This window comes from Cervus canadensis, chromosome 21 (genome assembly GCF_019320065.1).
Source record: "Cervus canadensis isolate Bull #8, Minnesota chromosome 21, ASM1932006v1, whole genome shotgun sequence".
Lineage (NCBI taxonomy): Eukaryota > Metazoa > Chordata > Mammalia > Artiodactyla > Cervidae > Cervus > Cervus canadensis.
The window spans coordinates 57064944-57183042 of NC_057406.1; the positions used below are offsets into that span (position 1 = coordinate 57064944).

At 49.1% G+C, this 118099-nt stretch overlaps 2 protein-coding genes across 10 annotated transcripts; both read left to right on the plus strand.

Moving 5' to 3' along the window:
* Nucleotides 1-14890: 14890 nt before the first annotated feature.
* HMGXB4 (HMG-box containing 4) lies at nt 14891-48839 on the plus strand. Of its 7 annotated transcripts, none has more exons than XR_006264074.1 (12): nt 14891-15031; nt 19822-19920; nt 20570-20718; nt 20983-21061; nt 21847-22805; nt 37590-37671; nt 38610-38674; nt 39880-39985; nt 40444-40613; nt 46122-46244; nt 46712-46844; nt 47172-48839. XR_006264074.1 is itself a non-coding variant. In XM_043439742.1 (12 exons), exons 3-12 carry the CDS (start codon nt 19890-19892, stop codon nt 46754-46756), a joined length of 1809 nt encoding a protein of 602 aa, XP_043295677.1. In that variant the 5' UTR covers nt 15571-15655; nt 15974-16093; nt 19822-19889; the 3' UTR covers nt 46757-48839. The 7 variants fall into 7 exon arrangements, 6 of the variants coding, with proteins under 6 accessions (XP_043295674.1, XP_043295679.1, XP_043295678.1 ...); XM_043439742.1 differs by lacking the exon at nt 14891-15031 and adding exons at nt 15571-15655; nt 15974-16093 and having other exon boundaries at nt 46712-48839; XM_043439739.1 differs by having other exon boundaries at nt 46712-48839.
* Nucleotides 48840-51775: 2936 nt separating this feature from the next.
* TOM1 (target of myb1 membrane trafficking protein) lies at nt 51776-90724 on the plus strand. Of its 3 annotated transcripts, none has more exons than XM_043439745.1 (16): nt 51776-52022; nt 68943-69027; nt 71570-71648; nt 72797-72946; nt 73227-73361; nt 73471-73617; nt 76697-76813; nt 79011-79144; nt 80885-80918; nt 81313-81406; nt 82032-82152; nt 84654-84729; nt 87445-87498; nt 88732-88791; nt 89695-89734; nt 89814-90724. In XM_043439745.1, the coding sequence occupies exons 1-16, from the start codon at nt 51971-51973 to the stop codon at nt 89966-89968; spliced, it is 1533 nt and encodes a 510-aa protein (XP_043295680.1). In that variant the 5' UTR covers nt 51776-51970; the 3' UTR covers nt 89969-90724. The 3 variants fall into 3 exon arrangements, with proteins under 3 accessions (XP_043295680.1, XP_043295681.1, XP_043295682.1); XM_043439747.1 differs by lacking the exon at nt 51776-52022 and adding an exon at nt 58522-58684; XM_043439746.1 differs by lacking the exon at nt 87445-87498.
* The last annotated feature ends 27375 nt before the right edge of the window (nt 90725-118099 follow it).

Here is a 118099-nt window from a genome sequence, read left to right on the forward strand (position 1 = left end):
TCAGAGAAAAGGCCATAGGAGGATACAACAAGAAGGCAGCCATCTGCAAGCCAGGAAGAGAGTGCTCATTAAGAAACAAAATAAACAAAAAAAAAGAAACAAAATCAGCCAGAACCTTGGTCTTTGACTTCTAGCTTCCAGACCTGTGAGAAAATAATTGTTGTTAAAGTAACCAGTCTGTGGTCCATTGTTCTGACATCCCGAGCAGACCCAGACAGACACCAGCACCTTCCTAGAGCACCCCACCACCTACCCTTCACTCAGAACTTTGTTCATCCTGCTTCCCTGCTCTTAGCTCCCTTTCCCGGCTTAGATGCACGAGAACCACTCAAATCTCCGAACAAGCATCACCCACTCCATCAAACCATTCTTAACCCTTCTGATGCTGGCCCTACACAGATGTCAGCAATCATGACAGCAACAGAAAATTAAGTGTCACCAGGCATTCTGCCATGCATGTGTCCTTTAAACCTCCCATCCTGTATTTCTATCCACTTTATCAAATAGGCACTATTTCTATCCATTTTACAGATGAGGAAACTGAAGGTAAGTATCTTCCCCAAGTAAATGGCAGGACCCAGATTCGAATCCTAGCGGTCTGACGCCAGAGCCTGTGACCTTGCCAAATCTCATAGCACATGAATATATGGTCACCTGACCTGTTTATTATTTCATCTCCTCCCACGGGACTGTAAGCTCTGCAGGGGCTGGACCTTGTCGATCCATCTCTGCATCTCTGTGCCTCCAAGGCCCAGCACAATGCCTGGTGCATATTGGGCCTCACAGAGGCTTGGGGAATGAATGATCGAATGAACGAATGAATGCCTCAACCTCACACTGGTAGCCACCTGTCACAGTGATCAGAAAATGTGCAGTCCCTCTGACTGTGGTTATTAACAAAGAACCTCAGTGTGTGATAATGAAAGTTACAGCGTGTGCCCGTCTGTCCACACAGCCTCCCTCTGTCTCCATGCAGGCACGTCTGAGTGAACAGATAACTCACGCTGAGATTTACTTAAAAGGCATTTAACTCAGCTCACACGTCTACAGACCAAGCCTATTACTTGCCATAATCTATTCCATGAATTACCATTTTGATTTCCAGCACAGAGAGACGGTGGTAGGTAGGTAGGGTTTCCCCCTCCCCCATCATCAGTTGAGTTACTGTCTGCTTTTGTGGAATAAATCGCTATAAATTGAGTTACCAGCACTCTAAAATGGGGAAATATATTCTCGATGCTATATGGGCAGCTGACAACATTATGGAAATACACAAAGTGTACGCCTGAGTTTACGGGGAAGGTGATGAGTTGTGACGGATGTTGGGAGAAGGGTGGGGGTGGGGGGTGGCCTCAGGCTCATGACAGGCTTTTCCTCCAGTGCAACTGGGTTCAGCCTCTAGCGAGGGGTTTTGGAGGTAAACTGCCAGGAAGGGCTGAGGTATGAAGATAAACAAGGGGGCTGATCAGTGGACAAACCAACTTGGGAAATAAAATAAAACCATCCAAGTAGGGATGGTACTGGGGACACTGTTGGTGCCCTACTCCGGGTCAGAAAGATCCCCTGGAAGAGGGAATGGTTACCCACTCCAGGATTCCTGCCTGGGAAATAACCATAGACAAGAGGAGCCTGGCAGGCTGCAGTCCACAGGGTCGCAAAGAGTCGGGCATGACTGAAGAAACTAACACGAACACAGAGATAGCTCCTACCTATCCCGTGTGCCCATCCCTCCATTGCGAGATGCCTTGATTACAAAGGTGACACGTGCAAACTCTCTTTGGAAGCCCACCCTTGGGCTACTGGAGTAGCTTTGCCGCTCTGCAGCCTCCCACCCGGGACCAGGGGCTGCTCTCTGGTGTGACACTATGAAAGACCAGCATCTTGCTCTGAGTGGGGAAGTGCTCTCAGGTTTCATATCGACTCCAGAGCTTCCCACGGAACCAGACTGACGCTGGGGTTTCTCCCGATGTCTCTCGCCTGCACCCTGGCTTCTTCCCCTTCCCTGTCCACTTTTCCCCTATGAGCTTACAGGTTTCATCTCCTTAATAAACTACATGGATACAAAGGCTGGTCTCAGTGTCTGCCTCTGGGAAAGGACCCAGGGTTTGCAGTCAGGAGCCTTCTACCAACCACGAGGGTCTGTGGCAGTGGATCGTGGGAAAGCCAGGAGCTGACGGGGCAGCAATGTCCAGGGGAACAGAATACGAGTGGAGGGCAGCAGGGGGATCCCCGGAAAATCTATCCAGTGTCTGGCAGAGGGTCAGCTCCATCAGCCAGTCCAAAGGTCAGGAAGGCATGTGATGACACTACCAGGCAAATAGACCTTTCCCGACTCCCCCTTCCTTCTTCCCTCCACGTTCCCCTACCCAATGCTCTACAGCCCCAGAGGAGCCAGAAATAGCAGTTATCCATAAGAAGAAAAGAGAAGGACCATTCCCTTCCCAAAGCCAGAGCCCTGTCTGCAGTCAATCCAGCTGGATGGGAGAGGCAGAGGGAGGTGACTTACCTTGGAAACCCACTGAAGTGCTAATATTGAATAGATCTAGATTGGATGTATGTAAGTGAATGCATGCTCAGTTGTGCCCAGCTCTTTGCAGCCCCATGGACTTTAGCCCGCCAGGCTCCTCTGTCCGTGGGATTCTCCAGAATACTGGAGTGGGTTGCCATTTCCCACTCCAGGGGATCTTCTCAACCCAGGGGTCAAGCCCAGGTCTCCTGTAGCTCCTGCACTGGCAGGCAGATTCTTAACCACTCAGCCACCTGGGAAGCCCAGACTGCACGTTCCTATTTCTGAACCAAGGCTCGTATTTTGTACCTTAAAGTGACCATAGGGTCTCCCTTGCCTCAGCTGACCCACAGAGCCATAAGGGACCGCCAGAGTTTTCCTCCAGGGCAGGGAAGGGACAAAGTCAAATTTAGAGGGATGGGGAGAGACAATAATAAAATGACTTTTAGGATTACACCTCACAAGTCCTGAATGTTTGAGCTGGGGTCCTGAATTGAACCGGGATCTCCTGCATTGCAGGTGGATTCTTTACCAACTGAGCTATCAGGGAAGCCCATTTGACACACCAGGACACATCTAATAGACATTTGCCATAAGTATTACTGTTGCATTTGTACTGTAATTGATTTGCTGGATATAATGGTTTCTTATGCCCTTAAGACAGACATACCGTCAATGGGAACACTCTGTGAGAATGGAGACAGAAAGATCAATTTAGAGGCTGCTGGGCTGAGGGATGACATAGCAGATGCCAAGATTGGCTACCTGAAGCCATTTGCATCCCCCTTCCCCCTGCTTCCCTCTCCTATAGAGCCTGGAAAGTGAAACACTCACTTCCTCAGATTCCCCCTGCAGCCAGGGGGTGTCACTTGACACAGTTCTGGCCAATGAGACATAGATGGAAGAGAGGGATTCCCTTCCTAAATAAAAAGACAAAGGCTTTCAATTAGAAGCGATAGCCCAGAATGTGGATGTGATGCTTGGAGAAGCAGCAACTATGTTGTGATCATGAGAACCAATACCAACACTGAAGAGGGCAGAAGAGAAAAAGCAGGAGGAGCCAGGGTCCCGGGTGACATCCTTGGGCTTCTGTTCCAATCCTGAACTGCCTGTCCCAAACTTCCTTTTGCACATGAGAAACATACCCTTTACTTTTTAAAGCCACTGCAGCAGAGTTTCCTGGTACTCAATCCTAGCTGATATGAATGATGAGGGTTTGACATAGAGAAGCTGTACAGAGACAGAAAGGGAAAATGTGGGAGACGCTTAGGAGATGTAATTAATAAGACTTGACACCTGACTGGACATGAGAGGAGGAGGGAATTAGGGATGAAAAGAGTGACTGTTTTTCCCTAGATAAGGAATAGAGAAGTAGAAACAGATTTTAGTGGACAGAGATAAATCATCACCATTTAACAAGCTGCTAAGAACTGAATTGTGTCCCCCTAAAATTCCTCTGTTGAACCAATGTGATGATGCTTGAAGCTGACACCTTTAATTTTCTCCTAAGTTATCTCTTTAGGAGATAGTTAAGTTTACATGAGGTCATGAGGGTAGAGCCCTCGTGATTCGACTAGTGACCTTATAAGAAGAGGAAGGCACACCAGTGCTCCCTTCCTGCCATGTGAGGACACAAAGAGAAGACAACTGTCTGCAAACCAGGAAGAGATCTCTCACCAGGAGGCAGAGGCTGAGGGCAGAGGTGGAAGGGGGCAGAAATAGAGAAATAAAAAGTCAGATGGGAGGCAGCAGAGGAGAAAAAAGGGAGAAAGAAGAGGGAGAGAATCGAGAATAAATCTCTGCCTGGAAGGAAGGAGCCTCATATGAATTCTAGATCTCATCCTCCCGCTTCTGAAGTTGAGAAACTGAGACCCAAAGAGGAGAAAGAGGAAAAGATAAAATCAGTGGCACTGGTAGATGTCTGCCCCTCGTTTATTCACTCAACAAACATGTATAGACAACTACAGACCATGTGCTACAGACCAGGAATCACGGTCAAATAGGGCAGAGTACCCGAGGGGACAGCCTCGTCCCATGGAGAGAGACTCTGTGCTGCTCATGAGCATCAGTGTCCCAAAGCTCCCAGCCCTTGATTATTAAAGTATTTGCAAGAGTTGGAGTAAATTCACATTTGGAGTGGTCTGAGGATTATTGAGAGAATCCTATCATGGAAAAATAATATAAAATTATGAATGTAAAACTGTACAAAAGTAGAAGAGGTTTGTGCAAGTGAGAGACCCAGAAGCTTAAGCGTTTTGCGCTTTAATAGCAATTCTACTGTGACCACACCTAAGCTGGAAAGTGGGTACCAGTACTTCTAAATTGGGCCAGCAGTGTCCTCTAGTGGACATGCGGAGAAACGCCTCAGAGAGCCCCGAAGCTCTGACTCCGCTACCAACAAAGCCAGGCCAGTTTCGCCGATGGCTTCCCAGAAGTTTCTAATCACCTCCACCGTCTGATCCCAGAATTGTGTAATTATTACTAGAGGCTCAGAGATCAGCACCTAGATGTAGTTTCCTGTCGTTGAGTCTGAGGCAGGTAACTTTACACTTCCGAGTTTCAATCTCCTTTCGTTCTAAGATAAATAACATGAGCCGGCAGGCCTAGAGCCTGTGCTCCACAACAAGAGAAGCCACCGCAATAAGTCCGAGCATCACAACCAGAGAGTAATCCCCACTCGCTGCAGCTAGAGAAACCGTGCACGTAGCAATGAAGACTCAGCACCACCAAAAAAAAAAGAACAAGGACAAGCTCTTCCATAATCACAGTTCAGTGATCAAAAACAGACAATTAACATAAATGCAATAAATATTATTATCTACTCCGCAAACCCTATTTCAGTTTTACCAACTCTCCCAATCATGCATCCAGTTTCAATACTTCATGTCAAATAGATGGGGGAAAAGTGGAAACTGTGACAAATTTTACTTTCTTGGGCTCCGAAATCACCACAGATGGTGACTGCAGCCATGAAATTAAAAGACTCCTTGGAAAAAAACTATGACAAATCTAGATAGCATATTAAAAAGCAGAGACAAAGGTGCATGTAGTCAAAGCTATGGTTTTCCCAGTGGTCATGTAGGGATGTGAAAACTGGGCCATAAAGAAGGCTGCACATCAAAGAATTGATGCTTTCAAATTGTGGTGCTGGAGAAGACTCTTGAGAGTCTCTTGGACTGCAAGGAGATCCAACCAGTCAATCGTAAAAGAAATCAATCCTGAATATTCATTGGAAGGAGTGATGCTGAAGCTCCAATACTTTGGCCACCTGATGCAAAGAACTGAGTCACTGGAAAAGACCCTGATGCTGGGAAAGACTGAAGGCAGGAGGAGAGGGGGATGACAGAGGATGAGATAGTTGGATGGCATCACCGACTTGGTGGACATGAGTTTGAGGAAGCTCGGGGAGTTGGTGATGGACAGGGAAGCCTGGCTGCTGCAGTCCATGGGGTTGCAAAGAGTCAGACACAACTTAGCAACTGAACAGCAATACAAAAGAAAACCCAGGATCATGCATGACATTCAATCATTATGTCTTTTTGTCCCCACGAATTTGAGCCAGCTTCTCAATCTCACGTGCATACATGCACGTGCATACTTTACAACACTGGCATTTTTAAAGACTTTTTTAGAGCTGTTTTATGCTTACAACAAAATTGAGAGGGAGGCACAGAGATTTCCCTGGCATTGACATTTTTAAGAGGACAGGCTAATATTGTAGAACATTTTTCATTTTGGATTTGTCTGATGTTTCCTCGTAATTAGGTTTGGGTTGTGCATGTTTGGTAAAAATAACATGAGAGGGATGTTTTCTTCCCAGTGCCTTGTATTGGGAAGCACATGATGTCAAGTTGTCTGTTTGCTGGTGATGTTAACGTTGATGCCTGGCTAGAGTGGCCTTTGCCAGGTTGCCCCAGTAATGTTTCTGGGTTTTCCTTTGTAAATAGTAAGTACCTTGTGGAAAGCTAATTTGAGATTTTGTAACATCTTTGACCCCTCAACTTTACCCACTATATCAGCATCCTTTGCCCACTCTCATCTCAGTTGTAACTATAATAGTTGCCAAATAATGATTGTCTAATGCCATCTTTTTTCTGTTTATTTGGTTTTTCTCATAAGGCAGAGCTTTCTCTTCTAGCCCATTTTTTAATTTACTTATTTACCTTTATCAGTGGACTCAGTGATTCTTCCTTTATTATGGGGCTGTAATTTGCTACTATGCTGGGCCATACTGTGCTTAGTCGCTCAGTTGGGTCCAACTCTTTGTGACTCCACGGACTGCAGCCCACCAGGCTCCCCTGTCCATGGGGATTCTCCAGACAAGACTACTGGAGTGGGTTGCCATGCCCTCCTCCAGGGAATCTGCTACTACCATTGTTTATTTTCATCCTCAAACGGTGCAACCAATTTGGCCAGTAAGAAAGACTGGGAGATGAGTGGGTTTGGGGGCTAGTGAGAATAAAGTATATTTTTAAAGTCACAGGAAGACAGTGCTCAGCAAGCACCTGGGATTTAGAGCCAGACTGGAAAGTAACAGGATGTCATCCCTCCCATTTGCATTTTATTTATCTGTAGCCACAGTTTTACATACAAGAAGAGCCCCAGGAATAAGGAAGAGAACTCTGATTCTTTCCCTCTGTAGTTTAAAAGTCATTAAAACATGTCTTACAGACTGGGTAGCCCCAACTGGAGCTTGGTTGCGGGAAAGGAAGCTGCTGGGAGGAAGTTCACCTTCCAGTGAGGGGTTGGGAACTGAGGAGCACGATGATGAACCAATGACCTAGACTCCGCACTGAGATTCTGTCCTCGAGGAGAGGTGATGGTCCAGCCATCTGGCACTGTGGGCGTGCCAGGGGGACAAGACAAGACTGCCATCATCCTCTGGGAACTCATCACTGAGGAGCTGGGACCCTTGGGGACCCATGTGACTCCCCGGCTGAGCGTAACACAGAGAGAAGGAGGAAGGCCAAGCAAGGGTCACAAGGAAGGGGCAGGATGGCGGGAGAACAGGGAGGGCTGTTGGGGACCAGGAGTGGCAGAATGAAAGCCAAATCACGGGTATGTGACAGGACCTCTGAGCATTTAGGAGACCTGAGGGAAAACTGGACCCCTCCTCTAAATAAACTGAGGGCTCAGAGCAGTTGCCATTTGAGCAGGTTTATATATGCAGCTGTGTTTGGCTCCATGCAATGAAGAACGTCAGGACATACTCTCTGCATCCCTGGGCACTGAACCAGAGTTATCAAACTTCAGACACAAAGATGGGGTGGGGAATGACTTGAGTTCTGGTGGGGTCGAGAGAAAGTGAGTTCTCATCTTGGTGATGGTGGTGGTGGTACTCAGTCGCTCAGTTGTATATGCTTCTTCTGTGACCCCACGGACTGAAGCCCACCAGGCTTCTCTGTCCATGGGATTTTCCAGGCAAGTATACCAGAGTGGGTTGCCATTTCCTTCTCCAGGGGATCTTCCCAACCCAGAGATCCAACCTGCATCTCCTACATCAGCAGGCGGGTTCTTTACCACTGAGCCACCTGGGAAGCCCTCTCATCTCAGTACTGCCATCAATTTACTGTGGGACCTTGGATAAGTCACTCCTCGTATCTAAAAAACCAGTAGGATGAGGCCAGCCAGTATAAAAGGAGTACTCAATGAGAATACAATGTATGTCTCATATGACCAAGCAAATAATTTGGTATCTGTGAAAGTGTCCTTCAGTTTATTGGGTCGTATATAAAATTGCCAGATATGTGCACCATGTTGATTTTTCTTACACTGGACTTCACCAAGAGGTTGAAGCTTTGCTCATATTTTGAAAGAGCAAAATTCAAGAGGTTATTAATGTATTTCAGGAGGTCTGGGTGTTTCCATCATCTCAGTTCAGTTCAGTCACTCAGTCGTGTCCGACTCTTTGAGACCTCATGAATCGCAGCACACCAGGCCTCCCTGTCCATCACCAACTCCCGGAGCTTACTCAAACTCATGCCCATCGAGTCAGTGATGCCATCCAGCCATCTTATCCTCTGTCGTCTCCTTCTCCTCCTGCCCCCAATCCCTCCCAGCATCAGGGTTTTTTCCAATGAGTCAACTCTTCGCATGAGGTGATCAAAGTACTGGAGTTTCAGCTTCAGCATCAGTCCTTCCAATGAATCCCCAGGACTGATCTCCTTTAGGATGGACTGGTTGGATCTCCTTACAGTCCAAGGGACTCTCAAGAACCTTCTCCAACACCACAGTTCAAAAGCATTAATTCTTTGGTGCTCAGCTTTCTTCACAGTCCAACTCTCACATCCATACATGACCAAATTAACCTTAATTAGTCATCTCATAGGGGGAAGGCATGGAGAGGAGGGAAAGAGATGGAAGCCCCCAAGCAGAGACAGAACAGAACTCGGGAAGCCAAGTATAGGAAAAACACAGAAGTTCATTCAACCTCTTTGAAAGTAACCTGGTGATATCGGTAAAGGTAATGATATGCACTAGGTTATAGTATTTCCAGGCTTCCCAGGTGGTAAAGAACTTTGCTAGTGGTAAAGAACTCACCTGCCAATGCAGGAGACATAATGAGGGTTCAATCCCTGGGTCAGGAAGATCCCCTGGAGGAGGGCATGGCAACCCACTCCAGTTTCTTGCCTGGAGAATCCCATGGACAGAGAGCCTGGTGGGCTACAGTCCATAAGGTCGCAAAAATTCACACACAACTGAAGCGACTTAGCACACACGCATAGCATTTTCACTCCTAGCAGACTTCTCGAGGAAGCTCTCACAATTGCACAGGGCACTCAAACAAGATTGCCGCACTACTGCTTATAACTGTTTTTCAGTATTTATTTATTTGGCTGTGCTGGGTCTTAGTTGTGGTATGTGAGAGATTCAGAATTCAGGATCTTTAGTTGCAACACTCAAACTCTTAGTTGCAGCATGTGGGATATAGTTCCCCGATCAGGAATTGAATCAGCCCCCTGAATCAGGAGCTCTGAATCTTAGCCATTGGGCCACTAGGGAAGTCTCTAATAATTTTTTAAACGGATACAATGTAAATGCCCAAAGTGATGAAAATGAAAAAATAAAATCTGGTACACTGCCACCATAGAATACTAAGCAGCTATGAAAATAAATCACTTCATGTACGTGTATCAACACAGATGGACAGTGAAGGCAAAATTTGTGTGTGCGCACTTTGCAGCTGGGTTTCTGAGTTTGGTATTTCATGCCTTCTTTCTTTTTTTTCTCTGATCAGTCCAGCTAGAAATTTACCCATTTTATAGATCTTCTCAAAGGACAACCTTTTGAAAATAAACCTTTATTTGGAATAATTTTAGGCTTACAGAAAACTTGCAAAGATAGTTGAGGAAGTTCTCATACACCCCTCACTCTGCAGTTTCAGGTTCCCCTTGTGTTACTATGTCACATTACTGTTGTATATTTGTCAAAATATAAGAAACCAACAATGATACATTATTATTAATGAAAGTCTAGACTTTGGATGTTCCAGGTTTTCTATTAATGTCCTCGTTCTGTTCCAGGATCCAATACACTGTAAAGATTACCACTTTGCATTTTGTTGTGTTCGTGTCTTCTGGTCTGTGACTGTTTTTCAGCCTTCCCTCATTTTTCACGACCTTGACGGCCTTGAGGAGTACTGGTCAGGTGTTTTGGAGATGGTCCCTCAATTTGGGTGTATCTGATGTATTTTATCGTGATTTGGCTGCAGTGATGGATTTAAGGGAAGAATGTGTGCTCAGTCGCTTGGTTGTGTCTGACTCTTTGCGACCCCATGGACTGCAGTCCATCAGGTTCCTCTGTCTATGGAATTTTCCAGGCAAGAATACTAGAGCAGGTTGCCATTTCCTACTCCAGGAGATCTTCCTGACCCAGGGATCAAATCTGCGTCTCCTGCAGTGACAGGCAGATTCTCTACCACTGAGCCACCTGAGAAGCCAGGGGAAGAATACCTCAAGGTAAAGTGTCTTTCTCATCCTGTCATATCAAAGGTAACTAGTATCACTTGGTTAAGGTACTGCTTGTCTGAATTCGACATCTACAATTACTACCTTCTCTCTCCATGACTGTAGTCTTCAGAACTGAGTCACTAAGTCTAGCCAACTCTCAAATGGAAAGGCGGGAATTAAGCTCGACCTCCTGGTGGGGGCCAGGAGTGCCTGCATATATTACTTGGGATTTTTCTACAATGCATAATTGTCTCTTTCCCCCATTTATTTCTCTATTCAATCATTGATATCATTACGAACTCCTGTATATTTATTTTATAACCTTGGTTATGATCCAATAGATACCATTTAGTTAGTTTCTTGAATTGCTCCAGCTCTGACCATTGGGAGCTCTTTCAGGTCAATTCATCTGTCCCTTTGACATACCCTCGCCCCGCCCCACCACCCCCCCAACACACACACCCTCCATTTCTCTTTGTGAAGAACTCTTACTTTCTGGTACTGCAGAATGCTTCAGGCTCATTTGTACTTTCTCTTCCCCAGCTCTGGAATCAGTTTTTCAGCTTCATTTCTTTTCTCTATCGTTCATCTGCTTTCCATTTTAATGATTTCTGCCCTTCCTCTATTATTTCCTCGCTTCTGCTTATTTTCACTTTAATTAATTTCTCTAATTTTTTTTTTTTGGCTGCACTGTGCAGCATCCGAGATCTTAGTTCCCCACCCAGGGATTGAACCCGTACCCCTGCAGTATAAGCACAGAGTCCCAACCACTGGACCACTAGGGAAGCCACCAACCCACTGATAATTTCTTAAAGTGAAAGTTGATGTTATTGACTTGAAACTTTGAGACCTGTCTTTTGCTGACCTTTTCAGTACCATACATTTTAGTACTATAAATCTTCCTCGGAGCCCTACTTTAACTGCATCCCACACATTTTGATATGTTTTGTGTTTTTTGTTTTCATTCAGTTCAATATACTTCCTAATTTCCCTTTTGACTCATTTTTGGATGTCTGTATGATTTGAAGGTACATTATTTAATCTCCAGATAGTTGGGAATTTTCCATAGAGAAATTATCTCTAGGTCACTGATTTCTAGCTTAGTTCCATTATAGTGAGAACATATTTTACATGACTTGAATCCTTTCTAAATTTATTAAGACATTTTTTATGGCTCTATCTCAGTAAATGCTCCATGTGCTCTTACAAAGCATGTATGTTGTTGGGTGGCACATGCTAGTAAAGTAATGCTTAAAATTCTCCAAGCCAGGTTTCAACAATACGTGAACCATGAACTTTCAGATGTTCAAGCTGAATTTAGAAAAGGCAGAGGAACCAGAGATCAAATTGCCAACATAGCTGGATCATCAAAAAAGCAAGAGAGTTCCAGAAAAACATCTATTTCTGCTTTATTGACTACACCAAAGCCTTTGACTGTGTGGATCACAATAAACTGTGGAAAATTCTGAAAGACATGGGAATACCAGACCACCTAACCTGCCTCTTTAGAAATCTGTATGCAGGTCAGGAAGCAACAGTTTGAACTGGACATGGAACAACAGACTGGTTCCAAATAGGAAAAGGAGTATGTCAAGGCTGTATATTGTCACCCTACTTATTTAACTTACATGCAGAGTACATCATGAGAAACACTGGGCTGGATGAAGCACAAGCTGGAATCAAGATTGCTGGGAGAAATATCAATAACCTCAGATATACAGATGAAACCACCCTTATGGCTGAACGTGAAGAACTAAAGAGCCTCTTGATGAAAGTGAAAGCAGAGAGTGAAAAAGCTGGCTTAAAGCTCAACATTCAGAAAAAAGATCATGGCATCTGGTCCCATCACTTCATGGCAATTAGATGGAGAAACAGTGGAAACAGTGGCAGACTTTATTTTCTGGGGGCTCCAAAATCACTGCAGATGGTGACTGCAGCCATGAAATTAAAAGATGCTTACTCCTTGGGAGAAAAGTTATGACCAACCTAGACAGCATATTAAGAAGCAGAGATGTTACTTTGCCAATAAAGGTCCTTCTAGTCAAGGCTATGGTTTTTCCAGTGGTCATGTACAGATGTGAGAGTTGGACTATAAAGAAAGCTGAGCGCTGAAAAATTGATGCTTTTGAACTGTGGTGTTGGAGAAGACTCTTGAGAGTCCCTTGGACTGCAAGGAGATCAAACCAGTCAATCCTAAGGAAATCAGTCCTAAATATTCATTGGAAGGACTGATGTTGAAGCTGAAACTCCAATACTTTGGTCACCTTATGCAAAGAGCTGACTCATTTCAAAAGACCCTGATGCTGGAAAAGATTGAAGACGGGAGGAGAAGGGGACAACAGAGGATGAGATGGTTGGATGGCATCACCGACTCAATGGAAATGAGTATGAGTGGACTCCGGGAGTTGGTGATGGACAGGGAGGCCTGGCGTGCTACAGTCCATGGGGTCGCAAAGAGTCGGACATGCCTGAGCGACTGAACTGAACGGAAGCCAATTAACATGCTGCTCAAGGTTTTAGTGGCATTTCTGATTTTGTGTTTATTGAGAGAGAGTTGTTGAAATATCTGATATAATTGTGTTTGTCTGTTTCTCCCTACAGTTCTTCTGACAACAATCTCTAATTTTCCTTAATGTTCTGCCTGACCTACTCTTGAGTGAGGATGTGACCTAATTTAACCAATCAGCATACCCCATGCCTTTGCTCATACTGATTGCTTTCTGTTTGGACATATGCATCAATTCAGGAAAGAAGAGTCAATCCCTTGATATCTACCAAAACAAACAGGAAAAAGAAACTTTCTCTCCAGGGATGTTGCTAGCAATAAAGATAATAAAGCCTGGAACTATTGGAGTCACCACCTGGAGCCTGAGAATAAAGCCAGTTCAGAAGAAAGCACCAAAGTGAGATGTCAAGAGACCAGCTGGAGCTCCTCCCTGGATCCAGCTACAGCTGAATGCACTGGACACCTCAATAATGTTAGCCAATAAATTCTCATTTTCTGCTGAGCTATTTTGAATTGGGTTTCTGTCACTTACAACTAAAAACATCCTGACCAATATCGAAGAAGAGAAAAATACATTCTTGAGACTCTTAAATACTTAGCAAGGATGCTAATGTCAGGTAAGGTGTCCCAGAAGTTTGGTGAAACTCATTGCCAGTCTTTTAGGTGAGCAGGATAAGGGCTGTGCAGAAGGTCATTATGCTAGAGTTATTTTGTGTGCGCGTGTGTGTTTACATTTGAGGGATATATTCAACAACTCTGTCTCAAGTATTTTCATATCTCAGCATCTCACACTTGTAAGAATAGTAATTAAACAGAATCTGATCTTCTACATAGCATAGAGGAAGAAAGAGCATGATATGGCGAAAACAGCAGTGAACCAAGAGTCCAATAACCTGGTATCTAATCCTAATCTGATCACTAATTGACAGTATGGGTTGAGACAAATCCCCTGCCCCTCTTGACCTCAATTTGTAAGTCTGTAAAGTGATAAGAATGACTATATCTTCAAGCACCTGTCCAATTCTGGAATGAACAGCCTGCTAGGATAGAGGTTCCTAATCTTTGATAGGATCTAAACCCCAGAAAAATACACATATGGGCAAACACATAATTTTGCATAGAGTCTCATGGGTTTCACAACTCTAGAAGCCATTCTATATCTCTAAACTCCCTGCTCCACAGAAACTATGACACTAGCTTCTGCTTGGACTCCTTCTGGTGACAGGGAGCTCACTACCTTCCAAAGTGGTCAAACATAACTGAACTGCGCTGGAAAAATTAATTCGTCTTCATATTGAACTAAGAGCTGTACACTGTAACTTCTACCCATTGGTCTAAATTCTCCAGAGCAAAATGGGGGAAAAAACAAAACAGAACACTTTACTCTTCATTTCTCTGAAAACTGTTTCTAACTTTGAAATACAAACGATTTATGGGGAGAAATGCAGATGACTTGCCATGCAAATTATTTTACAGTGCATTGTTACAAAGATATACTCTGCCTCCCTCATCCCAAATACGCCAATCATCTAAATGCAGATGCTAAACTCCAGACAAGCAGCACTGATATTAATCTGCACGGTTTTGCAAAGACAGGAGTTATTGTATAAAAATATCTCGAAGGAAACAGCAGAGTCTTTTGGAAAGAGCACTTCAGTAAGAATCAGAAGTCTTAGAAGTGGTTGGTAGACTGTCTTGCAGTCCAATTACCTGTGTATCCTTGGGCAAGTCACTTAACCCCTCCCTCTGAACCCCATTTCTCATCTATAAAATGTGACAGAGCCTACCTCACAGCGATGCAGCGAGGATCAAATGCTGTCCTATTCGTAAGGCTTCTAGCCCAAGCCTGACACAGAACAAATTCTTACTACAGACTAGCTCCGGGGCTCAGCAAGCCCAGCGTCTCATTCGATGCGCTCGGCGCTCTTGCACCAGCGGGATTCCCCTTCCCAAGCAGAGTCTGCGCTCTGCGCTCGACTGAGGCTCCCTGGTCGCTCGCGCTTTTCTCTCCTTCTCCAAGATGGCGGCGGTCGGCGGCGCTGAGGCGGGATCCGGGCGAGCCTAGTGAAGGTAGCGGCGAGCGGAGCCCCCACGAGGCCGAGCTAGGCCCCCACCCCCAGGCGGCAGCGGCCCCGCCCCGCCGCCACCCGCCGCCTCGGGCCGCGACACCGCCCCGAGAGCGCCCCGGGCCCTTCGCGGCCTAGCCCAGGGGCCGAGCCGGGGACTGGAGTAGCGGCCGCAGTCCGCCCCCGGGAAGGGGCTGGAGCGGGCCGGAGGAGGAAGGCGGGCGGGAGCTGTTCAAATGGGGAAGGCGGGAAAGTGCGGGCCGGGAGGGGGCGTGCGGCCGCCCCGGGGGCCCGCGGGCCGAGGCCGCCCCTCCCCCTGCCCGGCCGTCTCCGCCCTCGGGGGCGCCTGGAGCCGCCGGGACGCGGGAACCCGGGTCGCGGCCGCCTTGCGGCTCAGGACCTGGGACACGGGATCCCCGGGCTGTCAAGGGGCAAGGGAGCCGGGGCGACTGGAGGGCCGGGGCGCGGCTGCAGGAGTGGATGCGACGAGCTTTCTTTTTTTTCCCCTCTTCGCCCAGCTTTGTTGAACTAGCTGTTGCTGCAAAACTGCCAGGAGAATCCCGTTGGTTTGCCGCGGGGACCACAAAAATGGTGGTCTTGGGGGCTCTTTGTAGCAATAACCTGTGTGGTATGTAATCTTTGCGTGCGACCCAGTTTGAACGTGCCTTCCTTAGTGGGATCTGCTCCATCCAGACCCATTTTCCCCCAAAGCTGTTGCTTGTAGATTTCGCTTAATTTTTCTATCGGGCAGAAGAGGAGAACCATCTTATCTCTCTGCTACCTGATGGCTAAGTTGGTGGCTGATTATATTACCCCATAGCAGAATTAAAAAAAAAAAAAAGAAAGAAACCACTGAATCTAGAGTAGAGCCTGTTGATTGGATAAGGCTTGTCAAAATTTGTACCGCTGGGTTTTTTTTTTTTTTGGAAATGTGTGTTGTCAGCAGATCTGTGTGGTGGTCGTGGTTCCGCTCAATTGCACCCCAATGAGAGGATTCAATCCCCAACCCTGGCTGTCGGGATCTCTGCAGTTTCCAGAGCTGGCAGGGGCTGTGAGTGCTGCATAGGTAGGTTCGTGGAGAAGGGAGTGGCAAGAATTCCGAGTCTCTGGGTTCTGAGATTGGAGGAAATCTGGGCGAAAATGAGAAGGCATCCCCTGCTCTTATCCTCAAAGTAACAACAGCAGCAATTCAGAAACTGGCAACAGCTGTATGTATATCTTCCTCTTCCTGCACCGACTGGCAGCTTGAGTTCCTGAAAGAAAGGCTGGAAGAAGAGACCGTGGAATCTTGAAAATCTTGAACAAGCCTTGCCTCCTGAACTGGACCCGCGCCTCAGGATTTCGCTTACTGCCCGGGTTTCCGAGGCTTACTTTGTCTTTTTTCAAAACACACTTAAATTTTGGGATGAAGAAGCTTGCTAGTGATTGCTGGGGCTGAGATGACCTCAAAACACCATCTTCTGAAACTTTTCTTCCCAAAGTACTTTTAATTTGGGCTTTCAAAGTAACAAAATACTGTGCCTGATGATTTCCCCTTTTTTCCTGATTGATAACTCCGAAAGCAAAGCCTAAACATCACGGTATACTTATCTACAAGTGGAAGAGTAGCTCTGTCTCCTTTTTCATCTCTTGAAGAGAAGTCCACAAGTTTGATAATTTTCACCTTCCAAAAGTACACATTTTTCATGATGGCATATTTCTTACTTCCACAAGCAACATAAATAATGAACTTTTACTTCTGTTGTCATTTCTTAACCCACTGAGAGAACATAATTGTAAAATTATCCTGCCTCTTGAAGTTGACAATTTTGAATTCTATACACACCAAAATTTATGGAGTTCCAGAGAATGAGCTTTAACATCTAAATGAGTTTTTACATTTGCCAACATTTAATGTAATTATGGCTTCTGTTTTCTAATGTGAATATCCAGCCTAATATTTTTCAATTTCATTAATCCTCACAATCTGCTGCCTAAGCCTGGACTCTGAATTTATCATGGATAATGTTCAAGACCTGGAAAGAACATCAGGAGAGTTATCTTATATAAATGTTGCCCTAACTCTGCCTTTCCTCCACACTGTTGCTTGAGACTTCTTTATCTGGTTTCATCTTCCTTCTATGAGTCAGCATCCAAAACTAACCCCTGGGCTGCAATAATATCCTCACTTGAAAGAACCTAGAAGTTCAGGGTCCATCAGTCTGCCCAAGCTGTGAGTGAGTGAGACCATTGTATCTAATTTTAGTTTTTTAAGCTCTTGACTGTCCCAGTTCTTTACTGAGTTGGACTTGCCCCGTTCATTTTTTACTATAGGTTATTTAATCTTGTAATTTATAAAATGCTCCTCCTGTGTCTTTAGAAAAATTAAATAGTAGCAGACCTAATTGTAATACAAAATGCCAACACCAGCACGTGTTTTCTGTGCTCTTCTGTGCCTCTGAGGGTCAGCTCCTAATTTTCTGTTCCCTTGTACAGTTTTTTCATCCACTGGTTGTTTTTCAAAGCAGTCAGTTAAGAGACTATGAGTGCCTTTTCATAGTCCAGTAAGTGACATCATTGTTTTCTTTCTGGAGCTGTCTTCAGAGCTACTTACTCCTATTCTGACTGTTAGTTGTTCAGCTCTGTTTTATGTTAGTTTTGATATTTCCAAAGGGAAGGCCTGGTTATAAGTCTCAGGACCTGCCTTCACTTCATACAGAAGAGCATTTTGTTCTTGACCACAGATTGGTGGCCGCATTGGCGTTGAATATTTCAGATTTTTTTGCCCATTATTTCTCAAAGATTCTTAGCCAGAATCCATTTGGCATGGAAAACATTTAACTTGAGGTCACAAGTTGTGCTATTTCTTGGCATTATCGGCCTATGAAAATGAATGGGGTCCATATTCTCTTCTAATAAACTTACTATGCCTTAGTGCCAGTGAGCAGATATGCTGTTTTTAAATGAATGGATGTAATTCCCTATGATGATGCTCCTCCTCTGATCCCTCCTGGAGTTGCACTGTGTGGGTGGACAGGGGGCAACAGTAATTTCTATTTGAGAAAGTTTAACTCTTAGTACTGGAACATGAAAAACTGGCTATATTATGAATTTCTACATGAGACCTGATCTCATATCCCCATAATTTCCTGCGAAAAGCCCTTTGAGTAAGCAGTTATCCAATTATTTGTAAAAGAACCCAGTTCATTTCATTTCTTCACTTCACTCAAGTTTCTCTTACCTTGACCAAGTCTATTCTTCTTTCCACTCCTTAGGGAACTGGAGAAATGCTTTTTTACATTTCTGAATGTTACTTGTAAATAGTTCCTGGTAAAACTTCTTTTTCTATTTTCAACATAAGCTTATCTGTGCGTTGTATCTTATCTGACTTGTGCAAGTAGGTCTTTTTTCTTTTGGTTTATTTTAAATGTAACTCTTAGGAAAGTTTCCTTTGTTCATTCATCTTTTCTTTCCCAAAAGTTACATACTTCACAATTACCTGTACCTTCCTCAAAGGGATTGTCAATATCTCGTTGAAGTGTCCTTCAGCATTTCTAAACCCCGCTATAGTTATGAAGGTAAAATAAAAAAGAAGTAAATAATCAGATCAACTTTTAAGCATTTCACTAACAGAATGAGGTCATTTTCAATATATTTAGTATATAAAATTTAAACTTCCTGCAAAAACTTTTCCTGCAGGAATTGTGACATTTCCTGTCCTAAAAATATTTGAAGAACCTTACCTTTGAGTGCGGTTTATGGCTCGTCATCTTCAAAGTCAAAACGGGCATATAAAGTTGAATGCCAAAAAAGTAATTTTAACAAATTTACAGCAGTATTTAGAACACTTAAATTTTAATAGTTCTTCAAATTAGTGAAAATCTTAATAGTGATAAAAATTTCATCACCAGTGGACAGGTGGCAATTCCTACTTATTTTCACCTGTGAAAGTGAAAATTGCTCAGTTGTGTCTGACTCTTTGCGATCCCATGGACTATACAGTCCGTGGAATTTTCCAAGCTAGAATACTGGAGTGGGTAGCCTTTCCCTTCTGGGGATCTTCTTAACCCAGGGGTCGAACCCAGGTCTCCTGCGTTGCAGTAAGATTCTTTACCAGCTGAGCCACAAGGGAAGCCCATTTTCACCTGTAGCCTTTAAGAAAGGCTTGATAGCATTAAAGCTGTTTTATGGGCAACTAATGTAAGAAGTGTGCCTACTTTTACACTTCTGTAATTTTGAGCAAATTCAAAGAGCCCAACAAAATAAACACCAAAAAATTATGCTCTCAAGATTTTTACTATCCCTGTCATGTTGTCATCATTTCTGCTTAAACTGCAATACAACAGATTTTAGCCTGTCACCAATTCACCCAGTAGGATCTTGTGGTCTCAAATGCGTGGCATGATCTGTCTTCCTCTGCATCCTGCTTTGTCTGTGCATTTTGTGACCATAACTGAACCTAACCCTCTGACTTCATGTCGGCTTTCTCCCTGTCTCAGTGTTACTAGACCTGTTGGCATTTCACAAGTTCTTATGAATTTTTGAAGGTTTTTTTTTTTTAAATGGGAGGTATTTTATATACTTCCCCAACTGACAGCTTTAATTCATGAATCAAACCGAATTAAGCCTAATGCACTTGCTACAGCTTCATCCCTAGTATATTTACAAACAGAAAGAGGAGGTGGTGACAAGACCCTCCTTTATTCCTTGCTGTCCTTCCAGTCCGCCCTTGGATCACTTCGCATTTCCACCTGGAAGGTTGCTTCTCCACAGTGATTTCGCATTACAGGAGGGTTTTCCTTCTTTGTTTCTCAGACCTGGTCCTGTAGACGGGAAGGAGCCTGGACACAGGGACCCATTCTCAAAGGCCCTGCAGGACCGCCATGGCTTATGATGACTCCGTGAAGAAAGAAGGTATGACCCCTTAACCTGAGAAGCATTCCAAAGGGGGTGTCCTCTTCAATCCTTGCAGCCCATGGACATAGAGACCAGGACTGGCCATCACAGCCTGGACTCCCAAGTGATGACCCAGAGCACTAGTAAAACTTCACATCATCCCCAGACTGGGCCCATGGAAACGCAAACCGGGACAGGGTTCTAACACAAGAGTCTGAGCCATAAGTCTCTGTAGTCTATGGGGTGATCCCCAGCAGCACTCGTGGTCCTTGCCAGCTCCAGTGTGCAGGAGCCTGGGGATAGGAATCACACAGTGGACGCCCACAGAGCAGCACAGCACATGAATCCTTATTCTTTTCAGCCTTACTTCTGCAAGTTCGTGTCCACCTGCCAAATCACAACTAAGAAACCATGGTCTCAGGATGCACCTTGGGCCTTTGCGTAGCATTGAAGCGTTGTTTCTTCAGGTCTGATTCTTGTATTTGCAGCCAGCTCGTCAGGACATAATGCTCATCCCCTCGGATCTAGCCCTGTGTTCCAGTGGACTTACCAAATGACATGATTCTAATTCGGAAATGGAGGGACTGTTGCATTTCATGGGTGGTGATGCAGTCGTGACTTACTTGACTTTCTCGTTTCCTTTCCCAAACGAACCTGTGCTTCTCAGATTGCTTTGATGGTGATCACAGCTTTGAGGACATAGGGCTAGCTGCTGGCCGAAGCCAACGAGAAAAGAAACGTTCTTACAAAGATTTTTTAAGGGAAGAGGAAGAAATCGCTGCTCAGGTCAGGAATTCTTCCAAGAAGAAATTAAAGGTAAATTCTAAACATTTGAATTAGGAATGTTTAAACTAGTTCATAGTGTGTTTCCTAGTATTCGAAGAAAGATGTTTCTTTGAAAAACGTTTAAAAAGAAAGATAAGCATCATTCGCATCTTTTTTTTTTTTTTTTTTTTACTATTTCCTGTGTGATACTTTATTTTCCAAAGTCAGAAATCGTCAGAAAACAACATTGGTTCCAAAGTGCCTGTGCCTCATCGTCTTATTTATTGCTCAGTTCTCCTTCCTCTTGAATTCCAGGACAGTGAACTTTACTTCTTGGGGACGGACACACACAGGAAAAAGAGGAAGCACTCCTCCGATGACTACTACTATGGAGGTGAGGCTGGGGAGCAGCAGCAGGCGGGACAGACACTTCACTGGTTCTTGGAGTCGGGGTAGGGGAGAGAGATCCAGATGTTGCTGACTCAGTGGCCTATTTAACAGGACAGTGGTTCTTGTTCTGAGTGCCGATAAACCAGTGTGAAGGAGGAGAGAGGTGGAGGGCTGGTATTTTGGAGGATTCAGCATAGAAGAACAGTCTTCATTTGTGATACACCAGGTACCAGGTTCCTTCTCCCCCCAATCATCCACTTATCTTATGCCCATTGTTATTAGCATCCCTCTTGCCATTTGTAGTCCTGGGCCCTCCAGCCTGCGCCTATGGGTTCCTTCTCACTCCAGCGTGTATCCACTCACAAGACCAGCTTTTCTTAGCTATATTATGTATTTAGCTGACAAGACCGACTGTTTGCTAGAATGGATTTGTCCTGAACCCAGAAACAAATGATGCTTTGTCTTCAGCGTAATCTGAAGTTGTAACTGCTCGTAACCCCGCAGCCATGGTCCATCCTTCTGAGCATGCTGTCTTTGGTGGCTTGTGAAGACTCAGTGAAGAAAAACATCTTGAGTGGCAAAAACTGTCTCCAGGGTCAGAGGCAGGATCTACCAAGCCAAGAAGCACGTGGGCATCATCTCTGAATGTTTACAATCAGTTGAAGGGCCTCCCCTCCAGTCATTCCTGTTAGCCTCTTCCTCATCTTAGTTGGGGGTTTTTGGTGAGAGAGGAAACTTGTTGGAAGTTACTCTGCCATAGGGACAATTACTTCTCTTGATTACTTCTAGATATTTCGTCTTTGGAGCCGTCACAGAAGAAAAAGAAAAAGTCCAGCCCACAGTCTGCTGATACAGCTATGGACCTATTGAAAGCAATCACTTCCCCTCTGGCCACAGGCGCCAAACCCTCCAAAAAGACAGGAGAAAAGTCGTCCAGTTCCTCAAGCCATTCGGAGAGTAAGAAGGAACACCACAGGAAGAAAGTCAGTGGAAGCAGTGGGGAGCTGTCCCTGGAGGATGGTAGTTCCCACAAATCCAAAAAAATGAAACCGCTTTACGTGAACACAGAGACACTGACCCTTCGTGAGCCTGACGGCTTAAAGATGAAACTTATCCTCTCGCCCAAGGAGAAGGGGAGTGGCTCCGTTGACGAGGAGTCTTTTCAATACCCCTCTCAACAAGCGACTGTGAAAAAATCCTCTAAGAAGTCAGCTCGGGATGAGCAGGGTGCTTTACTCCTAGGACACGAGTTACAGAGCTTTCTAAAAACAGCCCGGAAGAAGCACAAGTCATCCTCAGACCCGCGTTCATCTCCTGGCCCCGAAGGCTGTGGCTCTGAGGCCTCCCAGTTCCCAGAATCCCACAGTGCTAACCTTGACCTTTCAGGGCTCGAACCTATCCTGGTAGAATCAGACTCCTCCTCTGGCGGGGAGCTAGAGGCTGGGGAGTTAGTGATCGATGATTCTTACCGGGAAATCAAGAAGAAAAAGAAGTCAAAGAAGAGCAAAAAGAAGAAGGACAAGGAGAAGCATAAAGAGAAGCGACACTCCAAGTCCAAGAGGAGTTTGGGGCTTCCCCCTGCGGCGGTGGCAGGAGAGGGCCCCGCGCCGCCTGTCCCCCCGCCCAGCCTCCCGTACACCGGAGCCGCCGCCCCACCCCCGCCGCTTCCCAGCCTCCACACAGACGGGCACAGCGAGAAGAAAAAGAAGAGAGAGGAGAAGGACAGAGAGCGAGACCGAGGGGAAAAGGTAAGGCATGTTTGTAAAGTATGATGAAGGACAAGAGGTGAAGCAGGCTTTTTCCTTGACTGTAGTAAGTGGACTTGGAATTAACCAGGTGAACCATTGGGAATGTAGCAAGATAAATCCACTGGGATGATGCAAAGTATAAAATAGTGCCAGGCTTCCCTGATGGCTCAGGAAAGAACATTGCAGAATCTCTAGTCCACTTTTTTTTTTTTAACAGAAACAACAGTCTTATTGAAATATAATTCTGATGGCTCAGACAGTAAAGAATCTGCCTGCAGTGCAGGAGACCCAGGTTCAGTCCCTGAGTTGGGAATATCCCCCGGATAAGAGAATGGCTACCCACTCCAGTATTCTTGGCCTGGAAATCCCACGGACAGAGAAGCCTGACAGGCTACATTCCCTGGTTTGCAAAGAGTCGGACACGACTGAGCAACTAACACGTTCACTCATAAAATAGTACCAGTGGTACAAAAATAGGAGCCATCTTAATTATTCATGGGTTTTCTTGAAAGAGTTGTTCTCCCACTGTGCCAAGCATGGGTTTAGAAATACCGAGGTTTTTTCTGACTGGCCCTTGGAATTCATAGAAGGAGCCAAACCCAATTTCTTTTACTCAGCAGTGCAGTCTGCCTAGGGAGAAGGCAATGGCAACCCACTCCAGTACTCTTGCCTGGAAAATCCCATGGACAGAGGAGCCTGGTAGGCTGCAGTCCATGGGATCGCGAAGAGTCGGACAGGACTGAGCGACTTCACTTTCACTTTTCACTTTTCTGCATTGGAGAAGGAAATGGCAACCTACTCCAGTGTTCTTGCCTGGAGAATCCCAGGGACGGGGGAGCCTGGTGGGCTGCCGTCTGTGGGGTCGCACAGAGTCAGACACGACTGAAGCGACTTAGCAGCAGCAGCAGCAGCAGCAGTCTGCCTAAGGCAGTTGAGAGAGATGAAAAGGTATTCATTCTGTGAATTCATCTTGAAAAACAGATTTTTAAAATTAGAATGACAAAATGAGGTAATGGCTTCCCCTGACTGATACTGGCTGTGGTGTGGTGTTCCTTTTAGTGTCAAAGATGCGTGCTCTCACCGTGTGAGTGCTTTCTGTGTGCCAAGACCAGTGCTGCCATACGAATTAAGAGGTGGGAAGAGGAGCAGGGGGCCTATAGCTCTTGATCTCAGGAAGCTCACCATTTGCTGAGAAGAGAGGAATAGAAATCAGCCTCCCTGGTTTGATTTCTGTCTCACAACTCAAGAAATTTTCTAGCAGTTGTACTGTGGGGGCTGATGGCTGTGTCCTTTAAAAGATAAACTCCCCCCCGCCCCCCCCCCAGTTATCAAAGTAGCATGTTATTTGTCTAGAAACTTAGAAATTCAGAATAGTAGAAAAAAATCAATCACAGTTTTTACCACCCAAGGGCAACCATTTTCTTCCTTTCCCCTGCAAAGTTAAATATCAGGTAAAATCAGAAAAGAAAAGCAACTAAGAAAGAGAAAATCAACTATATTAAGAATATGGGATTGGTGGTTTCATTTCGGCCTATAATTGAGGCACAAGTTATTTTCCCCACTAGTAAGATTGCCGTTTAAGAAAATGTACAGATCAGAAAGGAAAAAACTGTACCTTCTGATTTAAGGATCATCAAGAACTGGACAGTCAAATTCCAGGGCAGGTTTTATTCATTGTTTATTCCAAAATTATTTCATGAAGTAATACATTTCCTCTGTAAGATACTGTTTATTCCAAGAATTTCCACTCTAGTGATACATAGTAATGCCATTAATTAATCTCCTAGTAAATGTGAGGAAGGCAAGATGGTCACAGAAAGCTTAAAGGAGAAAAAGGTTATCAGTGGAAGGGAACACATGGAGGCAGAGAGATGTTTAGGAAGCAGGACAGCAAAAGAGCTGAATGAACTCTGGTCCTGTCTTTCCAATTGTCTGATAATATTTCTACCTGAACGCGTTGGCTGCCTCAGACCATGTGTCACTCATGGAGCTCATCACCAGACCCCTAAACCTGCCTCTCCCTCTCCATCTCCTCCTATAATCCTCATGTCCTACCAGTCAACCCAGACTCAAATCTATATGCTTATTATTTTCTCAGTACTCTATTATGAAATTTTTCAAGCTAAAAGTATTAAAGAATTGTACAGTGAACACCATATGCCACCCATTGAGATTCTGTAGTTAGTATTTTGCCATTTGCTTCATCATCCATCTGTTTATCTATCTTTGTTAATGTATCTTAAAACAAGTTGTAGGTATCATACACTTCACCCCTAGACACTTGAGTTTGCGTATCATTAACTTAAACTCAATATTTGTTTTCTGGGCTTTTATTAGGTAAAATTCACATATGGTAAAAATGCACAAATGTTAAGTATACCATCTGATGAGTGTTGATATGTTCACACACCTATGTGACCAAACCTCTATCATGATACAGGTACTACCCTCATCACAGATACTCAGAGGTATTTCTCGTACCCCTTCTCAGTCAGTCCCCCTTTTTCTGATGTTTTTTTCCAACCTTATAGTTCACTTTTACATTTCCCTCCACTTAAGGATTGAGCCTGATATTCTTCTTCTTTAATAACTTCCACACTTTTATGCCCTCTATCACCACTGCCTCATCTCTCTCAGTACTTAATGTAATAAATAGCTCTCTTTCCATGTCTTTCCCCATGCAGTTAATTAGTCTTACACTGATGTCAGAATGAACTTAAGTATCACTTGATGATGACAGTTGTCCGCTCAACATCCTCAGTGAATTTTTACTGTCTTCATGTTAAACCATAAGCTCCAAGGGGACCGAGATCATGTCTGTCTTGCTGTCCACTCTGTCCCTAATACATACTCTGCAGTCTGGCCCATTGTCAAAAATCAGTGAATGCTTGTTGAATGAATAAATATCAAAGTCCAAACCCTTGCCCAAGCATTCGTAATGGTGATTTAGCCTGAAACCTCCCTTTTCAGCTTTACCTGCTAGTAGTCTGATTTGCATGCAACTGTGCAGAAACCAGACTTGCTCCTCCTAGTCTGACCTCTACTCCTTGGATTGTATTTTGCAGTGACCTTCTTCCCCTTGTTTTTTCTCCTTCACATAATGAAGCTCTGCTTCCCCTTCAAGACCCAATCAGATGCCACCTCCTCTGAGATATCCTGACGCTCCAGTTATGAGTAACTGATGAAGCCCCAGAGCACTCTTGCCAGGGGCAGTTACTGCACTTACTTTCTTCTCTATATTGGATTTGTCTTTGTGTGGATCCATTCCCCCTATTGAAGATGGTAAGCTCCTTGAGGATGTCTTAGCTCCTTAGGGACTCTTTTAGCCACCTACTGTGATTGCTTTCAACCCGTTGATGTCATTGGTAGGCATTTTGTGACGCATGTCAAATGAATGAATATGTGGGTGAAAACAGCATCAAAAATGTAGGTTGTAAACAAATGGTAAAGAATCTCCAATGCCAAAGTGAGGGATTTGGCCATGGCACTTTGGATTCTGAGCAAGGTTTAAATATGCGGTAAGTGATAATTTAATAATAAAATGATGAAGCTATACCTGGTGGCTTAGACTGAGGAGAGACTTGAGGCAGATCACCCAGGAAGTTACTGTAGTCAGAGGTCAGTAATGAAAGCCTCTCTGAGGGACTTTCCCAGTGGTACAGTGGTTAGGACTCAGCACCTCCACCGCAGGGTCCATAGGTTTGATCCCTGGTTGAAGAACTGAGATCCTGCATGCTACTCAGTGTAGCCAAAAATAAAATAGAACTATCTGAAAATTCACCTCAAGATAGAAAGGAAGGCTTCAGGAACAGCTTTCCCTTGGCCTGCAGAAAACACACATGAGGAGCTCACTGTGGAAGTGTGGTAGGCCTCTTGTGTGCCCTTTCTACCCTAGGTTCTGTGACCAGGACAGCAGTAAACATAGAGAGGCAAGAGAGTGTCTGATTTGGAAGAAGAAAAGTCAGATGTAGATTCCAAGACATAAGAATCTAGAGGTGCAGCAGAGCTCAGTGGTGCCAGCCCCGGGCTCCGCTCCTGGCTCTGCCGCTTAGAAGCTGTGCAGTGCAGGACCCGCTGCATGACCCCTCCACCCACAAGCTGGGGGTGAGGATAGGCCGACGTGGTAGGGTCGTTAAAGGGTTCAGTGAGGCGATACATGGAAAGGTGTTCAGGGCCTCTGTATGCCAAGGCCCTCTGGGGTACCAACAGCAAACTCACAGGGGTATCACGGGATTTTTTTCAACATTAAAATTTCAGGAGAAACAGCCATACTTGCCATCTGTCAAGTACCTTCTGAGCTACTGGAGTGAAGTAATTCTCAATTTCAACATCTTTTTATACTCCATTCCTTTCCGTAATGCCATATCTTTTCAAAGCTAGGTTTTCAGTGATTGCTGTGATAAAAACCATATGCTCGCTGGTGGTCCAGTGTTTAAGACACTGGTTTGTACTGTCAGAGGCAGGTTGGGGAACTAAGATCCCACATGCCATAAAGCTAAGAAAGTAAATATGTTTTTTAAACAAGGAAATATAAAAAAAAAAATATATATATATATATATATATATATACTACCTGAAGACCTGCACAGGCACCGTGACCCAACAAGATTTGGAAACCCTTGACTGCACAGTGTTCGGCACATTAGCCAAAGAGCATTCGATACTTGTCCGTTGTCACTGACAAGTCATCAGTGACAAGTCGTCATCTCAGTAGGTTTTCCAGGGAGCACTAGAAAAGTGAGGCCTTTGAGTTTGATGGACCACCTGAGACTGAGGTTAGGGATTGGGTGTTCGTGGGCAGTAAATGAGACGTGTGAGTGGATGAGAGGTCATTGAGCCCAAAGCAGAATCATGCAACAGACACCAAGGCCCTGGAGGGGAGAGGCCGTGGGTGCTGGAGGAGAGACCAGAGAGGGCCTCGTGGAGACAGAAGTTCAGGTGTGATGGGGAGAGCTGAAGCCAGGTTGGCAGAGTTCACACGGGAAGGAGAAGTGACGTGGGGGGAGCTCTTCCTAAAGAACCATGACTGTCAGGACGAAGAAGGGAGAGTGGACTGTCTTCCTCATGGAGACACTTTCAGAGTGGAGTTTTATCTTGGAGGAGGTTTTTCGCTTTTTTATTCGCCTCTTGTTTCTTTGTGACTGAATCCTGCTTTCCAGGAGGAATAGAGAAATCGTGAGGTGGTACCTTGAAGCATCATTTCCCCTTTAAGATCATGCTGTTGGAGTGGGGGTCTTTGGGTTTATATTGGAAGAGCAGGATATGGGAACATTTCCAAGACACTTTGCTGTGTGTGTGGCTGTGCTGGGTCTTCATTGTTTTGTGCAGGTTTCCTCTAGTTGTGGCGAGTGGGGGCTCTCTAGTTGTGGTGCTCGGGCTTCTCATTGCGGTGGCTTGTCTTGTTTCCAAGCACGGGCTCTGGGCACTCAGGCTTCAGCAGTGGCAGCTTGTGGGTTCAGTAGTTGAGGTACCTGGGCTTAGTTGCGCTGAAGAATGTGGAATCTTCCCCGACCAGGGATCAAACCCATGGCACCTGCACGGGAAGGAGGATTCTGAACCACAGGACCACTAGGGAAGTCCAAAGATACCTTACTTTTGGTTTTACTAAATCAGGAAAACCCCATTCACTACCACTTGAAATAAGATCTGTGACATCGCCACTTCAGAGGCATGTCTTCACTCATCTCTATGTTTCCAGAGTGTTCTCATGTCCTCTAAGCAAACGAAGGCTGGCCTAGTGCCTGGCACACTCAGACATTGCTATTGATCTACGAATAAACTAAATTCTGAGAGATAACTAGACTTGTCTTGTCGTGGTATTACATAAAGGAGTCACAATAGCCAGAAGTGGTACCAGTGAGGAGGCACCATCTCTGAGGGCCTGCCATGTGCCAGGCTCTCTGAGGCCCTTTTGCACACAGAAGAGTCTTGACTGATAGGTATGGTTAGCTCCCTTTCACAGAGGAGGAAGCTGAGAAGACAAGGCATGGAGCCAGAGTTTTAATAGAGGTTTCTTTAACCTTAATGTTGTACTCTTTCCACTATAGTGCATGCCTTTCTGATACTTAAGATGATTACCCAGTGCCACAGTAAGCCTTCAACAAAGCTAAATTGTAGGTCCTAGGGTAACTGGGACTGATACAGTGCGCTGGTGTCTGAGATCGGCCCTATGGAGACAGACAGATGTTGTAATAAAGTGGCTGAAAGCTTGGACTCAAGTTCAGTCAACTTCGGTTCATGTTCTTGCTTGTACTCAGTCATTCAGTCACGTCCAAGTCTTTGCAGCTCCATGGACTGTGGCCTGCCAGGCTCCTCTGTCCATGGCATTTCCCAGGCAAGCATACCAGATCGGGTTGCCATTTCCTACTCCAGGGAGTTCTTGTTCTAGTGGCTACTTACTCAACTTGTTCTCTGGAGATGGCTTCCTCACTTCCCTACTCACTTGTGAAATGGGGCTACTTAGAGTAAATCAGGTGAACGAGTAACATGGTTGGCACAGGGTGTCACTCAATCAAGAGCTGCTGTTACAGCAACTGTTGTTTTCATCCCAGGTTCCTTGGAAGCATAAAATATACTTGAAAACATGTTTTCAAAACTTTTTTTTCATCCACTCATTTCACAAATTAGACTAAGCAAGGGGGTGCTGCTTTTATGGTTTTGTTTCTGTTTTGTTTTTTCATATTAACACCCACCTTTTAGGAAGCTACCTCTGCAACTAGCATCTATTTAGAAAGCAGTTAAGAAGCAGAAAGAAAACAGGGTCCCTAAGGAGCAAAAGCAAATGTTACAGAACGAGTTTACAACAGATCCTTGGAACACTTCATGGGCGCTGGGGAAGGGGGAACATCAGCTAGAGATTCGTCAAGAGGCCACTCTGGCCCTATCCTTTCCTTCACAGTCTTAATGAACAAGCACCCAGCCTGCTTCATGTAGAAGCAGATGAGGGAATACAAATGAATGTGCTTTTCACACACAATTCTGGCACTTGTTTATGCATAAAGTACATATTTATTCTGCACTTACATTGTGCCAGGCCCTGATCAGATACAGTGTCAGCTCTCAAAGAGCTCTCGATGTAGTAAAAGGGCTTGGAAAGTACCCAGTGGGTTGAACCTCAGCAGAGATGGGTGCCGAGTGCTGAGGAGAGCCTGGGGGTGACCAGAAAGCTTTCAGAGGGAGGCAGCACCCAAACCAAATCTTCAGGCCAAATAGGAATTGTCGGATGGAAAGGAGGAGTGGGCATTCCAGTCAAGGAGTGCAGAATGCGTGTGAAGGCACAACAGGTGGTAGGGTGTTCAGAGAACCACAGGAAGTCCAGCCAGCCGAAAGGTAAAAGAAACGAGGTGGAAGGCAGGAAGCAGGCATTAGTAAATTACAGTGGTAATAAGAACTTTGCTATGGAGTTGCTCTTATGTTCTAAGAACTGCACTGAGTTTTCTTACCTATGGTGTACTGATGAATTTCCATAAGAGCCCAATGAGGTGTAGGTATTTTCATGTCCATTTCACAGAAAGGAGCTCAAAAAAGTGAAATAACCTGCCCCCGGATGCATACCTATTTAGTGGCAGTACAAGGGTTTGACCCCAAGTTTTTCTGATGACAGGACACAGAAAGAATGTTTAAATTCTACTCAGTGATGTAATACGAGAGAGAGCAGAATTGGATTCCCGTTCAGAGGGTTAGAACAGAAGCTTTGGTGTGAGAACTTGGCTGCTCCAGCACCCTTTCCCTTGACCAGTACAGGTTTAGAGATCTCAGTGAGGTTAGTCCAGAGGAGCATCAGATGGTGGCCCTGCCAGTTCCTGGGTAAATGCCTCAGGTTCTCATCTTAAAATGGCAGGAATGATGACGCCTACCTTGTAGGCTTGTTGTGAGTGGTAGAAGAGTTCCCCCGGTAAAGCCTTGGTAACTGTGTCTCCTCTCCTGCACAGTACTAACATCAGTGAAGAGATTGGTTTCCATCATCAGCAGAAGAAAGCCCAGTTTATTTAGAAGACTCAAAAATTATGTTTTGCCGTGTTCCTCTGTCCATGGGGATTCTCCAGGCAAGAATACTGGAGTGGGTTGCCATGCCTCCTCCAGGGGATCTTTCCAACCCAGGGATCGAACCCAGTCTCCCGAATTGCAGATGGATTCTTTACGGACGGAGCCTGTTTTACCTTAACCCCCAGATATTTTACCCTTTAAAAACAGGTTCTTAAACTAGAGTCCTAGATGGGCTCAAAGAGCGGTTTTTATCAGACTTTCACAAAGAGTTCTGTGCTCTAAAGGAGTTCAGCATGAATGCTTTATACAACACATGAAGAAGTTGCTCTTGGAAGGTCTTGATATTGTCACACATGTCTTCAGACATTTAAAAGGAGGTCTGGCTGTAAAATTACAACCTCCTGAGTCATGCTTAAGTGGATTTGTTGTAGTTATTTGCTCCTAGTAATAAAGTATCCAAGTTTTCGAAGTATTAACATTTTGTTAAAGGAGAGCCCACAGTTATTCCAGATGTAACCACTATGAGTCACAAGAGTTTGGGGGTAGGAAGACGGATTGAATATTTGTATAATAAGTGGGGAAAAAAAGGTTTACCGGTTTGTTACTTAGTTGCTAAGTCATTTCTGACTCTTTGAGACCCCATGGACTGTAGCCCACCAGGCTCCTCTATCCATGAGATTTCCCAGGTAAGAACTCTGGAATCGATTGCCATTTCCTTCTCCATTACCAGTTTGGGGGTGGGGGAGGGGTGGTGATTTATTGTAAATAGCAAATGCTAGACTTGAATATATTAAAATCCTATTTCTACTATAAAAATAAGAAGTCCAGGGTGTGGGTTTACCTGGGGATCCAGGGGTTAAGACTGAGCTTCAGTGCAGGGGGCTCAGGTTCCATCTCTGATGGGGAACTAGGATTCTAACACACTGTGCTGCGCAGCAGAAAACATTTCTTGGGTGAAATTACTGGCCTGTGTTTAGAATCATATGGGAATGTTTTGTCTGTCTAGAGACCACCCATTATTTGTGTTATTTCTAACGGTTAATTTAGAAAAAAATGGCTATGCCCTGGAAAAAAATTTGACCCTCAAGTTTGAATTCCAAACTTTGGATCCTTAGGCCGGAGTTGCATCTTATAACACAAAGGTTAGGTTCTAAGGTCAGCATATAAGGTGAAAATTGTTAAGAGTTTCCCTTGAAAATCCAGGAAAGCTGAAGGCCAGTAGACGCTCAGTCCAACAGAATGTCAGCCCATTCTTCACCAGATGAAGTCATTGATGTATATTGAGAAGCCATAATTTTATTTTTTAAATTATGTCAGCTCCAACATCAGACTCACCCTTGGGTATCGAGGCGCACACACTGAGGGAGACATACAGGAGCTGTCTGAGGAGAGCAGGTTTATGCTTTCTGTCAACTCGCTCCAAGGACTGGGTTCTCAGAACAGAATCACCCAGACTAATCAGTCCATTGCTCCCTCTCTCTCTCATGGCCAAATATAGAACTGTGAACTCACATCTTCTCTGTAATGCCACTTCATTTTACCTTAAGCCCAATAAAGGGAGATTTGAAAGGACTAGAACACTTAGCGCGTCTGGGGATATGAGGCTGCCACTCAATTAATAAAGGAGATACAGCACCCAGAACTCACTCCCGTAGCATCTCTGAACAGGACTGGCTTCATCAGAAGAATACTAAAACTAAGACCTTTACTATTTAAATGAAATGTTTAAAGGCCTTGCCGCTGTTTTCTTTGTCTGATTTAAGTCAGATGGATTCACCCTATCCCCCTTCACCAGAATTTCTATTTTTAAGAAAACTCAAACTGGCTTTTTGGATACTATAACTTCTATTGTTAAAAAAAAAAAAATAGAGGGAATAGAAATTAACTTTTCTATTATGGCATAGCAAATTACTACAGTATCCATTCGTTAATATCACCTCACCATGCTACAGATCAGAAGTCCAGCCAGGGCTCCTCTTGGCCATCTGCTTCATTCCTCACAAGACTAAATCCACGTGTTGGCTAGAACTGGGCTCTCAGCTGAGGCTAGAGGTCCTCTTCCAGGCTGTTGGCCGCGTTCAGTTCCTCTCAATGGTAGAACTCATGGCAACTTGTCTCCGAGCTCAGGGCCAGCAGGGGAGTGTCTCCTGTTGGGTCTCACCTCCTTTAAGGTCTCACCAGATAACGCCTTGGGGTCGCAAAGAGTCGGACACGACTGAGCAACTGAACTGAACTGAACTGGATAACATCAGACCCCCTCAGGATAATCTCTCTTTGATTCACTCAGATTCAGTTTGCTTAGGAACCTTAATTACATCTGAACGGGTTCTTAGGAACCTTAATTAATAGCAAAAAAAATCCCCTTTTGCCGTATAACATAATACGATCCATGGGAGTGACACCCTCTGGTATTCACCAGTCCTGCCCACAGTCAGGGGAGGGTGTTTTACAAGGCGTGTCCACGAGAGGGGCAGAAATCTTGGGTGCCATCTTATGATCCTGCCTACCACAGAGATAACATGACTGAGTACCTCCTGAAGTGCCAAACGCTGATGAATTCCCACCTCTGGAAACAGTATTATCCAAGCTCAGTGGTATCATCCAGGCTTTACTTACAGGGAAACTAAAGTTCAGGGAAATGAAGCAGTTTGTACAACTAGTACTGTCAGGATTCCATCCCAGCTCTGTCAGCCCCCAAGCCTAGGGTCTTTCTGTTTGGCCACATTGTGTCTGAGTTAACTCCTGTTAAATCCTGTTAACTTTTCCCTCCCTTTCTATTGACCTGCTTCTCTCCAACCCCACTGTCCTGGCCATGGGCCTTCATCCATCCCTCCTGGGTGCTCTTGCAGCAGCCATCTCACCTCCACAGGACTCCCTGCCTCCCCTCTTGCTCTTCTCCAGTCCATTCTCCATGGTCATAAAGTGCAATCTGACCTTGTGACTTCCTGCTTAAAATAATTGCCTCTTTCAGATAGAACCCTTACTCTTCAATACAGTTTACATGTCATCCATCTCTGAGCACTCCCTGCTTCTCTGACGTCATCTCCTACCTCCCTCTCTGATGAGTGTCACCACGCTGAGAACCTAGAACACTTGTACCACTCTTCACCTGGCTAATTCTACCCAGCTTTAGGGTCGAGGTTAAATGTCCTTTCCTCCAGAAAGGAGGACCTTCTTCAACTCCCTGATTAGTGAGGTGGTCCTATTGCATATTCTTGTAGCAGCCAGTACTTCCCCTATAATGTCACATTGTATTATGATGACACATTTATCTGTCTCCTCTGTTAGATTCTGTGTCTGGTTCTTGGCTGTATTCCCAATGTCTGGCGTATAGTGGATGCTCAGTAAATATTAAGAAATGAATGACACAGTACTTTGATGGGTTACTTTGTTTCCTTTGCAGTCTCCTCCTTGTTAGTCTCTGCTTTTCCTTCTTTGCCACTGAAATACTTATAATATCACATGTCAGAAGAGCTATCCACTTCTGTGTTTTATTGGGGATCAAATCATTAGTATAAGCTGAAGCTGAGAAAAGATGGTGGGCCTTCGAACTCTTATGTTTCAAAAATTTTCCACCATTTTATGCTACTTGACTGCCTGAGAATAAGATCTGGGCTTCAAAAGCTCATCTTTTTTTTTTTCTTTTTTTTTTTTTAATTCAGCACCTCTGAATTTATTTATAATCTTTCCCTTGGTTTTTTATCCAAATGGATTTCTGGGATTTTTTTTTCCATTTATTTTTATTAGTTGGAGGCTAATTACTTTACAATATTGTAGTGGTTTTTGCCATACATTGACATGAATCAACCATGGGTTTACATGTATTCCCCATCCCGATCCCCCCACCCACCTCCCTCTCCACCTGATCCCTCTGGGTCTTCCCAGTGCACCAGTCCCGAAAAGCTCATCCTTTTTAACTACTCACTATACCCAGTACCGGAGAAGGCAGTGGCACCCCACTCCAGTACTCTTGCCTGGAAACGCCCATGGACGGAGGAGCCTGGTAGGCTGCAGTCAGTGGGGTTGCAAAGAGTCAGGCACGACTGAGTGACTTCACTTTCACTTTTCACTTTCATGCATTGGAGAAGGAAATGGCAACCCACTTCAGTATTCTTGCCTGGAGAATCCCAGGGACGGGGGAGCCTGGTGGGCTGCCGTCTATGGGGTCGCACAGAGTCGGACACGACTGAAGCAACTTAGCAGCAGCAGCAGCAGCATACCCAGTACAGGTACTCAAAAAATGCAGGTTTATTTTCTACACAATTGAATAAAGTCCTTATGAGAGCTATGAGAGGAACTCCTTTCTTCAGGATTGGGATCTAATGTATTGAGTAAGAGTTGTGATTCACTCTATAAAAGTAATTTTAGTTTTATGTTATAGCTGTAGATAGCCTTGTGAAATAGAGGGCAATAAGACCTTTCACAGTCTTATAACTTGTCTAAGGAAACATTGTTAAATCTCCTTACAAGTTTTATAATATGGCCAAATGTCAGTCCTATGAATAAGCTATTTTTAAAAGGCTGGTCTGAAATTTTGGAAGGTAAATTTATAACAAACATGCCATAATTTTTATAGCCAAAGAAGTGCTATCTCATTCAAAGCAGGTACTTTGGGAGATGTCTCAAGGTTGTTTCCATTCTTCAAAAATGGTTTCAGAATTCCTTTGGGAATTCAAGTCAGAGCTGTCACACAGCTTTTTTTATTGTCTTAAGTGTTGGCTATGACAAACCTAGACAGCATATTAAAAAGCAGAGACATCACTTTGCCAACATAGGCCCATATAGTTGAAGCTATGGTTTTTCTAGTAATCATATATTTATGTGAGAATTGGACCATAAAGAAGGGTGACCTCTGAAGAATTGATGCTTTCGAACCATGATGCCGGAGAAGACTCTTGAGAGTCCCTAGGACAGTGAGGAGATCAAACCAATCAATCCTAAAGGAAATCAACCCTAAATATTCATTGAAAGGATTAATGCTGAAGCTGAAGCTTCAGTGGTTTGGCCACTTGATGCAAAGAGCTGACTCATTGAAAAAGACCCTGATGCTGGGAAAGATTGAGGGCAGGAAGAGAAGGGGGTGACAGAGGATGAGATAGTTGGATGGCATCATCGACTCAATGGACTTGAGTTTGAGCACACTCCAGGAGATAATGAAGGACAAGGAAGCCTGACATGCTGCAGTCCATAGGGTCACAAAGAGTTGGACACAACTGAGCAAGTGAACAACAGCAAAAGTATTGGCTAGCCTTTGGCCTTTGAGGATAGTGGTTTTATGAAAACAACATTAAGAATTAAGTCAGGTGAACAACGTGCATGATTAGACTTCATTTTAAACAAGGTGCAGCTCTGAAGTCATGAGACAGGGACTGTGTTGTTTATTGTTTAGTTTTGGTTGTAAAATCTGACTCTTGAGGCAAACAAAAGTTGCCAGCAGCTTTTTTTTTTTTTCTATTTTTTTTTTCCCAGTAGCTTTTAAAGCACCAAACATTCATGTCATTATAATAACTTGCAGGACCAGAAAGGACTATCTTGGAAGGAGGTGGAGGACCAATCATTGCACTTTGATACTTACAAATGAGGTTGTAAGGAAAGCCACACTGAAAACATCTCAGTGTATTAGATAAAAGTTATAAAGGGATAATCTTTTATTCTGAAATAGTAACTTTTTCTATAAGGAAGCAATGTATTTTTTTCCTTGACCCACAGTGAGTACACCTAAAGGTCAGGTGCCTGGGTTGTAGCCATTCTGGTGTTACAACCGGCATAGCTGTGGGACCCAGACAAGTCACTATTTTTCTGAGTTTCCTTTTCTTCATCCTCAAAGTGAGGGGTTTGGACAGGTCCTATCTAATGTGCCTTTTCAGGTAGGAAAACTTTTTTCTTTCAAGTTTATAGATAATTGTAAAATGGAATGCATAGTAATGTATAGTAACTTCTGTTTTATATATACTTTGTTGGTTTTAAAAGCTTGTTTCTCAAAAATCCTGTGTTGCTTTTGGAATTGTCATATTTCAATGAAGCATAAACATGCTTCAAGTAGTACAAAGCACTTTGTTGACATGAAAGAGGTTCATCTTACATTGAGTACCAAAGAATTGTCCTCAGTTATTTATTTACTTTTCACCTCGGATAACAAGAATGTGAATAATAAAATAACAATAAACTACAGTGACAGTCAAAGCAGGATCAAGAAAATTTTAAGATTAGAAATCAAAGCCAGGGACTTCCCTGGTGATCCAGTGGTTAAGACTTTGCACATCCAATGCAGGGGGTGCAGGTTTGATCCCTGGTTGGAGAACTAGGATCCCACATGCCACAGAACCAAAAGAAAGAAGTTAAAACCAAAGGCACAATATGAACATAAATTTGGCTTTTGATTTTTCTAGCCCCAAAGTAAAGGAAAGTTATGTGGTTCTTATTTTCAAAGATGAAAAATAGATACCCCAGGAGAGGTAAAGATTTGCTTAGCACTTAATTCTAAACGAATTAGGTAACATTGGTAGGACGAATGAAGAGCTTTACAAACAATTACCAAGTAGCTGCAACAACCTGAAAAATCTAAAAATAATTCAGCATCTGGTTTTTACCTTCTAAAAGTAAAACTGATACTCATCTCTGAGTCATAAGTAACATGGTTTAAAAATTAATTATCCTGTTTAAGGAAAGCTGGTTGGCAATTTAGGACCTTTGAGGAAAAAGTGCAGGTCACTTTTCTGTTTTGTTCTCATAGACGCAAAGTTGTTCAACTTGGCTTCTAATTAAGTCTTACCCTGCTCTATTTTTATGTGGCACTAGCCAAAAAAGAAGAACATGTCGGCCTACCAAGTGTTCTGCAAGGAGTACCGTGTTACCATTGTGGCTGACCATCCAGGCATAGGTGAGAACATTTCTCGTTTTTAGTGTTCTTACTTTCCATTTGTATCTTTGAAGCAAGGCAGTTAATCCAGTCAGCAGGCAAAGTTCTTCCCATGGTCTGGAAAGGACACAAATCTCATTTCTCTCAACTGTACAAGTCACTTTAGATTTTGTCTTAGTACACCCCGTCCAAAAGCACAGTATGTAAACATACAGTTGTTTCTTTCCAAGATTCTACAGTTGACTTTTTCCTTAAACTGCCTCTTGGGTATGGAGTTGGAGTGAGATGACATATTACATTGTTCATTATTTGTCTCTATATCAGAAGTTGGTAAGGTGAGAACACTACACCCCAGCCCTTGAACAAGTCAGATAACATCTACAAATCTCATCTGCCTAGCATGTGGACTAGCTTCTCAACCCTCTCACCAGGGCTGTTGTGAGGCACACATGAAGCATCAGAAAAGACTCGGATGTGCTTTATAAAGTGTGAGCTTGCTCTACAGTGTGGGGAGCACGGTATCACACATCTGAAAGATTGCTTCTGAGCTGCTCTAGGGAAATTCTCCTTTGTTTCTGAGCTCTCAGAAATTTGATAAAAACCTTAACATTTCTAATCAAATTCTACGTAACATTTTTTCTTTAACCTAAGTAGATAAGCCATGTTTCATGGGATCATGTTAAAAGATACCAACACGATGCTTCAGGCATAAATCCTTAAAGAGTAGATGTGTGAGATTTTGAGCCTGTCTCATAGCGACCCAAACAGCTCCTTCCTTCTATAAAAGACCCAAGGGAAGTGGTGGGGTTTGGTTTGGTTTTCTGAAAGAATCTTGGGCTATTTAAATCTGATCTTCAAAACCCTCTTCCTAGTTTTTGTTCTTATTGGCCTTCTGTTTTGTTTATGGTTAAAACTTTACTGTATTGAGTTTTCCTGGATTTTTTACTCTTTTGTGCCAGATTTTGGGGAACTGAGTAAAAAACTGGCTGAGGTGTGGAAGCAGTTGCCAGAGAAGGACAAACTGGTAAGCAGACTTTATTACAGACACATTTTTCACTGTTCTGTGCCTTCCAAAGTGTGTAATCCTCCTTTGTTGTTGTTTAGTTGTTCAGTCATGTCCGACTCTTGCAACCCCAGGGACTGTATGTAGCCCACCAGGCTCTTCTGTCCATGGGATTTCCCAGGCAGGAATACTGGAGTGGGTTGCCATATCCTTCTCCAGGAGATCTTCCTGACCCAAGAATCAAACCCATGTCTCCAGCATTGGCAGGCAGATTCTTTTACCTCTGAGCCACTGGGGAAGCCCGAAATTCCAAACACTGAAAATAGAAAAAAAAGAAAAATTACAGATTGGTGGAAAATGGCTTAGAGAGCAGTGAACAAGTTGGTGCCAGTTCACTCTAGGTGAGGATTTAGCTGCAGGGAGACTGTCTTCTAACCTCATCTAATTTTTTTTTCTCAGCAACCTTACATTTGAGTCAAAAGATGACCTACCTTGGGCAATGATACTCGTTAAAAGAGAATCTAAAGCCAGAGCCCCTGACTACAGCTGTGGTCTGAGAACTGAGGAAAGATGTCCATAGTCACAGCAAATAATAAAAACATGGGGACAGTGTTTACTAGGAAGATAGGTTCTGGGTCATCATCTCCATCAACCATTACCAAATAATATACTGCCCTATCAAAACACTAATAAGACGGTGATAGTCATACCTGAATCACTCACAGTCACTCTCCAGTTAGATGATATGAAGGTGGTCTAGGAATTAGAATTTCCATTTTGCTTTATTTAAGGTACTGGTCATCTAGGTGACATGACATGTAGTTTTCACCCAGGTAGATTATATTTAGTTTCTGTTTTTTGTGTCATTGTTATCCTACTATTGGTGTCACCAGCCGACAGGTTAGAAGAAATATTTAAACCAGATGGACATAAGGGTGAGCCAGAGGTTTCCTCTGTGATTCTACATTCCAGCCTTAGTCAGAGTGATCGCAGAGTGAGTGCTGCCATCCTACCATTAGCACTGAAGGACATGCCTTGTCCTCCTGAGATGCTGCTGTAACTACTGCCCAAAGCCTGTGCGCTGACCCTCCAGCTTAAAAATAAACACTAACCCTCTGTCTGCTCCCCTCCTCTGCTCCCTTTCTTTTCTTCATTCTGTTCTTCCACTGCTTTCTCTTTCAGTTTTTTGCCCTTTGCAATTTATTTTTGCCCTGATCTGATTGCAGGTTTGGAAGCAGAAAGCTCAGTATCTACAACACAAACAGAACAAAGCAGAAGCTACAACTGTGAAAAGAAAAGCATCCAGCTCTGAAGGTTCCGTGAAAGTGAAAGGTAATGACCATATCCTTCTCCTCTTTTCAGTCTCTTCCCCACAGCTCTGTGAGACTTTGCTTCTTTACTAAGAAATGGGGAGAGTGGCCTATATCAGAAGCAGATCTTGATATCCAGACTCCAGGTATTAAAGGTTGCCCCCAACATTTAGAAAATGTTAAGTCAGAAGTCAGCAAACTTTTCTGTAAAGGACCAGAGAAAACATATTTTAGGTCTGAGATCCATATGCGTTCTCTGTCACATATTTTTCTTTATTTCTTCTACAATGACCATTTAAAAATCTAAAATCATTCTTAGCTCACAGGCCATACAAAGTAAGTTATTAGCCAGATCCGACCCACAGTCTACAGTTTCAGCATATGCCTGGTGGAGCTCATAAAAAGGGAAAACCGGGAAGAACAGTTTGGTGGTTCAAGGCCATGGGCAAGCTTATCTCTCTCTTTCTTCTCCGTTCTCAGCTGCTTCTATGGGAGTACTGTCACCCCAGAAGAAATCCCCACCCGCCGCCATGCTGTTACCTGCCTCCCCGGCCAAAGCTCCTGAGACAGAGCCCATTGATGTGGCTGCCCACCTCCAGCTGTTGGGAGAGTCCCTCAGCCTCATCGGACACCGCCTGCAGGAAACTGAGGTAAGGGCACCATCAGCAGCAAGCCTCCAGCTGCTGGTGAAGTCTGGATCCGTGTGCTCATTCCACAGACATGCAGTGAGCGACTGCTGTGTGCTGTGCTATGCCCGGTGCTCGGGATCCAGTGATAAACAGGGGTGGTCATGTTCATTGATTGCAGCACTATTTACAATAGCCAGGAAATGGACGCAACCTCGATGCCCATTGACAGATGGATGGATAAAGAAGTTGTGGCACATATATGCAGTGAAAGATTACTCAGCCATAAAAAGGAACGAATTTGAGTCAGTTGTACTGAGATGATGAACCTAAAGCCTGTTATACAGAGTGAAGTACATCAGAAAAACAAACACCATTTATTAATGCATATATATGGAATCTAGAAAAATGTTACTGATGAACCTGTTTGCAGGCGAGAATAGAGAGCAAACCTGTGAACAGAGCAGGGAAACAACAGGGTGGGACAAACTGAGAAAGCAGAATTGAAATACATACCTTACCACACATAAAATAGCTCTAGTGGGAGGCTGCTGCGTAACACAGGGAGCTCAGCCTGGTGCTCTGTAACAGCCTAGAGGAGTGGGATGAGGTACGGGGTGGAGGGGAGGTTCAAAAGGGAGGGGAGATATGTATACCTGTGGCTGATTCACATTGCTGTATAGAAGAAGCCATCACAACACTGTAAAGCCATTATCCTCCAATTAAAAATAAATAAATTTTTTTAAAGAAGAGGGATGGTAATAGAAACACCTAGAGATTTGGAATCTGGCTCTCAAAGCTTACACTGATAGTTTTCTATTGAAACAATGACACAAAAGGAAATTACCCTGATACTTCCTTTCCCTCCCCCTGTTTTATGGAGAGATAACTGACATATAACCCTACAACTCACTTTTATTTTTGAAAAATGAGTCCAAATCCCATGGAAACGTTCATCTTTTTTACTTACAAGAGAGTTAGGATTTTTCTGTGCATTTCCAGCAAGGTTTTGAATAGACAGGTTAGATTATCCAGGGGAGTAAGAGTTCCTCTACAGCTTTGAAAATAGGTAGCAAACGGGGAGATTGAGGTGTCCAAGCTCTTCATTACTCTGCACTTGAATTATACAATGTTGTGTACCCTAAGGAGATCTTCGTCCTTTTAAGCTTCAGTTTCAAGATCACTTAACCTGCAAAACTGTCATGTTCCATTTCTGTTACCATGTTCCACTTCTAATCATACTACCCTCTAGCTAACTCAGTGGTATAAGATTTCAGGTTTCCGCTGGGTCCTAGTAGGACATTTCAGCAAAGAAATCAGTCTCCATTCCTAAAGCCATTTTTAAGCTGAGAAGTCGGTGTAGAAATATAAAACTACCCACTTGCTTTTATGTGGAAGGTGAATTATTATTTAACAAATGAAACATCAGAGGCCACAAGAGATGAAGCTTTGTCTAAGTTCTTTGACTAATTTCTCAAAAGTTAGTTAGTGTCAAAAACAGACGCTTCCTGGTAGGCTCAGATATTTGAATGGATATAGATATTTCTAGAAGAAAATATTCTGGGATCCTTACTTATTTTTCATATTGAGATGTTCTTATGTTTCCTAAAAAGTTACAGTGACTATAGCCATGAAATTAAAAGTTACTTGCTCCTTGGAAGAAAAGCAATGTCAAACCTAGACAGTGTATTAAAAAGCAGAGACATTACTTTGCCAGCAAAGGTCTGTATAGTCAGTACTATGGTTTTTCCAGTAGTCATGTATGGTTGTGAGAGCTGAATAGTAAAAAAGGCTGAGCACTGAAGAATTGATGCCCTCAAACTGTGGTGCTAGAGAAGACTCTTGAGAGTCCCTTGGACTGCAAGGAGATCAAACTAGTGAATCCTAAAGGAAATCAATCCTGAATATTCATTGGAAGGACTGATGCTGAAGCTGAAGCTCCAATTCTTTGGCCACCTGAAGCGAAGAGCCCAAACTCACTGGAAAAGAAGACCCTGATACTGGGAAAGATTGAAGGCAAGAGAAGGGGATGACAGAGGAAGAGATGGTTGGATGGCATCACCAACTCAATGGACATGAGTTTGAGCAAACTCTGGGAGATGATGAAGGACAGGGAAGCCTGGCATCCTGCAGTCCATGGGGTTGCAGAGTTGGACACGACTGAGCGACTGAACAAAAATAAAATTCACCTCCCATATTCCACATTTTCCCTGCCGTTTCCTTTTAGTTTAGCAAATACGTATTGAGTATTTAGGCATAATTCCAAAAACTGGGGGGAGGAGAATTCCTAATAGCTTCCTCATGATTTCATATCATCAAGAAACTTGCAATGTAACTGGAAAGATAAAATAGATACAAAATTAGCAAATAAAACAAGCCAGCTTCTGTGAGCAGTTGCCAGGGAGGGTTACATCTCCATATTGACAGAAAAAGGGAAAAGAATGTTGCACCTCTATTCCACTTTTTTTTAAAAACATAAGGAACAGTCTTATTGAGATATAACTCTCATGGCTCAGACTATGAAGAATCTTCCTGCAGTGCAGGAGACCCAGGTTCCATCCCTGGGTTGGGAAGATCCCTGGAGAAGGGAATGGCAACCCACTCCAGTGTTCCTGCCTGGAGCATTCCATGGACAGAGGAGCCTGGCAGGCTACAGTCCATGGGGTCGCAAAGAGTTGAACATAACTGAGTGACTAACACAGCAACAACCATAAAGTTTACCCTTTTAAAATGTAGAATTCAGTGGCTTTTAGTGTATGCACGGATTTCTGGCTCCATTACTACTGTTTAATACCAGATCGTTTTCACTACCCCCAAGAGAAACCCCATATGTATCTGCAGTGGACTTCCCTGGTGATTCAATGGTAAAGAAGCTGCGTGCCATTGTAGGAGACGAGGGCTCAGTCCCTGGGTCAGGAAGATCCCCTGAAGAAGGGAATGGCCACCCACTGCAGTATTCTTGCCTGGGAAATTCTATGGACAAAGGAGGTTGGCAGGCTACAGTCCATGAGGTTGCAAAGAATTGGACACAATTTAGTGACTAAACAACATGTCAGCAGTAAGCAGTAATTCCCCTTCTAATCCACTTTTCCCCAGACTTTAATCATTTGCATATATCTTCACAATTTTGCAATTTCCTCAGACCACTTATACTGTTATCTACTGTGTTTTTATTTAAATAAATTTATCCATGCTTTCACAATGATATCCTGGATATCACAAGTGTGGTATTCTAATCTTTTTACTAATGTACATTGGAAAAATGGATGTGCATTATCAACTGATTAATGTTCACCTGTATGCCATCTGAAATTAGTAAACTACTACACTTCAAGGAGCATTGATTTATGTAGTTGCTTATTTAAAATTGAATACCTGAAGCCTAATAAAATTATAACCATTATTATAAGTCTACACAACTCACAGTGAACAAGGTCAGCTTGCCCCACTGTGCAGCCTGCTGTCATTCTAGAGCTCTGCCACCTGAAGCAGTTAGAGCGGCAGTCGAGAGCACAGTGAGGGGGTCAGGAGAGGCTCTGAAAGGGAAGTGGGGTTCCACTAGGACCCGGAAGGACAAGCAGGACTTGTATCATGGAGATGACATCATAAACCAAGACAACAGTGCACATGTGCTTCTCAGCCCTGGCGTCTTCTGTAGAGATGGGTCTGAAGAGACCCAGTGGGGCTCTCGACCCCCATTCCTACCTTCACCAGGTCTTTTAACTGTTTTATGTATTAGGGTTCCACTTGAGGTTTTATTTTCAAAGGGTTTTATTGCTTAAATGACGAAAAACTGGAACATCCAGTGCACAAGGTGGGGGAAGGCTGAAATATGAAGGGCACAGTACAAGTCACAGGAGAAAATGACAACTCAGGAGCTTCGGGGATGTTTTGAGTAGAAGGAGTGATCAGAGCACTCATTTGATTTTCTTTGAGAATATCTTCTACTTTGGATTGAGAGTGAAGACACCAGAATTAGGGGAAAGTTATAGCAATAGTCTAGACATGACAAAGATTTGAATTTAATTCAAATATTTATTGGGGGCTTACACTATACAGAACCCCAGTAGTTATTGGGAGGATATAAAAAAGAATAGGACTTGGTTCCTGCCCTCAGGATGCTTATTGGGAGAGTGAAACAGAAAATATTACCTATAATTAACTGTAAAAGTATGGAGCAATACTATTAATTGCTCTCTTTCATTGAACGCTCCCCCAGGTAGCTTTGGGAGTGCTATACATGGAGTCTCTCATTTAATTCACATTGCATGTTTATAAAGCAGAATTTGTGTTCCCTTATTTTATAGAAGGAAGAACAGACTTTCAGATTAAGGAACTCTCTGTGGAGTTTAGCCCTTAAGTGCTGAAATGGAGCCTTGAGTTTGGTGGCATGACCTCAGGGTCCATTCTTATAACCCTTTGCTTTATTTTCTGACTTGGAAGTAGGGGGAGACATTGGACGAGGAGAATGAAGAGAAAGAAAAGTTAGTGGTGGCAAGGCCTTGAGACTGGGCAGGTGTGTGAGTGATGATGACTTTAGCAGAGGAAGGAATGCTAGGAGGAACAGTAGGTTATTTCTCTTTACAGTGTGTTGAGATTGAGAAATGCCCAAAATGGAAGATCTAGCAGGAAGCCTGAAATGCAGTTTTGGAGATGAAGATGTTGGTAATAGTAGTAAGCATTATGGATACTTTCCTGAGCAGTTACCAGGTAGCAAGAACCACCCTCAAGTACTGTACATCTGTTATCTCACTTAATCCCCTCCGTGCTGCAGATGCTCTTAGTACTGTCTTACAGGCACAGCATAGAAAGCAACTTGCGCCTTTCAGTGAGTGGGATAGCCAGGTTCTGAACCCAGCTGTCTGAAGCCCAGAGCTCCTTCTCTGATGGACTCTGCAACACTGCCTTCTAGGTCACACAGTCTCACAGTACTCCTAGTTGAAGCAGATTACACAAGAGCTCGGCAGCAGTATTTGCAGCAAGCAATCTTATTTCTTATCTCTTTGAATCACAGAGATAACAAACGATATGAATTCTAGGAGAGATTAAATTTTAAAAAGAACAGAAAAGTGGTATCGTCACCTGTCAAAAAGCTACATATGTGGAGAATTTGTATGCTTATATTAAACATTAACTTGTAGAATTCTCATGGTTATCCCATTTGAACTGTATTTGTGGAGTTCGTGAGAAAATATCTTTTGCATTCATGACCTCTACAAATCTTGCCAGCAGTTCTCCACAATAGGTGAGGCTTTTTTTAATATTTTTAAGTGTAGGGTTGTTTTTCTTTTCCCCCCCTACTCTTCCTAAGTGACCAACCCAGGGTCTCCCAGAGGATACAGTGGGTTAGGAATATAAACAAGAAGCCTGGAATGTATTGAGTTTCCAAAGCGGAAACCTTCCATTTCTGCCACAAGTTTCCTGGAACTGCCCAAGACTCAGAGAGCCATGCGAGGCAGTGCCCAGGGCCTGGAGGGAACCCCGCGAGTGTGATGCAGGCACACCCTCCTCCTCGCATGCTCTCCCTTTCAGGGCATGGTGGCTGTGTCCGGCAGTCTGTCCGTGCTTCTGGACTCCATCATCTGTGCGCTTGGCCCCTTGGCGTGTCTGACCACACAACTACCTGAGTTGAACGGCTGTCCCAAACAAGTCTTGGTAAGTTTCCTTGTTTCTTGGGATCTAGGAGGGGCCAGAGCCTCGGAAGCCCTGTCAGGCACAAGCTCTTAAAGCTTCCTGGATACCACACTGCTGTCAGCCAACGGAACGTGACACTGACTTGAATGTGCACTGGACCCTCAGTGAAATCGCAAACACGCCATTTCCTAAGATTTCTCTCCTTTGGAGAGAAGCAGTGTAACCCCTAAGGTACTGCACCTCCTGTGTTTCCTATTTGCTCTTCCAGAGACGAAGAGAGTACAGGAGTCTGCTGCCACTGTTTTACTAGGATTAATGGGAGACGTCAGCAGAAAAGCTCCCAGCATAACAGACAACAGAATACCATCTTCTCTCCCCATTCTAACTCCAGACTTCTTTTCTGATCTCTCTCCCCTAAACAAAGAAATATGTCTTGGGGAACTAAGGTAAAGTACTCTTCAACTGAAACTTTTCCCCTTGTTTTGCAGTCGAACACACTCGACAACATTGCTTACATCATGCCTGGACTGTGAGCAGACTCTTGGGACAGAAACCTTATCCTGCCCTGTTGCTGGCTTGTGTGTATGTGACTGTTCCAGATCCCTTCACTGGCCTCTGGGTGTAGGTTTTAAATTTTTATATATATGCACATATATATATATGTAAAATGTAAAATATATACATAGGACTGTAAGTACTTTGCTTTTAATAATTTTATGAAATGGCAAAGGTTTAGCCAAGAGGAAACCTTGGCATGAATATGGGCTTGGAATTCTTTCTTCTCCTGTGGTGGATAAATCTGCCTTAAAAATCAATGTAACTTGGGGGCTGGGGGCTAGTTTTGGATGCCAAGTGCATCGTGGTAAGGTTGGCTAAAATGTGATTTTTTTCCAAACTCAGTTGTACCTCCAGACCCATCACTGACCATTTGCCTTACCTGTCTTACAGTCTGAAATGTAATGGGAAAGATTATGGGAAGACGTCAGTTAACTGAAAATACAAAGCTTTTCAACTTGAAGTGACCTAGGTGGGAGGCGATAACATCGTTCCCATCTGAAAGTTATTGTGATGGCCTAAGTGAACTTAGTAGAGGGTTCATTCCAATTCCTGCTCTATTGGTGTCCACGTCTCAAAACTTATTGTAATCATTGGTACCACTGGCAGCCTCTGTCTGGGCCAAGGAGTTTTGTGAGCCCTGGAGTGGGTCAAGCCATCAGTCAGCAGTTGCACAGTCTGTGCTGCGAGCTGACCCGGAGCATTTGGTCTGCAGCGCTGAGAGCTGGTATCTTCCACGGGCAGCATCAGCTCAGCTCACAGTTGTGCCGCCTGGTTGTTGGGCGGATACGGAAGGTGAGCTTTGCCCAGCCTGATTCCTGGGATCTTCTCATTGGCTCCCCTGCTGGCCAGAAACATGGCGTTTCGCATTCCACACATAAGCGAATTGCAAAAAAAAAAAAAAGTACTGTGTTCTCATGTAGGTTTATTTATGTGCGAGTATGAATGTGTTTTAATTATGTGTATTTAACTCTTTAAACTCCCTTAGATTTTAATTTATCCTGTAAATTTCTGTATATATAATTTAAAAAACAAGAGCCTCCACCAGCAACAGCATGTGGAAGAGACTAGATTTGTCATTTCTTCCTCCCCTCCTTCCTCTGGCCTCCTCTGCAAATTCCAGATCACCCACACTTTAAGGTATCGTGCCTCAAGACGGAATCATTATGTTGGGATTCTAGTTCTTTACAATTAAATAATGTCAAGAAAGTGAAATAAAAAGGAATGTTACCATTCCCAGCTGCCCTAATTTCCAAAGAACCAGATTTTGCTTCCCAGTTTCAAAGAAAACAGTTGAGCCCTTCAGAGTTGTTTTTAAATTTGGTGCAAGAGTCCACATCAAAACCAAGCTCTGAGGTGACTGCTTGCTTCCCTTGGCCTGGATGGAGCACTGAGGCATCAGTGTCGATCTTTGAGGATAGTGCCCCCAGCTGGCATCCTGTGTAACTCCTTCCATCCTTCCTTCCTTCCCTCCCATCCATGTGGTCACAGGGCTGTGTTCGTTAAAGGTATTCTGGCTGCCGAATGCCTTTCTCACCTCAGAGCAGTTTTGAGATTGAACTGGGGAAACAGAAGGGAACAGGAATGTCTGGGAACCAAAATTACGAAGAGCAGAAATCCTGGTTTGATTTCGTGTGTCAGCACTTGTCACACACCTCCTCTCTACCCACGTCATTTTCCTGTTGGACACAGGGTATCGAGGAAGGGGCCTCGGAGACACGGATTAGGACAGAAAGAAGTCAGTCCTGCCATCGTCATTTGTACACATTAATGAAGTCCTGATGAGAGCCTGCTTTGTGTTTGTTTGTTTTCCTTTAAAGTCCAACCCTGTTGTATTTGTATTTAAAATTTGTACACATTTGTATGATAATCTGTTCCTTGTGGTATTTGGTACTATTAGAGGAAAAACTTTGGATTCAGACCTTCTTGCAGTTTTTATATCATTGTTTTATTTTGTTTTTTAAATAAATTCTAGCAGTTTGATCCAAATCCCATTACAGTTGTATAAAGAAATAAAATTTTGTACTTATATTATTAAAAATCACATTTTTAATATTTGTAGTCCAGTGTCAGCTATCTTTTTCCTGTGGCTAACCAAAGTTCCTATGAAATTTTAAACCTGTCTTTCACATTTAAACAAAAAAAGCCCATCTGGAATAGAGGTCAAGTGTCTGATCAAAGCTATCTTCCTAACATATCTTGCTCTGTTTCTATTAACTTTTACATTGAGGACTTTCATCTTCTCTTTTGCTAACTGCGAAGCCAGTGGCTCTGTTAAGTGTAGCTGTATTCACTGGCAAATGAAATTGTATGCACATTATATTGTTGGCCTAAGTCAGATATCTATCAGTCTTGTGTAAGAGTCGCATCCAACTTGTGTGCTAAATCATGTGTTTCAGTACTGTCCTGATTTGCTGAGTTACACTGGATTGGATAAATCACTTAATTTTTATAGGTATCTGCAGTCCCATCTATAAAAGTGTTAATGTCACTTCTCTGTCTCCCAAGCCTTGCAGCCAGCCAGCCTGACATGTATGTTTAGTAATACTGTGAACATCTAATATATGAGATTAGACCTTTCAAGGTAAAATTTTCAATGCAAACACAAGGTGTTAATAGTCATAAATAGCAAAATATTATGATTGGCTGTATGGCTCACTTCTTACAGAGAGGCAGCAAGAAAGAGATCACCATATTGCTGAATGAAGAGAGTGTTTTGCATATTTTATTACACTTAATCCTCCCCCAAAGCTTTATAAATATTATCCCCTTTTACAAATGAGGAGACAGGTACAGGAAAGCACTTTCCCTGAGTTTAAACAGCTAAGTAAATGGCAAAGCCAGAATAAGCACACTGGAACAGCAAAGGCCGAAACCGAAGCCAAGGCTCTCCTCTACCCCAAGCCACTTTCAAATTTAAATTGTGTATGTAATTCATCAGAATCCTTCTCCATTATCTGCAGTCCTGAGCAAATGTGATTGCAGGAAAACTATCAGACCTTTTCATTGTCCAAGTGTTCTTTTGTCCTAGCTGGACTTTACTATAGGGACCTCACTTTTCTTGTCATACTATGGTCTTTACATTTTGAAAGCAGAGTATCTTAATTTTTTTGTTTAAAAGTACTTAAAGGTTATAATCAATTATATTACATTTATGCACTGTCAATCTTAAGGGACTTCAACATTTTTATCCATAGTAAGGCATTTGATATTGATATTGCTAAAATACTTAAAAGAAAAAATTAAAACAGACTATTTACTGAACAAGTTTGTTCCCTGTTAGGAAATAGTTTGAAGACATAGTTTTATACTGCACTTAATGTTTGCCATTTACGTTACTATTTATTGTATTGACAAAATCTACACACTTCCATTTCTAATTTAATAGCTGTACAACTTTCTGTCTGCATGGAGTTAATATAATTTCACTCCCTGGTTGGGGGTATGTGGGTGGTTTCTGCTTTCTTACCATGAAGGATAAAACTGACTGTTCTATGTTGTAAAGCCACGATCTGCCTATAATCACTTCAAACCAGAATGATGCAAGAAGGCAAGAACTTCCAGTCATCTAACATAGAGATGTTAAAGATTAATGGAAGAATCCAAAGGAAAATCATGCTAAATACTTTCCATACTAACAAGCAATATACTTAAATGAAAAAAAAAAACATAGAAGGTACCTACCTGACATGAAAATCATCATAAGTGCACATCCCCCCTTTATAGGCTTAATACCATTACTAATTTAAATTTTCAAGCATTAGTCATCGTGCTGGACAACAGTGAGAGAAACAGACATAGTATCCCAGCCTCAAGGAGCATATAGACTACTGGGGGACTGGGCATGTATTAACATGTCTCATGAGCATTATTAAAACACTTCAAAGCACAGGAGTACATGATTTCAATAAAGTTTTTATATCATACAGTAAAGATGTCAGACCCTATTGATTGCTCAAACAGTTAACATACAGAAGTGATAAAATTGTAATTCAAGTTTTCTATCATCCTAAATTTGTGAAATTTACTAGCCTTTCAAATTAAAAATTCACAAATATGTTCGATAAATACTAAAGCACCTCACAGTAGCTCAGACTACCAAAGCACCGGTTATTGTATCTTTTGGAGTACATGTCATTAGAAGCAAAAAAATATAACCGATAAGATATCTAATGAGTAAGTGACACAGCTGAAACATGGCACACGGGAACATGGAAGAAGATATTTGAATTACAAAGCTGGAGAAAGCCTTTGAGATTCTTAGCTTGGGGTCCACTGGTGTACCTCAGGGACCCCAGAACCCCCCTGAGGTACAATTCTATCTCGCCCTTTTTCTTCAGAAACGCTCCAATGCTTTGTACAATTTCTCAAAGGAACCTGTGACCTAAAAAAATAAAGGTTATAAGTCCTTGATCTAATTCCAGAATTCAGAGAAAATGGAAGCCTGCTGTTTGAATCACACAGTAAATGAGTGGCAGAGATGTGTCCTAGGACCCACTCATAACATTTGTATGCTTTCTGCCACCCTGAGCTCTAGCCAATAACCAGCTGCAATTCACTGAGGTGTGTCCCGGTGTCAAGGTCTCGAAAAACCTTGGCCCTTGCCTCCTATTTGAGGTAAGGGAATCTGGGCTGCAAACATGACGCATTTTGCAGCCAGGAGACCTCAGCCTCAAACAGGAAGCGTCCTCTCTGGGTAGGGAGGCAACAGGACAGAGAGGCTGTCAACCCCAGCAGCGGGTGTGTAGTCATACTGAGGTCCCAGGAGCTTAGACTAAGAACTAGAGCTTTGGTCTCGGCTTGTTGGGTAACCTTACCCAAGCCATTTCCCTGGTTTGAGATTGGGTTTTCCAGATGTGAAGAGTTCAAAGACCGCGCCCCTAAATCCTTAAGGAAGCATGGAGGGCGTGGCTTAACGAAACCCACGCCCTCTGGTCCGCAGTCGCCCTATGTAGTGCGTGACGTCCGCCGACGCCGAGTTAACCGCAGTGAGGTCATCGCCCTCCGCCTCAGGGCGCCGACACTCCACGTCCGGGGCGGGGCCTGCGGCTGGGCTCCGGGCTCCAGACTCCCTCTGCCCCGCCCCAGCCGCGCCTCCTCGAGGACGGTCCAGCGCGTCACGTGACGGGTCCGCGGCGCTGGCGGTTGCTGTCAGCTGATTCCCCGGCTTGGTGGCAGCAGCAGCAGTGGCGATGGACTTTCTCCTGGGGAACCCGTTCAGCTCTCCGGTGGGACAGCGCATCGGTGAGTCCGCGGGGCCCCGCGCAGCCCCAGCGCAGCACTCCGCGCTCGACCCCGGCCCCCCGGGGCACCTCCAGGTCCCGAGTCACACGCCAGAGGGAGACTGGGAGGGGAGTGAGGCTGGCGTGTCTCTCCCAGACCCGGCCCCGCCCTGCCTCCCGCCTGCTTTGATTGACAAAAGCCGCTGTCCACTAGGAAGCCTCGGCTTGTGATGGATGCCCACGGCAGCCAATAAATAAAGAGAGGAGGCGGGCCCGGGCTGCCGCGGCTCAGCCAATGTGCAGCTGCTGGGGTCGCGAATCCAGGCAGAAAGTTTTGGGGGTTAAAGGGGCTGCGTGGTTTTTGCAGTCCTTGGGTCCCTCGATGGTTTCTGTCGTCGCCTCCCCCGCACGGGTTGCACCACCTGGGCTCTTGCCATTTCTTTCCTGGCTCGTCTGGAGCTGCGAACGCGGATACCTGAGAAGGGCTGGAAGTCCATTCTCAAGGACCAGGAGGCTGGAGCTTGGCGGCCGGGCGGGCATGTTGCGGGCAGGCGGCTGGGAGCCTTTCCTCCGCCCAGCCGGGGCTAGACGCTGGGGAGTCCACCCCACAAGAAGGCCAGGCCAAAGGCTCAGGAACTGCCGGCCGTAGCCACCTCACCAACCGGCCCTTAATGGACCGCGTGGAGTCGCAGGTTCGGAGCTGGAAGGGATCTTCAAAACCACCTGATTCGGCCTCCCTCATTTCTCAGCAGATGGGAGGGCCAAGCCCTCTGGGCGAGACACAGGCTCACTCAGAGCCCAGGTCTCCTGACTCCCTTGGCACCTGTTGACTGGAGACTTACTAATGGTGCGGCGTTGGCTGTCTGTAGAGGATCCCTCCCCTGTGATTAGGGGATAATAATGATCCCTGCCTCCTTGGGGTTGTTGTGTAGGTTAAACTCGTTCATAAGTGTGAAGGATTTAGTGCCTTCCACGTGGCAGATGCTCTCTTAAAGAAAGTGGTAATATTTATTATTGTTACTGAGACACCACCAAATGAGGGTTCCAAAATCCTGAGAATGGCTGAAGAGTTGGTCTCACAGACACTCATTCCTGCCCACCAACTCAGAGAAGCCACAGGCCATGGCCCGGACACTTCTCCAGAACAGTCTGGGTGTGCCTCCTCGCCTGAATAAACCGAGGGAAGTACTCTGAAAGCCTCTCTCTATCTTTTTGATGATTTTTAGCCTTAAGTCCAGACTGGGAAAACTGGATCTTTTAGACAAGACATTCTTTTCATTCTTGCTGTCTTAGAAGTTAAACCTCACTTAAGTCTGTTAACCCAGCTCTGTGTTGAAATTGCCCCCCGCCGGCTGTTTGTGGCTCTTTTGAGGTTTTGTAATCAAATGTATTCAAGAGGATGCTGTCAGTAGAGAATTTACACACCAGGAAGTTCCTGGACCTAAGAGGGGCAACTGCTCTCTCAGGACCCTCATCCACCTGCTACACACACACACACTCACACACTCTCTGATGACACACACAGGCACACACACTCTGATGAGTCATTGTTTGGGAGCTGAAAAGAGAAGGCAGCTCATCTCTTGTCTGTATTTCTCCAACTGTAGAAACCTCTGCTTTTATCACATGTCAAGCTTGAGACTTCCTACCCACCCACCCCCAAAAAAGAAAAAAATTCTGGTTCACAGTCAGCCAAATATGCCAGAGGCTTTCTAGAAAAGCTTGTTGGGACTCCAGGCTTGAGTCTTCTCTTCTTACCCTAAAGGGTTACCTGTCTTGGGCAAGAAATAATCAATCCAAAGAGCATGCTACTAACTCTTATTCGTTTAGAGCACAGACCATGTTTTACTGCAGGAACAGTCCTTATCCTGGGGCTCTTCTAATCCAGAGCTATCATCAGAATCCCCTGGAAGACTTGTTATAGCATCAAAGGCTATAGATCTGAGGTGGCCACCAGATTGAAAACCTCCATCCTAGCCCATCCCCTTCACTCTACACTGGAGACTGAGGCCAAGAGAGGGAAGGTGGAAAATAGGACTCACCCAAGACCCCAGTTACATGGTCAGAAAGCTGAGATGAACCCCTCTGAGTCCCTGAAATCTGAACCAAAGCTGAAGAGGCTCTAAAAGTACGATTAAATGAATAATGTCTGCTGTTTGAGTTAATACCCTCAGTATTCCTTTTCTCCCCACCGCCCCCACCCCCGGCCTCCACCCCCGGGGGTGTGGGGGAGCAACAGCCCTGATCAGCTGTAATTACTAATGACCTAGTATGAGCTGCTTGCATTTCTATAAACTGCAGGATTGAAATAATCTCTTCTCCCGCCTGCCAGCTTCATCCCCCTGTTGAGCGTAGAGCCCTGTCCAGTCGGCAGCACTGACTGTAGGTCCTGATGGTGTAAATCAGAGCTCAGTGTCTCTCGACTCAGAAAGTTTTCAGTCACCCATTCACACCCCTTTCTGCTTGCTGCTTGCTCTGCCTGGAATGCCTGCTGCCAGTGCCTCCTTCAAAGCTCCAGGCATCATCACCTATTCCATGAGGCCTTCGTTGACCCCTTCAGATCCAGCCATTGCTTTTGTGCCCTCCTATCACTCTAGCTCCTCAGGCTCACTCCCTGTCTGCTTTTGGGCTCTGAGCCTCTGCTTCCTGGGTGGAATGGTGGTTATAGCAGCATCCATTTCTCAGAGTGGTTGTGAGAGTGAAGTGAGATGCTCTCGGAGAGGGCCTGGCCCATTGTCAGTTTGCAGGAAACATTGTCATCATTTTTATTATTTTCACCAATGTCACACTAATAAAGCACCGTGGCATTCTGTTAGTAGTTGTGCATGTGATTCCCCTGCTGGACTAGGCTTTGTGAGAGCAGATTCCGAATCTTACTGATCCAGACCCTAAGTACTTAGCATCATGCTGACACATTACTGGAGGGAAGAAAGGAAAAAAGGAAGGTAACAGTTTGTGAGCAAACACCAGGTGCCATACTTGTTATCACAGTCCTATTGTCAAACCCAGGTTTGTGTGCTGGATGTGCAGTGAGGCCAAACAAACCAAAGCGGGGGTTTGGAGCAGAGAAAAGTTTGTTACAGGGGCCAAGGAAGGAGATTGGGCTATGCATACTCAAAAGACCCAAAATCCCATTGGTTTTCCGGGAGGAGTTTCTAAAGGCAAAATTAGGAGGGTGGAACTCCAGGGTTTGTAACTTGCTTCTGATTGGTTGGTGGGAGGGGCTCCTGGAATCTTCGGCATCAGCCTTCTGGTTCCATCCAGTCTGGGGTCCGAACTTGTGCAGGCTTGAAGTCACCCTCATCCACCTGGGTGGGGCCCCAGCTCCGATAGTAGAACTCAGAGATGTGTATCAGATTGTCAAGTAAATCCCTTGAGAAGGAACTAGGACTCTTTTTTATTGCTGCACTATTGTTTCTTGACTGCTTTTCTTTTGTTTCTGGGTTCCCTCCCTCCCCTAATGAGTAACTGAATCTGCCCTTTGGAACTCGGGGAAGATTTAGGAGACAGCAGCCTTTTCCGCATAAACAAGAAACGGGGAACACTGAAAAGCTTTCATGCCCAGATGGGCCCTGCAGAATACCAGCGGGTTTCAAAGCCCCCTTTTCTTTGATACTCTTCAGTCTTGGGGGGAACAGGTGTGGGACAAGAAAGGGAATAAAGTTTTGGATAAAGAAATTAATATGAACTTGACAGAGGAACTCAGTTTTAGGGGGAGTCGGTTTCAAGCCTACAAGGTTTTGCTGTTTTTTTCCAATCACCAAAAGTAAGTCTGAAAGAAGGTGTCACTTCCCAAGGTTTCCCAGCTTTCTAGAGTCGGGACCCAGACCCAGGTCTCTGCTTGCAGAGCTGAGGTCCTTTCTTGCACCCTCACCACTCTGCCTCTGGCTGGTCAGCGCCGGTTTGGAATTTGGAGCAGCCCAGCCCTCCAGCATCCACAGCTGCTGTTTGGCCCACAGACCTGCTTTTCTGCTTGTGGCCCACGCTGGGCCCCTGAGTGTTTCCAGGTCTCGTGCTCAGTCGGTCAGTCGTGTCCGACTCTGCGATGTCATGGCCTGTAGCCCTCCAGACTGCTCTGTCCATGAGACTTCCCAGGCAAGAATACTGGAGTGGGGTGCCATTTCCTCCTCCAAATCACTCACCTGTCAACTAAAGAATATGCGCAGCCTACAAGTTGAGAATCGTGTTTTGTCTGGAGCCCTCACTGAGAACTACAGCCCGGGAGGCAGTCTCTCAGATAGCTCCGAGGGACTGTTCCAGGTTTGGTGGGGGTGGGGAGCCAGGAGATACAGGAGTTTTTGCTGGGTGGGGGGGGGGGAACAACACAGTCAGACATCAAAAGATGACTGCTAATCACAAAAAGCAGATATCACAAATTAATGATTTTAGTGCTTTTCTCTGTGTGGGAAGATGAAAGAGTTTGGGCTTTTTGAAGGCATTCCTTTGGTATGCATCTTCACTATCTAGGCCCAGTATACTCTTTTTCTCCATCCTGAATTCTGCTCAAGGTGCACTTTGGTGGCGGGCGGGTGCCTCTGTAACCAAAGGCTTGATGGCCACAAGTGCTTTTGTTTACTGAAATGGTGGGTGATGCTTTATCTATCAGGAAAGCTTCCAGTGGGCAGCAGCCTGTGGCTGAAAGGACCCCAGATAGTGAGTACTAGCTGCTGTTGACATAGCCCTCTTCTTCCAAGGATTTAAAAACCCATCCCAGGTATTCTCTGAGGACAGCTCTTGCTGGCCGTGTTTTAAGAACCCAATTTTCCACTTCCAGCCGTCAGCTCACCCCAGCACTTTGACTAGAGGCACAGCTGACCCAGGAGAGCCAGCTGCAAACAGCAGAGACTGTAAACACAGGCAGTGCCTGGGGACCACCCCCTTGTTGTGGAGCAGGAGGAAAGGTCAGAGCCTAAGACTGAGCCCTGGGGCGGACGGGAGAGGTGAAAAGTCAGGGAGAGCCGCTCTTAGCCCTACAAAGGCCAAGCCAGGGGGCTCCCAGAAGGCATCATGGGTGGGAGACCACAGGCCCTGAGGGCTGCCCTTTGGGGAGCAAAGAGTGGAAACCAAACTGGACATTCAGGTGCTGTCAAGGGGTCACCAGGCTAGGTGGCAGGAGACCTGGGCCCAGCTCACGTTCGCTCCCGACTGCATGTCTTTCCTTCTCACTGCTTTCTGTCAGGGGCCACATTCTCCCTCATTCACAGAGGACTGAACAGCTGAGGGGACAGTGAGGACGGGGGGAGGATGATACTAGAGAGAAGAAAGAAACGGATGGGCGCTGTGGAGGGGTGATGGAACTATTCCATGACTCCAAGGAGCTCCGTGCCAGCACGGTTCACAGCAGGACTGGGTGCGTTGTTTGGTAGTGAGCTCCCCACCACTGGAGGTATGGAGTGGGGGGAGGCTGTAAGGAGGCTGTTGGGTGGCTGGCAGGGTAAACTTGACCAGGATTTGCAAACTTTTTCTGTAAAGGGCCAGAGAGTAAATATTTTCAGTTTTGTGGGCTGTAGGGCCTGTGCTGCAATCTGTTGGCCTCTGCCCTCAGAGCACGAAAGCAGACAATGTCAGTGAAGGGACGTGGCTGTGTTCCAGTCAGACTTCACTTACGGACACTGAAGTGGGAATTTCATGTATTTTCATGTTATGAAATGATCTTTGGAATTTTTTTTCAACCCTTTGAAATTGTAGAGACCATTCTTAGCTTGTGGGCCATGCAAAAGCAGACTCCTTTTGGCACATGAGTTTATAGTTTGCTGACCTCTTGGCCAGAGGCAGAATGATAGAGGACAGTGTGCTTCAGAATGGGGTCCCAAGGCATCCCTGTTAGAGATACTTGAGAATGCTCCAACTCTGGACCTCCTGAGTCAGAATCTCTACCACTTCCCACTCTTTGCTATGGGGAGCCCTTGCAGCTTGAAGCTCCGATTCTTTGATCTGGCACCAGGTTAGAACCCAAAATTTGGGTCTTAAGGATAACAGGGACTAATATCTAGAAAGGGCTTTGAGTCAGATGGCCGCATGGGGTGTGTTCCTGGGTCAGACCAGGTGGTCCAAATCCTGGTTTATCCATCATCTGCTTTGTTACCTGGAGCAAGTTACTTAACCTCTCTGTTCTCCAATTTCCTGCCTAAAAAATAAGGATAATAATAGCAGGGAGCAGTCAGGATTGGGAGGTTCAGCCATGTAGGGAGGTTCTCATATGGTCACGTCGTGAAGCACTTGGCCCAGTGCCCACCAGACAGTAATTGTCCATAATTGTCAGCTGTTGTGATTTTCCCCAGGTCTTATCATCATTACTGGGGCAGAGTCTAAGGTCGCTGGGGAGCCAGGGTGCCCACTTAGGGCCCTGGCCCCAGCACAGCCTCTGTCTGGTCTTGGTGTTACTGGGAATGAGCAGTCGCAGACTGGGTGGCAGCCACAGTCGCAGACAGGTCAGGTTTCAGGCTGTGGGGTGGAGCCGGTTCTCACTTGGGAATTAAAGCCTTTGCCTGACCCTACAGATGGAACTGGTGAATAGGTTTTGTTCCCTCCCTGAGCTCAAAGAAATAAGAGTAAAGTCCCGGATTTCCGCCCTTCTGGTTACAAAAAAAAAACAAAAACCCTCAGTCTTCTGATTAGCCTGGGGCCATCACTCCATAAAAGCAGGAGGATTCAGGACAAGTTAACTCTTTACCTCCTTATCAGGTAAGTCACTGCCTAAGCTAGCTCTCTCCGGATTTCTGCCCTTTGTGTCCCACCTTTAGTTTTATTTTCGTAGTATTTTCCTTTTGTTCAGTTACCTTTTTAAAGTTGGCCTTATCCTGTGTAATTACATCCTGAAATCATGACTTTGACAAGCTACTCGACATTAAATAGGCAACTCCAAAAATGTCTTTATGTTTGCGCATGAGCCCACCTGATCCCAGGTTTGCTCGTGATCCCAGGTGGTGCATTTCAGCCACTCGGATGTAAGCAATCTGAATAGGCTCAGAACACAGACCCTGCATCAGAAGATTTGGGTTCAAGTACCAGCTCCTCCCCTCCCCAGCCATGTCCCCAGGCAAGTGACAGAACCTCCAAGGGGATTGTGCCTGCATGGACATGGAAGATTTGAGAACTGGTAGAGACCCCAGGGTGCCATGAAGAGCCAAGCAGCTGTGCAGGAGCCATGGGGAGGAATTGGGCTTCACACCTGCGGGGAAAGCAGAGACGGGAAGGAGGGAATCGGGAGGGAGGAGCCAGCCAGTCACAGAGACTGTGACCAGGAGAACCGAAGGCCAAGCAGAGATGTCCTCTGTTCACCTGGAACTTGAATACACTGATGCAGGATAAACCCTGGTTGGTTCCCTTCGTGTGTCCGTTTTGGCCAGGTCACAGTACCCAGATATTTGTTGTTGTTGTTTAGTCACTAAATTGTGTCACCTCTTTTGCAACCCCATGGACTGTAGCCCACTAGGCTCCTCTGTCTAGGTGATTCTGCGAGCAAGAAGACTGGAGTGGGTTGCCATGCCCTCCTCCAGGGGATCTTCCCGACCCAGGGATCAAACCTGCATCTCCTGCACTGGCTGAGCCACTAGGAAAGCCCACACAGATATTTAGCCAAACATTAATCTAGATGTTTCTGTGAAAGTATTTTTTTTAGATGAAATTAACATTTAAGTCTGTCTTTGAGAAGAGCAGATTACCGTCTATAATGTGGATGGGCCTCATCTGACCAGTTGCATAGAAGAAAGACTGACCTCCCCAAAAGATGGGATTCTGCCAGCAGATGACCCTGGACTTGAACTGCATCTGTCTCCTGCTAGTCTGTCCTGCAGATTTTGAACCTGCCAAGCCTCCACAATAGCACAAGCAATCCCTTAAATCTCTCTATAGATAGATAGGTACATAAATACATACATGCCTACATATGTCAGTAACATCTTTTGCATTCATGAGTTGGGGGAAGAAAAAAAGAATGTCATATATGCCTTGGCCAGCCCCTTCAAACCTCTGTTTTCACAGTTTTGCTCCTTCTTACCTGGATAGTTTTTCAAAAGCCCTCCTTCAGCAAATTGGAATTTTCTCCAGTTAGGTACTATAGTTAGCTGTATCAACTCTAAAATTGTGGGTTGCCAAAGTTATGCCTTCTGCGAGGTATTTTCGAGTTCCTCTTGTGGCCTGTGGTTACAAAATGGCAGGGGAGAGGCAGCCAGGGTTTGGGGAAGGCTGGCTCAGCAACTTAGGAGAATGATCGAGCTTTCCATGTTGGGTCTGGAAAGAGCTATTCACTGGAAAGTGGGCTTCAGGACGGTTTGCTGGCTGGGGCAGGAAAGAATGGCTTCTGCATGTGTGTGATTTGAAAAGCTATTTTTTGGGGGATGCTTGAAATTTCCAAGCAATGATTTGGGGGTTGATATTTCCAGTTGGTAACGTGTGTTTGGGGGCTGACTGTTGTGCTGGGTGGGACGCGGAGCACATGAAGTGCCTTCTCTCATTTCCTCTGAGGGTCGGTGCTTTAGTTATCCTTTCCTCTGTTCTGCCGGAGGGGAACTCGGCACAGAGAGGTTAAGGAATTCACTCCGGTCACACAGTCAGCGAGTGCTCCCGTCAGGACTTGAACTGGGATTTGTCTGTGTCCAGATCCCACTCTCCTAATTTTCCCACCTCATTGCTTCCCCTTAGAATTGACAGGGACCTGGCGGGTTTCCTTTACAGTGGAAATGTGTGGGTCCAGAATCCATGTAGTTTGAGTTTGTTCGTAATTCTTCTTTCTGCATTTCTCCACCCACCCACCCCCAACCTTTAGCATATTGCTTTCCTCCTTCTGCTGGACTGCACATAACAGAGCACAGTTAGTACCTCCCAGCACTGCCTCTGTTATCGGGAGAGGAAAACCTTCCCTGGGAGCCACCAGAAAGTTCCACTAACGTCAGAGGCCAGTGCTGGGTCACAGGGCCTCTTCTGACTGCAAGGGAGATTAGAATAACTCAATAGAGGACACCAGTGGAGAGTGTCTTTCACAGCAACAGACTCTGTAGGGGTCAGGTCCACACAGTGGAGTGAATAAACATCTAATGTAGTCACAGGGTGAGTTAGCCCAGATACCGCCTCCCATGTGGACAGGTGCGTGAGTTCCCACACTGCGTTTCCAGGACAGCTCAGCTGGCCAGTGTCCCAAGGGGCTGATGGGAATGGTGAAGGCTCTGGAGGTCACGTCAGAGTGGAGTGGTCACAGGAACTGAGGATGTGGTGCGGAGGTCAGGTTAAAGGGGGCTGTGGTACTTGTTAGGGCTTCCCACGTGGCACTAGTGGTAAAGAACCTACCTGCAAGTCAGGAGACATAAGAGACACAGGTTCAATCTCTGGGTCGGGAAGATCCCCTGGAGGAGGGCGTGGCAACCCACTCCAGTATCCTGGCCTGGAGAATCCCATGGACAGAGGAGTCTGGCAGGCTACAGTGCATGGGATCACAGAGTCTGATAGGACTGAAGTGACTGAGCACACACGCAAGGTAGTTTTTAAAAGTATTCATAGGACTGGGACTTCCTGGCAGTCCAGTGGTTAAGACTGCACACTTCCAATGCAGGGGTCAGAGAAGTAAGATCCTATATGCCACGCGGCACGGCCGAAAAAGTTTAAAAAAAAAGTAAAAGTTCATAGGACTGCGAAGTGGAGGGAAGATTAGGATTTCTACACAGCCACTACTAAAGGGTCTACGAGGGCCAAAGGGTGGGAGTAGTTCATTTAAGTTAAAGTGCTCTAAGGGCTTATTGTCCTGGCGAATATGGCCTCATCCTTCATTCAGTCATTCATCAAACATGTCCTGCAGGTTTTTCACAGGCCCCGTCATCCAGCCTGGTGTAGAGAATTCCATGACTCACAGTCTCCACCCTGGAGCTCACAGCCTAATGGAGGAGACGGAAACAAAGCAGTAAATATTGCAGTCACTGTAACACTGAACAGAGCTGGTGGTTTTGTCTGCGCAGAGTCCTGCTGGCCCAGCATGGAGGCAAGGCCCCATAGGAAGCAGGGCCCAGGTAGAAGGCCTGGGCAGCGGAGGAGGAAGTGGGGAGAAGACCAGTCTCCACACCACATCCCACCACCAAGCTTTGGGGTACCCTGCCTGCATGTGACAGACAGACACCCAGCCGACACAGCCGAGCCCCGCAGACACCCCATGCTCCCCAGGGGTCAGGACTGGGTGGCTTGACCACTCCTGGACTGGGCACTGCCAATGGGTAGCGGGGTTGTTGTTTTGGGTGGGGATGAGGGAGGAGTTGCTAGGGGGCAGGCCAGGGGTGCCCATGCCCGATTCCTTCTGTCCTGCTCCGAGGACTGGTCTTCCAGGCAGTTTTCATCACTGCCCTTCTCCTCTGGCTGCCTCACTCCCTCCGGGACCCTTAGCCCACCTCCAGCTCCGGGATCTTTCCTGGTCTCAGAACAGCCTTGTCTCCCTCCTTCGGGCCCTTCAGACTGACCCTCAAGCCCCTTGTGTCTCCTCTTCTCCTCTTCACCCCTGAGGTTTCATCTCGGAATCTTTCATTCAGCTCATGCTCTTCCTCTCCCAAGAATGTCCCTCTTCATCTTTTCCAGCCCAGCAGCTCATGCTCTGTGCTCAGCCCAGACAGTACCCCCTCACTGGAACCTTCCCGGTTCCTCCTGCAGGTGCTGACCCCTACCCCGGCTCCCCAGTGCCCTGCACTGGCCTCAGTCACATCACTTGTCCTTTTGCACTAAACACATGCCTCCAGCTGTCTTCACTGACTGCTGTCGGCCGCCCCAAGGGCAGGGATTCTGTTCTTCATCTTTGCCCCTCTGGCACCTGGCGCAGGGCTGGACGAATGGGAGCCGCTCAGAGTGTGTCGTGGGAGGGAGAAGAGAAGGGCAGGAAGAGGGCACCTGGGAGGCAGTGGGGAGGTGGACAGAGGGGCAAAGGGGCCCTGGGCCAGGGATGGAGGCAGACGTGGGTGGGAGGCAGCAGGGAACTGAGAGGTGGGTACTACTTACTGCGGATTCCAGACAGCCTTTCATTTCACTCACAACTATTTCTGTGTGTCTCTTAAGGGTATGGAACAGGAATCGTACGTAGAAACAAATGAGCCATAATCACAGTACCATTACACGCTTTAAAAAAAATGTGTTTTTTAAAGCCTGAAAACAGTAAGGACCAGAAGGGAAATCTCCTCAAGGGTTCACCATGGTTCCTTTGAGCGATATGAGTAGGTGGCCGATTACACTGGAAAGGTGATAGTTCCTGAAGGTGATCTGTGGGCACCCTCGCAGGGGAGCTGGTCATAGGAGGAAGATCTGGAAAGAGGACCCGTGGGAGCTCTGGGTAGATCCGATGCCTCATGTCACTGCTTGCTTGATCACGGTCAGCTACCTCTCCTTCTACCCCAGGTCGGTGAGCCCTGCCCCAGGCCTGGTCATGGTCAAGGTGGGACTTTAGCTGTTGACCTCACCCTTTAAAACACTTCATTACTGTTTGCAAACCATATTTCATTTGAATCTAGAAAGAAAAGTCTACCCACTGAGTTCTGACAGGTCATTATTTGTAAGCCACATCCCAGCAGCAGAGGGGCTCAAGGGTGGACAGGGGAGCTTAGGTCAGTGACGCACGAGGAATCTTCCCCAGGACACAGTGGGGCGGGTGCTCAGCACGACCTGGGGCGGCGAGGCGGCCTGGAGCCTCGGCTGGTCCTTCCCCAAACGTTGGCTGGACCTCTGCTCTCCGTCCCGCCAGAGGGCGGGCCCGGAGAGACAGAGATGTCCCCAGAGCTCGGCATGCAGTGGGGCAGGTGGGAGCAGAGCAGGGGGTGGCGCACAGGTCTGGAGCTCCCGGACCGGCTCCGCACCCCCACCCTCCACTTCCGGGTGTGGGTGTGAGCTGTCCTCGCACGTGCTGTGGGCTGTGGAGTGTGCGTTACAGTAACTCTGCAGTATTTACCTCCTTGTCCCCGGCTGACGGGCAGGAAAGGTCTGGTCACTGTCGTCCACAGCGCCATGCCGAGGGGCAGGATGAGCCGGGCACGGCTCGCCTGTCTGGAGGCTCGCTGCGGGGCCAGCCCTGGGCTCGGGCCTCACAGGCCGTCCCGTTGGCACGTCTGAACCGCACCCCCCGTGCTTGTCTCAGCACCCGCGCTTTTCTGTCCAGGCGTTTTGCCCTTCTGTGATGCCACTGTGGCTGCCTCCTAGGCTGCAGACTCCCTGAAGGCAGGACCTGGCCGGCTCTGCTCACCTGTGTCTCCCGGGGCCCGGATGACACGTGTTCAGTGTGTCTGAGAGGCACGCAACCTAGTAGCTGAGAGACTCTTGGGGTTCAAACCTCCGCCCTGCAGCACGCACGCCGCACGACCATGGGCGAGCCACTGGCCTCTCTGTGCCCCTCGGTGCTCCCACCCTCTGCCGGGGTCTGTGCTGAGGGCAGTGCGGAGCGCTGTGCTTGGTTGTGCTGAGAAGCCGGCAAGTGGTGGTGGTGAGGGCTGAGGTCTCACCATCACCTGTGACCTGGTGCCTACCTGGAGGGGAGCCGGGCGCCCCAAGCAGAAACCCTGATGCATGAAAGAACCAGGCCAGCCGAGGGAGGGAGGAGACCACAGCAGATTGTGGCCAAGCTCGGCCTCAGATGTCCCTCTCAGCCCCTGAAGAGATCCGGTTTTCAACCCTCGGGCAGTGGGATGTCATGGACAATATTTAGACAGAGGAGCGCTGGTTGGATTTATGTTGGGAGAGGAGAGTGTGGAGGTGATGGTACAGGGCTGGGTGGGAGACAGGCCAGGAGCCAGAGCTGCGACCGTGATGACGGAGCTGGGCACCTCTGAGACACATTGAGCAGCCGGGCCCGTGAGGACCCAGCGACGGAACGTGCAGGATGGTGGGGAGGCGGCTCTAGGCTGCTGCCCTCAGGCTGACCTGGCAGGAGGCGGTCAGGGGGATGGGCACCCACAGTGGTGACCACAGGTCCCCTGAGCCCCACAGAAGTGGCCTCCTGTGAAGCAGGGCTTCCCCCATGGCTGAGAGCATGGGCTCTCCAGAAACCCAGGGTACCCCAGGGTCGAGCAGGCTGGCTCCAGGGGCCTGCAGCTGGAGACTGTGGTGGCCACTGTCTGCTGCTCTCAACCCAGGTCATGGTCATGGGACTCAGCAGTGACCTGCCGCTGCTCTTCAGCTGACGCACTGCACATTGTCAGGCCGAAAAGTCCCATCTCCTGTGTGGGAGGCCGTCTTCTTCCAGCTTCACAGATGAGGAAACCAAGACTCTGAGGCTCAGATCCTTGCCCGGAGCCTCCGAGTTCCGAGGTGAGGCCAGGCTTGTCCCACTCCAAAGCTGTGCCACCACTCTGACTGTGCCGGCACCAGCCCCTCACAGAGAGGACAGACTGCTGAGCAGACAGACGGATGCCCCAAGATCCCCAACCTCCACCTGCCCGCCCAGACAGCAGCAGGTGATTCATAGGGCCCTGCTTCCTCAGGAGCTGGGGGACAAGGGTAGGATCACCCCAGGGCCTCCAAAGGTCACGGCCAACAGCAGAGAGCTCGGGAAGTCAGCTGTCATTCTTTTGGAACTAGTAACCATTGTCAGTGTTTTTATTTCGCCTTCTTAAAATAGCCAGCTGAGTTACTTTTGTGGTTAAAACCAAAAACAAAACACACATCCCCAGATTCCTGTGGGTTTAAATTTCTGCCTTTAATGGAGCATGCCTACCCCTTGGACCTTTTTTTCTTTTCTTTTTTTTTCTTTTTTCTTTAATCTTTATTATTATTTTTTTTAATCTTCTGGTCAAGCTGCTCAGCATCTGGGATCTTAGTTCCCTGACCAGGAATAGAACCCACGCCCCCTGCATTGGCAGCACAGAGTCTTAACCACTGGACCACCCCACCAGGGAAGTCTCTGGACATCTTTACTGAGGAAGTCCTAGAACTGTCCCGGCCCTGACGGGAGGGGTCTGGGCACACCTCCCCTCTGCTGGAATTGCTCAGATGTCTCTTGTCTCCCTTCTGCCTCTTCCTCACCTCCTACCTGCTCAGACTGACTGCAGCGCCCCCTTTACTCCAAACCCCCTACAAAAAGCTCCATCCTCCGAATGGCTCCGCCCATGGCTGGCACTCAGGACTAAAGAGCTTGGCCCTGTGCTCAGGTTGGCATCTCACGCTCCAGGGGTCCCGCTGCACCGACCCTGGTTCCTCAAGATGGCTTTCTCTCTCTCATAAATGTCCCATCTGCCCCCTCAACATCCGCTTGTCTTTCCAAAATGATCATAATCCCTCTGAGACTTTGCCGCTCTGTCCCCCAGGAGGAGGGAGGTGCTGTGGTTTTCAGCAGTCCCTGGGGGAGGTCATAGGGAGGAACCAATGGAGGAACCACTGAGGGCTGCTGGTGGAGCCAGGGTCCGGAAGGAGGGGGCAGATGGCCTGAGTGGTCTGGGCGCATCCTTCTGGAAAACCAGAGTCCCTGGCGCCTGATGGGGGGTAGGGCGGTGGCAGCCATAACCACCCTCCCTCAGCACCGTGCGACCTCTCCATGTCTCAGCTTCCCCATTAGTTAGACGAGGGCAGTAGTGACCACGTTATGGGTGCCAGGGCCCTGTCACCTTCTTTATGTAAACAGCTGGGTGTTACCTAGCAATATAACTTGGGAAGTGAAAATATCACCACTGTGGAAGAGCCTTGTGGGTCCAGCAGGGGGCTAAGGGACCTTTGAAGGATTTGGGGCTGGAAGGACACAATCACTTTCAAGTTCCAGAAAGTTCACTCTGGGTTAGCATGGAGGACGGGTGAGGGGAGCAAGGCGAGGGTGGGGAGGTGGCCTGGATGGCAGAGAGCAGGGCAGGGAAGGGAGGGGCTGGGATGGAGAGCGCATGCAGGGCTGGAGCTGGCAGAACTCGGTGGATCATTAGAGGCAGTCAGGACTTGGGTTGATGAGTCCTTCCCGCCCGGGGACTGGGGGTCACTGAGACGTGGCTTCTGAAGGAGGTGCTGTTCTGCGTGGTTGATCAGCCAATGCCCCCCAGACCCAGCTCTCCCCTGCATGGGGGTCACTTGTCAGCTCTTTTGGTTCTTCATTTGTGGTTCAGTAGGCGTGTAAGTCCCAGGGGTAGGGAGTGTGGCCCAGAGAAGCCACACCCAGGACATACTTGTGGGATGAGCAAGTCCCTCTTCCACCCTTTTAAAGGGAGCCCTTTGTCATCCCCTCCCACAGCCCTAACCCAGGAGCCAAGCAACCTGCCTGCTGCCAGGTCCATACCTGGATGCCCAGCTGTCTGGCCCATGACCTGAGCTACCCAGGCCTCCATCTAGCCTGCAGGACCCAAGGGGGCCCCAGGGTGGAGCTGAAGTCAGGCCAGTTTCCAAACGAAGAGCATGGAAGCCACTGTTCTAGGGATCTGACTATGCCAGCCCAGCCCAGGCTCTGCCCACAGGATGGGACTGCCTGCCGGCTGGAGGAGAGCCCTGACCAGTCCCACAGAGCCTGCTCATCTGTCCCGAGAGCTCGGCCTCTTTGAGCACCACAAGGCAGGGACCATGTCCATCTGTCCACACTGCATCCCCGCTGCCTAGAGCAGGCCTGGCATGTCACCCCCTGAGCAGGGTGGTGCGGGAACCTCCCCTGCACCATCGTGTGTAATAAGCTCTGGGTGCCTGGTCCATCGGGGCTCCTGGGAGACACCCCACTGTGCAGTGCCCGGGGATGCACCAAGGCTACAGGCAGGGGTGCTCCTGGCCTGGAGCAGGGCTCTCAAGCTGAGAACTCAGCCATGACGTGGGATCTTGACTAGTGTCCTAACCACTGATCCAACCAGTGGTTAACACTCGTGTGCGTGCTTGACAGACGCGCAGGTGTAACATGCAGGGCAGACTCTTGCCTGAGATGAGCAGGATATGTGCGCTGTGCTGCAGCTTCTTTTATTTTATTTTATTTTATTTTTTGCAGCTTCTTTTAAAGCTAGGTCTGTGTGTGGATGGAACCTAGAAGGTGCAAGGTCAGAGAAAACAGGCAGTGTGACGCAAGGTTGGCGCTTCACTCTTGAAGAATGTTTTTGAACATCCTAGGATTTTCCCTTCCTGTTCGCTGTCCACCCACCACCTCTCACACTAGAGCACACTTGGCAGATCTTACAGCAAAGGCCCCCTAAACACGGCCTCACTGGGCCTGGAGAATCTCGTAGCCAGCTACCTGGAGACCTCACCCTAAGATCCAGACAGACAGGGTGGTTGTATACCTTTGTGAATATGCTAAATGCCACTGAAATGGTGAATTTTATTTTGTGCGACTTTTGCCTCAATTTAAAAAAAAAGAAAAAGACCCATCAGCACCCACGAGCACCCATTTGGCACCAAGTACCTGTCGATGCTGGTTTGCATTACCAGATTCCCCTGCGTGGTTCTGCAGGGCGGCTCGGTGTCCACCTGTCTGTAGATGAGCTGACTCAAAGCAGGAGGCCATGGCCAGGCCTTTTGGTAACAGAGTCAGGATTTAAAACCCCGTGTCCCTATCTCTGGAGATAAAGAACATCGCTGGGAGATTTGAGAGGAAACTGAGAGAGGAAAAGGGAGCTGGGGGCAGGGGAGGCAGGTAGATTGACTCGCCATTCGATGTCTTTTTGAAACTTTTTACACTTTGAACCTAAGAAGGGTTTCCAAGTCCAAAGATAATTAAGAAGTCAAGAAAGAACACTTATTTACAAGCATAAAACCAAACCCTGTCTCTATATTGTCATGTCAAAAACAAGCAGGCTGAGGCCAGGCCTCTGAATCCATCTGCTGCCCACGTGGTAGACTCAGCCGGGGCGTCCCTCCTGGTCTCGCATGGCTACTATAAGAATTAAGAGATGAAATGGGACGATGAAGGTGACACCACATACATGGTTCTGGCCCACCTCGGTGCCCAGAGAGCAGGCACTGTCCTCCCTACTCCCGCTGTCTGAGTTTGTCCATCCAGGACCCCCGCACACCTCTGTGACCTGTGATTTCTTGTCCTCAGAGAAAGCCACGGATGGCTCCCTGCAGAGTGAGGACTGGGCACTCAACATGGAGATCTGTGACATCATCAATGAGACCGAGGAAGGGTGAGGACCGTGGGGGGAGAGGGAGGCAGGAGGGGCGGCCACTGCAGCTCATCTTAAACATTTCAGAACCGTGATCTAGTCTGACCATCTCATCAGGTGGGTGAGAGGCCCAGAGATGCCCGGTGTGCAGCCGGCCAGCTGGCCCCTGGGTGCTGCCCACCCAGTGGCCGCAGCACAGCCAACTTGCTCTTGCAGGGACATCACCTGCGTGGCATCTTCACAGGACAAAGCCAGCCAGAGGCTCTTAGAATATGGAGGTGGCCCCGAGCCCCCTCTGCATGCCATGGGCGGGACTGTGCATCAGGGATGCCTAGCTTCCCCTGTGAGCAGGGACAGACTTTTGTTTCCTTAAAATCTGAAAGCAGCACGGAAGTTCGGGATCACATGGGGGCCAGTGAATGTGCAGCGGAACCGAGAGAGGCTGGGCAGAGTTAGTGTTTCCGGAGCGTGGGGCACGGCCTCCTGCTCGGGGTCAGGGCGTCCCAATGAAGCACGTGGTGTGGGCCAGGTGCCGTGGTCCCAGCTCCCCGGCTCTGACTAGCATTGCTCACCGGCGTGTGACCTTGGGCAAATCACTGTATACCTCCCCAGGTCTTTGTCTTCAGAGACAAAGCTCTTTTCTCTCCAAGGGCCTGAGGGGAACAGAGAAAGGGACAGGGTTACTGTCCTCAGGAAAAACCAGGGATGAGGTGGGAGGGGTGTGATGACCACCACCGGAGGAGCTACCAGAGGAGGCCTCTGTCTGGAAAATGAGGCTCGGCAGTTGTAGCAGGCTCTCAGCGCTCCCCCTGTTTCTCCCTGCGGTGGTCCAGTTGCCCTGTGAGGGCTCCCTCACCATGTGGAGGGAGCAGATGGGCAGCACCCACCTCGGAGCCAAGAAGTCTGTGGGCGTCTGTGGCACACGGTCAGGGCCAGTCAGGAGCGCTCAGTGGCTACCAGAGCCTTCCAGTTCCCCGGCCGTGTGCCCTGGGCTTGCCGAGGTGCTGGGAGGGGACACGCCCGCCTGCATCTGGACTCCTAAGTGTGGAGGAGAGGGGTGGGCAGGTGGCGGGTCCACCGAGAGAAAGGACTGAGGCAGAAAACCTCACAGAGCCCGGTGGTGAATTTTGGGGCTGGAGATCACTGCCGTGTCCTTAGAGAAGCAAGTCCCCATCTCGCAGTAGACATCGGCAGAACTGGGGTCATACTTGTTCAGCTGCTGTTGATGTGAGTACCTCCTGAGTTCCAGGCTCTGCGCAAGGCCCAGGGGATCCAGCAGTGAGCGGGGCAGACGTGACCCTTGACCTCACTGAGCTTGTCATCTAAGCCGTTGTCTCTTGTCTGCTGCCACCTTGGGTTGCGGCCTTCTTGTCGTCCCCTTTGTGCCCTGGCGGGGAACTAGACCCGCGGGCCTGTAGACTAGGACTAGACCCTCGGGCCCGTAGCTGCAGGACCCGGGCCAGACCTGCTGGTTCCCAGCGCTGCGCCCCTTCTGTGCTCGCTCGGTAAGAAGTGGAGACTCATCCCTTCAGAGCGCTGAGGTGGCCACAGGTGAGCGGCCGCGCCAGGAATAGAAACCAGCTTCTCCCAGGCTGGAGCCCCAAGGGCGGCTGAGTTGCTGCCCCAGGGCATTGGGTTGAAAACTGCCCTCACACCCCAGGGGCAGGGTCCCTCCCCGGCCGGGGCCGTGTGGTCCTTCACCCCGTGTCACCTATGTCATCACCGCCCCCCACGCAGGTTTGTTCCCGGGAAGCCTTGGCTGCCCGCTTCTCTCCTGTCAGGGAGCCCCCGTCAGGGTTCCCGACTCTCCTACATTGCCTCTGGTGGATTTGGCACCGATAGCCCCCTCCCGCCCTCCCCAGCCTAGAAGTGTTGCTTGAGCTCCTGCAGCACGCCGGGCTCTGGGAAGGCAAAGTGTCAGAGGAAAATGCTGCCCCCCACCCCGGCCTCTAGGGGGCGTCCTCTCTAGCCAGGCAGCCCCCCGGGGCAAATGCAGCCGGGAGATGAGGACAGGGAAAGGGTCATGAATCAGCAGGATTTCAGCTGGGCTTTTACTCGGTAGGTGTGCAAGTTGTGGGCCACAGAGGCTTTTAGGCCGGAGTAGCCGAGGCAGTGTGGATCTCCCCTGCGCAGGGCTGAGGGACAGAGACACGGGGGTGAGGCATGGGGACAGCTGTGGGGTTGCAGGTGGAGCAGAGAGAGCAGCTGCCGCGCTCCCCTCCCCACTGTGACCACAGGCCTCGCCAGCCCCTCCCTCACCTGCCCCACATGTGGTGGCCTTTCATCTCCTCCCCACCTGGGCCTGGTCCAGACTGCTGCCTCTACTACCTGAACCACTTCCCCCACTCCTTGCAGCTGACACCATCCCACCCTTCACGCTCAGCTGCAGGCCTCGGAGAAGGAGGAGGCTTCCCTGGCTCCCACACCCACCCACCCCCCTCCCCCTGGGTGGATGAGAGCCGTTCCCGTCTCCCAGCACCTCCTGATGTCAGGCATGCAGCCTCCCTGTTGGATAAGGAGGTTGTGATCCTCCACCCATCCTTCCTTTTGTCCGTCTGCCCAGTCCCAAAGATGCCTTCCGAGCCGTGAAGAAGAGAATCGTGGGGAACAAGAACTTCCACGAGGTGATGTTAGCTCTCACGGTGAGTGCCGCATCCCTCCATCCATGGGGGACCACAGTCCACCAGGGGCCTGGCGGGACTCCCAGCCATCCTGGGGCCCCTCTTCCAGGTGGTGGCAGTTTAGTCACTAAGTCATGCCCAACTCTTGTGACCCCATGCACTGTAGCCCGTCAGGCTCCTCTGTCCGTGGGATTCTCCAGGCAAGGAAACTGGAGCCCACTGGAGTGGGCTGCCATTTCCTTCTCCAAGGGATCTTCCCAACCCAGGAATTGAACCCAGGTTCCCCGCACTGCAGGCAGATTTTTTACTGGCCGAGCTATGGGGCTGTGGGCAAAAAACTGGCCTGTCTACACAGCTGGCCAATACGGAGTGACAAGAGAGGCTATTTGGAAAAGTTCTCTCCAGCCTGCTGGTGTGGGGAACAGACACAGCAGGGCCGTGGAGGGCCCGTCATGGAGCACGTGGGCAGAGGGCCTGCCCGGTGACACAGAAGCTCGCTGCACACGGGCCTCTGGGGGGCAGTGCCCAAGCTGAGCTCCCATTGACACGTGGACTAATTGGCCCTGAAAAATAAACATAATGCAAGTGTCAGAGGCCAAGGCCAGTCCTTGCCCACAGCAGGGCAGGACAGACATGAGCTGGCAGCCTGGCAGTCAGGATGGGTTTGGCTGGGGAGGGGGCTTGGGAGGGCGCTGTCTCTGCCTCCCCCAGGCAGTACTTATATCTGGATTAATCCACTGAACTGAAAGTCAAAGGCAGCTCCTGCCAGGAAGTGGGGGCAGGAGTGGGGAGGGAAGTTGAACACCTTTTTCCCAGGCCACAGGATCACCATTTCAGTGAAAGTTCTCTGCTTTCCACCTGGAGAGCCACCTCCCTCTAGATTGTGCTCAGCTCAGAGACGGCCTCAGAACAGGATTCTGTGGGCACCAAGGCCACTCAGCCTGGGACCTGCAGCCAGTACTCAGCCCTCTGCCCACCCCAGGCTCACCCCCAAGCCACCCAGCCCCTGAATCCAACATCGTCCCTGCTCCTCCATGTTCTGGGTCTCACTTTAGAAAACCGCACCCTCTGCTGGGTCTCTATGCTGGGGTGTGGGTGGGGGGTGAGGGTGGGGTCCTGGGTCCTCCCCCTCCTCTGCCGGGTGCTCATGGGCACCACACGGCATCCAGGTCTTGGAAACCTGCGTCAAGAACTGTGGGCACCGCTTCCACGTGCTGGTGGCCAGCCAGGACTTTGTGGAGGGTGTGCTAGTGAGGACCATCCTGCCCAAAAACAACCCGCCCACCATCGTGCACGACAAGGTGCTCACCCTCATCCAGGTGAGTGCGGGCAGCCCGGGGCAGGTCGGGAGAAGGCGCCCCCCTCAGTGCTGCTGCTTGTCTGTCCACTTTGGTTTCTCTCACTGGGGCCGTCTTGCTCATCTACAGACGGTACTTCTGAATGAGGGAGCCTAGTTGGCAGAGGCCTGGCTGCCCGGGTGATGCTGCCAAAGGACCAGCAAGTCCAGGAGGGAATTTCTGCTCCCTGGGGGTGGCAGGCAGGCTTGCAGAGGAGCCACTGAGCAGTGGTTATCAACCCTGTCCCCTTGTCCCCTCTCAGTCCTGGGCTGACGCGTTCCGCAGCTCGCCCGACTTGACGGGTGTGGTGGCCGTCTACGAGGACCTGCGGAGGAAGGGCCTGGAGTTCCCCATGACTGACCTGGACATGCTGTCGCCCATCCACACGCCCCAGAGGGTGAGGGGCAGTGGCAGGGGTGGCGGGGGTCACCCCAGAGGGGTTCTGCGGCTGTTTCCTGGGGGGCCCTGATCTTCCAGCCTTGCTGATTCAGCCTGTTGCCTTCTAGACCGTGTTCAACTCAGAGACACAGTCAGGACAGAATTCCATGGGCACTGACACCAGCCATCGAGGGGACTCCAACCAACAAACCACACCCCTGCCCACCTCGGCCCTACTCCCCAGCGACACACCCATAACGCCGACCCCTGAGCAGGTAATCAAACCTGGGTCACAGCCATGCAAGTCAGGCCATAGACCCGGCACCTCCCTGCACATTAGGGAGGGGGCCCTGTCAGTGTGGAAGTACTCCACCCAGTCCTCCGGCAGCCCCACAAGGGCTCACTGTTTGGGAGATGAGGCTCAGAGAGGTCAGTTAACTTGCCCAGAGCCACACAGCCCAATGAAGACAGGGCCAGGATTCAAGCCCAAGTCTGTGACTCCAGGCAGGCTTTGCCCTGCACCCAGGCCCTTCTCCAGACTGTACCCTTTGTGGAGCTTTCTGGGCAATGCCAGGAAGAGGAAAGACTCAGCAGACAGCCCCTCATCCACCGCAGCTCCATTCCCTGCTAGGGTTTGCTCAGGTGCTCACATAAGATTTCATTTGAATAGAGGTTCTCCCTAAAATAATGGTTCTCAAACATCTGCACAGAAAAAATGTTAAACCCTTGTCTCACACCATGATACTTCCCATCAAGCCCTAAGAAGAGGATTGGGGTTGTATGTAGCATATGATCCTGGAGGCCAGTCCTGGGCAGGGTTTTCTGGCGCCCCATGAGTAACTTTGCAGGACTTCCTTCTTGAGACCATGCCGCTTGTCCCTGCTGCCCCTGAGACCAGCGCCATTGGTTCTGTCCTGCGAGGGACATCCACAGCCATGTCCAGCAGCTCTGGGTGTTTGGTCAGTTTAGTGTGGATGGGAGTCGGTCATGGCCTGCGCACCGTGGGTATCACTTCTGAGGTGTTTTACAAATGTCTACAGTACTGTTTAGCCTCAGAAACAAATAAGCTTATCAATAGCCTTCACACCCAAACCTATTTAATTCTGTACTTCTAGCAAGTTATGAAGTCAATCCCCAGAGTTACAAATATTACTAGAAAAGTTTTCCTAATAAATAATAGGCCCAATAGTAAAAGGTGCATAAAAGTTGTAAAATCACCCCGTGATCCAAAACTGATCTCAGTTCAGTTCGGTCTCTCAGTCGTGTCCGACTCTGTGACGCCATGGACTACAGCACGCCCGGCCTCCCTGTCCATCACCAACTCCCGGAGTCCACTCAGACTCATGTCCATTGAGTCAGTGATGCCATCCAACCATCCCATTCTCTGTCGTCCCCTTCTCCTCCCGCTTTCATTCTTTCCCAGCATCAGGGTCTTTTCAAATGAGTCAGTTCTTCACATCAGGTGGCCAAAGTAATGGTATTTGAGCTTCAGCATCAGTCCTTCTAATGAATATTCAGGACTGATCTCCTTTAGGATGGACTGGTTGGATCTCCTTGCAGTCCAAGAGACTCTCAGGAGTCTTCTCCAACACCACGGTTCAAAAGCGTCAATTCTTCGGTGCTCAGCTTTCTTTATAGTCCAACTCTCACATCCATACATGACCACTGGAAAAACCATAGCCTTGACTAGACGGACCTTTGTTGGCAAAGTAATGTCTCTGCTCTTTAATATGCTGTCTAGGTTGGTCATAACTTTTCTTCTAAGGAGCAAACATCTTTTAATTTCATGGCTGCAGTCACCATCTGCAGTGATTTTGGAGCCCCAAAAAATAAAGTCAGCCACTGTTTCTACTGTTTCCCCATCTGTTTGCCATGAAGTGGTGGGACCAGATGCCATGATCTTAGTTTTCTGAATGTTGAGCTTTAAGCCAACTTTTTCACTCTCCTCTTTCACTTTCATCAAGAGGCTCTTTAGTTCTTCTTTGCTTTTTGCCATATGGATGATATCATCTGCATATCTGAGGTTATTGATATTTCTCCCGGCAATCTTGATTTCACCTTGTGCTTCATCCAGCCCATCATTTCTCATGATGTACTCTGCATATAAGTTAAATAAGCAGGGTGACAAAACTGATCTTACCTGGTTATAATTTTAACCAGTTTGCCTGTAGTCTGGCCTCTGTGTAGACTAAGACTAATTATGTCCAGTGGAAGAACATCCTTACTAAACAAGACCGAGTAGTCTATTTAATTTCAGAGGGCCCTTCAGTCTTTTGGGACATGTTGATGTAACTCCCAGACTCCTTGTAATTAGGTCCCATCTGACCCAGACATACAGGGATCGTGATCAGTCGTTTTTCCACTCGCTTCTACCAAGAGCCTTCATTAAACAGGCCAAATGTACCAAACATTTCACAGGTCTGGAAGGTGCTGGCAGACTGCTGTGACTGGGTCTGCAGGCCCACTTCTTCATCTATAACGGGTGGGAGTAGTGATACCTGTCTCATGAGACTGTGGTCAGAGTTAACTAGCAATATACGTGCTAAGTGATAAACGCTTATCACTTAGAGGTGATCAGAATGGCAACTGCCTTCACAGGCACCATGAATTTATATGATAACACTTGTATTCTGAAATCAACTGGGTCACCCAATTAAGAATACATCCAGCATTTCTCAAAACGTAGGCCAGTAAATCTTAGACTCATGAAACAGCCTGTGATCAAAGGGTTCACCAACCAGGTCATGTTTGGCAACATCCACAGGGGTCCCTTCCTGGACATTCACAGTGTCCACGTTGTCCATGAGGACACGAGCCACCCTGCAGAGCCCACGGTGTGAGATGCTCCACCAGGGCCCTTCCGTCACCTCACCTGGGTGCTGAGACTGCGACTGATGTGCAGCTGTTTCCCAAGCCAGGACTGGGACCCTGATTGTTGAGAATCTTCTCACATGCATGTTGAGGTGGGGGCTGGCACTGGGACTTAACGCTCGGTAGAATCTGGGACACCAGAGCAGGCCGGAGCAAGACAGAACCCCGTCCTGGGAGGACGGCCTCCCTCCTCTCCCCTCGGGGGAACTGCCCTTCAGGGCCTCGTTAGGCGCCGGCACCCATGAGATGCTAGAGCGCTCAGCTTCTTTCCTCCTGGCCTCTCCCTGCTCCAGGCACCCTGGCGTGGAGATGGTAACGGTTGGTAGCACCTCTGTAAGCGGGTTGGTGGGGGTGGGAACAAGCCCCCCTCAGGCCTCCTGGCACAAGGCTTTGGCCCAGGAGCCTGGAGAGGGTGCCAGGTTCTGGGAGGGGCAGCGGCTCCGGACCCTAGCCTCACTCAGCAAGACCGACCGTGTGTTCCAGATCGGGAAGCTGCGCAGCGAGCTGGAGATGGTGAGCGGAAACGTGAGGGTGATGTCAGAGATGCTGACGGAGCTGGTGCCCACCCAGACGGAGCCAGCGGACCTGGAGCTGCTACAGGTGAGTGGCAGGCTCAGCCTCCCCGCTCCTCACCTGCAAGGCAGTTTCCATGGCGACTCTGGGCTCCTGGGTCACAGTGGGAGAGGTTAAAACCAGGGGCTTTGGGCTCTATCAGATTGGAACTCAGCTTCTACCACTTGATGGTGGGAACAGTAAAGCCCCTGTTGTCTCAGTTTCCTCATATGTAAGATTGCTTTTATGGAACCCATTTGGCGTGAGAATTAAATAAGGCTTTGCATGTAAACCCCCCTTCCTATGCCTGGTTCCACATAGCTCCCAAACAGTGTCTTGAGGAAGGCTGGAAGGTGAGGTTTCCATCCATCAGAAGAGGAAGCCTAGCAGGCAGGCGTGAGCTGGGATCTACGGGCCAGGGCTCCCATATGTCAGGTGATATCCCCAGGGTCCCACCCCCAGCTGGGCATGAAGGGGCTGTATGTGGGAAAAGGCACCCTCCCCATGGAGGTCATCCCTGGGGACCCCCGAGGCCCAGGAGTCACCTGAACCTGTGAGGGGACAGAGGGCTTGATGTGATCAACTCACTTGGTGACTTTCCTGCTGGACCCTCGCGTTTCTGGTGGGCAGAGCTGGGTCATCTCTCTGTCCCCGAGCCCAGCTGAGTTGTGTGGCCCTTACCTTAGTGCAGGAGCCGGGGGGAGGAGTGCAGTCGGAGTCTCAGCATTGAGTGAACCCACAAACATGAGGAGTAAATGACAAAAGCCTGAGTGAGTTGGGAAGCAACAGGATTACTGTAGTGCAGTTAATTTCAGATGTCTCATGCCAGGGCCGTGCAGGTGTGAGTGATTCTGTGGCCTCAGGAGGGCTGGCTGGCAAGCAGGGGTGACTCTCGGACAACTGACACGTGCTGAGCATGTCCCATGTGCCAGGTTCTGATGTGGATACATGATACAGGTTCACTCACTTAATCCTCCCCTTTCCCCCCATAAGGTAGGTACTCTTACTGTCTCCATGTCCCAGGTCAGCAAACTGCTGAGACAAAGAGATGCCATGGGACATGCCCAGGGTCACAGAGCTGGTCATCAGCAGAGCTGGGGTATGAGCTCAGGGCCCTGGCTCCAACTGCTGCTCTTCCGCTCTTGAGAGGGGCAGGCGAGGAAGTGGGGACAAAGGCGCAGTGTACTTAGTCATGGGGGGAGGAGAGGGGAGGCCCATGGGATGCTGGAAGGAGTCCGGGCTGCCCTGCCCCACGCTCAGAGGGGAGACGAAATCCCGGGAGAGGGTCTAAGTTGGGGAGGGGCAACATGGTCTGCAAAGAACCAAAGTCAGTGGTCTTCATGATGCCAAGAGAAAAGTCTGGCTCGTGGCTGAGTCCACAGTGCCCAACAGCTGTTTGCTGAGACCTCAAGACTCTAACCTGGGTCCCCGTCCACCTGGTGGTGGGCCCCTGAGGAAGGAAGTGCTCAGTCCTACAAATGAAAAGCCTGTGATTGCTGCAGCTTCTAATTTTTTTTTTCTTTTTCCCAAACAAGCTTAAATACATAACACTAACTGATTAAAAGTCAGTCAGTGACCTGGTGACTAAATGCAGTGTGGGACTGTGGAACAGAGGGGAAAAGGACATTAGTGGAAAAGCTAGTGAAATCTGAGTCAAGCCTGTAGTTTAGTTAATAGCAGTGTGCCCATGTTAAGGTCTTAGTTTTGACAACTCTAAGTTTGACAGAACTAAGGTGAGGAGAGGCTGGGTGAAGGGTTTACAGGAACCCCTGTGCTCTCTCACCTTGGGAACTTTTCTGCATATTTAAAATTATTCCAAAATAAAAGGCATTAAAAAAAGAAATTAGAGTAATGAGGCAGAAGTTCAGAATCAGGGTTTGTGGATGATAGTTGGATCATCCAGTTCATTTTTTATGCTTTGGTCACAAAAAACCTGAGTGCCCCCTGAGAAGTGGCAGGTGTTCCAACAGGCAGCTCACCAGCTCGACCTTTCCCCGTACTGGAGGTGGTGGCAGGAGCTCCGTCGACAGAGCCAGGTTAAACCACAGCACAGCTCCCGTTTGGCCGTGTCCAGTGCGCTCCACCCTTAGAAATGAGACGCCGGTGCTCGTCCAAAAGCTGTTCCCTGCAGCCTCAAGTCCAGTGTGGAGACCGCTGCTTCTCCATGGCGCGCCCAGGGCCGGGCGTCCGGAAAGGACAGCCTCGCTCCACATGGCCATGGTTGTCTCTCTTCCTTCCCTGGTAGGAGCTCAACCGGACGTGCCGCGCCATGCAGCAGCGGGTCCTGGAGCTCATCCCCCGCATTGCCAACGAGCAGCTCACCGAGGAGCTGCTCATCGTTAATGACAATCTCAACAACGTCTTCCTGCGCCACGAACGGTAGCCCCGCGTCTGGCCCGCCAACCCACCTTCTCCTCTGTTCACACCCTCTGACCTTTCATCTCCCTCAAACACCAGGCCAGCCACCCAGTGCACACTCTCAACTGTCTTCATCCAGCGCAGGCCACAGTGCCCACCCTCCCCCAGCCCCTCCTCTCCTGTCACCTCTGTGCCTGCATCCCGCCTCCGGGCTGGCGTCAGTGGTGGCTGAGCGCATGCGCCCACGGCCAAACAGGCCTGTGCTGTCCCTGCACCCCCACCCCACCCTGCCCCCACTGCCTGGCTCTGGGGCCTTGGACAAGTGACGACTTAATTAGGGCTCCTTGATTGCAAACTCGGTAAGTGCTTCTGGCTAACTTAAGCAGAAAAAGAAGTCATGAGGAGAACAGCCTTTATTGAATGGGTAGCTTTCAGAGCCCAAAGAAGAATAAAACAGTGAGCCCTCCCAAGGGGGCAGAAGGGCAGATGCCAGGGTGGCTCAGGGGTCTCGGGACAATAATGCCTGGACCGTGATCCCAGGGTGTCACCCTGAATACATGGGCTCCAAACACTTGCCCACTTGGGGGGTATCATTCTGTCCAAGAGTCAGCACCCCGGGAGACACTCCGATTGGCTCAGCTTCCTGTGCCCACAGGAGTGGGAGGGGAGAGGCCCCCTTGATCCTGGCAGTCCCACCAGGGTCATGGGAAATGGGAAGCAGCTCCCCAGAGGAGCTTGTAGGGGCTGGGCCTGCAGAGACGGCACACCGCCACTCTCCTCTCTGTACAGCGAAGCTGTGATCCCTTGTAGGTACCCGACAGCCCGTGCAGTTATTCCTATAAGGGCCTCGGCAGGCAGGCTGACTGCACCGGTGCTAATTATGCCTGCTGCCTCCGGCTCCCAGTTCATTTCATATGTTTATCCATCAGCAGACACTTGCTCAGTGATTCTGAATCAGGTGAAGGGGATGGGGCTGCAACAGATAACATCCGCCCAGCCTTTCCTGCTCACTAGACCGGTGGAGCCAAGAGCCCCTGCCACTAGGGGTATGGGCTGGGGGTGGCCCGTGGGCCCAGTCTCGAGGTGACCAGGACCCCTCTGCCACCCACTCATCGGACCTCGTGTTTGGTTGTTTCCGGTTTATAATCACTCCTCCTCTGTGTCTTTGCTTGATCCTCACACCTGGAAGGCAGGTTGCACTGTCACCCCCTTGTTAATTGTTCAGAGGTGATGTAATTAAGCTGGGGTCACACAGTGAGGGACAGAACCAGGACAAGAGCAGATCCTAGACCGAGGTCTTTAGCCCACCCAGCAGCAACTTGGCCTGTCTAGGGTGGTTTAAGTGTCTCCGTGAAGTAGTGTAAGAGATGCGTGTCCTCCTTAACACCACTTTAGACACTCACCACATGCACAGAAGTATGTTACCAAACAAGGTCCAAAAAAATCCACACCTTTACTATGTGCGTGCACCCCTTTTCCTTTTCCTCTCTAGTCTGTGCCTGTTGTTTGTTTAATGCTGGTTGTAGCTAAGGTAACTAAATAATTGGTCATCTAATTGGGACACTTGCTAGTGAAAGAGGCACCCTGCTAATACTCCCCTAGAGCATAAACTGGATCGTCCAGGGCAAACCTGGCCAGTGATCACCCTGTTTGTGACCCACTCCATGGGTTTTGAGACCTGCAGTGGGCAAAGCTCTGGCCTGGCTGTGCTGAGGACCCTCTTAGTCTGTCTCCTTGACCCAGGTCTTTTCTGTCCCATAGGTTTGAACGCCTCCGAACAGGCCAGACCACCAAGGTAAGAGGCAGCTTCTCCGTATTAATGACAGGAAGGGCTGTGCCCACCTCCCTCCCCCGGTATCCTGGCTAGAATGTGTCTTCTTAGCCAGGCTCTTAGAGAAGGCTCCTTCTAAGTGTTTTTGTCACTGTCCCTTTAGGCTAAACAAGGTTCTGCCAGCAGCTGATGCCCCAGGGCCTTGCAAACCTCCCAGCAGGTCCAGCTGAGCTATAGGCCAAGGGGAGGAAGAAAGACTCCCTGACTCCCGGTCATAGCTGCTGGGGGTGAGGAGGGGAGGAGGGAGCCTAATGACACACCCTCAGGCAAAGAATGCAGGTGCCCGTGCTTCAGGGCAGAAGGGAATGAGGCTGCAGCTCTGGCCAGAGGGTGACGGTGGCCTCTCCCCTCCCCACAGGCCCCAAGTGAGGCCGAGGCAGCCCCTGACCTGATCGACATGGGCCCTGACCCTGTAGCCACCGGCAGTCTCTCGTCCCAGCTGGCAGAAATGAGTAAGTGCAGTGTTGGGGGCTCTGGCCGGGGTACATTACATAGCATGGGTACCCCTGCAGCTCTTGGGGTGCCCTCCCATTACACAGTTGGAGCTGGAGTGCCCACAGCAGAATGTCGGCCCCCACTTCTCCTGGGTCCCCTGCTAAATCTTGCTGCACAGCTAGGACAGATCATGGGGGACTCTCCCTCGCAGCCCCACAGCTGCTGAGCCTGCTTAGATCTGAGAAACCCCACTGTTGTGTGATTGCCCCTGGATCATCTGGTGAACTTGGACACGTCACGTGGACACCCTGTGCCCCTTTTCTCCTGAATAAGCTTATGTACAGAGCGGGCTTAGACCAGGCCAGGCCCAGGATGGGCTCCTGGTACACGTCAGCCATCAGCACCGTCACTTAATCTGCTGTCGGCTGCCTGCTCAGAAGTAACTGAGAGAGAGGAGGTGAGGTGCCCGGTGTCCCTCAGCCAGCAGGTGGCCTGTCCCATCCGTACGCCCCACCCTGCCCCCACTCCAAGTTGCCCAGCTTCTCCAGAACCAACCTGGGCCTGGCAGGAAGCAGCTCAGCCACGACTCAGTGTCCAAGGACAGCCAGGCAGACCCTTCATGCGGTCTTTCTGTCCCCACAGACCTGGGCTCCAGCAGCGTGAGGGCTGGCCTGCAGTCTCTGGAGGCCTCTGGCCGACTGGAAGACGAGTTTGACATGTTTGCGCTGACACGGGGCAGCTCGCTGGCTGACCAACGCAAAGAGTGAGTGCTGAAGCCCACCCTGGGCCCCTGTGGTTTGGGTCACCCGCTGTCAGCGGGGGCCTCTCTCAGGTCCCTGAGCTCGCCGTGTGGGTGGGCACACCAACCCCACCTGCACGCCTTCAGGATGGCAGAGTTCTTCCCCCCGAGCTAGCCCTACACAGCCTGGGGTGGATGAGGGAGGGACGCCCACTGGGTGATGACCAGCTTGGTCCCAGAGTCTCACACAGCCGAGCAGATGAGGAAACAGCGGCTCATAGAGGCTGGTCATTTGCCCCGGCTCAGTCTGCTAATGTTTGACAGCGTTGGGAACCCCAGACTGTCTGGTTCTAAAACAGCGTCTCCAACCCAGCCTAGCTCCCCACTGCACTGTACACCATGTACCAAGCCCTCAGGGCTGGTCCAGTGATTTCTGCTATTCTGTAACCAGCCTTAATTTCCAGAGAAGTTGCATTATCCCACTCAAGTCTGCCTACCCTGCCCTCAAGCTGGGGCTCTATGCTTCCCAGGACTGTCCATTTTCAGGGAGATGCTTTCAGCAGCGGAGGCCACGTGGCCAAGTGTCCACCAGGCCAGATTCCCAGGACCAGCTCCGTACAGGCTGGTCAGGGGACAGGGTTTGCTCGGGGTTGTTGCCAGCCTTTTGCTTATAACCCCGGGGCAACCAGGATGGACAGCCACAGAGAGTGCTGAACTAAGGGGACTTCTCGGCAGGCTCCATTCTGGCCCCCTTGGGGACTGTTGGGGGGCCTCCAGAGGGCCCGGGGTCCCCCATCCACACTGGCCAGTGAAACCTGGCAGGCTGTAGCCAGGCTGGCTCATAGGGCTGCTCACAGCCCCACCCCCTGGCCTACCAGCCCTGCGCTGTGAGCCGAACCCGGGAGTCTGGGGCAGAGTCTGTGTTCCCAAGCCCAGGTGCCCTGGGACCAGCGGCGCACGGTCACCTTGGAGGTCGGGGCGCAGTGAGGCTGCTGTGTGGCTGGAGGCTAATGAGTCTGGTGGGACTTGCCGCCAGAAGGGCGGCCCGCCTGAGAGCCCCGGCCGGCTGAGGTTTGCCGCTGTCCTGTCCCTGCTCTGGGGAGCCCTGAAGGCCAGAGAAAAGCACCCTGGGCTTGCTTTCAAGAGCCTGCAGTCTCTTGGGGGTGGGAGGTAGCCTGCCGGTGGATCACGGCCACGCAGTGCTAGGCTGTGGATCAGCTCATGCCAAGGGTCAGAGGCAGGGATAGCGTGAGACACCCAGTTTTCTGGTTGGCCCCAGCCCCCTTGTGTGGTGAACCGTGTGACAGGGTTAACTCGTCGATTCCCGCGCCCTCCTGGCTACCTCCATTCTTCAGAGAGGCTGCCTGAGAATTTGGGGGTTTATTCTAGAGGCCCCTTTAAGTGCCAGCCTACCCAGTGCCCAGGGAGGCAGGCTGGCACTATCAGAGCTACGTGTGCTCTGCTTGCGCTGGTCCAGCCCAGCTCCAGCAGAGTGTGAGGAGCTCCCCACCCGCCCCGTCTGGAGGAAGACCCCTCCTCCCTAACGGCGCAGGGCCTTCCTTTGAGGCTGGAATCCCAAGAGTCTCATCTTCGCCTCAACAACTGACCCAGGGACTTCCTGATGGTCCAGTGATTGACTCCACACTTCCAATGCAGAGGGCACAGGTTCGATCCCTTGTCAAGAAACTAGATCCCACATATCATGGCATGACCACCAGAAAAAAAAAGACTGACCCAGTCTCACCTTCTCTCTGCTGGCAGTTCAGGGCAAGAATGACAGCTGTTCCCAAGCAGCAGGGCCACGTCCCCAAGGCCTCCCTGGATGCCCTCCCTGTAGCAGCCAGGGAGACACCAGCCCCCTTGTTAGCATGGACTTTCCTCCCACTCCCCCTGAGCCTTCACTGGAGACACAGCAGACACCTCCCTCCCCGTCCTCCTCTGCCCACTGTACCCACTGAGGGTACAGTGTCCCCAGCATTTCCTCCCAGTTGCCGCGGCTGGCACCCCCAAGTACATGCAGAATCCTGACCCACCGTCTGCAGGTTTGTTTTCAGCTGCAGAGTGGGGTTCCCCCATTCACACGCAGCCTTCACAGAACCACAGATTCTGAAATTATGCAGTGGGGGCTGCTCTGGAGAGGGTCTAGATATGAGCTCTCCATGACCACAGGGTCTGGGACGCTGTGCTCATCCCTGTAGTGTGGCCAGATTCGGGAACAGGAGGTCGGTGGTCTTGGTCTCTGGCCCCCAACACTTTCCCTCGCTTCTCCAGCCTTGCTCTGCCTGTCATGCAGGTCACATGTCTGACCCAGGTTCCCAAAGGCAGGAAAGGAGACTCTTTCCTCCATCCCCAGGCAGTCCTGCAGATTGGTGCCCCTCCGAGAAACCCTGCCCAGGCACCTCCCAAGTCCACACAGAATGTGGGTCCAGCCCTTGCCTACCCAACCCCCTCCCTCCTCACGTCGGCTGGCATGTCTGGTACAGTGAGGGTGGCAGGTAATGGCCACGATGGCCTCTGTATTTCAGGGTAAAATATGAAGCCCCTCAAGCAACAGATGGCCTGGCTGGAGCCCTGGATGCCCGGCAGCAGAGCACTGGAGCGGTAAGCAGAGGGGCCCTGCGGCCACCCTGGGGCCTGTCCAGAGGAAGGCTGGGCAGTGCTTGCCTGGTGGTGCCCTTGGTTTATGACAGGAGATGTGAGAGAGTGGATGGGAGGGGCTTGGCACTGACTTGGATCTAAGCTGGTATTCAGCCTCGCTGCCCCTCTAGAGAGCTGTTAGCTGCAGGCATGTGGACAGAGAGGGACTGGAGGACAGACCCTGAAACCACAGGGAGGCGCCCAAAGGCGCTGCTTTTATTCCATCTAACTGCTGGTGTGCGTGACGTGAAGCCACTCGCCACACTGAGCACACTCTGCCAGCCACTCGCCCCCTTGGCAGGAGCTCCGAGGACAGCTCCTGTGCCTCTGAGTCTGTTTGTGGATGCCTTTCAGGCAGAGAAAGGTGGTTAGGACGTTCAGGACCCAGGCACCAGAGAGGCAGGTGCAGTGAACAGCGGGGCCAAGGAGGGGCTTGGTCACAGCACAGGGCTTCAGAGCGCGGGTGGGACTGGGCGCTGGGAGGTAAAGCCTGAGGGGCAACTGGGAGGACTGGCTTCTCCTGCCTGAGGTGGAAGCCCTGGGCAGTCTGGGGCAAGGGTTGGAAGGGGGACGTTTATCTGGCTTCATTTTAGGAGGACCCAGCCTGGAAGCTGGGAGAGCAGTCAGGAGGCTGTGGAAGCTGTCCTGTCCTCTGGAGTGGGGAGGGGGGCGCAGGAGATGCAGGGGGGTGGTTCCCAGGTGCATCCCCAGTGCCCCAGGAGTCATTGCCAAGTCAGAACAGGGCAGGCCCAGTGAGGGAGAGGGAGATCTGAGGCCCAGGGCAGGCAGATCTACAACACACCTAGGTGTGTTGCCCCCTTAGGTGTGTTGTAGATCTGCCACCACACGGAGAGCCCCAAGTCTCAGAGCCTCCCACTTGCACCCTGTGTCCCCTGCTGAGTGAGCATTCTGTGTCCTCCACTTACTAAGTCATCACACAAACCCTGAAGGTGTCCCCTTTGCACATGAGAAAGCCAGGCCCCAGAGAAGGGTGAGTGAAACCACAGATCTCACATCCTCCGCACAGTGCCTGGCATGTAGTGAAACATTTTAACTTCATAGCACTGCAGTGTGGTCGTCCTCACTTACAGAGGAGACACCAGGGCTTAGAATTAAGGTCATTTGCCCACAATCTCACAGCCGTTGGTCTGTCCAGCATGGAAACCAGTGCTGGTAATGAGAGCCCCAGATGACTTGCAGAGCTCCACGGAGCTGGCTTGCTCCCATGCTCAACCTTCCTTTTCCATGGGCCATCACTCTGGCTCCAAGAATCCAGATGAGTCCGGACAGTTGGGGAGCACGTCCCTCCCCTGCCGCCTGGTCTCCCGTGGGCAGAGACTGACCTCACAGCAGTATGCCTTCCTGTTGTAGAATTGGGGTGATGGAGGACAGATGTCACCCACTAGGGGCACAGAGCAGCTCAGGGACCTGACGAGCATTGGGACGAGGTCTCCTGGCTGCTGCCCCACCTGCCATCAGCCTTGGGGCGGAAACACACACACCTCTGCCTGCAGAAAAGCAGATGCTGACAAGTTCATCTTTGATGACTTGAGAGATTTAAGTGAGTTCCCCCAATCAGGGTATGACTTCCTCCAAAGGAAATCATAAATCAGGTCATAAACATCTGCTCCCGAGATGCTCAGATCTGGCTGAGGGCTAAGGCTTTCTCCCTCTCAGCTGTCAAAACAGGCAGCGAAGTACAGAAAAGAATCAAGTGCCAACCCTGTAGGTGATCGGCTGGTGTTTGCCCCCAGGGGTTAATGAATCCTGGGAGGTAAGGATGCTGGATGGCCTGTGCCAGGCCCCAGGCTGGGTCTGTCTGACTTGGGAAGACGATCACGGGGTGATGGGCCAGGAGCCAGGACCCTAGGCTTCCTCCACCATCCATCTGCTCTGGGGCCCTGGGCATCTCCTGTTTGCCCATTGACAAACATGAGGGGAAACAGGTACAGCTCCTGACACTGGGTGCCCGTCAGAACCCCCTGAGAGCCAGTGGGGGGCTGCCTACTCCATCCTAGGATTGCTCAGCACACACCCCCGGGATCTGTGGGGTGAAAGGGCGGGAGGCTTTGCCCCACTCTTCCAGGACTCTGGGGTCCCCACGGGGAGACACCTTTCCTGATCCCTTTCCCCGGTCACCACATCTACACAAACATGGACACACACACACACACACCACACCTTTCCTGATCCCTTTCCCCGGTCACCACATCTACACAAACATGGACACACACACACACACACACACACACACCCCACACCTTTCCTGATCCCTTTCCCCGGTCACCACATCTACACAAACATGGACACACACACACACACACCACACCTTTCCTGATCCCTTTCCCCAGTCACCACATCTACACAAACATGGACACACACACACACACACACACCACACCTTTCTGATCCCTTTCCCCGGTCACCACATCTACACAAACATGGGCATACACACACACACACACACACACACACACACACACACATACATATACAGGCTCTTGAGGCAGTAGCACACACACACACACACATACATACATACATACATACATACATACATATATACATACATACATATACAGGCTCTTGAGGCAGTAGCAGGCCTGTGCTGGAGGAGGCTACCAGTACACCAGTGGCCTGGCCTCCCCACCACCCTCAGCGTGACCCTCTCTCACCCAGATGGGAGGCGGCAGTGAGAAGAGCCTCAGTGACTGGATGGTGAGACAAGGCATGGTGAGGAGGGGCCAGAAACACTCGCAGGGGGCCTGCCCAGGTGGTACCGGCATCACAAGAGGAGCGTGGGGTCGGCTGAGGGCCTGCGGGGTCGGCCAAGGGCCTGTGGGGCCGGCTGGGGGCCTGTGGGCCCCACCCGGCGCCCAGCACAGTCCCGCTCCCTCTGCTGTTGCTTCCACGGCCCCTCGGTGCTGCCTCGGAGCAAGGCCTGGGCAGTGCCTCTGGCAGCTGGGAGGTGCCTGGGGCGCGTCTGGGTCTGGGCCGAGTGCCGGCAGAGGGAGCTGGAGGGTGCAGCCCAGAGAACTTGCTGCTGCTGCTAGTGCTGCTGGGAAGTCAGCTCTGCCGCTTCTCTGGTGCCCCCGCCCCCTCCGGGGTCTCGGTGCTGAGGACGGAGCTTGCGGCCTGGGCTGGCTTTGGTTGGAGAAGGACTCGCTCTCCCTGTTTCTCAGAGTAGCTGAGTGGTAGCTCACATTTCCCGAGCGTCTGCCCTGTGCCGGGCGCGGTGCTGCCCTCTTTACCTCCCTCGTCCCTTTAATCCTCACAGCGACCTGGACAGTAGGTACTGTCATCCTGTCTAACGACAGACGAGCCGTGAGGGTGAGAGGAGCTAAATCACCTGCCCCCAAGTGCAGGGGCCTAGCCGGCTTCTGGTCTCTCTGACCCCGGAGTCTGGCCCATAACCTCTGGATTCTTCAGATGTTTTACAAGTGGGAAGACCCCACACCAGCCCTCAGCCCTGCCCTGTGCAGGGCTGTGTGGCAGCCACAGTGATACATCACCTCTGGATCCACTAGCCTGGCCTCCTCTGGTCGTCTCAGCCCCTGCCTCCTCACTGGGCCCTCCTCTGCCCACTTCCACCAGGAACTCGGAGTCTGCGGAGGCTTGTGGGGACAGCCCGCGGCCATGCCCCTGCCCCAGCCTTGCTGGCTGGCTGCCCACTTCCTGGGCTTAGAATAATCTCGTGTCAGCTGTTAGGAGCCCCTCTCCATCCCCTGCTCGGCCTGCTGGCCCACATCCCCCTTGCCCACAGCCTGGCACAACGGGCAGAACTCGGGGAGACCTCAGAGTCCCAGGGAGCTGGGCCGGAGCGGTCTTGGAGGGACTGTCCTGAGGGGGCCGGGCAGGTCAACTGGCCCCGTCCCAGGAGTGAGGGGCTTGGGCTGGGCGCCTCCCCCGGGGCCAGAGCTGGTGAGGGGCCCTGCCCTCCCGCCTCACCCCTGCCCTCCCCTCCAGATCCCTGCCACCCAGGCCTGCCTCATGGAGGACATCGAGAAGTGGCTGTCCACGGACGTGGTGAGTGGGGCCCGCTCCTCACCCACCTCACCTGGGGCCCCCATTTTCCCATGAGGAAGTGACCGGTGGGGGGGCAGGGGAGCAGGGTTAGTGTCCCCTCCCCTGCCGCTTCCCCAGTACTTCACCTTAGAGGGGGGCCCAGCGCACTCCTCGCAGCCCCGAGCCTGCTGCCCACGTGAAGGCCCACTGTGGGCAAGACGGGCCAGCCGAGGCCAGCAGGGACCTGAGAGCTCTGAGCTCAGCACCTGCGTAGCTCGGGGAGTGGTGCCCAGAGGGAGCCGCATTGTGCGGAGCAGAGACTGATGGGCAGCTGTCAGGGGTGCTGTGCTAGGAGAAGGGGGCCCGGCCTCCTCCAGAGCCCCCAGTGTGCAGGAGGGGCAGTCAGTCCAGGCCCCCTTCCAGGTTTCTTCCCCAGCCTCTGCCAGCCCACCCCCTATTCTGAGCACCCAAGGACCAGGTGCCTGGGCACTTCCCGGCTCCAAGGCCGCCTTCTGCAAGTGGCCAAGACTGTGTTTCTGCCCAGGGTCCATCCGTTCTGCCTCGTGGGTGAAGGCTCACCCCCTGCCGGGCCCCTCATTGAGCATGTGTAGCTGACACAGGCTTGGGTGTCAGCCTCTCCACTGTGGGCGAGTCTGCGATCCCTTTGGACACTGGAAGGGCAGGAACTAGTGCCCTCAAGGGCACCACACCCTGCATCTGGCACTTTCCAGAAGTCCTCCACTTTAGCTTGCCAACAACCCCATGAGTGTCCCCAGGCAGAGAACTGAGGCTCAGAGGAGTCAAGTGCCACCCAAGCCCCTGTGGCTCAGAAAGTGGTGGGGCCGAGGTCTGGACCCTCTGGGTCAGCAGCTGAGCCCCGCCCCGCCGTGCCCACAGCTAACCTCTCTCCTTCTGCCTTGTCAGGGGACTGACGTGGAGGAGCCCAAGGGCGTCACCAGTGAAGGTAGTAGACCCTGGCCCTGCCCACCTTTCCCCAGCCCTGGCCTCAGAGCCCAGCCCCAGCCTCCCTCTCGTTGCTCTAGAATTCGACAAGTTCCTGGAAGAACGTGCCAAAGTGGCCGATCGTTTGCCCAACCTCTCCAGTCCCTCCACCGAGGGGCCCCCAGGCCCCCCACCTGGCATTGCCCCGAGAAAGAAGACCCAGGAGAAAGACGACGACATGCTGTTTGCCTTATGAGTGTGTGGCCTGGCGCCCTGCCGCCCGAGCCCCGGCTGCTCCCACACCCCGTGGCGGGGGCCTCTCCCTCCTTTGGTGTTAAGGCTGCTTGGGGGTGGCTTGTCACATGCATCCTTCTCTTCACCTTGAGGTTGGGGCCGTGCTGCCTGGGAGTGTGGGAGGCAGCTGGATGAACTGGGGGAGTGAGTGAGTTCTACTTTGGGGCCCTGGACACTCATGCCTCCCCTCCCACCCCCACCAACCACTGCGACTTTGCTGAGGACAGGAAGGCCCCAGGCTGGAGAGGCTGGTCGCTTGGTGGCCCAGTGTGACTCCCCTTGTCCTGAGTGATCCCCTCCCGGGACCCACCCCCAGAGGAGTCCTCTTCAGAGCCCACACTGCCTGTTGAAGCCTGGCCAGGGGCTAGAGACAGCAGAAGTCTCTGTCGCAGCCTCAGGCCCATTCCCCAGTGCCTGCCTTGGAGCCCGAAGGGTTGGCCAGCTGTTGAGGGCAGGGCCTGAGGCTCTCTACTGAGAGCGCACTGTCCAGATAAGCTGCATGTGACGCGGGGAGACCTCACCAGCCCCAGGCCGCCAGGGGGCTTCCGGCGATGCCTGTGGCTCCTGGGACCCCTGTGACCTCCACTGCCTTGCCCTCCTTCCTCTGTTCCTCCCTCACAGGGCTCCGCCAGGCACTGGGCCCCCCCACCTGTCAGTTGATCCTCTTGACTGGGAGAGGTGCCTTTCGTATCCCCAATAAAGGTAGAAGAGCACCCTACTAGAAGTGTTCGGTCTCCAGCAGAAAGCTACTTGGCCTCACCAGGGGCAGGGACTCGGCTGGGCTGGGCTGGGCTGAGGGCCGCCCACGAGACTGACATCTGCAGATGGACTGGGCACCCAGCCACACCTCACACCAGCACAGGCTCCGCCACTACTTTCCTGCCAGGCGGCCCCATTACTGTCTGTGGGTGACCTGTCTGCATCCTCAGGCCAGCCCCTGCCCAGCAACAGGAGCTCTGTGATTACAGAGATGGAACAGGTGTGGGTGTGGCGGGGCACTGAGCCTGCAGGGAGGACGCAGCCATCCTGTCGAAGGCCCAGGTGCTAGGCTCTCCTTGATCTCATGGCATCGGATCCACAACCCTGGGTGGAGCAAAGTTACATCTCGATTTTCAGAGGCTGAGTCTCTGACTCTGGGTCCTGTGAGCCACCCCAGATGCACTTGTTTATCAGGTGCTGGGCACTTCCTCATGCCTCAGCACATCATCCCCATTTTTCAGATGGCAACGCTGAGGCTCAGCGTGGAGGCCTTGGCACACGGCTCAGGAGCTGGGCCACAGGTCAGGTGCTGGTGTCAGCTCTCATCTCCATGGCAGCTCAGGTGCCCTGGTCTCAGAGCACAGCCTTTTCTGGTCTGGAATCTTCACACCAGGCTCCCGAGAGTCACTGCTTGAGGCACGTGGGAGCCCCCACCCAGCAGCCCCTCGGTGGTGGAAGGGAAGGGGGCCGGTGTGGGGCTGGAACAGTTGACCTGCCTGAAAGGTCAGCCCGTGGAGGAGAGCAGAAGTCGGAATGCCTGGGCCTGGGGCCTCAGCAGCCCCCATCTCCTGAGAGCAGCAGGTGGGCTGTGTGTTCTGAGGCGTGGCCTGGGGCCGGGCGCCAGGAGGCCAGGCCCACCCCGCGCTCCATGAGGAGCTGGGGCCAGGGGAGTAGCTGCAAAGCAGGTACATGGGACCAAAGGCTTGTCCATCCCCCAGGCAGGGAGGAGGGGGCTCATCGTCCAGGCCTCGGTTCGGAGCATGACGAGAAGCCAGCCTGGAGAAAAGACGGCTGAATGTGACCTCTGACCTGTCTCCCCACCTGAACCCCCTTTCTCTCCCCGCCGCCCCCTGGGGAGCAGCTCATCCCTGTCCCTGGGCAACCAGTGTCAGCCTGGTCCGACAACGTTTTAGGAGATGGAGGCGCCCACCCTTCAGTCACACCAGGCTCAGCGGGCCTGAAGGTTCCCTCCTGCAGCCTGCATAAATTAGCCATGTCCGCTAATGTCCAGGTAGTGGGGAGGCTCTAGTTCTCACAAGATGAACTAAGCGTCTCCTGGACACGGTCCAGCCTTGCCTGGCTGCTTGGCAGTGACCCCCGTGCCAGCCCTGCCCGAGGATGGTCAGACAGAATGGGGGAGCAGGCAGAGTCAATGTTCCATGCTGTCCCACGGTCCCCAGCACCTCTCCATCTCCTCCTGCCTCAGGTCACCCGGAGGTGGCCGGGTGCTCGGGACCGCAGCCCGGCTCACCAGGCTGCCAGCCCCCGCCAGCACTCAGGACAGCAGATGCCTTCCAGAGGCCCCTTCCTGGGCTGTTCTGGCCAGTGGTCAGCAGCAGGGCACCAGACCTCCAGCCTCTGGGGTTGTAGCTGAATTCTGTGTGGGAGAAGCCCCAAGCACCTGCGTTTTATGACCATCTTTTTCATAACACCCACGTGTATCATGAGGTTGGGAGCCTCTGGTGGTCAGATAAGAGGACTGTGGTGATAATAGGTGGGTTACCCCCACCCTTGGCCTGACTGGACGGCTGCCAGGCACGCTCACACAGACGGTGGGGCAGGCTACGTGCTGAGCTCCGGCAGGTGTCCCGCCTGCTCACTGAGCCTCCAGGCCTCTGACCCGGGTCCCCCGGAGACTGAGGCTCCCTCCCTGTAGCCCCCAGCTCTCGCCACCCCACATTCCTGCTGCAGGCGCCCCCGCCCCCCCCCCGGCCTGGGCCTTTCCACGCCTCACCATGGTCCTGTGGAGTCAGTGAGCCAGGAGGGAAGGGTGGGACCCGGTGCTCTGGGCGCTGTTCCCTCTGCTCCTCTCTGCCCCCCACCCCTCCAGGTGAGTGACGGCGAGCCCGGAAACCCTCCGTGCGGGCTCCAGGGGCTCATGGCCTGTGCATGGCTGAAGTCGCCTGTTCCTTCCTGCGTGTGGGCACCCCCAGAGCGCCAGTGGCAAACCAGATGTGGTTCTGTGTACTGAGAATCCAGAGGCGAATGTGCCAGGCCCAGCGGGCCCCGTGGCAGGGCAGGGGGCAGTAGACACAGGTGTAAGTTCCACACGAACCACCTGCTTTGACGTGAAGAAAGTAGAGGCTGATGCCAAGGAACAGAGCCTGGAGGTCAGACAGGGCCCAAGGCCAGTGAGGTGGGGCCTGCCCCAGAGAGCCCGGCCTCGAAGGTGTCCAGGCTTCCCCTGGAGGGGGCAGCACAGGGCAGCCCCGCCGTAAGGGCTCCTGCAGAGAGACGGCGTCTGGGGCTGGGATGGGTGAGGGAACCCTGGCAGAAGCCGCCAGCGCTGGTGTTTGAGGCCACAGGCCCCAGGTCAGTCGCAGCAGCAGGAAGCCACGGGACCCCACTTATAGGAGGACCAACTGCAGGCGGGGGCAGGATTATCCAGGCGCCAGCGGCTCCTGCTGGGTTCAACTCCTCGGAAATGGTACCCAGCCAGGGGCCTGGGGAGGTTGAGTGGAGCCAGTTAGGTGGGTGGGGAGGGGGGAAGTACGGACCGGAGCTGCCTTCAAAGCCCCCTGGCAGAGCCTCCACTCCCTCATAGGACTGTTACAAGGGTTAATTAAGAGGACCAGTAGCCTAACACCTGTCAAGGAAATGTTCCAACACGTCGTCATGGATGGTACCACCTGCATCCAGAATGGCCTCTGCATCAGACACTCAGCCAGGCGCACTGCCCTGTCAAATCCTGGGTGGTTTCAGAGACCCCAGCTCAGTCTCCAGTATTGCCTTTCCAGTTCTCAAGGGTGCTGGCTGCCTCCCGGACAACCTGGGTTCCCACACAGGGCCCTCGTGCCCCTCTCTTGGGTCTGAGCTGCTGCCCGAGTGGGGCCATGGTGCCTTGATCCCAGCAGCGGGAGAGAAGCAGGGTCTGCCCACTGGTCTTGGGTGGCCCTGCTGGATGACCCCCTTGGGTGGTCACGGCGGGCACTTGGGAAAGCCCTCCCCCCGCCCCCACAACCTGCCGTCTGCAGGGGTGACTCTGGCTCAGGACGGTGTCCCACAGCGACCACAAGGTGGCAGGAGTACCCTGTGTCCCAGGGCCAGTGGGGCCAGCGCCTCCGAGTTGACAAGAGGAGGGACCCGCAAAAGGGAGCCCTGGGTGGGCAACACGGAGCCGTGGCCCTCTGAGCTCCCCGAAGCTGCGAGTGCCTCCCACGAGGTTACAGCGTGCACTCACTCCCGTGGGGACGCTCAGTGGACGCAGCGTGCGGATCCGTGTGTATTTCTAGTTCTACCTGTATATGCAGGATAGCACAAGTGTATGCAGTCACAGCCCAACACCACAGATCCCCTCCAGTTTTCCGTTCCCTGAGCCCGCCCCCTTTAACTGCAGAGCCTGGTTCCCGCTGCCCTTCATGTACAGAGCTATTTGCTCAGGCCCGTGGGTAGCCAATCACCCTCTGCCCCCACCGGCCCAGCCCTGAAGGTGTCCTCACCTTCCTTGGGTCCTGACATCTCTGGATGGACCACCAGAACCCCTGCTCAGACCCCCGCCTACCTGGGGCCACCGCAGCACAGTCCCCCCTCCCCGAGGCTGCTTCCTGCCTTGCCTGGTACTGTTTCATGACTGGACCGATTACTCAGGAGGGAAGAGGAAGAGGGGATTTCACTTCAAGAAGCATGGTCAGGGGCTTCCCTGGCAGTCTAGTGGTTAAGACTCCCTGCTTCCACTGCAACGGGCTTGGGTTTGATCCTGGGTTGGGAGCTCAGATCCTGCCTGCCACGCAGAACAGCCAAAAAGGTTAATAAAAAAAAAAAAGATGGTCAGAGAAAGCCTCTCCAAGGTAATGTGTGAGTCCCATTGTCCCCGCAAACCATCCAAAGGTTTGCACAAATCTAGAATTTACACCTCCAAACTACCATTGCCTACCACTTACATCACAAAGCACAAAAATCCTTAGTGAGTTTGTGTGATAGGACTGCCATAACAGGGTTCCACAGACTGGGGGCTTAAACAGCACAAGTGTTTTATCTCATAGTTCCAGGCCGTGGGGGTCACAGTGCCAGCGGGCTGTTTGTCTGGAGGCCTCTCTCCTTGGTTTGCAGACAGCCATCTTCCCTCTGTGTATCTGTGTCCTCATTTCGTCTTAAACCAGTCGTGCTGGGTTAGGGCCATGAGGTCTACAGTCCGTGAGGTCGCAAAAAGTCGGGCACAGATCAGTGTCTCACACTTCACTAGTGACCTCGTTTTATCTTAATTACCTCTTTAAAGACCCTGTCTGCAAATACAGTCATGTTTTGAAGTCTTAGGGGCTAGGACTTCAACAGATGAATTTGAGGGGGACACAATTCAGCCCACATGCTCAGATATACAGAGTCCCTCTGGCCATCTTCCTAGGGCATGCCTGCTCCGCTTTGGCCCCTGTCCCAGAACAGGATCACCCATGACCCACACCAGTTCTGCAAAGGGGTGACCATGTGTCACACTCACCTCCACCCTCTCCATGTCCCCTCTCCTGGTAGGGGTTTGAGGGCAGTTTAATCCATCCTTGAGCCAATCTGGCCTTGGAGGTCGAGGAAAGACCAGCCATGGGGACCAGGGGCAGAGCAGAGTGGGAAGGAGATGGAAGTAAGGAGACCACAGACACCCAGAGCCTAGGCCAGGGGCTGTCCTGGGCCCCATTGCCACCTGCTGTTTTAGAGCAGATCCAAGGGAGTGACCTGGTGGGGTTGGTTCCCTTCCGCCCACCCTGGGGCAGCAGGACCAGGCCCCTTCGTCTCCCTTTACCTCTGACTCAGGACTCATGTGGCCTCTCCCAGCCCCTGCCAGAGGCCAGCCTGCACCTCTTTCCCCCATAGTCCAGCTGGCTTCATGCCGAGTTAGAGCTGGCTGGGCCACTGTGGTATCACAGACAGGGAAACAGCAGCCCAGAGAGGGGAGGGGGCCTGTCTGGGCAGGTGTCCTGCCTCCCTGTCCAGGAAGAGGCAGCTCCCAGCCCACCCCAGGAGCTCAGGAAGGCCAGGGCGGGCGGCCTTATTTGTCAGGCTAGAGGCTGTGCAGGCCTAGCACTGGCAGGGAATCAGCAGACACAGTGGCTGGCTCACTCCGCCACTGGTTTACAGTATGGTTTGAGGCAAGCCCTTCCCTCCCGGGGCCTCAGTATCCCCAGCTGTCAACCAAGGAGATTGACAAAGTGATCCTGGGACTCCCTCCCACTCTGCTCTTCTGCTCCCTCAACCCCCAAACTCCACAATCCTCCCTGTGAAAGAAAAAATTACATATATGAGGCTGCTGCTGCTAAGTCGCTTCAGTCGTGTCCGACTCTGTGCGACCCCATAGACGTCAGCCCACCAGGCTCCGCCATTCCTGGGATTCTCCAGGAAAGAACACTGGAGTGGGTTGCCATTTCCTTCTCCAATGCATGAAAGTGAAAGTGAAATCGCTCAGTCGTGTCCGACTCTTCGGGACCCCATGGACTGCAGCCTACCAGGCTCCTCTGCCCATGGGATATTCCAGGCAAGAGTACTGGAGTGGGGTGCCATTGCCTTCTCCGTATATGAGGCTAGAAATCCTAATAACAGAGGTAGCAACACGGGGTCTTAGGGTTCTTCTCCTTCCCCAGGACACACAGGAGTGGGAAAATACCTGCTGACCAGGACAGCAGAACAGGTAGGGGAGGCCCTGGGCCATGCGGGGAGCTGGCAGCCGCAAGGGCAGAAAGGAAGTGAAACCCAAGCTGCGAACTTCTTTGCACTCACCACCCCCTGCCCCAGCCCTGGGATAGCCCCTGAAAACAGGAAGCTAGTGGTGCAACAGCAGAGCAACCTGCCCTTGGGCTGCACAGGGTAGGGGTGGGAGCGGCCCAGCCCTGGGGCTCCTGAGATGGAAAGGAAAGGAATCACGGCTTCCCCAGCAACTCTGTGGTAAAGAATCCACCTGCTGATGCAGGAGACACGGGTTCGATCCCTGATCCAGGCAGCTGAGCCCGTGCACCACAACTGTTGAGCCTGTGCTCTGAAGCCCGGGAGCCACAGCTACTGAGCCCACAAGCTGCAAGGACTGAAGCCCTTGTGCCCGAGAGCACGTGCTCTGCGGCGAGAAGCTGCCTCAGTGAGAAGCCCGCACGCCGTACTGAACACCTAGCACAGACAAAAATAAATAAATATTGTTTTTTAAAAAAAGAATGTCCATCTTGTGGAGGAGAGAAGTGGGCTCAGAAAGGTCAACTACTCAATCCAAGGCTACACCGCTGGGAAGTGGACTGGCCCCACTGAGTCCTCCTCTTCTTGGAGGAAAGCGTCCTACTGGGGGGTCAGATGAGGTGCATTTTATTCTGATACTGGGGCAATGCCTAGGGCTGCTTTGGGGCTAGCAGAGTCAGCGTGTGCAAGTCTCTGTGCACACGTGTGTGTGCATCACATGTGCATGCTTGCACAAATAAATGTGTGTGTGCCCCTACAGTGGGCTGGATGCACCCTTTAGTCTGCAGGAGTGTCCTGGTCACCTGCGGGAAGCGGGTTGCCAGGGTGAGGCAGAGTTTCTTGGGCCCAGAGTGATGCAGAAACTTGGCCAAAGTCACAAAACAAATCTGTGCCACAACCAGGATTAGAAATCAGGTTGCCCACAGATCCAGCCCGGCAGGAAGTGGGGAGAGGACAGCAGTTGGGAGTCCCTCCGTGGAAACACCTCCTGGCCCCCCTCCGCACCCCAGCTCCCACAGAATGTTAAACCTCAGAGACCAGCTGGTCCGCAGGTTGTAAACGTCTCACCAAGGACTTCCTTTATCACGGCTTCTCTAGGACCTGACTTGCAAGTTTTTATGGTCTCGGTTTTTTGCCTACAAACCATTTTGCAATGCATTGAGGAGTTAATGCTTTACCTTTTGTGTGACATAATCAGACTGCATCACATAGTGAGGCAGTTTCTCACTCCAGTCAGAAATAGCCCCACTGGGCCCATCCACTGTTTGGGGCAGCCCCACCACCCAAAGGGCAGGAGCCGAGGACTACTGCACCGTGCCAGGCACCCACAGGCGCCAAAGGCCTTCACCTTTGCCACACATGACCATTCTTGACGCCTGGTTTCTGCACTGGCCCCTCCCTCATGGACATAGTCTGCTCCCCACCTCCCTCCTCGATTCTGTTACTGAGTCCAAGCTCATACTGCTCACCGCACAACAGGCTGATGAATTGAGAGATGAGTTGTCGGGACAGAGAATGGTGACTTTATTTGGAAAAAAAAACAAAAACAAAAATTAAAAAAAAAGAAAACCAGCAGACCAAGAAGATGGTGACTAGTATCCCAAAGAACCATCTTACCTGAGTTAGAATTCAGACTTCTTTTTTAGTGAAAGAGAGGGGGGTGTGGTTGAGTGTTGCAAACTTGTTGGTGCCCAGATCCTTTGTTCTAGCTTATATATCTGGTCACGATGTTCCTATAAACCTCCAACAAAACAAAGGTGCTTTTTTGTTTGTTTTTTATGTGTTTTGTATTTTAGGGGAAGTACTCCTTCACCTGCCTCCAGACCCAACCATCAGACACTATGTTCCTGACCCTTCTTTCCAGGCCTGTCTCTTGCTAATATATATATATATATATTTAATACCTATTATCTGTTTGGCTGTGCTGGTCTTTATTGCAGCATGCAAACTCTTAGTTGTGGCATGTGGGATCTAGTTCCCTGACTAGGTATCAAATCCAGGCCACCTACCTACATTGGAATTGAGTGTTAGCCACTGGATCACCAGGGAAGTCCCAAGACAAATGTATTCTCTGTTCTGCAGCTTTTTATCTGCATATGAATGGAAAAGTGTTATACCTTTAAAGGTCAGAGCCTTGAGAATGGATTATCCCATATTTCAGGCTACAGGCAGCATTCTTTTAGTGACTAACTTATAGCAAAAGCAATAGAACACACAGGTTAAATTGAAGAAACAGATCCAATATGGAATCAGATTTGTTCTTCTCTGTGACACCTGCAGGGGCTTCCCAGGTGGCACTCGTGGTAAAGAACCCTCCTGCCAATGCAGGAGACATAAGAGACTCTGATTCAATCCCTGGGTCAGGAAGATTCCCCAGAGGAGGGCATGGCAACTCACTCCAGTATTTTTATGTGGAGAATCCCATAAACAGAGGAGCCTGGAGGGCTAGTCCATGGGCTCACAGAGTCAGACAAGCAGCTTAACACACATGCACACATGACACCTGCAAACCCAGGCTATCAAATTGTTTGAGTCTCATTTGTCCCACCCTCCGTGACACTTGGGAATCTCAGCTTTTAAACCCGGACTTGTGGTGAGAAGCCCCACCCCTTCTGCCCCTCACCCCTCCCCAGTTACTGTCCCACCAAGAGCTCCACCCATTGCCCAAGAGTGACATTGTTGAGCCTTCTCAGATGCTGCCAAGGTGCCTGAGGACCAGGCAGGGTGGCCAGAGACCTCCAGGTGAGAACGCCCAATGCCGTCCAGCCCTGCCTCCATCTCTCGGTGTCCTGTTCCCCCTAGCCATGCACCACTGGTCCGTCCACCATCCCTCCATTCACTCACCCAACACAAATGCCAGCATAGCCTCCTTCCTTCCATCACCGTCTTATCCAGACTGCATAGATGCCTGCCACACAGGGGACATCGAGGGCCCCCAGTGAGGGCCACAAACACAGGGACACCACACAGTAAGGACCACAGCAGCATCCACTGAGAAGAGATGAGGACCTTTCTGTCTTTCTCATCCCCACCATAGCCCACCAGAGAAGAAAGGGATCCAGAGAACAGAGGGAAGTGGGGGTGAAGGAGCCGGCCACCCCACCCCTTCCAAATCTCTCTAGCAAGGACCTCGGAGCTAAGAGACGACTAGGAGTGGGGTGGAAATCAGATGTTAGATTTAACTTTGAACATTTTCATGCTTGAAAGTAACAAGAGGCACTTCTCTGGGGGACCAGTAGTTAAGACTCCGAGCTCCCACTGCAAGTGGGGCAGGTTCCATCCCTGGTTGGGGAACTAAGATCCCACATGCCACAGAGGCTTGGCCAAAAAAAAAAAAAAAAGAAGAAAGTTGACAAAAGTGCTGAAAGTGTCAAAAAGGCTGCAAATGGGAAGCTGGGCACCATCAAAGGCAGGGGATGGAGAAAATGAGCAAAAGTCACAGTCAGGTTTGTGAACTCGGGATCTGCAAGCTTGGAGGGCAGCCTGCTCTGTGTATCAGTGGAAGATGAATCCTACATTCCGATGTCCATGGCCTGCTCCTGGAGAGGGGAGGGGAGCCCAGAGTGAAGAGAAGGGGAGGAGAAGAGAGGAGCCAGGGTGACCAGACAAAGGGTTGAGGAAGGTCTGGAGATGAACTCCCGGGCTGAGGGAGGGGAAGGGACAGAATACTCCTGAGTGTTCCGGGAGAACAGACCTATCTAAATGCCCTGTGAAGGGCCTTCTGGGTGTGACTTCACCCCTCTCTGTGACCCCAAGATCTTCATGTTCCACTCACAAGTGTTTGTCAAGATGGGGGTTTTATGGAAATGGAGAAGGGACCAAGTTTCATGTCTGAGTCAGCACCGTACGGAGCAGAAATTCAGGGAGAAGCGAGAGCGGCAGGGGAAGTGGTGAAAACATAAGTGTCCAAGAATCTCTGAAACTTTGGAGGATTTTGAACTTTTACTGGACATAAAGTTAGAGGATTAAAGCCAGCAGCTCTGCCTTCCACCCAGTGAATTCCTCATGTGCAGCCAGGATAAATAATTGTAAAAGGCAAATCTGTCCATGTTTTAGCACCCCCAAACCCCAATACACAAACATGAAACCCTCCACTTTCTCTCAGGTTAGGGCCTACTTCCTGGCCTGACTGGCAAGGTCCCTGGGGTCTGGGCCCTGTCACACTCTCCAGATCCTCTGCACTCTTGACACCCAGTCTAGTTTTTCTCATCTCAGCAGTTTCACACCCTACTGACCACAGGGCCTTTGTACATGCTGTTCTCTCTAAAACTGCCCCACCCCACCCCAACCCCCAGGTAACTCACTCACCCTTCAGTGCTCAACTCAGACAAGCCACTTCTGACCAAGTCATCCATTCATTGTGGGACTTACCACACCAATTACACTGGCAAAGAGGGATGGAATAATCACAAGATGGCTTGGAATTCATGCCTTAGCATAATCATGATTCATGTCCTGGTGCTAGGCACACCTTCCCTGAGTATGTTTTCATTTGAATCCTGAAGTGGAGGTCTGTCATTGAGGGGGTGGGGCGGTGGGAGGGGGGAGCTGTTGATGGCTGTTGAATAGACAGTCAACAGTGTCTGCCATATTACCATACAATGCACCCTCTTGCAGGGTGGAGGGGGCTAGCATCTATTTCTGGAAGGGGAGGGAATGGGCAGGCTTCTCAGTTGGCACAGTGGTAAAGAATCTGCCTGCCAATGCAGGAGACACAAGAGACTCAGGTTTGATCCATGGGTTGGGAAAATCCGTTGGATTAGGAAATGGCCCACTCTAATACAGGAGCATGAATTAACTCACCATGTCTGAGGGCTGGACTCAGACTGGCCTGAGGAGATTGTGAGCTGTGTAAGGTATAACGGAGCCTTACTGGACAGCTTGTTTTTCATATGGGTAAACTGCAGGTCTTCTTGGGCTCCAAAATCACTGCAGAGGGTGACTGCAACCATGAAATTAAAAAACGCTTCTAGGAAGGAAAGCTATGACAAACCTAGATAGTATATTAAAAAGCAGAGACATCACTTTGCCAAAAAAGGTCTGTATAGTCAGGCTATGGTTTTTCCAGTAGTAGGGTACAAATGTGAGAGTTGGACTACAAAGAAGGCTGAGCACCAAAGAATTGATGCTTTTGAACTGTGGTGTTGGAGAAGACTCTTGAGAGTTACTTGGACAGCAAGGAGATCAAACCAGTCAATCCTAAAGGAAATCAGTCCTGAATATTCCTTGCAAAGACTGACGCTGAAGCTCAAGCTCCAATACTTTGGCTATCTGATGCAAAGATCTGGCTCATTGGGAAAGATCCTGATGCTGGAAAATATTGAAGACAGGAGGAGAAGGGGGCAGCAGAGGATGAGATGGTTAAATAACATCACCAACTCAGTGGACATGAAATCGAGCAAACTCCAGGAGACAGTGAAGGACCGGGGAGCCTGGCATGCTGCAGTCCATCGGGTCTCAAAGAGTCGTTGGACACAACTTGGCTACTGAAGAACAACAACATAACTGCAGGTGAAATCATGTCCCCTAGAACACACAAAAACCCCACACAACAAAACCTCCCAACTCAGTTAGCAACGAGTAAGATTTTTCGTCTCATCCTCCGACAGAATCCTGGTAAATACCAGTATGGAGTCATAGACCACTGCCATCAACTAAGCCCTAATGTGACACCCAGTCTTAGCTCACCCCAGTGATGGGACACTTGCCACTTCCCATAGAAGCCCATGTCACCAGGCCAGACCTCCAATACCAACCCACCATTAAGCCATAAAATCTGATTGGCTTATTCTTTAATGGAAACAAGGTTTCAGTTTAGGATGATGAAAATGTTCCGGAGATGGATGGTAGTGATGGTTGCTCCAGAATGTGAATGTATTTAATGCCACTAAAAGCTACACTTAAAATTGGTTGAAAGGGACTTCCCTGGTGGTCCAGTGGCTAAGACTCCTCGCTCCCAATGCAGGGGGCCTGGGCTCAGTCCCTGGCCAGGGAGCTAGATCCCACATGCCACTACGAAGATCAAAGATCCCCCCATGCTGCAACTAAGACCCAGAACAGACAAATAAGTAAATATATTTTTAAATGGTTAAAATGATAAATTTTATGTTATGTATTTTTATCCAAATTTTTAAAAGTGCATTGCCTCTGGGCTTCACAATTTATAAGCTTGTGTGACTTTGAGTACTTTTAAAGTAACCATTTAAAGGTTACTCTTAAAAATCTAATTAACAGTTAAGGCAAACCCTTGGGTGCACCTCACCCTCTTTGATTTGTTTTCATTCAGTCTTATCCCCCCAGCTAAGAAATCTGGGCCTAATAATTCCAGTTTCAAGTCCTGCCTCTGCCCCGAAGGGACTCCAGTCACTGTGTCCCTCCCCTACTAGGAGCTTACTATGTGCTAGGCTCTGAGGCTCTGAAGATGCCTCAAGGAATAAGTCAGAGCCCTTGTAGTCCCCGACACACACGGAACACTAGGACTTTGTTTTTTTCTTTTTTCGGTACAAAGCTACAGGCCTCCAGATAGTGAAACCTGGCCCAGCCCTGAAGGCCTGCAGGGCTGGCCCGTGATGATTCGTCCCTGAAGACGTCACCTAGCTGGTATGATGATGACAGCAGCACGGGACGACTCTGGTTCCTGGACACTCAGCACCTGGAATGTTTGTGGGGTGCAACCTGTGGCCTCCTGGAAAGGTTCAGTGACAGGACAGCCTGGGGATGTGCCGGAGGACAGGAGGCAGGGATTGCCATCTCTGAAATCTCATCTAAGTTCAACCCCACCTCATCCCCCAGGAATCACAGACCCACCAAATAATCAAAAAAACCGGATGGAGACCAGAAGGAAAGGAAACACCCAGCTAACGCAGGGGGTTCACACTGGCGGTTTGCAGGCCTTGTCAACTCTTACGGGGGATTTTTTTTTTCAACCGGGTTTTTTGTCAGTGTTCCCCACACACACACGAAAAGGTGAAAATTCTCATTCGTCTTTGAAAAATTAATATGTAAATGAGGATGTCTCTCATGACTAGCTCGCTTTGGATGAGGCAATCATCCCGACCCCTTAGCTTCCCTTACTCACACCGCCTGCTGGGCCCCTGGAGGCCTCTGAGTTCAGGTTTTCTCATCTAATCCAAAACCTCTGTGTCACAGAGGAGTTCAGTGAAGCCCGAAAGGTGAGTGACTTTCCCAGTAAGTAACTCGTCTGGGGCCAGAAAGATCTAGAATCTCAGGGGTGCCACCCAGAGCCCACCCCAATCCTCTAAAGAACCTCCCTACAGGCTCTGCTGACGCGCAGCAACATGCGCTCACCTGTGTGGGGAGGGGAGCAGGCGGTTCACTGGGAAGACTGAGGCGATGGCCAGTCGGCTGCCTCGTCCAGTCAGAGACGTGCCCCTCTGCAGGGGACACAGACGAATGCCCCTCACCACAACCCCTGTCTCCCCTGGTCTCCTCCCGCCTCCATCTCTCCTCACCAGCCCTGTGGGCCCTGCTTCTTCCTCTGTAAAATGGGAGTCCTCGTTGTGGCAGGCAGAACTGAGGTCCCAGCCCCTGAGTGTGTAGGAAGCAGCAGGTGTGAAGGCTGAAAGGCACTTGGGGAGGACCATGGGAGAGAAGTGGGCTGACGAGGACAGAAGAAGGAGAGGCAAGGCGGCAGCCAGGAGAAGAGGCACTTGGGAAAAGAGTGTCGATGGTTATGGGGGTATCAGTCAGGATGGGCCAGGTGACGCTGAGGTAAGAAACAATCCCTCCTCTCAGCCACGCCACTGTTTTACGTATTTTTCCCCAATTTTATTTAGATATAATTGACATAGACATTTGTATTAAAGGTGTACAATGTGACCATTTTAGATATATATATATACACACACATATATATAGAATGGATAAACAACAAGGTCCTACTGTATAACAGAGAATTATATTCAATATCCTATGATAAACCATAATGGAAAGCAATATTTAAAAAAGAATGTATATTTATATATATATTAATATATATCTGAATCACTTTGCTATGTAGCAGAAATTAACACAACCCTGTAAATCAACTATATTGCAATTAAAAATATTAAAACTAAAAAAAATAGCTTAAAGGAATGGGGTGATTTTTTTTATTTGTCTTAGCCAGGTCTTAGTTGTAGCACATGGGATCTAATTCCCTGACCAAGGATCAAACTTGGGTCCCCTGCATTGGGCGCACAGAGTCTTAGCCACTGGACCGCCAGGGAAGTCCTAGAATGAGGTGATTGAGGGAAAAAATAGTTGACCCATCATATGGAAAAGCTTCTTTTAAAAACTTGTTTTAATGTCATTTTTTATTAAAAAGAAAATAGTTAAAAATAAAAAAAAATCCACAGAAATAATTACTTTTTACTGAGCAATTGCAACAAGTCAGCCACAATGCTGAATATCTGACATGGATAATTTCATTTCACACAAGCTAGGAGGTAGACACTATTAGTATCCCCATTTTACGGATTAAAAAATACTCCAGGCTCAGAGACATAAAAGACTTGCCTAGATCATGCAGCTTATTACTAATGGAATTCATAATTAGTAATATGGTCTAGATATGTTTAACCACCAGGCTTTATAAGGAAGCAATAGCATTGTTTATAGTAATAAATCCTATTTTCCTTTGTTTAGTGAGCATCTCCCTCTTGACACAAAGGCACTTTTCCTGAAAGTCCTACATAATGAATCATAGGCCTAATAAAGGCAAATTAAAAATCTGATGATAAGATGCATCTAAACTCTGCCACCAACTAGCCAGGTCTCAGCTTCCTTATTTTACCTTATGGGTTTAACAAGACCACATGGTATTTTTGCCAATGCCCAAAATTCTTAGCCAGAATCTAATCAGAAGAAAAAAAAGACAAATCTAAAACATGGGACATACATTTTCAAGGCAACTGACCTGACTCTTCAAAACAATTCTTTGTGAGTTAATGTCACAAAAGACACTAAAAAGACAACTAAGAGAAGATGTGGACCCTGACTGGGTTAGAAGGGAGGAAGCTGTCATTTAAATAACTGTTTTGGGGGCTTCCTGGGGAAATGGAATGTGGACAGACGTTGAAGGACGTCATGGAGTCAGTGGTTGCTTCATTGTGATGGTGATACTGTGAGCCCTTGCTCTCACAGACAAAGGGTCATGAGATTTCCAATTTACTTATAAACAGTGCTGGAAAAAAGTACAGGCATACTTCTTTTCACTGGGAATGCAGATACTGCATTTTTTCTTTTTTTTTTGCAAATTGAGGGTTTGTGGCAACCCTGTGTTGTCAGGTGATGGTTAGCATTTTTTAGAAAGAAAGGTTTTTTTTTTTTTATTGAAATATAGTTGATTTACAATATTGTGTTAATTTCTTAGCTGTACAGCAGAGTGAATATATATATATCTTAAATATATATTTCTGTAAAGCTAAGAAATTAGCATTATATATATACACATATATACATTCCTTTTTAAATATTCTTTTCCATTATGGTTTATCACAGGATTTTTTTAATGTTTTTTTATTGTGGTAAAAGTCACATAATATAAAACATACAGTTTAACCATATTTAACTGTACAGTTCAGTGGCACTAACTACATTCACACCGTTGTGAAACTCTTGCCATCACCCATCTCCTGGATTTTTCACCTTCCTAAACTGAAACTCTGTCCCCATTAAACACTAACTTCCCACCCCTCCTCCCCACCCACCCCTGGCCCCCCGCATTTACCAGTGTACTTTCTGACTCTATGAATGTGACTATTCTAGGAATCTTGTAGAAGTGGAATCAAACAGTATTTGTCTGCACCTAACGTCTGTGGGCTTCACTGGTGGCTCAGAAGGTAAAAAAATCTGCCTGCAAGGCCAGGTCAGGAAGATCCCCAGGAGAAAGAAATGGCAACCATCTCCAGTATTCTTGCCTGGAGGATCCATTGGACAGAGAAGCCTATAGCCTATAGCCTGTCAGGCTATAGCCCATGGCATTGTAAAGGGTTGGACACGACTAAGCGACTAACACTTTCTTTCAATTTCGGTGTCTATTGAAGTGCAGTTTTTTTTGTCTTTATTGAATTTGCTATGATATTGCTTCTGTTTTATGTTTTATGTTTTTGGCCATGTAAGATTTCAGCTCCCCGACCAGGGATTGAACACACACCCCCTGCAGTGGAAGGTGAAGTCTTAACCACTAGACCACTAGGGAAGTCCTGGAGTGCATTTTTAAGGCTAGCTGAATTTATGTCCTAAAGACAGATTGTGCCTTCCTCTTTTTCCCCTATACAGTAGCTTCTCATTAGTGATCTATTTTATACGTAGTAGTGTACATATGTCAGTGTCATAGGCTATTGAATGTAGTTCTCTGTGCTGTACAGTGGGCCTGGTCGTTTATTCATTCTCTATGTACAAGCTTACATTTGCTAACACCAACCTTTCTCTCCATCTCTCCTGCACACCTTCTCCCCACTTGGCAACAGTCCATTTTCTCTGTGAGTCTCTTTCTGTTTCATAGATAGGTTTATTTGTGTCATATTTTAGATTCCACATATAAGTGATATCACATGGTATTTGTCTTTCTCTGTCTGACTTATTTCACTTAGTATGATAAGGAAAGAATTTTCAAATTAAGCTATATACATCTGTCTTTTTTTTTTAAGACATAATGTTATGACACGCTTAGGTTACGGTACAGTATAAATATAACCTTGATATGCACTGTGCATGCTTGCGTGCTAAGTCACTTCAGTCATGTCCAACTCTTTGTGATCCTATAGATTGTATCCCGCCAGGCTCCTCTGTCCATGGGACTCTCCAGGCAAGAATACTGGAGTGAGTTGCCATGCCCTCCTCCAGGGGATCCTCCCAACCCAGGGATTAAACCCATGTCTCTTACGTCTTCTGCATTGGCATGCAGGTATCTTTACCACTAGCGCCACTGGGGAAGCCCCTGATATGCACTGGGAAAACCTGAAAAAATCATGTGACTCCCTTGATTGCAATCTTTCCCTTATGGTGGTGATCGGATCCAAACCTGCAAAGATCTCCCAAGTTCTGCTGTAAAAGAGAAAAGGAGGGAGAGAAAGAAAAGCAGCAAAGTGTCACCAGGGTGTGGCCTCAGGGAAGGGTGTGCTGTTCTGTTCAGCTTTTTAAGAGGTCTGAAATGCTTCCACAATGAAAGGGGAGAAAGAGGGTATTCCCTGGCAGTCCAGAGCTTAAGACTTTACCTCCCTATGCAGGGGGTGCTGGTTTGATTACCTGGTTCGGGAACTAAGGTCCCAAGGTTCCACATGCCTCTCAGCCAAAAAACCAAAACATTAAACAGAAGCAATATTATAAAAACCTAAAAAAAAAAAACTCAAAGACTTTAAAAAAATAGCCTTAAAAAAAATTTTTTTTAAGGGAGAAAGAGTAAGACTTTCCTGGTGGTCCAGCGGTTAAGAATCCACCTTCCAATGCTGGGAACACAACGTCGATAACTGAACAGGTAGCAGAGATCCCATCTGCCACAGCGCAACTAAGCCTGCACGCCACTAGAGAGACGCCGTCTTGCCACAACTAAAGAAGCCTGAGCACAGCAACAAAGATTTGGCGTGCTGCAACTAAGACAGAACAAAGCCAAATAAATTTAAAAAAAATTTTAAGGGGGAGCGTGGGGAGATAAGAGGTAAAGGAAGGTGAAACTGGACAAGCCTGACCTCTCAGGGTCCCTTGGGTTTTAGAGTCTGGGACCCTGTGTTCATTTGCTAAGGATGCCAGGACCGTAGTTCACAGACTGGGTGGCAACACACATTCATTCTCCCAGTTCGGAAGGCTGGAAGGGCGTGTCGGCAGGGCTGGTTTCTTCTGAGGCCTCTCCCTTGGCTTGCAGGTGACCCATCCTCTTGCCTGCCCCCAGGGCTCTATGTATCTCTCCTTTTCCTAGGAGGACACCAGTTACAGTGATTACGGCTACCCTACAGGCGTCATGTTAACTTCATCTCCAAACACAGTCATCTTCTGAGTACTGGGAGTTAGGGCTTCAACATATGAATCCTGGGGGGACACAACATCCCTTAAGTGCTACCAAGTCCAAGTTCGTACTGCTCACCGCACAACAGGCCAGTACATCAAGAGGCAAGTTGTTGGGGCAAGGAATAGTGACTTTACTTGAAAACCCAGCAGATGAGAAGATAGTGTCCCAAAGAACCTTCTTAGCCTGGTTATAATTCAGGTGTCTTTCTTTCCTTTATTTATTTTGACTGTGCTGGGTCTTGCAGCAGCTCAGACTTTTCTCTCGATGTGGAAAGTGGGGGCTCCTCTAGTTGCAGTGTGGACTTGTCCCTGTGCTTCACGGTAGGGCCTTGTTTACTCGTTTTATATAAGGAAACACTTTGCCTGAAGATGTTCCTTTTGTTGATATTCACTATGCTATGTAACCCAGCCTGTACCTCCCTGACACCCCAACTTCTTGGATTATGTGAAAGCACCCTGTTCTCTAATTTCCGAATGCAAAGCTCCCAGCCCGCACGCCCCCCCACCGCCCACCACAAGGCACTGCTTGTTGGGGGAGCTCACAGTCCCCCAGCCACCCTCCTTGCCCTCCTTTCCTGCTTCTGAAACTGCCATCTCTTTTCCTCTCCTTCATTCCCACCAAGACCTGTGCCTGAGGATCTGGGGTGGTGGTGGAGAATTACAGGGCTCACAGCACAGACAGTGCCTTCAAGTTGCATATTTGCTGCCTCTGCCCACAAGCCCAGTGGCCACTCACCACTTTTTCACCCTAAACCTCAGTGTGGCAGTGGGGCTGTTTTCTGATTTTTGTGGGCTGACTTTCCAGCTGAGGCTGAAGGACCTTCTCAGAAGCCCCTCCCTCTTCACTCTTTCTCCTTCTGTTTCACCTTTTCCTTTCAGACCCTGTGGGATGGATATGAGGCAGGCAAAATGTGCTCAAAAATCAAAAAGGCAAATCTGATATGAATTATGCCCCTCCTCTAGGATGTGAAATCCTCTAAGTTACTTTTGTTTGTTTTAAATACTCATCTTTTCCTTCTGACGGAAGGAAGGGAGGGAGGGAGGAAGGCAAGGAGGCAGGAAGAGAAAAGAAATAGAAAGCAGCCCAAAGGTTTATCATAGGTGCTGGCTACTTAGATTAACTATATTTTGAGGGAATGAATATGCCCACTCAGTGGATTTTTGTGTAGCCTTTGAAATGAGGCTTACAAGCGGGTTGTGATAATTTGAGAAAGCAGTTAATTAAAGGGGGGAGGCACAAAATAGACATAATCACAACATACAGAATTTGCATAGAAAAAGGCTGTAAAGAAAGACACCTACTTCTTAAACTGTGGTCACTGTTTTTTTACCTTTCATCATATTGTATATTTACTCCTTTGTGAGTATGCTACACTTTGCCTAGTATATTAACTCTCATTTTCTCCAAGTGTGAGATTAAAAACTTCAGTGAGGCATGTGGCCATCTGAAAGTGGCAGTACTTTCAGATGTTGCTGTAGTTGTGTCCGACTCTTTTGGGACCCTATGGACTGTAGCTCCCCCAGCCTCCTCTGTCCATGGGATTTCCCAGCAAGAACACTGGAGACAGTTGCCATTTCCTTCTCTAGCGGCTCTTCCCCACCCAGGGATCGAACCTGCATCTCCTGCGTCTTTTGCAGGCACAGAGCCACCAAGAAAGCCCAGTACTTTCATAACTGATAGATAAAAACAGATTCTTTTTAAGATGTATTTATTTAAAATTCAAAGATGAGAACAGATTCATGAAATGGCATTAAGTGAAGGGAGTTTATCTTTGTTTCTCAGTTTTTTGTTTCTTTTTGTTCCTCAGTTTTAAGATGGAGGAACTGAAGCCCTAGAGAGACAACCAAGTGTTTACTGAACTGGGCAGAAGGAAATCGCTGATCACTCATCTGTGCCAACCCCACCTTCCCAGGGCTCCAGCAGTTCCCACGCCGCTGGAGGCAGTGAATGGCCAAGTGACTGGCTCCAGGTCATTTGTTAAGGTACCCTGTGACGTCTGCCATTCTGAGCTCACTTAAGCCTCCCAGTAGCCAGCCCTGAACGGTTGGCGCTGGTGTGAGCTGAGCTCAGGAAGGTGAGGCGGTAAGGAGGGGTCAGAGGGTCAAGGCCAGAAAGCTGTCCCCACCCTGCGGGCGGCCTGGGCGCCAGCGTACGTGACCGGGCTCCGCCTGCCCTGCTGAGCAATCCTTTCCCAGCACGTCTTGCTGAGTCACGGTCCCCAGCAGCTTTTCGCTGAGTCACGGTCCCGAGATCTGTTTTCGCCGAGTCACGGTTTCCAACTGCTCTCGCCTTAATCCCTGCGGGCAAAGTCCCAGTTTCCAGGCGGTCCGCGGCGGCGGCGACTCCCCGGATCCCGCCGGTCCTCGCTGACGGCTGAGTCGCCCCCGGCGAGCCCTCTTCCCCTTCCCCCTCCCGCGGCTCCCCAGCCCGCCTCCCTCCCATCCCTGTTTTAAGAAACTTAACACTTCCCTGCGGCCAGGAGCAGCGCTGGGGGATTCACACCTTAGATTGCAGAGCCCAGTGGGGTGGGCGGGATGATCCTCTTTAAGAGATGGGGATCTAGTCAAAAGCAGGGTCGTCTGCGAAACTGCTGGTCCGGATCATGGCCAGACAAGGTCATAGAACATAGGAAGGCAGAGGGCAACGAAACAGGACGACTAAATGCAAGGGGCTGCTGGGTTAGAACCTGGACTGACGGAAAGAGCAGTTAAGGACCTTTGAGGACGATTGTTGAAATTTGAACATAAGCTTTAATATAATGAATATGTGTGAAAGTCAAATTTCCTGATGTTTATAATTGGATCGCAGCTTAGGAGAGACAGTCTTCTAGATATACTACATACTAAATGAGCCAGGAAAAAAAAATTCATAGATGTATGTCAAAAAGAGCATATATACAATCAAAAGAGAGGGAGAATGAATGGTAAAACAAAAGGGACCAAATTCTAATCTAACAACTAGTGAGTCTAGGTGAAAACATACAGGAATTCTCTGTAGTATTTCTGCAACTTCTGTGTATTTGGAATTACTTCAAAGATAATTTTTTGAGAAAAAAGTAAAGATGAGAAATCTGATGTTCAAAACTCCCAACTGAGAGCAAAGTTTGTCAGATGTTAGTGAGCCTGACCCTATTCAGAGCCATCCAGAAACTTCTAGATAGGAAAAAGGCTCTTGGGGGCCCTGAAAGGGGAACTAGATGCCACTCTCAGACCAAAAAACAGCTAACACTCACTGCAGGCTTCCTGTACCAGGCCCAGCTTTGAGCTTCTAACAGATCTTGAACTGATTTAATTCTCACCACATCCCCTTGAGCTGATGCTGTTATGACTCCTTGTTTTGCCAGACAAGGAAATAAAAGCTTAGTGTTGAAATATATATACATGCTAAGTCATGAATCCCAGATGTGACTGCAGTCTTTTGTGTGATCAGATTGAACTAGGTCCAACCAGGTCTTGGAGCCATAGTCAGGCTCCGTATTGGCCAAGCTTTTTAGCAGTCTGAGCTCCCTAACACTGGACTGCTGCCTGGTCTGGCTGTGGTCTTCAGTCCCTGGACCTGTTAATGAAGACTGGGCAATGTTAGAAAAAGATATTAGTCTTTCTTCATTCCTCACCACCTCAGGCCCAGGATTTCTAGACAGTTCATTGTAGAACTTCAGTATGCTTTACAGCCAGATACACCTGGCCTCCCTCATGTCCCAGGTGAGCTATGTGACCATTGGCAGGAAATTAACCCTGCTAAGCCTCCTTCATTTAATATGAAGGGATCATTTAATATGAAGGGACTGGATATAGGGAGTGTGTCACGATCCTTGGTGTCTTCAAGGATCTTAGTCAGGATGGAGGCTACTGGGGGGATAGGGACCTCAGCCAGGGACCCATAAGGCAAGGGGAAGAACTTCAGGAAAAGTCTGAGCCGAGTTGGTTTGTTTTACAGCTTTATTGAGATGTAACTGACATATAATAAACTCTACATGTTTAAAGGATGCAAACTGATGAATTTTGACATGAGTATACTGGGAAGCTATCTCCACAATCAATGTAATGAACTTATTCATCACTCCCAAAAGTTTCCTCACGGTTCTTTGTAATCCTCCCCTCCAACAAGAGAACTGCTGATTACATTAGTTTACACTTCCAAGAATTTTATGTATTTCTATATACACCTCATATATAATTTATATATGTGTTAGTCACTCATTCGTGTCGACTTTGCAACCCTATGGACTGTAGCCTGCCAGGTTTCTCTGTCCATGGGATTCTCCAAGCAAGAATCCTGGAATGGGTTGCCATTTTTCTTCTCCAGGGGATCTTCCCGACCCAGGGGTTGAACCCAGGTCTCCTGCATTGCAGGCAGATTCTTTGCTGTCTGAGCCACCAGGAATGCCCTATTTATATATAATTTTATATAAATGAAATTATACAGTAAGTACTCTTTTAGGGGCAGGTCTGGCTTCTTTTCCTCAGCAGAATCTTTTTGAGATTTATTCATGTTGTATGGATCAGTGGTTCATTCTATTTCATTGCTGATTATCCAGTGTATGTTCATACCACAGTTTGTTTACCCATTTACCTGCAGATGGGTTGTTTTCAGTTTGGGATTTTGCAGATAAAGCTACTGTGATTATTCATGTACAAGTGTGGACATATGCATTCATTTCTTGTCCTTTGGACAGCAAGGAGATCAAATCAGTCAATCCCGAAGGAAATCAACCCTAAATATTCATTGGAAGAGCTGATGCTGAAGCTCCAATACTTTGGCCACCTGATGTGAAGAGCCAACTTATTGGAAAAGACCCTGATACTGAGAAAGATTGAGGGCAGAAGGAGAAGAGGGCGACAGAGGATGAAATAGTTGGTTGGCATCATCGATTCAATGCACATGAACTTGGGCAAACACCGGGAAGTGGTGAGGGACAGGGAAGCCTGGTGTGCTGCTATCTGGGGGGCTGAGAAGAGTTGGACATGACTTGGCAACTGAACAACAACAAAATGACCTATGAACCTGAATGTCTTTTCATGAGCTTAGTTAGCATCCATTTATTTTCTCTAGTGAATTATTTGCTGAAACTTTCTACCCATTTAAAAGATTCACTTATTTGCCTTATTATTGAATCATATTGATTCTTTACATATTCTATAGACAAGTCCTTTGTTGGATGTGTTTTTGCAAATATTTTATTTTATTAAATAGAATAGGCGTCTATTAAAAGATGCCTCTTTTTTTGCATCACAGTATCTTTTTTTTTTTTGGTGTTGGGTCTTAGTTATGGCATGCAGGGTCTAGTTCCTCACGAGGGATGGAACCCCAGCCCCCTACACTGGGTGTGAACAGAGTCTTAGCCACTCAAACGCAGGCAAGTCCCGGTCACAGTGTCTTTTAAAAACCAAAAGTTTTAAATTTTAATGAAGTCTTATTGTGTGTTTTTTTTAAAATATTTTCTGCTTTTTTCTTTTGGTTGTATTTGAGAAATCTTTGCCAAATCTAAGGTCAGTAAGTTTTTCCTCTCTGCTTTATTCTATATGCTTTATAGGTTTACCTCTTTCATGGAGGTCTATTTCTGGGCTGAGTCTTGAAAGGTGAGTAGCCCAGCCAAAGCACAGGAGAGAACATTCTAGGCAAGAGGGACCACTTGAACAAAGGCCCAGAGGGAAGGGAGCTTCTGTAGTTCAGGAGTAGCCAGGTATTCCTAAAACTAGCACACAGGGTGTAAGGGAACGAGAGAGGTGAGATCCCTCCTACTGGAGACATGCCTGGGCTGAGGGCAGAGGGCTAGACTGAAAAGCTTGCACTTTATCCCAAGGGCGACGTGGAGCTAACCATGAGTGTTAACCAGAGAAGTGCTGCCAGCCCCTCAGTTGCCTTATCAGCCATATCAGGAGCAGGAGGAGGAGAAGGGGAGGTAAGGAATGAACAAGTGTTTCATCTTGGGCCCAGGCAGGCCCTCTTCTCCTGCTCTTTCATTGGGGTACCCAGTTCTCCCAGAAGGGAAATGATAATCAACTCCTATTAAATGCTAACATTTCCTGGTGACTGTCTTACTGCTTCTGGGAGCTCTCCCTCCCCCCTCCTTTTCCGCTTTGTTTTTACTTGTATTAAGGTACAGTTAACTTACAATGTTGTGTTAGTTTCAAGTGGACAGCAAAGTGATTCAGTTATACATCTCTATCAGGAGCTGTTTTATTAGCCATGTTCATCTTTTGTCTGTTACAAGAGGTCCAAACGTTTCACTCCCATTCTGTCGCTGGGGTGTCAATCTTGTTTATCAGGCCTCTTGCAACCTGGAAAGATTCAGTGTTTTGCAGTCCAGACTGAGGATGGTTTTCATGATCTGGGGCTCGTCTACCTTGCGGAGACCAAGGCTGGGCTCCATGTAGCCTGCACACCACCACGGTGTTCCCCGTTCCACCCCATCCCTCTGCCGTCCCTGGGTTAAAGACCTGCTTGTTCTCTTGGATCTGTGCGGGGCGTGGATGCGGTCTGGCTACCCCTGCTTGAGGACACCCAGGCGGGGGTCCACTGATTCGCTTGGAAAACCGGTTCAGCTGAAGCTAAAGACTTCTCACGGCCACCCACCCCTGTGTTCCCCCAGCCTCCGCGGAGGCCTCTTCTTGGATTTTCACTTTCGGGCCCGAGGAGCCGCAGCCCTGGCCCCTCCCTGCAGCCCAAACCGCTTCCGTTTTCCTGGCGGGCGGAGGGGCGGCGCCTTCGGAATGCTGAGTCTCGGTTTCCACGTTCCCCTCGTGCCGTTTCTGCTGTGTCATGGTTGGGAGGGGGGACTGGCGGAGACGGGAAAGGCAGATTTTGCTGAGTCACCCCAGCTGCTTCCTCAGCCTCCCGCTGGGTGCTTGGCTAAGGGCAGCCTTCCCTGCTGGCAGGAGGAAGTGAAACTTCTAGAAAAGGGTAGAAACTTCCCATTTCACTCCAGTTTTTGCATCGCGTTTGCAAAGCCCTGCCCCATACATCTCAAAAGGGATGTGCCCATTGTTGAGCTGCTGAAGGTCTCCCATCACAGCCAACTGATCATTCCACCTTCCCAGCTAGTTGAACCCAAACTTTGGAGTTATCCTTGACAGCTCCTCTTAAATCTCATTTGCTATTCTTCTAACACGTAAAGCTCTGCCTTTACAAATGCATGTCCTAGGCCACTTACTTCTCTGTTCTTTGAAAACCAGCATCCTCTCTCCTTGGATTTGTGTGGTCGGTTGCCTTCTGCCAATGTCCGGTGTCATGCAGAGCAGCAGTGATTGATCTCAGGAAAACCCAGTGAGACCCCAGCACTCCTCCCCTCCCAGCCCTTGAGTCTCCCCTACTTACAAAGGTCCTAGCAACGGCCTGCAGGCCTCACAGGCTACATGTCCCTCCTGCTCCCATCTTCCACCCTGTCCGCTCCTGCTCTCTGCTGCAGCCAGACTGACCTCCAGGCTGCTGCCTGTCGCTGCCAGGTCTGGGCCACCTGGGGTCTCAACTCTGACTTTTTCCTGTGGCCCCAAACAATGGTCCCTCCACACCTCTCAGCCTGTGGAGCCCACCTTGACCTGACTGACAGCATCACAATCACTGATTGCTTCCCATACTTCCCATCTCTCTGACATCTCCAGCCAGGGAAAGTTCTGTGCTTGCAACGGTTTATGTGGCTAGACTGGGCCCTTCCAGAGACTCTGCGGTGATTTCCCTACTTTGAGATCTGTGACCTTAATTACATGTGCAAAGGGTGATTGAGGAGGAGATAGGCTCCAGGTTAGACATTTACAACTGGCCTCCTGCAAAGGGTAATGACCCTGTTCGATGATAACAGAACATATTCACAGGTTGTAAGGATTAGACAAGGACATCTTTGTGGGGCCACGATTCTGCCCACCACAGATAAATGCTTACTTCCCGGGTATGGTGAGGATGGAATGGGACCCTGCTTGGGAGAAGGCTTGGCTCAGAGCAAACTCCAGTGTTTCTTTTCCATTTCCACCTACATTTGTCTTTGGTGCTCCCTACCCCCTTTGTGGATCATTTCCCTGGGCCCAGACCTCATGAGGACACAGAACACCCATGTTCTGTCAAAGTGGGGTTCTAGCCTCTTCAGCTTTGTACCTGCAGCTCCACACATAACAAAACTGGCCCATTTCAGCTGCTCAAGTATTTGACTCTGCAAGGGAATCCAGAGAGAGGGTGGTGGGTTCTCTGATGGAATAAAGCTTTATTCCCATTTGGGCAGGGAACTCCCAAGTGGCACAGTGGTAAAAAAAAAAATCTGCTTGCAGTGCAGGAGACGCAGTTTCAATCCCTGGGTCAGGAAGATCCCTGAGATGAGGAAATGGCAACCCACTTCAGTATTCTTGCCTGGGAAATCCCATGGACAGAGGATCCCGGCGGACTACAGTCCATGGGGTCACAAAGAGTTGGACACGGCTTAGTGATTAAAGAACAACAACAACACTTTAACGGTGGGATACTAGGCATCACACAGGGAGATGGCAGGAAGGATCTCTCTGTTCACCCCGTCCTGCTTCCCGAAGCTGTCATGGCAAATATCACAAACACAGTGGTTTGAAACAACACAGATTTATTCTCTGGAGTTCCTGAGGTCAGAAGTCCTGAAATGGGTGGTCAGGGTTGCACCCCTTTTAGAGTTCTAAGACAGAATCTACTTCATCAACTTTTCTAACTTTTGGAGGGTACCAGCTTTCCTCGGCTTGTGGTACCTAACTCCATCTTCAAAGTCAGCAGCGCAGCATCTTCCAATATCTCTGTCCTGCTTCCCTCATCACATCACTTTCTTTATCTGTAGCCTCCCAGCCTCCCTCTTATAAGGACTTTTCTGATCATATTAGGATAATCTTCCCATTTCAAGATGCTTAACTTAATCCCGTCTGCAAAATCCTTTTTGCCATGTAAAATAAGTAACATATTCAGATGTTCTGGGGATTAGGATGTAGATATGGTGGGGGGCATTATTTAGCCTACCACAGGAGGAGAAATATCATTTAAATCATTCCAGTTGTTTGAGAACGCAGAAGAGGAAGTGAGGAAGCTGAATCAGCATGGGGAAAGGCCACAGGCTCAACACTGGGACAGAGGAGATACCAGATCAGCCCCAGTCCAGCCCCATCCGCCCTGGGGTTGTCTGTGTGTGTGTGTGTGTGTGTGTTGTGGGGGGGGGGGTCTGTTCTCGCTAAGTCAGGGGCTCCCAGGGAAGAAGCTGTAGTGAGGAGTGAGCCTGGACTCGGAACCAGGAACCCTGGGCCACTGAAGTCTCTGTGTCCTAGGAGGGCACAGCCTGGCGAAATCACTCTGCTCTTGGATCCTCTGCTCCCCCATGTTAAGTATGAGAATGGCAGATCACATGAGCTTTACCTTCTGGGCTTTCTGAATGGACAGGCTGATGGCAAGCATTCAGACTTTCCCACTCTTATCCTGTAAACTCTTGGATGACAAACGGGCCTTCCATAAAAGGGCATGTGATAT

Coding starts and splice junctions, on each gene's coding strand:
- HMGXB4 (XM_043439739.1), top strand. CDS start 19,890: ATGGCTTATGATGACTCCGTGAAGAAAGAAG. Junction 40,614..46,121: donor ACCGCCTGCAGGAAACTGAG/GTAAGGGCACCA, acceptor TCTCCCTTTCAG/GGCATGGTGGCTGTGTCCGG. Junction 46,245..46,711: donor GCTGTCCCAAACAAGTCTTG/GTAAGTTTCCTT, acceptor CTTGTTTTGCAG/TCGAACACACTCGACAACAT.
- TOM1 (XM_043439745.1), top strand. CDS start 51,971: ATGGACTTTCTCCTGGGGAACCCGTTCAGCTCTCCGGTGGGACAGCGC. Junction 80,919..81,312: donor GAACAGGCCAGACCACCAAG/GTAAGAGGCAGC, acceptor CCCTCCCCACAG/GCCCCAAGTGAGGCCGAGGC. Junction 81,407..82,031: donor GTCCCAGCTGGCAGAAATGA/GTAAGTGCAGTG, acceptor CTGTCCCCACAG/ACCTGGGCTCCAGCAGCGTG.